At 46.7% G+C, this 124,009-nt stretch overlaps 34 protein-coding genes, 4 long non-coding RNA genes and 1 other non-coding gene across 63 annotated transcripts; 21 read left to right on the plus strand and 18 right to left on the minus strand.

Annotated features, from left to right (window-relative positions):
* Window positions 1–4,801: 4,801 nt before the first annotated feature.
* On the minus strand, window positions 4,802–5,081 carry LOC112340762. The gene is made up of 2 exons (XR_002990264.1): window positions 5,003–5,081; window positions 4,802–4,953 (listed from the first exon to the last, which is right to left on the minus strand). It is a non-coding gene; the product is annotated as an uncharacterized LOC112340762 (long non-coding RNA).
* A 122-nt stretch (window positions 5,082–5,203) lies between these two features.
* On the minus strand, window positions 5,204–7,471 carry LOC9640568. Of its 3 annotated transcripts, XR_002990261.1 has the most exons (10): window positions 7,288–7,471; window positions 7,042–7,236; window positions 6,828–6,974; window positions 6,665–6,776; window positions 6,355–6,599; window positions 6,101–6,288; window positions 6,003–6,054; window positions 5,810–5,948; window positions 5,604–5,762; window positions 5,204–5,550 (listed from the first exon to the last, which is right to left on the minus strand). It is a non-coding gene; the product is annotated as an uncharacterized LOC9640568 (long non-coding RNA). The 3 variants fall into 3 exon arrangements; XR_002990260.1 differs by having other exon boundaries at window positions 6,003–6,288; XR_002990262.1 differs by having other exon boundaries at window positions 6,003–6,288; window positions 6,643–6,776.
* Window positions 7,472–7,687: 216 nt separating this feature from the next.
* Window positions 7,688–9,201, minus strand: LOC112340758 (pentatricopeptide repeat-containing protein At5g16860-like). Its single transcript, XM_024659705.1, has 2 exons — window positions 9,109–9,201; window positions 7,688–9,044 (listed from the first exon to the last, which is right to left on the minus strand). Exon 2 carries the CDS (start codon window positions 9,029–9,031, stop codon window positions 7,835–7,837), a length of 1,197 nt encoding a protein of 398 aa, XP_024515473.1. The 5' UTR covers window positions 9,032–9,044; window positions 9,109–9,201; the 3' UTR covers window positions 7,688–7,834.
* LOC112340776 (pentatricopeptide repeat-containing protein At1g03540-like) lies at window positions 9,034–9,709 on the minus strand. The gene is made up of 2 exons (XM_024659754.1): window positions 9,109–9,709; window positions 9,034–9,044 (listed from the first exon to the last, which is right to left on the minus strand). Exons 1-2 carry the CDS (start codon window positions 9,707–9,709, stop codon window positions 9,034–9,036), a joined length of 612 nt encoding a protein of 203 aa, XP_024515522.1.
* Window positions 9,710–10,321: 612 nt separating this feature from the next.
* LOC9640569 (DNA polymerase I) lies at window positions 10,322–11,990 on the plus strand. Its single transcript, XM_024659709.1, has 5 exons — window positions 10,322–10,937; window positions 10,992–11,156; window positions 11,220–11,454; window positions 11,512–11,722; window positions 11,945–11,990. Exons 1-5 carry the CDS (start codon window positions 10,686–10,688, stop codon window positions 11,979–11,981), a joined length of 900 nt encoding a protein of 299 aa, XP_024515477.1. The 5' UTR covers window positions 10,322–10,685; the 3' UTR covers window positions 11,982–11,990.
* LOC9640311 (pentatricopeptide repeat-containing protein At5g27110) lies at window positions 11,980–16,684 on the plus strand. 5 transcript variants are annotated; one of them, XR_002990257.1, is made up of 10 exons: window positions 11,980–12,058; window positions 12,109–14,701; window positions 14,759–14,860; window positions 14,920–14,932; window positions 14,998–15,024; window positions 15,141–15,183; window positions 15,455–15,520; window positions 15,930–16,017; window positions 16,081–16,170; window positions 16,255–16,684. XR_002990257.1 is itself a non-coding variant. In XM_024659689.1 (2 exons), the coding sequence occupies exon 2, from the start codon at window positions 12,128–12,130 to the stop codon at window positions 14,606–14,608; it is 2,481 nt and encodes an 826-aa protein (XP_024515457.1). In that variant the 5' UTR covers window positions 11,980–12,058; window positions 12,109–12,127; the 3' UTR covers window positions 14,609–14,757. The 5 variants fall into 5 exon arrangements, 1 of the variants encoding a protein (XP_024515457.1); XR_002990256.1 differs by having other exon boundaries at window positions 14,920–15,024; window positions 16,238–16,684; XR_002990255.1 differs by having other exon boundaries at window positions 14,920–15,024.
* A 5,231-nt stretch (window positions 16,685–21,915) lies between these two features.
* On the minus strand, window positions 21,916–21,987 carry TRNAG-UCC. Its single transcript has one exon. It is a non-coding gene; the product is annotated as a tRNA-Gly (tRNA).
* Window positions 21,988–24,516: 2,529 nt separating this feature from the next.
* On the plus strand, window positions 24,517–26,985 carry LOC9640571. The gene is made up of 2 exons (XM_024659692.1): window positions 24,517–25,621; window positions 26,011–26,985. The coding sequence occupies exons 1-2, from the start codon at window positions 24,593–24,595 to the stop codon at window positions 26,932–26,934; spliced, it is 1,953 nt and encodes a 650-aa protein (XP_024515460.1). The 5' UTR covers window positions 24,517–24,592; the 3' UTR covers window positions 26,935–26,985.
* Window positions 26,986–27,004: 19 nt separating this feature from the next.
* Window positions 27,005–28,710, plus strand: LOC112340757 (UDP-N-acetylglucosamine--N-acetylmuramyl-(pentapeptide) pyrophosphoryl-undecaprenol N-acetylglucosamine transferase-like). 4 transcript variants are annotated; one of them, XM_024659698.1, is made up of 5 exons: window positions 27,005–27,177; window positions 27,238–28,117; window positions 28,173–28,281; window positions 28,339–28,480; window positions 28,532–28,710. In XM_024659698.1, the coding sequence occupies exons 1-5, from the start codon at window positions 27,054–27,056 to the stop codon at window positions 28,642–28,644; spliced, it is 1,368 nt and encodes a 455-aa protein (XP_024515466.1). In that variant the 5' UTR covers window positions 27,005–27,053; the 3' UTR covers window positions 28,645–28,710. The 4 variants fall into 4 exon arrangements, with proteins under 4 accessions (XP_024515466.1, XP_024515465.1, XP_024515468.1 ...); XM_024659700.1 differs by having other exon boundaries at window positions 27,012–27,045; window positions 27,115–28,117; XM_024659699.1 differs by having other exon boundaries at window positions 27,013–27,045; window positions 27,092–28,117.
* Window positions 28,711–28,729: 19 nt separating this feature from the next.
* LOC9640313 lies at window positions 28,730–29,891 on the plus strand. The gene is made up of 5 exons (XM_024659710.1): window positions 28,730–29,135; window positions 29,216–29,315; window positions 29,376–29,487; window positions 29,563–29,649; window positions 29,708–29,891. Exons 1-5 carry the CDS (start codon window positions 28,838–28,840, stop codon window positions 29,831–29,833), a joined length of 723 nt encoding a protein of 240 aa, XP_024515478.1. The 5' UTR covers window positions 28,730–28,837; the 3' UTR covers window positions 29,834–29,891.
* Window positions 29,892–29,931: 40 nt separating this feature from the next.
* On the plus strand, window positions 29,932–32,441 carry LOC112340756 (plant UBX domain-containing protein 8-like). The gene is made up of 11 exons (XM_024659696.1): window positions 29,932–30,044; window positions 30,116–30,177; window positions 30,250–30,721; window positions 30,780–30,851; window positions 30,906–30,964; window positions 31,015–31,246; window positions 31,310–31,504; window positions 31,592–31,723; window positions 31,793–31,936; window positions 32,013–32,069; window positions 32,149–32,441. Exons 1-11 carry the CDS (start codon window positions 29,976–29,978, stop codon window positions 32,254–32,256), a joined length of 1,602 nt encoding a protein of 533 aa, XP_024515464.1. The 5' UTR covers window positions 29,932–29,975; the 3' UTR covers window positions 32,257–32,441.
* A 36-nt stretch (window positions 32,442–32,477) lies between these two features.
* On the plus strand, window positions 32,478–33,946 carry LOC9640314 (protein DOG1-like 3). The gene is made up of 3 exons (XM_002985763.2): window positions 32,478–32,679; window positions 32,743–32,842; window positions 32,906–33,946. Exon 3 carries the CDS (start codon window positions 33,045–33,047, stop codon window positions 33,780–33,782), a length of 738 nt encoding a protein of 245 aa, XP_002985809.1. The 5' UTR covers window positions 32,478–32,679; window positions 32,743–32,842; window positions 32,906–33,044; the 3' UTR covers window positions 33,783–33,946.
* Window positions 33,936–35,977, minus strand: LOC9640315 (serotransferrin). 2 transcript variants are annotated; one of them, XM_024659703.1, is made up of 5 exons: window positions 35,888–35,977; window positions 35,378–35,519; window positions 35,219–35,321; window positions 34,835–35,149; window positions 33,936–34,763 (listed from the first exon to the last, which is right to left on the minus strand). In XM_024659703.1, the coding sequence occupies exons 2-5, from the start codon at window positions 35,511–35,513 to the stop codon at window positions 34,061–34,063; spliced, it is 1,257 nt and encodes a 418-aa protein (XP_024515471.1). In that variant the 5' UTR covers window positions 35,514–35,519; window positions 35,888–35,977; the 3' UTR covers window positions 33,936–34,060. The 2 variants fall into 2 exon arrangements, with proteins under 2 accessions (XP_024515471.1, XP_024515470.1); XM_024659702.1 differs by lacking the exon at window positions 35,888–35,977 and having other exon boundaries at window positions 35,378–35,836.
* A 386-nt stretch (window positions 35,978–36,363) lies between these two features.
* On the minus strand, window positions 36,364–40,382 carry LOC9640572 (telomere repeat-binding protein 5). 4 transcript variants are annotated; one of them, XM_024659694.1, is made up of 11 exons: window positions 39,858–40,382; window positions 39,642–39,711; window positions 39,446–39,566; window positions 38,628–39,261; window positions 38,261–38,395; window positions 38,104–38,160; window positions 37,964–38,043; window positions 37,670–37,905; window positions 37,161–37,610; window positions 37,030–37,093; window positions 36,364–36,967 (listed from the first exon to the last, which is right to left on the minus strand). In XM_024659694.1, exons 3-11 carry the CDS (start codon window positions 39,533–39,535, stop codon window positions 36,815–36,817), a joined length of 1,899 nt encoding a protein of 632 aa, XP_024515462.1. In that variant the 5' UTR covers window positions 39,536–39,566; window positions 39,642–39,711; window positions 39,858–40,382; the 3' UTR covers window positions 36,364–36,814. The 4 variants fall into 4 exon arrangements, with proteins under 4 accessions (XP_024515462.1, XP_024515463.1, XP_024515461.1 ...); XM_024659695.1 differs by having other exon boundaries at window positions 38,628–39,057; window positions 39,129–39,261; window positions 39,446–39,711; XM_024659693.1 differs by having other exon boundaries at window positions 39,446–39,711.
* A 4,320-nt stretch (window positions 40,383–44,702) lies between these two features.
* On the plus strand, window positions 44,703–45,585 carry LOC9640573 (peroxisomal membrane protein 11A). Its single transcript, XM_002985764.2, has 2 exons — window positions 44,703–45,067; window positions 45,141–45,585. Exons 1-2 carry the CDS (start codon window positions 44,723–44,725, stop codon window positions 45,537–45,539), a joined length of 744 nt encoding a protein of 247 aa, XP_002985810.1. The 5' UTR covers window positions 44,703–44,722; the 3' UTR covers window positions 45,540–45,585.
* Window positions 45,586–47,573: 1,988 nt separating this feature from the next.
* LOC112340777 (pentatricopeptide repeat-containing protein At4g02750-like) lies at window positions 47,574–49,142 on the plus strand. Its single transcript, XM_024659756.1, has one exon. It carries the CDS (start codon window positions 47,574–47,576, stop codon window positions 49,140–49,142), a length of 1,569 nt encoding a protein of 522 aa, XP_024515524.1.
* A 2,267-nt stretch (window positions 49,143–51,409) lies between these two features.
* On the plus strand, window positions 51,410–52,792 carry LOC9640574. The gene has a single exon (XM_024659757.1). The coding sequence runs from the start codon at window positions 51,410–51,412 to the stop codon at window positions 52,790–52,792; it is 1,383 nt and encodes a 460-aa protein (XP_024515525.1).
* A 1,788-nt stretch (window positions 52,793–54,580) lies between these two features.
* Window positions 54,581–55,525, minus strand: LOC9640317 (magnesium-dependent phosphatase 1). The gene is made up of 4 exons (XM_002985873.2): window positions 55,327–55,525; window positions 55,069–55,240; window positions 54,908–55,024; window positions 54,581–54,854 (listed from the first exon to the last, which is right to left on the minus strand). Exons 1-4 carry the CDS (start codon window positions 55,515–55,517, stop codon window positions 54,762–54,764), a joined length of 573 nt encoding a protein of 190 aa, XP_002985919.2. The 5' UTR covers window positions 55,518–55,525; the 3' UTR covers window positions 54,581–54,761.
* Window positions 55,526–61,844: 6,319 nt separating this feature from the next.
* Window positions 61,845–63,418, minus strand: LOC112340778 (cilia- and flagella-associated protein 251-like). The gene is made up of 2 exons (XM_024659758.1): window positions 62,295–63,418; window positions 61,845–61,938 (listed from the first exon to the last, which is right to left on the minus strand). Exons 1-2 carry the CDS (start codon window positions 63,416–63,418, stop codon window positions 61,845–61,847), a joined length of 1,218 nt encoding a protein of 405 aa, XP_024515526.1.
* On the minus strand, window positions 63,395–64,146 carry LOC112340760 (proteasome assembly chaperone 4-like). The gene is made up of 5 exons (XM_024659714.1): window positions 64,033–64,146; window positions 63,887–63,955; window positions 63,729–63,807; window positions 63,603–63,667; window positions 63,395–63,550 (listed from the first exon to the last, which is right to left on the minus strand). The coding sequence occupies exons 1-5, from the start codon at window positions 64,114–64,116 to the stop codon at window positions 63,494–63,496; spliced, it is 354 nt and encodes a 117-aa protein (XP_024515482.1). The 5' UTR covers window positions 64,117–64,146; the 3' UTR covers window positions 63,395–63,493.
* A 17-nt stretch (window positions 64,147–64,163) lies between these two features.
* LOC9640575 (pentatricopeptide repeat-containing protein At1g18900) lies at window positions 64,164–67,851 on the minus strand. Its single transcript, XM_024659687.1, has 2 exons — window positions 67,602–67,851; window positions 64,164–67,150 (listed from the first exon to the last, which is right to left on the minus strand). Exon 2 carries the CDS (start codon window positions 67,110–67,112, stop codon window positions 64,320–64,322), a length of 2,793 nt encoding a protein of 930 aa, XP_024515455.1. The 5' UTR covers window positions 67,113–67,150; window positions 67,602–67,851; the 3' UTR covers window positions 64,164–64,319.
* Window positions 67,852–69,403: 1,552 nt separating this feature from the next.
* Window positions 69,404–71,645, plus strand: LOC9640318 (RNA pseudouridine synthase 4, mitochondrial). The gene is made up of 11 exons (XM_024659701.1): window positions 69,404–69,711; window positions 69,771–69,833; window positions 69,946–70,092; window positions 70,145–70,192; window positions 70,242–70,322; window positions 70,376–70,486; window positions 70,536–70,631; window positions 70,690–70,801; window positions 70,866–70,912; window positions 70,971–71,411; window positions 71,476–71,645. Exons 1-10 carry the CDS (start codon window positions 69,421–69,423, stop codon window positions 71,397–71,399), a joined length of 1,425 nt encoding a protein of 474 aa, XP_024515469.1. The 5' UTR covers window positions 69,404–69,420; the 3' UTR covers window positions 71,400–71,411; window positions 71,476–71,645.
* A 4-nt stretch (window positions 71,646–71,649) lies between these two features.
* On the minus strand, window positions 71,650–73,578 carry LOC9640319 (scarecrow-like protein 14). The gene has a single exon (XM_002985875.2). The coding sequence runs from the start codon at window positions 73,576–73,578 to the stop codon at window positions 71,650–71,652; it is 1,929 nt and encodes a 642-aa protein (XP_002985921.1).
* An 819-nt stretch (window positions 73,579–74,397) lies between these two features.
* On the minus strand, window positions 74,398–76,486 carry LOC9640577 (type IV inositol polyphosphate 5-phosphatase 11). Its single transcript, XM_024659878.1, has 7 exons — window positions 76,004–76,486; window positions 75,810–75,949; window positions 75,669–75,745; window positions 75,484–75,609; window positions 75,105–75,400; window positions 74,904–75,041; window positions 74,398–74,821 (listed from the first exon to the last, which is right to left on the minus strand). Exons 1-7 carry the CDS (start codon window positions 76,352–76,354, stop codon window positions 74,666–74,668), a joined length of 1,284 nt encoding a protein of 427 aa, XP_024515646.1. The 5' UTR covers window positions 76,355–76,486; the 3' UTR covers window positions 74,398–74,665.
* A 237-nt stretch (window positions 76,487–76,723) lies between these two features.
* On the minus strand, window positions 76,724–77,254 carry LOC112340811. Its single transcript, XR_002990296.1, has 3 exons — window positions 77,204–77,254; window positions 77,014–77,150; window positions 76,724–76,907 (listed from the first exon to the last, which is right to left on the minus strand). It is a non-coding gene; the product is annotated as an uncharacterized LOC112340811 (long non-coding RNA).
* A 181-nt stretch (window positions 77,255–77,435) lies between these two features.
* On the plus strand, window positions 77,436–78,714 carry LOC112340810 (E3 ubiquitin-protein ligase ATL15-like). The gene has a single exon (XM_024659871.1). It carries the CDS (start codon window positions 77,650–77,652, stop codon window positions 78,562–78,564), a length of 915 nt encoding a protein of 304 aa, XP_024515639.1. The 5' UTR covers window positions 77,436–77,649; the 3' UTR covers window positions 78,565–78,714.
* A 307-nt stretch (window positions 78,715–79,021) lies between these two features.
* LOC112340812 lies at window positions 79,022–79,478 on the minus strand. Its single transcript, XR_002990297.1, has 3 exons — window positions 79,435–79,478; window positions 79,143–79,188; window positions 79,022–79,084 (listed from the first exon to the last, which is right to left on the minus strand). It is a non-coding gene; the product is annotated as an uncharacterized LOC112340812 (long non-coding RNA).
* Window positions 79,479–79,596: 118 nt separating this feature from the next.
* On the plus strand, window positions 79,597–81,612 carry LOC112340809 (RING-H2 finger protein ATL2-like). The gene is made up of 2 exons (XM_024659865.1): window positions 79,597–79,698; window positions 79,875–81,612. Exon 2 carries the CDS (start codon window positions 79,907–79,909, stop codon window positions 81,332–81,334), a length of 1,428 nt encoding a protein of 475 aa, XP_024515633.1. The 5' UTR covers window positions 79,597–79,698; window positions 79,875–79,906; the 3' UTR covers window positions 81,335–81,612.
* A 188-nt stretch (window positions 81,613–81,800) lies between these two features.
* LOC9640321 (RING-H2 finger protein ATL43) lies at window positions 81,801–83,614 on the plus strand. The gene has a single exon (XM_002985770.2). It carries the CDS (start codon window positions 82,658–82,660, stop codon window positions 83,582–83,584), a length of 927 nt encoding a protein of 308 aa, XP_002985816.1. The 5' UTR covers window positions 81,801–82,657; the 3' UTR covers window positions 83,585–83,614.
* On the minus strand, window positions 83,585–88,093 carry LOC9640322 (nodulin homeobox). Of its 5 annotated transcripts, none has more exons than XR_002990295.1 (19): window positions 87,750–88,093; window positions 87,558–87,686; window positions 87,340–87,495; window positions 87,201–87,284; window positions 87,019–87,147; window positions 86,742–86,969; window positions 86,554–86,685; window positions 86,409–86,504; window positions 86,199–86,363; window positions 85,841–86,147; window positions 85,668–85,793; window positions 85,547–85,616; window positions 85,438–85,492; window positions 85,198–85,380; window positions 84,493–85,146; window positions 84,410–84,444; window positions 83,892–84,360; window positions 83,780–83,839; window positions 83,585–83,709 (listed from the first exon to the last, which is right to left on the minus strand). XR_002990295.1 is itself a non-coding variant. In XM_024659863.1 (18 exons), exons 1-17 carry the CDS (start codon window positions 87,786–87,788, stop codon window positions 83,892–83,894), a joined length of 3,057 nt encoding a protein of 1,018 aa, XP_024515631.1. In that variant the 5' UTR covers window positions 87,789–88,093; the 3' UTR covers window positions 83,689–83,839. The 5 variants fall into 5 exon arrangements, 1 of the variants encoding a protein (XP_024515631.1); XR_002990293.1 differs by having other exon boundaries at window positions 83,585–83,717; XR_002990294.1 differs by having other exon boundaries at window positions 83,775–83,839.
* A 91-nt stretch (window positions 88,094–88,184) lies between these two features.
* LOC9640729 (ribose-phosphate pyrophosphokinase 1) lies at window positions 88,185–90,055 on the plus strand. Of its 3 annotated transcripts, XM_024659869.1 has the most exons (9): window positions 88,185–88,372; window positions 88,426–88,551; window positions 88,643–88,891; window positions 88,949–89,092; window positions 89,141–89,308; window positions 89,369–89,438; window positions 89,508–89,589; window positions 89,645–89,798; window positions 89,943–90,055. In XM_024659869.1, exons 1-9 carry the CDS (start codon window positions 88,229–88,231, stop codon window positions 89,979–89,981), a joined length of 1,176 nt encoding a protein of 391 aa, XP_024515637.1. In that variant the 5' UTR covers window positions 88,185–88,228; the 3' UTR covers window positions 89,982–90,055. The 3 variants fall into 3 exon arrangements, with proteins under 3 accessions (XP_024515637.1, XP_002985817.2, XP_024515636.1); XM_002985771.2 differs by lacking the exon at window positions 89,943–90,055 and having other exon boundaries at window positions 89,645–89,894; XM_024659868.1 differs by lacking the exon at window positions 89,943–90,055 and having other exon boundaries at window positions 88,643–89,092; window positions 89,645–89,894.
* LOC9640323 (probable tRNA N6-adenosine threonylcarbamoyltransferase, mitochondrial) lies at window positions 90,049–92,144 on the plus strand. Of its 2 annotated transcripts, XM_024659867.1 has the most exons (15): window positions 90,049–90,239; window positions 90,291–90,335; window positions 90,396–90,470; window positions 90,524–90,620; window positions 90,677–90,767; window positions 90,829–90,878; window positions 90,927–91,009; window positions 91,057–91,164; window positions 91,218–91,303; window positions 91,358–91,433; window positions 91,479–91,562; window positions 91,611–91,725; window positions 91,777–91,865; window positions 91,916–91,978; window positions 92,030–92,144. In XM_024659867.1, exons 1-15 carry the CDS (start codon window positions 90,084–90,086, stop codon window positions 92,054–92,056), a joined length of 1,245 nt encoding a protein of 414 aa, XP_024515635.1. In that variant the 5' UTR covers window positions 90,049–90,083; the 3' UTR covers window positions 92,057–92,144. The 2 variants fall into 2 exon arrangements, with proteins under 2 accessions (XP_024515635.1, XP_024515634.1); XM_024659866.1 differs by having other exon boundaries at window positions 91,916–92,077.
* Window positions 92,058–94,286, plus strand: LOC9640324 (glutathione synthetase, chloroplastic). The gene is made up of 12 exons (XM_024659864.1): window positions 92,058–92,289; window positions 92,345–92,511; window positions 92,560–92,635; window positions 92,694–92,824; window positions 92,875–92,988; window positions 93,036–93,116; window positions 93,168–93,248; window positions 93,324–93,393; window positions 93,447–93,568; window positions 93,621–93,769; window positions 93,836–94,028; window positions 94,085–94,286. The coding sequence occupies exons 1-12, from the start codon at window positions 92,077–92,079 to the stop codon at window positions 94,206–94,208; spliced, it is 1,521 nt and encodes a 506-aa protein (XP_024515632.1). The 5' UTR covers window positions 92,058–92,076; the 3' UTR covers window positions 94,209–94,286.
* Window positions 94,287–97,711: 3,425 nt separating this feature from the next.
* On the plus strand, window positions 97,712–98,535 carry LOC112340807. Of its 5 annotated transcripts, XM_024659851.1 has the most exons (3): window positions 97,712–97,839; window positions 97,902–98,133; window positions 98,232–98,535. In XM_024659851.1, exons 2-3 carry the CDS (start codon window positions 97,930–97,932, stop codon window positions 98,268–98,270), a joined length of 243 nt encoding a protein of 80 aa, XP_024515619.1. In that variant the 5' UTR covers window positions 97,712–97,839; window positions 97,902–97,929; the 3' UTR covers window positions 98,271–98,535. The 5 variants fall into 5 exon arrangements, 4 of the variants coding, with proteins under 4 accessions (XP_024515619.1, XP_024515616.1, XP_024515617.1 ...); XM_024659848.1 differs by having other exon boundaries at window positions 97,722–97,839; window positions 97,902–98,535; XR_002990290.1 differs by lacking the exon at window positions 97,712–97,839 and having other exon boundaries at window positions 97,847–98,404; window positions 98,467–98,535.
* Window positions 98,198–100,339, minus strand: LOC9640326 (ribosomal RNA large subunit methyltransferase K/L). The gene is made up of 6 exons (XM_024659847.1): window positions 100,151–100,339; window positions 99,291–100,092; window positions 98,957–99,228; window positions 98,709–98,905; window positions 98,543–98,657; window positions 98,198–98,483 (listed from the first exon to the last, which is right to left on the minus strand). Exons 1-5 carry the CDS (start codon window positions 100,333–100,335, stop codon window positions 98,620–98,622), a joined length of 1,494 nt encoding a protein of 497 aa, XP_024515615.1. The 5' UTR covers window positions 100,336–100,339; the 3' UTR covers window positions 98,198–98,483; window positions 98,543–98,619.
* Window positions 100,340–106,913: 6,574 nt separating this feature from the next.
* Window positions 106,914–109,005, plus strand: LOC9640730 (putative RNA methyltransferase slr0064). The gene is made up of 5 exons (XM_024659759.1): window positions 106,914–107,008; window positions 107,081–107,362; window positions 107,544–108,057; window positions 108,117–108,379; window positions 108,677–109,005. The coding sequence occupies exons 1-5, from the start codon at window positions 106,914–106,916 to the stop codon at window positions 108,897–108,899; spliced, it is 1,377 nt and encodes a 458-aa protein (XP_024515527.1). The 3' UTR covers window positions 108,900–109,005.
* Window positions 109,006–109,110: 105 nt separating this feature from the next.
* LOC9640327 lies at window positions 109,111–112,148 on the plus strand. The gene is made up of 5 exons (XM_024659779.1): window positions 109,111–109,833; window positions 109,904–110,601; window positions 110,702–110,776; window positions 110,836–111,630; window positions 111,698–112,148. Exons 1-5 carry the CDS (start codon window positions 109,758–109,760, stop codon window positions 111,878–111,880), a joined length of 1,827 nt encoding a protein of 608 aa, XP_024515547.1. The 5' UTR covers window positions 109,111–109,757; the 3' UTR covers window positions 111,881–112,148.
* Window positions 112,149–120,753: 8,605 nt separating this feature from the next.
* Window positions 120,754–121,745, plus strand: LOC9640330 (SNW/SKI-interacting protein). The gene has a single exon (XM_002985779.2). The coding sequence runs from the start codon at window positions 120,754–120,756 to the stop codon at window positions 121,720–121,722; it is 969 nt and encodes a 322-aa protein (XP_002985825.2). The 3' UTR covers window positions 121,723–121,745.
* A 12-nt stretch (window positions 121,746–121,757) lies between these two features.
* LOC9640331 (protein HOMOLOG OF MAMMALIAN LYST-INTERACTING PROTEIN 5) lies at window positions 121,758–123,410 on the minus strand. Its single transcript, XM_024659877.1, has 6 exons — window positions 123,276–123,410; window positions 123,122–123,222; window positions 122,962–123,071; window positions 122,824–122,899; window positions 122,622–122,753; window positions 121,758–122,557 (listed from the first exon to the last, which is right to left on the minus strand). The coding sequence occupies exons 1-6, from the start codon at window positions 123,391–123,393 to the stop codon at window positions 121,832–121,834; spliced, it is 1,263 nt and encodes a 420-aa protein (XP_024515645.1). The 5' UTR covers window positions 123,394–123,410; the 3' UTR covers window positions 121,758–121,831.
* Between the last annotated feature and the right edge of the window lie 599 nt (window positions 123,411–124,009).

The following is a 124,009-nucleotide window of genomic DNA, read 5'->3' on the forward strand; positions in this document are numbered from 1 at the left end:
CATGAATAAATGGACCAGATTTAATCCCAAATGGATAGTCTATATGCTAGAATACTATAATTAGTGTATTTACAAACCTTATTTTATTTATAGCAAAATATAAGACTAATCAAAATTTGGCAGAACTATTGAATCAAGTACAAAGACATAACTTTCTTCTCTTTTTTGGCTTTTTAATTGCATATTTTGCAAAGAAACATTTACCATTAGATAAATGGGCTGCCAAGAATTTATAGATGGTTTTACTATTGCTAGGATTATAATTTCATGGTCAATGACTATATTGTTATATAAACAACATAGTTCGATTTGATGTAAACATTTCTGGAATAGGATGGTGATGATGCATCAATTCCATCCCCCCTTTAGGAATTTCCTCCACTGCCTACGAAATACAAGCACTTCCAACTTCACATGAAATGGTTCCTAAAAACATCATCAAGGGAAATGCAAGGGCTGAGAAGGCCAATCTACTTACTACAATGCCTTTAGGAGATCATGTAAGTTATTCTAATGGTTGAGAGCACTGAGCTGAAGGCATCAAGGCTAAAATCTTGTAGAGTATTGAAGCTATGAAGGCAAAGGTTATGGAGGAAACTACTAGAACATTTGAATTTGTACAGGTGTCAATTGAAAATTGAACCAAAGAACTTTGAGGCAACCATAATAATTCATTTAGTATTTCTTATGACAAAGTTTAGCCAGTTTTTTCAAATTTCTTACATATATCTTTTTTTCAAAATCTATAACATAAGAACTTAGTGTGCAAATAAGTTGGAATAAATACATATCCATACATTGCATGCACGGACTTACATCTGATTTTTGATCTCTGGCTGTAGAGCTTGCAGGCTGATATAGAATGCATGGCATAGCAAAAATTATATATATCCTCTTTTTACTAACTTTTACATTTATTAAAACAAATTACATATACAGAGTTTCCCATAGTTAATGCACCCCATAGTGCTTCAAAGGAATTACCAACAATGGAAGGGCATCAAAAAAGCCACAATCTCGCAATGCATGAAAAACAAATCACACTACAAATGGATTGTGCAAAAGAAGTGTTTATTAAATTTGTGGTCAGATTAAGCACCAACACAAACTACTCATCTCTTTGCTAAATCTATCTTTACTTGTTTCATATATACCAGATGGGTATTGAAATCTATACCAGCAATCCAACTCTTTGGATCTAAAAGTGACAATATGATTCCTGTAGTCAATTATTGCTGAGTGCTTATGAAGCCAGTCAATCCCAAGAAATATGATCTCTCTGGAATCTTCTATACCAGTAAAATTTCTTCTTTCTAAAAAGTTTCCCAAGTTATAACATAAATTCTCAACTCCATAACCATGTTTCATTTGAACATCTGGAGTTAGCCTTTCTGCGAAATACTTGGAATCATGAACTACTTTAACCCCAAGTTTCCTGATAAGTTTAAGTGATATTCCAGAACTTGCACAACCATTATCTATTTCAATTCTGATATTCTGATCATTGATTCTCCCACTGTACTCTACGTGATGAAAAGCAGTACATATATGTTGATTTATTCTCTTGTATTTTCTGGACTTAAATAAATTGTAATCGCCCATGAGGCAATATATGGTACCATTAACCTCAAATGTTAGAGTACTTATAGTGCCACTGCAGTCTAACTCTAAACAGTGTTTATGTATCCAAGGTGAACCCAAAATTATATCATGATCTAGAATCACTGGTAAGACGGTCAAAGTCCTTGTAACTTCACAATCCTCTATCATAAACTTGAAATCCTTAACTTGTGAATTACTGTCGACAGTAATATTAAACTCATCCACCAACTTCTGAGAAATAACATCATCACAACAACCAGAATCCCAAACTATATCCAGTTTCCTTTCAAGCCCAGAGTCTCCAACTAACCTTCCAAAAGCTTTTGCCATCGAACCCTAAATTTACAGAATCATAGAAGCATCAACCCTTTAAAGACTCGTCCCTTTTTCTGGCAGTCTCCTTTTGCTGCGAGGACATCCTCCCCAGCCACAACCGCAATCACGGCTTGAAAGTTTCCTTAAACCTGGATTTTGGTTCACAATCTTCTGCCTGAACACTCAGTATTGCGATGGATTTCACCAGCAAGCTGGCATTGAGATCCCTGGCCGGAGTGAACAAGTCAACAACTTACCCATGGAATCTTCCACCATACGAGGAGACTAGCAATAAAGACTTGTTGGTTGTCGCAGCATTCAAAGAACGTAGCCTAATTTACCTTAAGAAACCACAGCTTCCGCAATGCCCAACCAAGGAGCAGTACTTGCAATCTTTCTCTGGCATCAGAAAAATTCATCCGTTACACTCGGGCATGAGCTCCAAACATTTTCAAGCGCCTCCACGATGATCATTCCGGGATATGCCTTGATCGTGTTCCAAGAAGTAACGTCGCTCAAAGCCTCCTCGAGTCCACTAGCTTGCCCGCCTATTGGCCACGATTCATGGGCATCGTATACGTCGCGAATAGCCTCTCGTCTGGCCGTGGTTTAAGTAGGCCAGCCTCTTCGGCTTTTTGTCCAGCGTAGCAGCCGCTTCCCCACTTGTGACCAGGAGTTTGATCCTTGCGAACTTTGACAGGATCCTCCAAAGCTTCTGAATCCTAACACAGGAGATCCCTCGAGATCAAATAAAGCCACACGTAAAAGACTTGAAAACCTGGTCGCGTTTGTCGCTTAAATCGTTCTTTTGGAGAGCATCGTCCCGTGAGTTGTCAAGAAAGCTCAGATACTTCCCAAGAAAGCTCCCCTTCACCTCGCTAAGTTTCTGCTTAGACACTTCATGCTTGAGCCAGTTGTCAAGTGCAACCCGGTCACACTCCATAGCTTCTTTCACATTTCCCAGAACGAAGCGCCTCTCCCCTTCTTCGAGCCGAGCGTGCTCTGGAACCTGGACCGAGCTGCTCTGTTCGACCAAGGATTCGATAGGAAGCCCTTCCCATTCACCGGCATTGTCCGGAGAGCATTGGCCTGGAGCGCACGGAGAAAGTTTGGATCGTGCCACGGCGGCAGGGGCGAGTGATTGAGCTGCCGGAGGGAGACGAGTGAGGAAGCAAAGGAGGAGGAGAAGGAGTGGCGAAATTGATGTCCCTGGCGGTGCCGGCGCCAGGCCTCCACTCCATACCGTCTTCTTGACGCCATTTATGGCCAGATCATGCTAAAAGCCTTCTTCCATATGCCCGATCTGGGCAAGTGCTGCTATCCTTCCGGTCCAAGTGATTTCTTACTCGTTTCCAGCACTCGATCATACAAACTGCTAGCCTCCTCCATCTCGACAAGCTAAACATAGACTGTGATCAGATCGCTCCATGCAAATGGATCCAGGGACCTACAGTGATCAAAGAAGCACGATCATGATCCAGATACCCGTTTTAGGCATATGCTCTAATCGATTGGGGCGATCAATCGCGGAAAAACACGGCGCACATTTCCCAGACTGCTTAGCCGGTGTCCAATAACATCCTCTGATCGAGACCTCGCGACGAGCGTGGCCATCCCTGTTTTCTCACAACGCTCAGTGCCCCAAAGGCGAGGAATTCTAGGGTTGTTGTCATTTAAGCACAAGCTCTTCTCCCAGTCGCTGCCGCGCTGCATTTGATTGCAGGAGTCGGCTATGGATTCTCGCAAGAAATTGGTAAACTTGTTTTCTCTAGAGGAATCTTTGCTGTTTCAGACAGAATGTCACTATAGCTTCCTGCGAGGAAATCAGTAAATTCATGAGTTTTTTTTTTTTTTTGCATAGCTTGAAAATTATGCTTTTTTTGTTTGAGAAACTTTGAAGTCTTCCTTTGAGAAACTTACTCCGGCTGGGTTTGTTCTTCGCAGCACCGGTGCTAGAATCGTCACTGCTGCTGCCGCACTGCTGCAAGACGAGGTCGGTGATTCTTTCTCTCTGGTTGTGCTCGCGTTTAACTTCTTCCACCTTGTATAGATCGGACAGGCCCCTGGCACAGCATCGTCAGGCGTATCTTTGTGGAGCTGGAAGTCACCGCACAGCTCCTAGTGTCCCACACATCGACGTCCCGCGACTTCCCCTTGATTTGCTCCAGCCACTTCGCCGATATGTGCTGCTCGCTTCTCACGCTCGTCAACTTGGCTTACCAGCTTGGATGAGCGCCGTTGGAAACCGACCATACCTGGCCTTTCTTCGCCTTGAGCAGCGTCCAGTCGGCGTCGAAGTCGTAAGTCCCGAACGCCTGCTCCATGGGCGGAGGGCGATCGTCTCCTCCCAGGAAGTTCTCGGAGAGGAGAAGCGGCCTCTCTTGCTGCTCGGGACCTCCTCCTCCCCGTGGTCGTCGAACCTGTAGCAGAGGATGTTGCGCTGGAAGCTTGTTCCTTCCTCGGCCGCCGGTTTCTCGCTGGCTGGCTTCTCACTCGCGGGTTTCTCTGGGGCCTGCTGCTTCACAGGCTTCGAGTATTCTGCTTCGCTGTCTGGAACTTCCAGGATTCTCCATTCAGCTCATCATCCCTGTCTGGAACCTCGTCACCTTCCTTCGCATCGCCGCAGCTAGCCGCGGACAATCCTTCTTCTGGCGTTTCACATTCACTTGACCTTTTTTCTAGCGATCTCTTTTGGACAGCATCCTTGCTTCCTGGATTACGGTTCAAAAACTCGTCGATCTTCCTGGCCCTAGGAAACTTAACCAAAATTTTTTTTTAAAAAAAAACACTTACTGCTTGCAACGAGAAATGGAGAAATGCCAGCATAGAAACTCTTAGAATTGAAAAAAGAAAACTAGAAGCCAATGAAGCTTAGAAGTATAGCTAGCCAGTCATCAAGAACGTGGATTAGGCTTGAATTACCCATAGATCAATCAATCTTAAAGATTCACTGCTCCGGCGGCTCCACCAGCGGTTCCTGGGGCTGCTGTGGCGCCTGGGGCTGCTGTGGCTGCCGTGGAATCAGTGGATTCCTCCCTGGATCACAAGATCGCAATCGAAATTTCAACATGCAAATGAAAAATACCTCTCTCCTCACGCTTCGTGGTTTCGTGGATCAGCCACGCTTATTTCACGGCAGAAACAGGGCGGGGAGGCGCCTTGGGCGTGTGGCGCCTCCCCGCCCTGGGCGTGTGGCGCTTTCCCGGCTTCTCTGTCGCCGTCTTCCCTGCCGCCATCGCTCTTCTCGCTCTCTAGCTTCCGCTCAAATGAATATACCCTATTCCGATATTTGATACCCCATTTTGAAATCACTTAATGGATATACCTAAGATACCGTCACTTTAAATTTTTTTACTTCTTCTTCGAGCTCGCTAACAAAGGAAGTGTTGAGGAGATGATTCCCCATGTTTCTCAGTGGAGCGCAGCATTCCATCGCAATTTCACTTCCATGAGCTTTGTGCCGCCTGTGAGCACAAAGAGCTTCGTGTCAGCGAAGCTACCGGTCGAGTTTTGATGCCTCCGGGTCGGGCGACTTCACTATTGGGCGACTCTGTGCTGCTGTTGCTTCTTTCGGCATCACGTAGAGATTTCCCAGCGCGTAGACTGCCTCCTCCTCTTTCACGTCGAAGATGGCTACCGCGAGCAAATTTACCAGTGAGTTTTCATGCATGGAGGCCAAAATCTACCTTCAGGACCGCTCTATGATTGGTGCGCTCCAACAACACCACCAGGAAGATATCCCTTGAGAAAAGCTTCTAGGATATAGAATGTTACCACCAGCAGCAATCACGGCATCACTTCATCTTGTTGTCTCCACAAACTATGCTCCCGATATCTCGTAGCACCTGACACAAGGTATTGAGAAAACAACAACAAGAAAACAAAAACTTACAGGGCTAAGAACTGTAAGCTGGTTGGCTATTGCCCGAGAGGTAACAGTTCCTTTGTATCAGAGAGAGCACTGATGTAGACGAGTAGGGCGCGTTTGTCCGGACACCTTGGAACCTTCCGACTTGCAAGTGAAATTTAGCCTGCATACACGCCGTGAGTGGCTTTGAAGAGCAAAGAAACAACTCACTCACAACCTTGTAAGTTGTCACTATCCTATGAGGACTTGGAGGAGAAAAAGTATTAATCCTGCCAAACCTGCTGTTATGAGATAAACAAGATGGTGTTGCAGTACCGGGCAATGTGAAGCGTAGAGATCGTTGCAAACGCAAACTATCTGTGCCACAAAAGCTGGTCAGGTTCTCTATACGACGCAATCTTACGGGTCTAGACAGTCGAGAGATGGCAGTCTTCTTTCTTTGAGGTTTGGACATTTTTATCGTCGTTATCATTTCGAGAGACAGCCTTCGCCTCTGCAGTAATCTGTAGGAAAAAAACAAAGAAAAAGAAGGAAACATTGCATCAAGGTTTAGTAATTTGAATACGTACCAGACCAACTAAAAAACCCCTTCCCAGCCAAATTGTCTGGTAAAATTACTGCTCTGTGGAAGATTTACTGAATTGACAGATTCTTGATGAAATAGATGGAGCGGTCAGAATCCCCTGTGACTGTCTCGATTTGAAGAGCATCCAAAGTTTCGGTCCGAAAAGAAGACGCTGTGCGATCATCACATACGAGGAACTTGTGCAAGTGTCGTCTTTCCAAGGCCCGGCGAGCCACATAAAAGAAGGACCTGCTTAAAACAAGCCATAAAACTGCTGTACATAAATAAGTACCTTCTGATCTCTTGCCGGTCACCTGAAGAACTCTTGTTATCGTTGACGCTGTTCCGTTTGTTCTTCGCCTCATATCTTGTTATTGTCTTTGAGAACCTCTAAGTGTAGAGTGCCTTCTAACACCGTATCCGCAACTGTTTCAGCCAGCTTAAGACCTACTAATGAAAACGTTACACACAATTTACCTCTCGATTGATCCGTTCATCGCTTAAAAGCTCGGGAACGACTTCAGCGAGTATTGATCAACCCATAGCCTCTCCCTCGAGACAGCGATGAGATCTCTTTCCTTCTCAGCGAGCTCGCAAGCCTTCGAGAAAATCCATGAGAACAAACTGATCAACAACGAAAAATAGTCATACTTGATCGCAAAGTCGAGTTAAATTTATCAAGCGAGCATACCTTTTTATTATCAGAGAAGTTTCTATCAACTTCTTGCTCCAACCACGGTTCCGTCAAAAGTCTCTTCGCGACAATTTTCTTCCCCGGCAATCTTCGAGAACAATGATACTGTCCTCTACGACGGCAATTGGAGTCTTTTACGCTACAGCATCGTCGACTCCACGCACACATCGGGAACCACAAGTTTTCTCTTCACTACGGGAAAAGGAAAAAATCCATGAGATCCTGGGAAAATTTAGGCCAAACCTGGCAGATCGCGCTGCGCATCCACGCCGCCGCCCGCATTCACATCCTCAAACCCTTCCCTGCCCTCCTCAAATCCATCGGATCTGATCAAAGAACGCTTCATCCATGAGAAGCGCTTCGTCCGCCATGGCCCGATCTTGCCATCCAGTCAAGCTCAGCGCCTCCATAGCCGCCACAAGGCACAGGTTTTTGGCCCAAATATTCTGTTTAGATGCTAAAGATATTCCGTTTATTTTCAAAAGATTCCGGTTAAGAAAAACAGTATCGCATTTGATCATAGCCAAAAGGAAGGCTTCTGATCCCCCCAGGGATCCTAATTCTGTTCATATTCATATTCCTTTACTATATTTAAAATAACTTTTCATATAATTTTCAAGATAATTACATATCTACAGTTTTGTTGAAATCATCATTTCTCCCATATCTCGAGAGTTCCAAGAGACTGGAAAATAGTTCATGAGACCTTGTTACAACTAATTCTTGTGCTTTGACACAAAGCATGACAAGATGTCCTTCCTGACACATGAATATTAATTAGTTGATTCTCTCAATGGTTACCTCTCCTGAATATATTTGCCATGAGGATGTAAGCTGAGCTATCACCCCTGTCCTCCAGCTCCAAAAACTTCCCAAACGCAAACCGAGCCACCTCAATGTTATTCCACTTTGAGCATATGCCCAGGAGCGTTGTCCAAGTCCGGGATGTCGGCGTAAACGGCATTTTCTCCACAAGACCAATTGCCTCTTGGAACAAGTTTGCTCGGCCCAGCATGCTGATTGCTGAGTGATACAAGTTTTGGTCTGGCACAGTCTCGTAGACTGCTGCATTGAACAACTTGTTGCCTTTTTCAATGAGGCCTGAGCAGCTACAAGCAGCAATGATGCAGCACAAAGTCGCAGCGTCCGCTTGGAAACCTTCGTCTTTCATCCTTCCAAAGTCCTCAAAAACTTGCGATGAGCTCCCCAGACGACTATATCCCGCAATGAGCACCGTCCAGGTTATCAAGTCTCTTGTTACCAATGAATCGAAAAACACCTGTGAATCCACCATGCTTCCGCATTTGCCGTAGAAATCCACCAGGCAGGAGTGTAAAGTTGGATTTTCCTCGACTCCACTCCGGCAAGCGTCAGCATGGACCTGTCTTCCAGCGTTTAGTGCCGCAAGATCTCCGCAGGCCTTGAGTGCTGTCACCAAGACTCCAGCGTCCCTGCTCTGGAGACCACGAAGCTCTCGATGATTGTGGCAGAGAGCATAGATCTCGAGAGCCAGCTCCGGTTCTTCGTTGTCAACGCAGGCTTGCATCAACGCGGTGCTCGAGACAAGATTGTAACTCGGCATTGTGGTGAAGACTCTCCAAGCATCGGCCAAGGTTCCAGACTTCGCGTACAAGGTGACGAGTTTGCTCGCAACGTAGTATTCCGTGTCAAGACCCAGTTCCAACGCTTGAGCATGAACAGCCATTCCTCTCTCCAGGCACCGGATCTTGGCCAGCTTTCCTCCATCGATAACTCGAGCTTCTTCCTTGGCAGCCAGGCTGATACACGCCGTGAGAGCAGCGACGAAGCTCAAAGCCGTCGGAGCACAGCATGTCGCAAAAATGGTGGTGAAGATCTCCAAAGCTGTCTCCTCTTCCCCGTTCTCGGCATAGCCGAGTATGAGAGAGTTCCACGAGACGACGTCGAGACGAGCAGCTCGGCTGAAAACTCGTCCAGCGTCGGTCATGCTCCCGCATTTAGCGTACATGCTCACAAGCGCACTGACCAAGAACACATCGTCAAAACTACATCCAAATCTCAAAGATGAGGCGTGAAGATCCATACCTTTTCTCAGAGACTCGAGCTTGACAGTTCGTCCATGGATCTCCTCGCCACCCTCCTTGATCGCCAAGTTCGAGCAAGCCTTGGCCAGAGCCGCGAAAGTCCGAGAATCCGGTCGGCAAGCTTTCATGGTGGAGTGATCGTCGTCATGGACCATCTTCGCAAAGTAAGCTACAGCCTGTTCTTCCTGCCCGTTCTCCGCAAAGCCAAGCAACAGCGCGTTCCAGGAGACAACGCTGGGAACTTCCATTCCATCGAAAATCCTACGCGCTTCGACAATGCTCCCACACTTCGCGTACATGTCCACCAGAGAATTCGAGACAAAGACGTTGGAGTCGCAGCATCCAGCCATGGAAGCTCTCCAATGGATCCAAACTCCCATCTCCAGAGCCTCGACCTTTCTCGCATCGTCCATAGCCGCGATGGAGCTACACGCCTTGAGCGCTGCTACAAAGCTCCTCTCATTTGGTGACGATCCCATCCTGGAAAAGAGCTCAAGCGCGCTGGATCCGTCCCCATTCTCGGCGTAGCCCAGCACGATCGCGTTCCAAGACACCACATCGGGGTATTCCAGCGCATCAAACACCCCGCGCGCCTCCGCCATGCTGTGGCACTTGGAATACATCGCGATCAGCGCGCTGGCAACTCGGGGGTGGGAATCGCAGCCTATTCCCGCCGCTTCATCGTGGATTTGCCTGCCGCGATCGAGGTCCCGTGAAACCCTTGACGCTCTCAAAGCGGCCAGAATCATCGACACTCTGCTGGAGCTCTCGCATTCTCCTTCCTGGACGAAAATTCTTCTTCTTCTTCTTCTCATCGAATTGGAAGAGGCGCCACTGCGAAATCCACGATTCCACATCCCACAAATCACACGACATAGCTCCTATTTGCCCTAAAAGGAAGCATTCTAAGCTTAAAGGAAGCAATTTATGCTATTTGCCCTAAAGGAAGCCTTTTAACTAAGCTTGCCACGTCACTTTGTTAGAAAGACACGTGTCGCGCCTATATAGGTTTGCCCCTCCACGTCCGCCATGCTGCCACCATGTCCGTGCGTCACGCCCTCTACTTTCACGGTACACGCCTCCCCAATGGCCATACCGCCGGCGGCTTCCTCCTCCTCAATTACCGCGACGCCGAGGTCGCCCGCGACGGCATTTACCTCGGGCCCGAGGCCCCCATCATCGAGGCCGAGTACCGCGCGCTCGTCGCCGGCCTCCACACCGCCTCCCACCTCCGCGTCTCCATCCTCCGCGTCTATGGCGACTCCCAGCTCGTTGTCAACCACGTCTCGGCGGAGTGGTACGCCCGGAGCCCTCTCACGCAGGTGCTGTGGCGCCTTAGCCGCGAGAGATTTAGCTCTTTCTCGATCGAGCGAGTGCCCAGCTATGGATATAACGGCGCCGCGGATGTGTCGCACGTAGCTGCGAGCTTGCGCTCGGATTTCTGCCGCACCGGTGGCACTCGCGTGTTTTGATTCGACTCTTGCTAGGAATGTAGCTGTCGATCGATCGAATCGATCGAGTTCTTCCGAGGAACACGATCACCATTTCGTTCGAAATATTTTCAAGGCCTAGGGTACAATGCTAGTGAATCTTGTCCAATGCCATGGCGGCAGCGCCTTGGATCGCGCAGCGCGCTCCCGCTCGGAATCGCCAGTTCTTCGTGGCGCCAGGACGGATTCCATCGGATTTGCCAGGAAATCTGTGAGCAGGGTCTATGTCTTGGACGTCCATCCGCTGTGCTACCGCGGGAGCAAGCCGGATTCCAGCGAGTTTTTGTGGTGGATGAGAGCGTTTCTTCGCAGGATTGTGCTTGACGATCCAGTGATTGCTGTAAGTCTCGTTTTGTTGTTGCAGGATTGGATGAAATGCGATTGTGTAGCGCAGGTTTTCGATGGCGAATTTGGGAATGACTATAGGAGAAAAATTCTTCCTGCTTACAAGGCTGGAAGGAGGAAATTCAAGCCTCTAGATCCGAGCTTCAAATGGACAAGAGGTTTAGAGGCGAGTTTCTCTCGTTTCCAATGCTTTCTTCGACAGTGTAACATACCTGTAAGTCCTCGATCTTTCATTCTTCCTTTTTCCATGAGCTAAAACGAAGTTCATTGCTGACAGGTTGTGAAAGTTGATAATGCTGAAGCGGACGACGTCATTGCGACACTAGCTCGGCAAGTTAACGACAGGAGTTTGAAAGCAGTCATTGCATCCCCGGATAAAGATTTCAAGCAGCTCGTTTCGGAAAACGTCGAGCTGCTGATTCCGTTCGCGGATCTACGAAGGTGGTCATTTTACACAGTCAAGGATTACGTTGAACAACACAAATGCGAGCCTGGGATTGAATTGGGACTTCGTAAGTATCCAGTTTCGTAAGTTTGGCTGATTATTCCAATTTTTTTTTCTTTCCAAGGATGCTTGCTAGGGGATGCTGCTGATGGTGTTCCCGGTGTGCCTGGGTTTGGACGGAAAACAGCTCTGAAACTTATGAGGAAGCACGGCTCGCTAGAAAATCTATTAAGTGCAGCGGCATTTCGGACGGTTGGGAAGCCCTACATACAAGATGCTCTCAAGGAGCATTCCGTGTTGCTTGAGAAAAACTTGGAAGTTTTGTCCTTACGCAGGTAACTGGCTATTCTTTTCTAGCAGATTTTCTTATTTCCTTTTTATTGCAGAGATATTAACGTAGAGCTACCAGTTGAGTGGTGCTTGTCCAGGGATAAGTCAAACGATCTTGCTGCATTGCAGTGGCTCGAGAAAGAACTTGAAATGCTGCAGCGTGTCTAAACACAGGTATCTGGCTATTGGTTTCTAGCATCCAGATGATTTTTTAATTTTTCTTGCAGAGATATTGACGTAGAGCTGGTGCTTGTCGAGGGATAAGTCAAGCGATCTTGCTGCATTGAAGGAACTTGAAACGTTGCAGGTTGTTTAGCAGCGGTGAACTGATCAGGCTCGAGGTATGAAAAATTTGAGCTCGCTTTATCGTTTCTTACTACGGCCTTCGTAGAATCCATAATCTGTCCTTGATGGAAACGAAGGTTGGTCCACTTCTGCAGAAACCTCAGGGTCTTTCAGATGAGGATGCTCTTGCAGTGTACAGACGAATGCAACGTCAGGGATTGAAACCAGCCATTGGCATTGTTGTTGGCGCTCTCAAGGTATGTAGAAGCATGAGAGATCTACAACTAGGCAGGAGAATTCACAGGGATGTTTCCGAGACAGGTGACTTCTCAAACATTATCGTCGCCAACATCCTGCTTGATCTGTACGCGAAATGCGGAAGCATGATAGATGCCCGTGCAGCATTTAACAGCATGCCGCATCGCGATGTTGTCTCCTGGAATTCGATCATACAGGGATATGCACATAGTGGAAACGGTGACATGGCTCTACAGTTGTTTGCTCGTATGGAAGACGAAGGGTACAAACCGGATCGAGTATCAGTTCTTGGTGCTCTCAAGGCTTGTTCCAGCTTGATAGAGAAGGATTCCGGGCAGGCTTTGGATGGTCGACGGGTGGTATTCTTAGAGAGGAGCAGGGAGATTCACAGGAAAGCAGTAAAACTTGGCATAGACTCGGATCTCTTCGTCGCGAGCACGTTGATTGATCTTTACGCAAAATGTGGGAGCTTGACAGAGGCTCGTCGAGTTTTCGAAGGAATGAGCCATCGTAGTGTGGTGACATGGAACTGCATGATTCTCGGGTATGCCGGCAGCGGCGAGGGTGGTGAAGCTCTCGATATCTATGCTCGAATGCGTCGTGGAGACACTCCACCGGATGCTTTAACTTTCATCGCAGCACTGAAAGCTTGTTGCTGTCTCGCAGACGAGGAACTTGGGACAGTTGTTCATGGTGAAGAAGAAACGCAAGTCTTGAAGATTCAGAGCTTGGAAAAAGGAAGGGCCGTTCACTTGGAAGCTGGTGAGCACTCGTCAAACATCTTAGTGACCAACACACTCGTGGAGTTCTATGCCAAGTGTGGGAGCATGGTGGAGTCTCGCAGTTTGTTCGACAGTATTGAACGTCCAGACGTGGTTTCTTGGAACTGCCTCACTCTTGGTTATGCTCAGAACGGCAAAGGCGAGCAAGCTCTTGAGATATTCTTTAGCATGGATGAGAATGGTTGCGCTCCAGATCGTGTCACAGTTCTTGCTGCACTAAAGGCCTGCGTCACCTTGGCTGAGAAGGAACAGGGCCAGATTGTCGACGGAGGCGTCGTTAAGCTTCGGGCTTTGGAGAGAGGCAAGGCCGTGCATGCTCGAGCTCTCGCTTTTGTGGACGGAGAAGACCTCTCTGTTCATAATGCTCTCGTTGACATGTACGCCAAGTGTGGAAGCATGGTGGATGCTTGGCTGGTTTTCGAAGATATGGTGGTGCGAGATGTGATATCTTGGACGGGGATAATCCTGGGGTATGCTTGCGGCGGCCAGCACAAGCTCGTCTTACAATCGTTTGAAAGCATGCAAGAGGAAGGTGTTAAGGGAGATCACGTCACTGCTACTACTGCATTTAAGGCTGTTGCGACTCTAGCGGAGAAAGAAGACGGCAAGCTTGTGAAGAAATGGTTGGAAAAAGGCAGAGCTCTCCACTTGCAAGTCGCAGGGATTTGCGAACTGGATGTCTACTTTGCTAGTGTCCTGGTGGATATGTATACGAAGTGTCGAAGCATGGAGGATGCTCGGGGAGTCTTCGACAGCCTCAAAGGTCGGGACCTTGTTCTTTGGAACTCCATGATCTTGGGATACAGTCAGTGTGGAGAACCCGAGCTCGCTCAGGAGTTTTACACTCGGTTGCTGCAAGAGAAAAGCTTGGAACCGGATGGGGTGACTTACGTTGCTGTTCTCAAAGCCTGCGCCAGCCTTGCAGCACTGGACTTCGGGCAGCAGATTCACGTCCAAGCTTGCAGCGCTGGACTGGATACAGAGCCATCGGTGGGAAGCTCTCTCGTTAGCTTCTATGGGAGGTGTGGAAGCATGACCGAAGCCGAGGAGGCGTTTGAGGCAATCGCGGACAAGACGGTGGTGGCATGGAGTGCTCTCATGGCGGGATACAGCAGCCAGGGCGACAGCCTGCGGGTCTTTGAGCTCTTCGAGGCCATGAAGCGTGAACGAGTGCGTCCAGACGGCGTCACCTTTGTCTCGGTGCTCACGGCATGCAGCCACGCCGGGCTGGTTGACAAGGGACGTGAGTTCTTCGAGGCCATGAGCAGCGAGTATGGAGTGGCTCCAAACGTCCAGCACTACACTTGCTTGGTGGATCTTCTGTGCCGGGCAAATCGGCTAGACGAAGCGCTCAAGACCGTGGAGGCGATGCCTTGCAAGGCGGACGCAGTGCTGTGGACGGCGCTGTTAAGTTCATGCCTCAAGTGGAGAGATGTGGAGCTTGGCAGGATGGCTTTCCAGTCGGTTCTCAAGCTCGACGATGGAACAGGCTCCGCGTACTCTCTCATGTCCAACATCTATGCGCGAGGTGAGTCGGATTTACAGCTCCAAGACAAAGCTCCATAGTCATGGGAAACAGTCATGGGAACGATTTAATGCTCGACTGACTGACGCTACTGTTGGAGAGAAACGACATGTTTTACTTCACTTCCATCTCAGGTTGCGTTGTTGTCTTTCTTTCTTATCAGTAACTAACAAAGATTTCCCTTCTGGCAGGCTGAGCTTTCTCCGCTGTTAAGTCGGACACTTTCGGCTGCTGGCAATTCCTGAAACGTCGGGTCACGGTATTCGATAGGCGCTGGTATATCCCGCACAAAGGTGATCCTCTTCATTTTTTACGTTGTTGCTCCTTCACACAAGTCGCCCTCACCCTCCAGGAACAAAAACAAGGTGAGACCCCGTTTTGACCCGCATTTTAAAACCGTAACGATGGCAACATCTCCTTGAATGGATAGACACCAGCACAGCAGCAGCCATCCATGGTGAGCACTCTTCTTTTCTCTTTCACTTTTCACGTTTTTTTCTCTTCTTATGCTGCTGGCCCGTGCATGCTTGCTCGACTACCTTGCACTTACGCTAGGCTTTTTTGCTTTTGTAGAGGCGGGGAGCTTGCGGTGCCTCCCAACCACCAGCGTTTCGAGGTTAGTTTTTGTGTCGAGAACGTGGGCTCGTAAGCTCTCGCGTTTGTTTAGTTCTCGCAGCCAGCGTAGTTTTTACAGTCTTCCTGGATGCTCCAGGACAAAACTAAGCTTTTCTGGGTCCATGCAGAGCAGCGTTTCTGTCTCGTTATAGTCTTTTTATTCTCCTCCTCGTGATTACATCCATCATTGTTTTTGAGCTCCACTTGCCACCCGCTTATGAGTTCCACTGAGATCACCATCTAAACTTCCTTTGTTTTTCTTCTTTTAACAGGCAGGCATGGGAACTCGAGAGAAACGAACAGAACACAAGCGAAGAACAAGGCTAAAACAAGGAGAGGTATGTACTCCTATGCCTAATCCTACAGCAAAGCATGGAAGTTTCTGGTCCCATTGGCACCCCATGTTCGTCATTTTCTCGCTCAACATGCCTTTGTCAATGAGCGTGACCTTCCAGCTCCAGCCAGCAAAAGTGCCAAGAGCGAAGAGCCTTAAGCTGTGACCATGCATTTGTCACTTAGAGCCAGGAACGCTCGTGAGCCCTCTCATTTTTCTTCTGTCTTGCTTGGCTTGCATACCTCTGTGTGTCGAATGAGCTTCCCTTATCCTTGCGAGTGAATTCTCGAAGTGGCTGTCAAAAAGCTCTAAAGAGCTGATCCGATCAATCTCCAAGCATGTTGTGGTGGTTTTTTGTAGAAATTGTGTGACTTGGCTCTGTTTAATCCATGAATTTGCATCTTACACGGCAGGAAGGAGAGCGCTTGAACGTGGATGATGGTGTGCCTTAGATCAACGTAGCTAGTGGAAGCAAGCAAGTTTAAAAAATGGAAGAACGAGGTAAAAACATTGACAGCGAATGAATGAAACGATGAAAGCGTTTTGATCCTGTGATTTCTCCAGGTTTGCGGACATGGTGAAAAGCTCGCTCGCGGTGGTGTAGTAATTTTTGGGCGCAACAAGGACATCGATGTTGTTTGTGTTGGAAATGTGGTATGGTTTCTCTTTGCTTTTAGTTCTTAGGACTTTCCCCTTGAAATGGTTGTTTAAGTTGGTATAGTTTTTTCGTTTCTTCAGAGGGCCCGGGAGATGTCTTACATCCGTCCACAGTGCGATTCATGCACCAGCAGTGGGCTCGAAAAAGGAAGGCATTCACCAATTTGGAAGGAGCTCGCTCGAGCTTGATCAAGCTTCCAAGCGTGAAGAAGCTTTTCCTTCCATCCATCAGACTTTAAAGTATCTCCGTGATCCGTGATCCTCGGTCCTCGGAGGAACACTTCCTCTCAAAAGTAAAAATGCCTCTTTTGGGAGATTCTCCATGACACGATCGATGTGGGCTCCCGGCAGGAGCGCCGCCGCGCGGATCAATCCATGTGGGCAGTCGCCTCCGCGGCCCGGATTTAGTGGGTCGATCGCGGATTCGGGAATCCGCCACGAAAATCCAGGGTGGTCGTCTCCATCGTCGCGGTGAATGCCCAATGTGGGTGACGAGAGGAGCAAGATCAAAGAGGTAAGAAGAAGAATCGATTCATTTGAGTGGGAAGCTAGGGAGAGAAGAGTATTTGGGGATGAATTGGCTTAAGAAGCGAGGAATCATATTGTTACTTTTAGATCTAAAGAGTTATAAATTTCAATACCCATCTGGTATATATGAAACAAGTAAAGATAAGTTTAGCAGCTTGTGTTGGTGCACAATCTGACTATAAATTTAATAAACACTTCTTTTGCATAATCCATTTTCAGTGTGATTGTTTTGTTTGCAAGATTGTGGCCTTTTTCATGCCTTTCTATTGTTGGTAATTCCTTTGAAGCACTATGGAAAGCAAGGGTGCGTTAACTATGGCTATAAGCTATATATGTAATTTATTTATATAATGGTATTTCTTATGATAAAGATTTATCAAGTTTTTTTAATTTCCTGTATAACTTTAATTTGCTATCTTTGATTCGTAATCTGTTGATCAGAACTTGATTAAGGTTGCAAGCTGATGCAGTGGCTATGGAATAGTTAGTGCACCCTAGTGCTTCAAAGGAATTACTAACAATAGAAATGTATGAAAGGCCACAATCTTGCAATGCAAAACAAACAAAACAATCAAAACAATCACACTGAAAATGGATTGTGCAAAATCTTTGCTAAACCTATCTTTATTTGTTTCATATATACCAGATGGGTATTGAAATCTATACTAAAAATCCAACTCTTTAGATCTAAAAGTAACAATATGATTCCTCTAGTCAATTATTGCTGAATGCTTCTTAAGCCAATTCATCCCCAAATACATAGTATCTGAATTCTCTATTATACCATTAAAATCTGTACTTTTTGAAAAGCTTCCCATTTTATAAAATTCTCAATTCCATAACCATCTTTCATTTGCAGATCTGCAGTTAATCTGTTTGCAAAATACTTGGAATCTTGAACTACTTTAACCCCAAGTTTCTTGAGAAGTTGAAGTGATATAGCTGACCGTTGATAACCATTATCAAATGCAATTGTGATGTGATAATCACTGTATTCTACATAATAAAAAGTATTACATATATGCTGATTTAGTCTCTTATATTTTTTGGACTTAGATAAGTTGTAATCACCCATGATACCATTAACCTCAAATGTTAGAGTACTTAGAATGCCACTGTAGTTTAACTCTAAACAGTGTTAATGTATCTAAGGTGAATCCAAAATTATATCGTGATCAAAAATCACTATCAAAGTCTTTATAACTTCACAATCCTCCATCATAAACTTGAAATCCTTAACCTGTGAATTACTGTCGACAGTAATATTAAACTCATTCACCAACTTCTGAGAAATAACATCATAATAAACCAGAATCCCAAACTATATTCAGTTTCCTTTCAAGCCCAGAGTCTCCAGCTAACCTAAAGCTTTTGCCATCAAACCCTAAATTACAAAATCATAGCATCATCCTTTAAAGACTCGTCCCTTTTTCTGGACACTTTATATATGTCTATCTCCCTTCGCTGCGAGGATCGAGAAGGACGTCCTCCTCGCTTTTGCTGAGTCTGGGCAGAGTGAACAAGTCAACAACTTACCCATGGAACTCGACCTTTCCAATAGTTGGTTGTGCTGCTTAAGAAACCACAGTTTCCGCAATGCCCACCAAGGAGCAGTACATGCACAGTCGGGCATGAGCTCCAAAAAGTTTCAAGCGCCTCCACGATGATCATTCCGGGATATGCCTTGATCGTGTTCCAAGAAGTAACGTCGCTCAAAGCCTCCTCGAGTCCACTAGCTTGCCCGCCTATTGGCCACGATTCATGGGCATCGTATACGTCGGGAATAGCCTCTCGTCTGGCCGTGGTTTAAGTAGGCCAGGCTCTTCGGCATTTTGTCCAGCTAGCAGCCGCTTCCTCACTTGTGACCAGGAGTTTGATCCTTGCGAACTTTGACAGGATCCTCCAAAGCTTCTGAATCCTAACATAGGAAATCTAAAGTGAACACGTAAAAGACTTGAAAACCTGGTCGTGCTTGTCGCATAAATCGTCCTTTTGGAGACCATCGTTCTGTGAGTTGTCAAGAAAGCTCAGATACTTCCCAAGTTTCTGTTTAGACACTTCATGCTTCTGCTGAAAGTTGTCAAGCGCACCCGGTCACGCTTCATGGCTTCTTTCACATTTGCAAGAAAGAGGCGCCTCTCCTTCTCTCCTTCCTTTTCGAGAGACTCCTGCTTCCTGAAATCTCTCTTCATCGTTTCTGGGAGCTGAGAACACGCAACCAAATCTACTTCCGACCTAGAAAACTATATCTAAGTGTCACCGTCGTGGTTTTGGGACCTTCCAGCGCTGGTGCTGTCTGATCGTCTTGCTTTGCAGTCGCTACATTCGTTTCTGCTGAAAGAACCTTGCCATCCTCCAAAGCTTTGTTTCTCATGTTTTGTAGAGCTATCCTGTTCTCTATATTCTCCTGGCATTGAGAGCATACACAGATATCCAGCAAGCTTCGAAGACGTCCTTCCGCGGCCTAGAAAGAAGAAAGAAAAAAAACCCGATGGTTTAAACTCAAGAAAAAAGGAGCCTTCCACCAACCTTAGCAGAACCTTCCATGTTCAAACCATTCTCCTCCGAGTTGATGAGCGCCTCAATCTCATTGAGAAGCTTCAACTTCTCACGAGAGCGCGAAGTCCCACAGTTCCAGCCCCACCATGATCCTTCTTCGAGCCTAGCACCCTGGACCAAGCTGCCTTGTTCGACCAAGGATTCGATAGGAAGCCCTTCCCATTCACCGACATTGTCCGAAGAGCATTGCTGAGAAAGTTTGGATCGTGCGGCGGCGGCGGCGGGGGCGAGTGATTGAGCTGTCGGAGGGAGACGAGTGAGGAACGGTGAGAAAGTAAAGGAGGAGGAGGAGTGGCGACATTGATGTCCCTGGAGATCTTCTTGAGCTTGGCGGTGCCGGCGCCAGGCCTCCAGTCCATAGCCACGCGCGAGAAGGGCCACTGGAAACCCTCTACCGTGAAATTCCGCTTCTTGACAGCTTCCATGGCCGGATCATGCTCGCGCTACCCCGAGAGCATAGCACCGCCGCCACTCCGTTCGCGTGACAATGACTTAGCAGTTAGTCGTTAGGGCTTTGCCGATCCCCTAACGGTTTCCGAATGTAGAAGCCTTCTTCCAGATGCGCGATCTGGGCAAATGCTGCTATGCTTCTGGTCCAAAGGATTTCTCACTCATCTCCAGCATTTGATCATACGACTCCTGACATCCTCCATCTCGACAAGCTGCACATAGACGGTGATAAGATCGTTCCACGCAACTGGATCCAGGGACCAACAGTGATCAAAGAGACATGACCATGATCCAGATGCCCGTTTTAGGCATATGCTTGAATCGATTTGGGCGATCGATCGCGGAAAAACATCGTCCAGACTGCTTAGCCGGTGTCCATTATCATCGACGAGAGACCCATTCTCAGCCAGCAGCAATCACGCCATCACTCATCTTGTTGTCTCCTCAAAGTATGCTCCGTAGCACCTGAAACAAGGTATTGCAACAACAAGAAAACAAAAACTTACAGGGGTAAGAACTGTAAGCTGGTTGGCTGTTGCCAGTCATTAGACGAGAGGTAACAGTTGCTTTGTATCAGAGAGGGCACTGATATAGTCGACACCTTGTAACCTTCCGACTTGCAAATGAAATTTAGTTTGCATACACACCGTCAGTGGCTTTGAAGAGCAAAGAAACAAGTCACAACCTTGTAAGTTGTCACTAGGAGGAGAAAAAGTATTAATCCTGCCAAAACTGCTGCTATGAGATAAACAAGATGGTGTTGCAGTACCGGGCAATTTGAAGCGTAGAGATCATTGCAAACGCAAATTATCTGTGCCACAAAAGCTGGTCAGGTTCTCTATACGACGCAAGCTTACGGGTCTAGACAGTCGAGAGATGGCAGTCTTCTTTCTTTGAGGTTTGGACATTTTTATCGTTGTTATCATTTCCAGACACAGCCTTCGCCTCCGCAGTAATCTGTAGAAAGAAAAAAACATTCGATCAAGGTCTAGTAATTTGAATACGTACCAGATCAACTGAAAAAATCGATTTTCCTCCATGCCGCTGAGCGCTCCATCTATTTCATAAAAAATCTGTCCATTCAGTAAATCTTCCACAGAGCAGTAATTTTACCAGACAATTCGGCTTAGAATCCCCTGTGACTGTCTCGATTTGAAGAGCATCCAAAGTTTTGGTCCGAAAAGAAGCTGTGCGATCATCACAGACTAGGAACTTGTGCAAGTGTCGTCTTTCCAAGGCCCGGCGGGCCACGTAAAAGGACCTGCTATAAAGAAGCTATAAAACTGCTGTACATAAATAAGTACCTTTTGATCTCTTGCCAGTCACCTGAAGAACTCTTGTTATCACCTGAAGAACTCTTGTGATCGTTGACGCTGTTCCGTTTGTTCTTCGCCTCATATCTTGTTATCAGCGCTTGTCTTTGAGAACCTCTAAGTGTAGAGTGCCTTTTAACACCGTATATGCAACTGGCTTAAGACCTGCTAATGAAAACGTTACACACAATTTACCTCTCGATTGATCTGTTCATCGCTTAAAAGCTCGGGAGCGACTTCAGCGAGTATTTATCAACCCACAGCTGGTCAATCCTCTCCGTCGAGACAGCGATGGGATCTCTTTCCTTCTCAGTGAGCTCGCAAGCCTTCGAGAAAATCCATGAGAACAAACTGATCAACATTGCAAAGTCGAGTTAAATTTATCAAGCGATCATACCTTTTTTTTTATCAGAGAAGTTTCTATCAACTTCTTGCTCCAACCGCGGTTCCGTCAAAAGTTTCTTCGCGACAATTTTCTTCCCCGGCAATCTTCGAGAACAATGATACTTTCCTCTACGACGGCAATTGGAGTCTTTTCGCATCGTCGACTCCCCGCACACATCGGGAACCACAAGTTTTCTCTTCACTAGGGGAAAAGGAAAAACTCCATGAGAACTTTCCTGGGAAAATTTAGGCCAAACCGCGGCATTCTCATCCTCAAACCCTTCCCTGCCCTCCTCAAATCCATCGGAGCACAGGATCTGATCAAAGAACGCTTCATCCATGAGAAGCGCTTCATCCCCCATGGCCTGATCTTGCCATCCAAAGGTTTTTGGCCCAAATATTCTGTTTAGATGCTACAGATGTTCCGTTTATTTACAAAAGATTCCGGTTAAGAAAAACAGTACATGCATTCTGGATAAACCCTAAAACCGTGGAGGCAAAAAGGAATTGCGTCAGCCGGGAGTCGAACCCGGGTCTATTGCTTGGAAGGCAATTATCCTAACCGTTGGACTACTGACGCATTAACAATCTTGCTTAGCTTAAAATGATACTAAGCTGGAAAACAAAAACGATATGATTATGAAACAAAAGGTCTTAGACAAAAAGGATTGCGTCAAGCGGCATTTGATCATAGTTGTGGCAACGCCAGAAGGATCTTTGCAAACGCAGGCTTCTTCCAGATTGGAGCTAGATATGGATCCCACCAGGGCTGTTCATGAGATATTATTTTGCTTTTTCATAGCTTGAAGATAATTATGCTTTTTTCTTTGAGAAACTTAATCAATCAAGCAACGTGTTTTCAACATGAAGGAGGAACACCATCTATGCTCCCAAAGAAGCCTTTGAACTTCGTCCACCAAATTGATCCTGGAGCTGTGAACAGACATATGTAGCAGGACTGGATGCTGGGAGCATCCGTTCGAGCTTTCGACATGTTACTTCCAGTGCTTCCTCTTACTTTTGATGATCGTTTTCCTCACTGCCAAGTTTGTTCGTCCCAGCAGCAATGGTCAAGCAGAGCACCACCATCACTGTCGTCTAGACATAAATCTGATGCAATGGGGAAGGTAAATTTAAGGGTAGATCTCAGAAAAAAAAAGGTGACGTCATCTAAAAAATTTTCCTCTACAGTTGGCTTTGCAAGAGTGCGAGGTTCTTGCAAATCCTGAACATAGCCATTTCTAAAAGATTCTAGAGAATATTCTCCCACAGTCGAGAGTTTCCTTCCAGCAATGTTTGTCAGCAGTTCTTTTTTGATGGATGGAAAAAGTTACTAAGTAAATTCTCCTTGTAATAACGCATATAGATCTTATTTCCGTGTTTACACTTTGTAGGCATCATAAGGAATCTCAAATAACACCATTATTCCATTCTATTCATAATATAAACAATACATTTTATTATAACTCATAAATCATATACTTTTTCAAGTTTATATCAAAAGAAAACCAAGATTTGCATACATAAATATGTATTATACTGAAGTTTTTACCACCATACTCTGGGCATTCAAAATGAATATTTGCACAAGACCCTACAGGAAATTAACAGGAAATTTGCAGTTTATTTAAAGTGTTTCTCTGGAAGTTGTTGTCTTTCGTCGACAGAAAAATCTTACGGAGCAAGTGGCTCTGCGTGCAACATTTCAAAGTTAAAACGAAAAAACCAAGGTTCCATAGAGATGGAACAAAACATTTGAAAGTGAAACTTATTCTCACCATCGTACCGGTAGATTCAAAAGCATTAAAACCGAATATCATTGGGGAGGAGGATACGTGATATGTACTGGTACGTAGGAAAGCGGGCACGTAGCTGGTGGATCTCCCGTATGCCGTATGTATGCCGACAAAAGCGAAACCTCTTTAAAGAGTGAAACGGAGATGGAAAACGGAAGAACACCAAACAACAACTCTCCAGTTGACTCTGCGATGTTGATGCAAACCGATCCAAGCCAGAAGAGATTGATAGGTAGAGATTTGTAAACAAAAACTTAAACAAAGATTTGGGACAACATGGCCTTGCTGTGAATCAAAGTGACAAGGAAAACAAAACTAATGGGAATCCCTTGCGATTCAAGCATGATCATGATAGAAAATTTCATACTACAGTAATGAATTTTGATAAAGTTTGGATGTTTTGGATGTGTCGGGCCAACAATACCAACGGACAATGCCTCAAATCGAAGTTGTGGAGGAAAAATACCTTAGCTTTTTTAGAAGGAGCCATGATCTTCAAGTTATAGATATTTCTCTTGCCTTGTTGTCTCATTACAGAGCATCATTGTACCACTCCTGCAAAAGAATAAGAAATTCTTTGTATCATCATCATCCCTGGGGTGGTTTCTCAGAGGACGATCGCAAATCTCCCACGGCAAAGCTGCCAAATTCTCTTTTGCTTTGCGCTCTTCCCACGCCAACCTTTGCGCCATGCAAGGAATATTCACATCTAACGGTGTTGGCGCCAGTTACTGCCAAGCGGGATTGCAAATCTAGCCGTCAGTGGCTCCCATTGGACGAGGAGCCCAAATGCCCACACAAGGCATTTGCAGCCAATCCAAAGCTCCTGGCAAATTCCAAGTGAAGGTTATCTAATCTTTTATCTAGTGTTTTTTACTTTCAGTCTCTGTGTCTCCGGTAAAAAAAAAGGAGTGTACAGCCATTGGATAGCGATGGCTGCCGCGCGGGCACTGTCGCACTGCACAGCACTGTACACGCAAATTAGCTTAGCTCCAAATGCCAAAGCCTGGGAATTGTTTTCTCTCTTCTCGAGAGAGATTAGAGTGTGTCCTGTGGCATTTACTCGAGTGGCAGCAACCAAGAACCAAGAACAGCTAGGGGGCGAAATGGGAGAGCAACACAGGCCGCTTTCATCGCTCTCCAAGACGGCGACGATTTGGACGCAATGAATTCCAGTCGCTGGAGCAGCGCTGATGCATTCATTCGTTCCATCCATCCATCGCTCGAAAGGATCGAAACACAGAGTGTTCCCTTCTTCTTCTTCCTCTCTTCCGTGAAGATCATCGCGTAAGTTCCCCTGTTTGCTTGCTCTAGAACAACGATTCTTCCCACGAATTCCACGAATTTCCACGATTTCTCTACGACCCAGGAGAGGATTCGATCGGCCAGATGACCAGGCCATCGCCCAAATCGCCGCGCTCCTCCTCTTGCTCCTATCCCGACTGCTTCCTCTGCGCTATCAAGTTCTCCCCGCCGGATATCTACGCGCGCCAGGCCTCCTTCTTCTCCGAGCTCTTCAAAGAGCTCCCATCCTCCTCGCCCTCCTCCTCCTCGGCCGACGCCATCGCCGCGAGCTCCAAGCAGCAGCTCTCCATCATCCGCGGCCTCTGGAGCACCGCCATGGCGCATCCCGACGATCCCCTGTTCGTGCAGCTGGGCATCCTCGAATCGATGATCCATCTCATCTACAAAGGCCTCCGCGATCCAGTATGGCTCTCCCAGGGCGAGAATGTGTTCGTCCCATACTACGCCGCCCACATCCTCGGCTCCTACACCATGAACGTTGAGCGGTACGCCGCCCATGCCGTGCGGTACCGCGCGGTTCCTGCGCTGGCCGAGCTCGCCATGGGAGCGCTGACGTGGGTCGAGCAGCGCGTCGCCGTGCGGTGCCTCAGCCACCTCGCCAGCTATGACTCCACGTTCCCGGCGGTGTCCGCGGGCGGCGTACTGCGGCTGGCCATGGCCGTGGCACGTGGCGGCCCTGGATTGGTGTACGAGCAGTTTGTGGGGAAGACCGTTGATCGGCAATTAGGGTATCACAAGGAACTCTTGGCGAGGGGGAGCTCCGGCGAGGGTGTGGAGCGCAAGGCGGAGGAATGGGCGAGCCAGCTCCAATGCTGGTCACTCCAGGTATTGAATTGCTTCGCGCTGCGCGAGGAATTCTTGCTGGCGATCTGCCGGCCCGAGTTCTTGGTGGATCTTCCGGGGATGTGGGGCGGCCTCGTGAATGGGAGCTCGCCGGCGGGGCTTGGATTGCTGAGGACGATCTGCTACCACAAGCTTGGCAGGATCGCGATCGCGAGCTGCGGCTCCATTGTGGAGGCGCTGTGCAATGTGGCTAGATCTTCGGATGATTGGCAGTTTATGGCGGTGGATTGTTTGCTGTGGCTGCTTCAGGATCCAAGCTCCAGATCGAAGGTATTTTTTTGTTTTGCTTTGCCTGCCTTTAAAATTTTCTTCTTTCTTGGCATTGATTGTATAATGTTTGTTTCTGTGGTTTGCCTTCATAGCTTTCTTTATGCTTTCATGCATATAGTATGGATTGAATCCGTTCGCTTATGTCGTCATTGGATTGAATTCTTCGTCAAAAGTCGATCTTTTTGCTTTACATAGCATTGAAAGTTTTTTTTTTTCCTTTCTTCCAAGAAGATATGCTTCCATGCATAGTATGGATTGAATTCGTTTACTTCTTTCTTTTTATCAAAAGCTGATAAAGGACGATTTTCCATTCTCTGGCTTTTTCTTCGTGGATGGACTCTGTTTTCTACTTTGGAAGAACTCAGCAATTTTGCATTGTTTTTTTCCAGGTTTATAGCAAGGCAGTGGTGGCTTTGGCCGACTTGGTCGAGCTCTCAAGTCTCGGCGAGCAGAAAAAACCCGGAGAATCAATCATGGACGTGCTCCTCTCGCATCAAAAACAGGACGAGCTCCTGGAGGCGGACGAGAACGTCCTCGCCGCCATTGAAGACGTCGCGAGGCTGAAGAAGCGAATCAAGATCGAGAGGCACCTGGCACGGGAGGACATCAAAATCACTCAAGCAGCAGCGCTGGTCCTCCGGCTGGAGGGAAACGCTCGCTTCTCGGCTGGCGACGTCCGTGGCGCGGCTGCAAAGTATAGCGAAGCTCTCGAAGTCTGCCCGATCAAGGCGAAGAAGGACAGGGTGGTGATTCTAAACAATCGAGCGCAGTGCTATCTTCTCATGGGCGATGCCGAGCGAGCAGTGAGCGACACCACTCGAGCGCTCAGCTTGTGTAGAGGCAAGAGGAGGAGGCACGGAATGACGAGCAGCCTGTGGAGGCGAGCGCAGGCTTACGATATGATGGGGCTGGCGAAAGAGAGCTTGCTCGACGCTCTGGTTTTCGGCTGCTCGAGCTCCTCGATCTCTTCGTGCTCGGCGTCCTCGGATGGCTGGGACGAGAGTGGAAGCCGGAGTAGCAGTGGTGGGAATCAAAGTGGTGTCAACTTCTACGTCGCAAAGCTCGTGAGGAAGCAAATGCAAAGAACTTGGCTGTTTCGGGAGGCCGCCAGGAAGAGCGAGATGGAGTTCCAGCCGCTGGAGGAAGAGGATGAAGAAGAGGAAGAAGAAAGATCGAACGAGAGAGAGGAGGATGAAGAACAAAGCAGCGGCGATGAGAGTGGCGATGAATCGGAGTGGGAGACTGCGAGTGAGAGTGAGATGTACAAGATCTCGCAGCGAAACCAGCAACAGCGCAGGCAATGGAAGCGCTAAGTCGATCGATCGAGAGAGCAACCATAAGCAAAGTAAAATGTGATATGTAAAGATTTTTCTAGGGCTTTGTAGCTACTATAGCGAGCGGCAATGGAGCGCCCAGGGATCCATGTAAGTGGATGGAGCTTCGATTTCATCGGTGGACGCTCTTTTCTAGTGATCCAGGGCGTGATTTCGCAGGAATGGAGCTCCGCCATGCGTATTTCCTTGGGAGCTTCCAGCAATGCGGCCGCGATGCTACAGGTATTGCGCAAGATTCTTGCGCTAGAGCTGTGGATCGATGCTTTTCTTGCGTTTCTCCAGCGCTCCAGCAGAGATTATCGCGATGGAGCGCCATGGCCGTGGGCAATGGGTCCCTATTATCGGATTTCCATACAGAGGCTTCCAAGACTGGGCATGGATCGGTGGAAGTAGCTCACAGGAGGATCTTGTTTGCGGCCGGGGGCACTGGCGGCCATGTCTATCCTGCGATTAGCATCGCGCAGGCAATCCAGGAGCTCCAGCCCAGCGCGGAGATCGAATTCGTGGGGACCAAGGACAGGATGGAATGGCGGGCAGTGCCACGAGCAGGATATATCATCAGGGACATTCCAGCGGCTGGATTGAAGAGGCCAGTTCTATCTCCAGAGAACTTTTGGCTGCCTTTCAAGCTCTTGGTGTCTATCATCGCTTGCTGGCGGATCCTTTCCAAGTTTAAGCCGGACGTGGTGGTGGGAACTGGCGGCTATGTGTCCGGGCCTCTGTGCTTGGCGGCGGCGCTGCGAAGAATTCCACTCGTTCTCCAGGAACAAAACTCTCAGCCGGGCCTCACGAACAAGATCTTGGGACGATTTGCGAGGGTGGTGTTTGTGGCTTTCGCTGGAGCCGCGGCTCACTTCGCTCGGGACCGGTGCTTGGTCAGTGGCAATCCCACGAGACTGGGATTCAACCGGTACGTTTCTTCGCTGGTGGCGAGGAGATTGTTCTTCCCGGAGGATGAGAGCTGTGCGACGAAGAAGGAAGTGGTGCTTGTGCTGGGTGGATCTCTCGGTGCTAAGTCCGTCAACATGGCCTTGTCCAGCTTCGTTTTGGAGAGCCTTGGAAGGAATTCTCGACGTTACATCATCTGGCAAACTGGATCGCAGTACTACAAGCAGGTTTTGGAAAGTGTCGGCTCGGGGCATTCTCGACTGGCAATCCACGGGTAGGTTTGTAGAAAGTTCTTGCCTCTCCATCTCTAATGTTTTTCTTGGTTTCAGGTTTATAGAATCCATGGAAACAGCGTATGCAGCAGCAGATCTCGTGGTGGCTCGCGCTGGCGCGATAACTTGCAGCGAGATCTTGGTTGCTGGCAAACCATCGATTCTTGTAAGTAGTCTCTCAAAATCTTTTCTGACAATAAAAATGCTGTTTTGCTTTTCGCAGATTCCATCTCCAAACGTGACCGACGACCACCAAACGCAAAACGCGAGGAGCTTGGAGGAAGCGGGCGTGGCGAGTGTTTTAGCGGACAGTTCCTTGCAATCCTCGCCACGAATTCTGGCCGATGCGATCGACGAGCTTCTGGGTAAACTTCGATCAAAATCGTTTGCCAGTTCCTATTTGGATTTTCCTCCAGGTGATCGGCAACGCCTAGACAAGATGGCAATGAAAGCACTCGATCTAGCAATTCCAGACGCCGCTGCGCGAATCGCCCAGAAAATCCTCGACATCGTCAACACGAATTCGTAGTTCTTGGCGCGATTATTTTAAAATTTTGAAATTTGAAAGTCCACGTCGCGTGGTCGATTCGCATCCCTTGTACTTGACAAAAGATCTCTACGCTGTGCGTTTCTCACTTTGACACGCTACGTCTGGGCTACGTACAGCTCTACCATTCCTCGCGAGCTCGATCACGTTTCCCTCGAGCTCGATCGCGATTCCAATGGCCGATCTCCAGCGAGTGGCGATTCTCCGCAGCACTGTTGTAGGAATCCAGCTCCCCAGGTCCGGGAGGCTAGTTTCTTCACAAAAATCAGGCCTAGGGCATCACAGGAGCTCCTTGTTCTTGGATCGAAGAACCAGCCAATCGATCAGGGCCAGTGTGGGCGATCGCGATCGGAATGGAGAGGGCCGAGAGGAGATTCCAGACACCTGCGATGGATTTCTCAAGCGGGTATCATCGCGAGGATACGATGAGAGAAGGAAGCTAGAGCAAAATCTCGAGTCCGGGAGCTACGATGGTATAGTCCTTCTCTTTTGGTGGATTCTTCTTTGTGGATCTAGGAGAATCTAGTCTCTGATATTTTTGTCTCTCTTATAGTGTTGGATTCCAATCCATGGCGGGACGATTCCAAGGCCGTGTATGTTCTTGCGGAGGAGGAGAATCAGCTCATCACCATGAGAACTCGGCGTGAACGAAGGTGGGATTTCTTTCTCCCAAAGGAATTTAGTTCTCTATCGATCGATTGAGTGATTGGCAGTGAAGTGGAGGAGGAATTGAGCTTGCTCTTCCCGAAGCGCGGCAATAGATCACGCGGGAGACGTGGAATCTCGTTTCGGATGCAAGTGGAAGACATTCGCCCGGGCGTCCTGGTAAGAGATCTCTTTCATTCTTTTTCATCGAAAATGTCCATGGATTTCGATCGATTTTAGCGATGATCCATCCAGGTTTTTGAGGACGAGGACGAAGCCGCGCGCTACTGCAGCCTCCTAGACGGGAGCTGCCGAGGAATCGCGGAGATCGAAGCATCAGATGTGAGGCGATCGATCGACCAAATTCCTAGCGCTAATGCGATCGCGAATTCTCTTGCAGGTTTTCGCGATGTGCCAGAAGAACAAGGCGCTGGCGGTGCTCTTCCGGCGAGGCGCGATTCCACCGCGGCCCGACCGCCTCCAAAGAACCCTAAACGCGCGAAACCACTCATTGGAAGATAATTAGCCTAATATAAGTAGTCCAATCCTGAGCCGTCCGATTGAGGCCCGGATATTCCTTCTTTCATGGCTTCCGGTTCGATTCCGAAAGCTTGCAAGGGTTAACTTAGGCTTGAGAGCGCCCCGGCATCGCGTGTTCTTCGCTCGTCATGGATTCCGTGGATACTTTCATCGGCATCACAGGCGCTCCGCGCGCCGTGGCAATCCGGATGCTCCAGGTAGGGCTCTCGTCCGAGGAAACGATATTATCGTCTTGCCCCGGGATTTCTTAGCTGATGGATCCTCGCAGGAGAATCGTGGCGAGCTCAATGCTGCTGTGAACGCGTTCTTCGGCGAATCGGACACCCCTGTGTACGTAGAATCTCGAGATTGTGGCTTCGATCCCTCCTTACCTTTTTTGTTTGCTCTTGTTCTTCCTCGCAGGCCTCCTTCACAGCCAGAGGAACCCGAAAGAGTGGATTACATGGACGAGGACGAGCCGGTTATTCCAGCGGCTCAGCCGAGAGGTTTAGGACTTCCGCCCTGGGAAGTTCCTCTTCCCAGACCAACGTTTGATCCTCTGGGAAGTCTTTTTGGTGGGAGAGGGATTGTCCCCGACATCGTTCCTCCATTCGTCTCTCATCCGAGAGACGTGAGGAACGTCCCGATTGATTGGCAGGATCCCGCTCCACCGCCGCCACCTCCGAATCTCTCCATTGAGGAGGTTACTGGACTTGAGAATGTGCCCCGTAGTCCTGGAGGTGGGATTGTTAGTATGGAGGATGATGCGCCACCTTTTCCTGGTTTTTATCCTCGGAGGAGTCCAGAGCGCGGTGCCACGGAAGATCCCGAACTGGAAGAGCAAATGGTCAGAGCGGCCATTGAAGCGTCAAAGATGGATCCCGAGACAGGAGCTGTAAGTGTTCTTCTTTTCGTTTTACAAGGTCTTTTCTAACGATTTCAGGGCTCTGCAGGATTCCGCAAGTCAATCTGTGCCGGGTACTGAAGACGATGACATTGCCCGTGCGGTTTCGCTATCCTTGAAGGTACACTCGGAGTTTTCTCGTAAAGAGTTTTATGGTTGAAGCGTTTTACCTTAGACTGCAGAGGACGAGAAGAGGTTTCGAGATTTACTCTCGCAGCCGGAAGATACAGCAAGGTATGCTTGATCGCTGCCGTTTCTGCAAGACGTGATTGTTTCTATTGCAGGGGAGAGAATCCAAGTACTGGTCCAAGCAGTTTCCCGACACGGAACGTCATCCAGGAGCCAGAGGAAACTCCTGACGAGCAGCCTTTACTCAGACGCAGACAGAGGCGCGTTGTTCCAATAGTGGAGGAGCCTGCTGCCGAGGAAGCCTTTGAGAGACAGCCACGAAGTGCTGACGAAGAGCATCGTCCAAGTGCGCCGCAGCCCAATGGCGACATGATCCCCGCTGACGAGGTAGAGGATCTCTGCAGAAAGAAAGTCAGTGCTGACGCTCTCGACTTGTCATGCAATCTTCAGTGGGCAGGAATATCCTCGGAGGAGCAGGACGAAGCAGTGATGCTGGAGGCGGCGTTTTTTGGTGGACTTCCCGACATCCAGTATCGTCCAACACCTGAGTTCGCTGCTGCTAGCGCCGCCGATGTGTCAAGTTCTCGCCCCCAGCAGCCGCTTTCACCCTCCGTCGTTGCGCAACGGCTGTTGCGTGAGCAGCAGGTACTTTGATCTTCTGTGGTTTTTTCTACTTTTCCCTTCCTGGGAAAACGAAAGAAGTTTTTCCATTTTATCACTCCATGATTCCAGGATGATGAATACCTGGCCTCGCTAGCGGCCGACAGAGAGAAAGAGGTGAAAGCGAAGCAAGACGCCGAGGCCGCGAGCGAGATGGAGAAGCTCCGGCGGCAGGAGGAGCAGCGCAGATCCGAGGCAGCAGCGGTAAGCGCTCCCTCCTTTGTCTCGTTTTCCTTGTTTGTTTCCTTGCAACTGAGTGTGTGATGTGAACAGGAGCTGGAGAGAAAGCTGGCGACCAAGGCCGAGTCGCTGCCAGCCGAGCCAACGCAAGAGGACGATCAAGCCGTGACGATTCTCGTTCGCTTGCCAGACGGTAGCCGGCACGGCCGCCGATTCAGAAAGTCAGACAAGCTCCAGGTGAGCTAAGTGCATCCGCACTGACACACATGTCGAGATATCATCAATCTCATATCTTTTTACGTGTCTCTCGCAGAATCTCTTCGATTTTATTGACCTCAGCCGAGCAGTGGAGCCTGGCACCTATAGGCTGGTATGTTTCCTCCCAAATCCTTTAGTCGCTCCTCGGTTTTGATTCGATTTGGATGGATTGGAAAAATTTTCTTTCTCAGGTGAGACAGTATCCGCGAAGAGCTTTTACTGGTGACGACCACGCTGCGTCGTTTGATAGCTTGGGCCTCACGAGCAAGCAGGAAGCACTGTTCCTGGAAACCATTTAAAGCGCGAATGAGAGAACGCGAAAGAATAGAAAGAAATCGCGAGGAAGAGCTTCTCTTCTTTTTTTTTGGACGGGGATTTGGCGCGAGCGATTTTTTGTGTGTATCTACGAGGGAATATTGGGCGTGGTATATTCCATCGAGCTCCAAAACTCACCTTTTTACGAATATTTTACAACCGAGTGTGAGTGATCTTGTGCTTTGTGCATTGCTTAGGCTAGGGTTCCTCGGGCTGCGCGGGCGGCGGCTCTCGATCGATCACCCGGAATTTCATCTTCGTATCCCCGCCGGGGCGACGCGATTCGATGAAGGGGAGGTAGCGGCGAGAATCGGGAGATTTTTTTATTCTCGCGCTTCTTCTTCTCGAGCAGTCGATCAATCTGGGACGCGCGCGGGCTTGCATTTGGATGTGAATCGATCGCTGCGGTGAGTTTTCCCCCTTTTTCCATATAGTTACTGTTTGGATGTCGATTCGATACATTTGAGCAGTGTGGGAGCGTCTGAGGGAGAAAACATGGCATGCCTCTCCGGAGCTCCTGGATTGCCTCTAGCCTGCGAGCGATTGGAGAAAGAGGAAGAAACTGGAATGGTAAGAGGATTTCCTTGAAGGAAGTTTCTCGAAAGCCGCTGATCTTTGTCTCGTTTCACGCAGCGTTAGCCCCAAAGCAGAAGCCGAAGAAGAACACGAAGAACAGAAGAAGAACAAGAGGAAGGAGAGGATGCTTGCCACGAGGTGAACTCTCCCAGGCCAAAGGACTTCCTTGGATCGAACAGGAGGGGAGAAGGAAGCCATGGCTCCCCTCAAGGGTCCTCACAATGAGAGCTACACGGACTTCTACGACGATTGGTCCAACACGCAGCTCCAGCAGCTGGAAGAACTGGAGCGCGCTCTCAACAGCAACATGTCCGAGTCGGAGATCAAAGCTCTGGTGGACAAGGCCAAGATGCACTACGACTACTACTACGGCGCCAAGGACAACGCCGCCAAGCAAAACGTCCTCCAAGTCATGACCCCGGCCTGGAAGACTCCACTCGAGACGGCCTTCATGTGGACAGGGGGGTGGCGGCCGACGATGGTGTTCCAGCTCGCCTACGCGCTCGCCGGCCAGCTCGTAGAGGCCGAGCTCTCGGAGCTCCTCTCCGGGGTGGACAGCCCGAGCCTGGCTTCGCTCTCGGCCCGGCAGCTCGAGAGGATCAACGAGATGCAAGTGAAGGTCCAGAAGCAGGAGGACGACATCTCGCACCGGATGGCGGTGCTGCAGCAGGGGATGGCGGACCAGCCGTTTGTGGGGATCACGCAGACGCTGGCCGCGAGCGAGGATGATAAGATGGAGGCGGCGCTGGATTCCAAGCTCAAGGATCTGGAGAGCCTGCTGGAGGAGGCGGATAACTTGAGGAGGGAGACGCTGCACAACATGCTGGACACGCTCACTCCCGTCCAGGCGGCTCAGTACCTGGTGGCGGCGGCGCAGCTCCAGGTGGCGTTCCGGAAGATTGGGGCAGTGAAGAACGGCAAGAGTGACGATTGAGACGAGCAGCGGCGGAGGAATGTGGATCGATCGAGCCTTCGATGGGTCGATCCAAGCGAGAGTGGCGACGATACGATGGAGAAGAGAGGAAGAAAAGAACAAAGAAGTATCATGAGACCAGCGAGTGTTAGATTTCTTTTCCAATCGCATTTGTACCTGGAATATTCTTGGTATTTAAGACTTGCTTTTAGGGTTCTTTACAGTCGCATTTGAATTTCGAATATTCGTAGAATGTCCCTTTTCCCCAAATGCGAGACTTTCTTTTAGGGTTCTTATCGCTAGATCGATCGCGCGATAGCTGTCGCGGCAAGGAGGAGAATGGCGGCGATGAGGCGCGGCGCCAGCGGAGGATCGGCGCCGGAGGTCGCCGACGCCGAATCCCCCGCCTCGTTGATGCTGCGCAGCTCCAGCGTGTTGCTGTAGAGGCTGCCGAGGAGATCCTCGGCGGTCTTGTTGGAGGCGACGGACGAGGAGGCGCCCGCGGCGAACTCGTTGGCCAGGAGGTTCTCGCCGCTGAAGAGGTTCTTGAATGTCTCGTTGTTGTTGGCCTTGTCCATGACGTCGTTGAACTCCTGGATCTCTTTCTTGGAGAAGTTCCCGGCCACCATGATGGTGTGGCCGGGCGCGGTGCCGAAGTTGCAGGATCTGTAGCTGGAGATGCTGGCGCAGGGCTTTCCATCGAGTGGAGTCGGGCACACGAGCTGGTAAGATCCGGTGTCTTGGAGATTGGTCCAGTTTTGTTCTAAGTCGCCGCCCTTTGCATAGAGGCTCGGGATGGTGTGCTTCGTGAAGGCGATGTCTCCGCCGCCCTCCACCAAGCAACGGAACGCTCCAGAGTAGTCGTAGTAGTCGTCGTCCTCCGAGCATCCAGACTTGATCTTACAGCCGCTGCAAATGCTCTTCCTGGGATCGTTGCTCGCAGCACACGATGTGGAGAAGAAGGATCTCACGGACTCGATGTCGTTGGTGATCTGTGGATCCCTGCAAGAACACAAAAAAGTTTGCCAAGGTGGGTTTTTCCTTCTTTTTCTTTTACTTCTACTTCGACTTACTTGCTGACCAAAGGCATGATTTTGTTGTGGATGAAGTATGTGACGGGGAGAACCCAGCCTGCCGATCTTCCGTAGCCGGTGTGGCAGGACTTTTTGCCGCGTAGATCTGATAGCTTCCTCGGGCAGCTGTCGGCTTTCACGATTCCAACGCCGTAGTATCTGCTGCTCTCGAGTTGATTCACCTCAGTCCGGATGGGGAGGAGTCCATACTGCTGGGATGCCTGGAGGATCTCGCCACCGTCAAAGATGCCAATCTTTGCGCCGCCAGTCGCGATCTTCTTCATGCAGCTCTCGGCATCGCCTTCGCCAGCAACGCTACAAGCAGAAGACATGAGGTTTGGTTGCTTCTCCTCTTTTAATTGTGCGACTAAACAAAGATCTTACCAGCTGTGCTGGTGTTCTCTTTCAGGATCAATGCCGTCAAGGATGGTGTTCATCCTCTTGCACAAGTCAAGCTCGTCTTCGTCTTCCACGCACCACACCCAACCTGTTGCAGAGGAACAGGCGCTGCTAAGATCTCTAAGCCAAGGCTCTGAAACTTACTTTCCTGGAAAGGATCGTCGTCGTCATCATCGTCCCCGGATGGAGGAGCTGCTGCTGGCCCCTGTGAATCCACCTTGACCACAAAGAGCGCAACGCAGATCAAAAGCAGCAACAACCACAGGTACGACCGCTCCATTCTTCCCTGTAAGAATTTTACCAAGCTTCCATCAACAGGGAGAGAGGTCAATCAACACTCGCGCAACGAGAGAGCAAGGAAAACAAGAAAGAACTTGTGAGGCGCCGAAGAGCCAGGCAGGAAGATAAGGCCGTGCAATGTGCTCAGCCTCGCAGCAGTGGCACAAACACTTTTCTTTTCCTGATTGGCTGAGAGGGAGCTAAAGTAATAGATATGCTCTCGCTCCTCGGTACTGCTAATCTTCTTGGTCATGAAACAGATACTTCTTTAACAGCATCGCAGAGAGAAAACGTACAGACAGCACATGATCAAAGATTCAACCCAGAGGAACGCAAAGACCTGTAAGCTACATTTGCAGGAGAGGTATTACTGACCTGAGACCTCTTTGTTCTTCTAGAAAGGCTTGATCATCTAGTATCTGGGCTGTAAAGGCTCTATAGCTGCGAGCGAGAGCTTGTCGCTATGTAACATGATATGTGAGGTGACTCACTTTATATATTTCGCTCTCTCCTTGACTAGCAGAGCGTTCCTCGTCACATGAAGTGCTCCTACGGGCAGAATATGCGCCGGCATCCACAGCGACGTGTGACCACGAAGCAAAAGTACGCTCGCAATGTGGGCGACACGGGTGCGAGCAGGAAACTAGCTGAGTTGGCCGCCACATCAGCTGGCACGTAAGATATGTATCAATTTACACATAGGCATATTAGCGATTGAATACTTAGATAAAAAGAATTTGAAAATATCTGAATAAATTGAATTTGAAAATTTAATATAGTTTTAAAGCAAATCATTTTCGAATTTGCGTTTTCTAAAGCTCAAACAGTTCTACAAGAAAAAGGAGACAACGTTTCATCAAACTTTGTCGACAGATTTTCTGATTCACCAAATATATGTAAAGATGTACAAAGGAGCTTCCTAAAAAGGTCAGAGGCAAAGAAGAAAGAAAATCTAAAGAGGAAGAGCAATGGTGGATGTTACCTGCGGCAATGGAATGGAAAAACAGACCTCTACAAATTAAAAACCATGGAAGGCCGCTTGATCGCTTGCTTGCTCGCTAGAAACGTAAGCTTCGCATATCTTTGTTGGACGGTGGTACGCCGCCTTCTTTGTTTCATCATCATCTTGAGTGGAGAGGAGTAATGTTACAGGATCGGGGAACTTGGAGGAGAAGGTACGCTTTACAAGGAAGGATGGAATTGTGCTTCTTTTGTTGGATGGTTGTTTGTTTCATCGTTGTCTCTGTTGATCTTCTTCTTTCTTCTTCTTCGTCTTCTATACACGCGAAGCCCCGGCGAGAACTAAGCTTCTAGTTCCGCCTGCTCCTTGGCCTGATGGGCCGCCCAGTAATTGTTTGCTGCGATCACTCGATCCAGCAGCTCCTGAGGCACCGGATCCCCCCGGCGCTGGTGGGGAGCGATCTGTGCAGTGTGGACCAGTGTCTTCCACTTGTCCTGGAACAACAGGCCTGTTAGATGGAAGAAAAAAAACAAAAAGACAATCCAACAGCACTGACCTTAAGATCCACGTATGTCCTGTGCTTGGCGTTCTCAAAAGCCTGGAGTTTGACATCACGCCACCTGGAAGGAAAAGACCAAACGAGATAAGTCAAGAGAAACAACAAAACAAGAAACAAAACTTCGTTACCTTCCAGTTCCAAGCTGCTCGACGGCCTGGACAAGGGATTCAACCTCGCCAACGCTAAACGGCCTCCTTATGCGCCGCTTGTGGATCTCCAGCGAGTGGCTCTTTGGACGCATGGGAACAAGAGCCAGCCCCTGAGCACCACCATTTTCCACTCCAACCCCGACTCCGACCGCGGGGTGGAGGATTATGGCCTTCGCGTCGAGCACCCGAGGCTTGTACGGGGTGGCCTGAGATAAAGTCGAGGTCGAGTCCGACTCGTTCTGCTTGGCCTGGTCGTCCAGATCTCCCTCTGGCTTCATCGTTGGCACAGCGGACGCGTCATTGTGCTGTTCAGGAGCAGGGCCCAGCGAAGTCGTCGGGACTGAAACATTTGCTGTAGCATCTGGCTCTTGTTGCTGTGTACTGTCGGCTGATGGACGAGTCCACGCGCCATCTACAACATAAGCTGACCTGCAAGCCAAAAAAATATAAAAACTCATTCAACACAACCAAAAACACGTTTTTCATACCTGGAATTCGGCTCACTCGCCGCATGTAACAGGACAAGGAGAGGATCGTCCTGCTCAGTTGACGCGGAAGGAATGGACGTTGGCTCCAGCATAAAGCCCAAGTCAGACTTTCCGCCGTGAGAGATTCCCATCTCAGATAACGTCGCGGCTTCGTCGGGAACCTTCCTACCCTGGACAAGAACGCAGACCCTTAAACCGCCTCCAAGTAAATTCATTGCTGCATCCATCACAGCCCTCTACATTTATACCAGAAAGGAAATTAGCGGCTGGGATGCAGTAACCTACAAGGCTTACCTTCAAAGTTCCAACCGTGGCCGACTCTGGAATATCTACATAGAGCTCTGGAATGGTGAACGACTTGACGCTAACTTTGACTGCGAAAAAAGAGAAGAGAAAACGTTATTAAAACGCAAAGCCAGACGAAGCTTCCTTACCATGGCCGTCAGCTGTCTTTCGAGATCCTGGTGGCGTTGCTACACTGGCTGCTTTGGCTGTAAAAGAAACAACAACGTTAGAATCCAAAACCTTCACGAAACTATTCTAATCTAAGCAGCCAGCACACCCTCGCTCATTTCCGCGGTCTACGTTTACCTCTACGAAGTTTAGCAGCTGCTGCAGGAGGCTCACAATCTCCGTCAACATCCAAATCATGTGGCATGATGAACGGGACATCCCCCTTAAACCGTTTCTTTCCTTTCACGGTTCTTTTATAGTGAGTGCCATCATCTGAAATTCAGGCCAACTCAGAACTTCCAAAGCAAACCACAACACTGAATCCCCACACAGGACTGACCACCACCCAACCTGTTTTCCAAAGGGTTATTGTCCGAACCAGCACTTTGCACACAGGCAAAGCTCACGAACAACCCTTGTCCTTCCACACAGGTTGCCAACGTAAGGAAAAACTAGATCCGAAAACGATAAAGAATTCAATCGTGCCAAGAGTAGAGAAGCATACCTGAGGTTGGCGAAGAAAACTCGTCGTGCTTGTTGCGCTTGCCTCCCCAGCCAGAAGACCTGGACACGTTCTTCCTCTTCCGTGAACGCCTGCTATTCTTCTGTGGCTTTTCCAGACCCTCCTCGGACATGATGCACTCCGAGCTGCACTCCTCGTCTTTCACTTTTGCCTGATTTCCAGTCTCAGCACTCACGTGACTCACTGGCTTATCGGTCACTACCACGCCATCTGGATTGCCCGGAACTACCGGAGCTACCGCTGCTGCCGCTGCCGCCGCTGCTTCAGCCTTATTCTTCCCTTTCATCTCCTCCTCGTGAGAAGCCTGGTTTACCTGACACTGCAAGTTGAGCAGCTTCCTGATGTCCGATTCTACTAGCGCGAACGACGTTCCGGATTCGTTATCAGACTTAACGTCCTCCTGCTTCCGAGGCTGCACTGGACCGTCTTTAACAATAAACTTATCTTCTACGCTAGAAGCAGCTTCCGCAGCGTCCCCAGTACCTGAGCTTACTTGCTGCCTGAGCGCCTCCCTTTGAGTCTTCTGCTCCTCGCTACCCTGTAACAGCTCTAGCCCCGCAACCTCGGCTAACCAGTCAAAAGGAACACCAACTTTCCTGGATCCTCCAGCTCGACCCTGTAACAAAAAAAAAGGCACAGCCGCGGATAAGAACCCCGAGCAATGGAGAACAAGACGAAAAAGAGAAAAAACCAAAACCCCAACAACGCAGCATGCATGCATGCATGCCAAGGAAGCACAACACGGGCAGCAAAACCGAAAGAGAGAGAGGAAAAAAAAAGGAAGAATCTTAAAAACCCACCCGAGTAGAGGAACGAGTAGAACGAGGAAGCGCTGGTCCACTGTACCCCGGGACTCCCGATCCCATCCTTCGCCGAGCTCCCATAAACATACACCGCGCGACGGAACTAAGGCGCTTTTATCTATCGTCCAGGCACGGCGCACAAGTGTCAGCTCCTACTACCTCTCTAAAACCTCGCTAAAGCCCAAAACCTTACCATATATAAAAACCCCAGATCTAAAGGGTTTCCTCGAGCAATTTTAAAAATTTTAAAGGCGAGGATTTATCTGCAAGAAAATGTTTCGTAAAAACCAAGAAAAAAAAATTAAAAGGGAAGAGATCCGGTAAGAAGAAGAACAGGCAAATTTCTTTAAACTGACCCAAGCAACGAGATCAAGCATCAAGGAATCAAAAGGGATCTAAGAGATCTTACAATGCGCTTCTTGGAGGCCGATAATTCCCTACCGTACGCGGCCAATTCGCCCCCAATTCCTCGCACGCCCCGCAAGAAGGCCTCGGATTTCCCAATAGCCCCTACCGCCGCAGATCGATCCCCGGAACAAGGCCGCAAGATCTACCCTGGATGCCCCAATTCGCCGCCAAGACGACGGATCTTTGCCTTCTTTCTTGACTTCTTCCAAGAATTTCTCACCCCTATCTCCTCGCCCGCCCGGCACCTAAGCCTCAATCCCTCGAGGAGCACGGCGCCGCCGTGGCGGCCAGCGCGCGTTCCTTCACAGGCACGCCCTCGAAGCGGCCGGCGCGAGCGCCACAAATTCCCCCTGCCGGAGGACGATCGCGCCCGCTAGAGCTCGCATTCGAGGCGCTTGGCGGCGGATCAAACGCCCAAAACGCTCCCTTCCTCTCTCTCCCTCTCTCGAAAAAATACCACACTCCAAATCTTTCTATGTCTTCCCAACGCGTGTTCTTCTTGTGTGTTCTGTAGGGCTTTGTTGTGTTTTTACCCCGCGGTTAAAAACTAATCTTTACCTCCAACTACAAATACCGGGTCGTCATTTACGGCATAAACCTCCGTCAAACCCAACGGCGATCCTCCGCCGTCCATTCCCAACCATCCGACGGTCCGGGCCCCGCGTGCTCTAACGTGCGGCCAGCAATTGCAGCGCCATGCCCACTCGTATTCCACGTGTAGCTCTCTTTTAAACAGATAGGCTAGCGCAGCCCCGGCACAGGCCCAAGACAGGCCCGGCACAGCCTCGGCACAGCCTCGGCACACAGGCTCGGCCATCTTAAACCCCCTGGGTTTGAGATTTCGGGCTTTTTCCCTCCCTTATCTGCCACGTCCGCGCCTACGTGGCGAGCGGACCCAATGGCGCGTGTCCGTTTAACGTGGTCATCATCCACTTTTCCCATTGGCCAGCGTGTTTTACGTAGTGGGTTATAATCCGTGCAGTCCAGAATGCCGTACGGGGCCATGCGCGCGCTCTATCCTCTGGCGCCCCCGGTCTGTGTGTGAGCCGGATGGATTGGCAGGGGAATCTTTTAGATTCCGGGCCGATTCCCCTAGTTGTTTTCTTTTCCCCTCAAGAAACATTCTAATCGCCAGTTTCTTGGAGGGGCGGCCATTCATGGCAAGCATGATTGGGTCATACCTTGGCAACCGAGCTTTGGATCTAAACAAACCCATCACCGTCCATTTAAGAAGAGAAGCGATTGTGTAGAGCTTACTTGATTGTGTGATTTTCCAGATTCCAATAACCCAGTTGTTGGATAGTAAAAAAAATGCGATTGATTATATTTTTTGGGTTTTGTATAGCTTATACAAAACTATACAACGAGTGCCTCGGCATTGAGGCTGGCATGTGGCCGCCCAACTACGCACCTCAACTTGAAAGGGTTGTTTTCTTGCAAATATTAGAGAAAGCTTGGAGGAACAACGCGGGATGGATTGTTCCAAGATCTCAATCAAGTGTCTCGTCGGGATCAAAGAGAGAGATTTGGCATCGAAAACGTGACAGTCGCGTGGGGACAAAGAAGAAGAAGCGAGAATCAATCTCCTCCATATCTCAAGCCGCACAGAGTTCTCTTATTTTTCCTCTCAAAACCGCGATCAACTTGCTCGAAAACTCAAGGCGAAATCCTCGAAGTCAAACGTATTCAAAGGAGTTGACTATAGAAAGATTCCATCGCACCTCACATGTTGGTTGTATGGCGCCACAAGCAAGATGCCACGAACCGGGGAATCGAATCATCGGTAATGACATAAACACAAAAAAAATCAACACACGACAGCCCACATTTGTGGCCAGGCCAGCCAGCGATAGACGATGTTCCTTTAACCTAAAAGGCTATTATACAGACTGGGAGAATCCAGATCCTCGAGAAAACAATGTGTGACTGTGAATCCCCTCGCTTTCCTCGCTCAGGGCTTCGATTCGAGCCGCGGACGTTTTGTTCCTGGTGTAACGTAGCTCTCGCCTCTAAATATTAAGAATAAAGGAATAAATAAAATAGAAGCACACATTCTAAATTGCTGACGCGTTGCTGGTGCTGTTCGTTTTTTGTACTATCCTGTTGTAGGAGGTGGTTTGGTAATTTGGTTCTTCCAGCATGATTCAAGGCAAGCACAGGCCAGACGCACCCAGTATAACTGCCAATTTTGTTCCAGAATTTATTTATAAATTCCAGAAAAAAGTATTGAATTTATATTTTTCGTGTAAATATTTCCGTTTCTTTTTTAATTCATAGAATGCTGTAAGAAACTGGCGATGGCGTGCGATGGACTCCTGTTGGTTACGTAATGGACAAGCGGCCAAGCAAACAGGTCAGTCAACTGGCCAGCGCGCAGCAGCGCTGCTACGTGACGATCGAAGATACCACTCACGCAATTGGAGCTTTGATCCAAAGTAATAACCATGTCTTCGCAACAAAATACTATACTATAGAAACATCCACACCATTCAGAACACGAAATCGCTCGTGGAGGAAACAATACCAGTCCTGCTCGCATACGTCAGCAAAGCATTCTCTTTTCCTCCCTTAGGGCAGCTTTGTCAACTTTTATAATGGTCTCTGGAGCTTGATCACTCCTCTACCTACACTCTTTAGGAGAAAGCTTGTCCACTTGTGGATATATGTGTAGACTATTTAATATGTATTCTAGATATTTAAAATTATTAAATGGTTGTTGCTTAGAATATGCTAGCATCACTCACTGGCGGCCTGCCACCATGAAAGGTCCAGAGGGGAGGAAAAAGGCCTTAAAAAAGTGGGGATCCATCCTCTTCTCTCTTCTTCGTTCGTGGTCCAAAAACACCACCTACCTCTTCAATATCCACGTGTCTATCAGATATTAATGGAGAATTTCCAATAAAGGAAAAAGGGAAAAGCCAATCGGTTCTTGCTGCATTATTGGGTGCTGGAGATTTCCCTCTACTGCTTGTAAGAATAGAGGATGTCAAAAGTTAAAACTATGCTTGCAATCTCTAGCCAAAATCATTACCCCTGAAAGCTTGTGTCTCCAAATCTCGTGTTATACTCCAACAAAAAGCTACTCACAAGAGGGCTTCACAATTTATCTAATGTATCGACCAAATAATCCCAAAGTCTGCCCAGCATGCCCTACGTCAAGCATGTGGAAACGATAGCAAAGCTGTAGTGAAGTTACTGGTACGGATGTATTATTCAGCAGTGTAGTATAGAAAATTAAACAGAACAAAACGTTTGAGATAGGATTAAGAAATTAAAATATAAACTAGACTTGTCTCCATGTTTTTCTAAAACATTACTTGAAAAATATTATGTATCATGTGGGATACTCAAAATTGTATTTATCTTTCTCTAACATTAAAGATGTTTGTGCTCTTACATAACTAAATAGCAAGAAATTTACTATTGTATAGAATGAGAACAATTAGTAAACTGGGTTTATATAATATAATAAAAAGTAGTAAATTAAATGTAAAATTGGTGGATAATCAGATCAAATTAGTTAGGATAGTAAATTTATAAAAAAGATTATTATTTTCAAACAATTATATGATTGGATAACCAGTTTACCTTATATAAAATAGTAATATCATACACTAATGTGAACGTAAATAGATTTTGCAAATTATGTATTAAAACAAAATTTATTCCTAGAGTGTGTAGATACATTATATAAAAAATAATAATAATTTTAGTGAGCATGTAAATTTTATTATTTTTAACTTAAAAATGTTAAATTAAATTCAACTTAATAAATTTCCCAGTATGAAATCTTCTTCAAAACCATCATAAAGTTTCTTTTGCAACTTAAAATATTTTATTAAAATATTAGAGGTTGTAATACTTAATTTTGAGATACATTATTACAAAATCACACTAAATTATACATAAATATTTCTATGATGCAATTAATTTAAAATTAATAATACCTTAGATTATATATTAGAGAATCTTAATGTAAGATTCTAAAAGTAAAAAGTTTAATATGATATAAGTTGAACTACTTCATATATGATTCATTATTTTCTTTAATTTATTATGAATTAATATTAATATAACAACAAACTATATATAACTACAAACTAGTTTCAAATTAGATTGGTGTTTACTTTAAATTGCCAAAATTGGCAATTTAAATTAAACACTAACATTTGAAGTAGTGAAACAAGTATAAATTGGATTATTAAATAACTCTCTTTATAAAGAAGAATTCATAATCTTTTAAATATTTTATAGATAATGAATTCAGGAAAATTCAATAATGATTTTGTTATATTAAACATGAAGAAATTATATTTTATATAAAGTAAAGATTTATTATATATACAAATAAAAATGTTGAAATATGACATAAAAGTGAACAACTAGGAAAAAGAAATTCTTTAGTGATAAAATAAAAATTAAAAACAAATTAGAAAATAAATTCAAAATACATCACTATGAACCTTATGCAAAGAACAAGTGATTAACAATTGTTTTGGAAATCAAGTTGTTTGATGTGATTATCAAAATAAATTTATAATTTTTTAGTAATTATATAATTAGTTTTCTTTTTTAAATAATAAGTTATAAATTTATATTAAAAGGAAAGAAAAATAATTATAGAGAAAAAATATAATATTTGAATCTTCACAAAAGGTTATATTTGAATCTACTAATATTGTTGAATTTGCAATGTATCATTTAATACATATAAAGTTTTTCCCCAAGAATGATTCCATCTAAAATTCCACTGAGGATAATATATTTTGGCATTTCGAATAAAGAAAGTATTTATAATTTTATACGTTAAGACCATAAAGAAACATAAACCTAAGGTTTAGGTATAAAAGAATATGCTTTAGGTTGATGGCACAAGAAGAAGGGCGGCCATTCCTGGAGCACTTGGAGTCCTACCTCGCGCGCAGGGATGGAGTGGACAAGCTGCTCAAGATCGCCCGCTACGCCGCCAAGATTGCCGTCGCCGCGCAGCCATCGCCGCTGCCTGATGGGGCTCTCGATCGGCTGCGCCTGTTTGAGGCAAGCGTTGGGACAAGCCGCAAGGCATTCCGGCTGGGCAAATTCGTCCAGGACGTGAATGCGCTCCTCAGGGCTAGCAAATCGCCGCACAGGGACCGCCAGCGCTGGATCCTGGAGCTCATCGCCTATGGCGGCGAGGGATTGTACTACTTCGTGGAACAATTTGTCTGGCTGGTGAGTTGGCATTTCCTAGGATTGGAATGAAAGAAACTCTCTTCGTTTCTCTCTCCCTTTTCTTCCTTGGCAGGCTAAGACCGGGCTGATCGACAAGCACCACTCCAAGAAGCTCCAGAAGATCAGCGCCTGGACGGAATTCGTGGGCTACTTTGGGAGCGTGATCCTCAAGTACCAGGAAATCTCCGCCATGATCGCGAGGGAGAAGGCGCTGACCGACGCTCATCGCCGCCACAAGAGAGAAGACGCTGCTTCCAGGGAAGAGATTGTTTCTCTCAAGTCGCAGATCCAATCGCTCCATAGCAAGAGGCTCCTCAAGACGCTCTCGCTGATCCAGGATTTCGCCGATTCCCTGCTTGCCCTCAGCGACATTCGAGATGGGCGAGGGGTGCTCTCGGCGCCATTGCTGCTCGCATCCGCCGGCCTCGTCTCCGCGACCATCAGCGCGCACAAAAACTGGAATAGCTGCTAATAAATTTGCTAGAACCCTAATAACAGAGCTTGCATTTTTAGGGCTCTTGGAAATATTTGCTAAAGCCCTAATAACAGGGGTTCTTGGATGACCATCTTTTTCTCCCCAAGATGTCTTTTCCTCTTGTGGTCATGGTGGCTGGGTATGCTATTTTTCTGGTACTTTGTGCTTGGTTTTTTACCTTGAATCCCTTGCAGCATAGCGCGGCTGCCATTGAGGAGAAGATGTATGTGGTGGGAGGATGCTGCAGGGACCGATACTTGAACGATGTGCTGGTGAGAACTTAAGTAGCGTGGATCTTTCTCAAGTTCTTAGTAACACTCTCGTGGAGGTTTTGGATTTGGGAAGCTTGAAGTGGTCAACAGCCCAACCTTGTCCTGTGTCGTGTGCCGGCCATTGCCTGGTAAGTTGAGGCTATTCAGTTTCTAGCGGGCTTTGCTTAAACATGGTCGACGCTTTGCAGTAGCAAGTGGAAGAACGCTCTTTCTCGTTGTTGGCATTCCGTCTGATGAAAAGATGCGCGGTACTGTGTGGTTCTTGCCACTCTGATCGGGAGCAAATATGGGTTTATGGCTGTGTGGACTTTCAGGCCCTCAGGTACATTCACTCGATCTGGAAAGCAAGCAGTGGGAGCTGGTTAACGCAAGGTACGCAGATCCAATACAAAGATCGCAATTCCATACCTCCATGTGGCAGTGGCTCCATCCCACCACCGCTTGCTTTCCATGCTGCGGTGCAGAAAGGTGATAATCTGTACCTTTTTTGGAGCTGGTTCATCTGGCTTTTGCAAGAACCTATACGCACTGAATCTCGTAAATGTAAGCACGGAGTCTTAAATGTTATATAGCTTTGATCGAGTGGCCCAAAATGTTTGCAGCGTCAATGGTCCTGGTATCCAGATCAAGGTCCCACCCTCGTACCTGCGGCGCGTTTTGCAACTGCCGACACAGGAGACGAGTGCTATCTTGTTGGTGGTAAGTTCAATTCTTTGTGCTCTGATTACCTCGTATATCTATCTATACACTAGGTGCTACGAAAGAAACCATGCTACTGAACATGGAGTCTTTGAAGTGGACCGTAGTGTGTGCTGAACCTCGTTTGGCTACTGACGTAAGTGCTTCAGTTTCTTTTGTTGCTGCAGAAGAATACTTATTTAACATGTAGAGCCTGAGGGGCGCTTTAGGGTAATCCGGTACGCGTTTTATGTGTTGGTCGCTCACCCGACTGATCCTCTGCACTTCTTATGAAGTTTAGCGTCTTTCTACTCAAGACTATGAAGTCATATCCGGTGCCAGGTCAGGGGCATAGACGGGTCACTTCTGGCGCTGTTTGATATTCCAGACGCGGGGGAGCAGGCTCTTGAGATTACAGACAGGGCTTGGAGGAAGGTGGGGGACAAAGGCTGCTTGGTGAGGGACGGTCGTCCTCTGGAACGTAACTCTGCCATCTTTCCCAGAGACGATTTAACATTCCACCGGAATGACTCTGCTGGAGTGACTAGCAGTCATCGCAACAGGACGTGTGAGGTCCATCGCATGACACTTGAAGACTGTAAGCTCCTCCTCCCCCGGGTGAAGATCGAGCTCATGAGAGGGGAAGGGTGGCTAAAACCACGGGAGGAAATCGAGAGCGAAGCCTTCGCAGGGTGGGTAGCAGGGACACGGTGAAGTACCTGGAGGAGCGTGCCAAAGTTGGCGATCTTTTCAGGCTGCCGCATGTAGCTGACGGCGAGCACAGTTGTGCAGGACATATCGAGCTCGACCGCAGGTGAGGAGTTCCCTACACCCTCCGCTTCGCGCTGGACGTGATGCTCGTGTACAAGTGTGTTGTCGAGGACATCATCGTGGGCTACTATACCAAAGAAGAGATTAACGAGCTGCACATATGGAGGGCGGGAGTGAACATCAAATGCCGGGGCACAAGGATTAATAGCTCAATTGAAAGAGGAAGAAAAAATGGGTTAGGTTTCTTACTACTCTCTCGCATTTTTAGGGTTCTTAATAAAAGCCCAGGGCTCTTGGATGCCCACAGTGAATGAGATGGGAGGAGCTCGATGGAACTGTGAAGCTGCTACGCCAGTGTGCCGCTGCCAAGGATCGAATCAATGGAAGGCAGCTCCATCGGATGCTCGTGGAATCCGGCCAGGATTCCCTCACCTTGATTGGGAATTTGCTTGTCAAAATGTATGGCGATTGCGGGCTCGTGGGCGATGCGTGGGCGGCGTTCCAGAGAATTGCGAGCAGGAACGTCTTCTCGTGGAACATCCTGATGGCCGCGAGCGCCGATGGGGGCGAGACGAGCCTCGCGCGAGAGGTTTTCAATCGGATGCCCAGCTCGGACATTGTGTCGTGGAATGCGATCATTGGCATCCTCGCGCGCGCCCGGGAGATTGAGAATCTCGCCGCGATCTTCTTGGCGATGCCGGAGAGGGATGTTTGCAGCTGGAATTCGTTTATTTCAGCAAATGCCCAAACTGGGCATCTTAATCAAGCAATCCTCGCCTTTCTAAAGATGCCCAAAACGCAATCCATTACATGGAACGCCATCGTTAGCGCGTATGGAGACCACAAAAGAATCCTTGAAGCGAAAGTTATGTTTGATCGGATGGTGGAAAGAGACGCCACGTCATGGAACGCAATCGTCGGCGCACATGCCATGAACGGTGATCTGGAGCGCGCGGGAGATCTGATCCAACGGATGCCGCAAAACACACTGTGCTCGTCCAACGCGCTCCTCACGGCCCACTGCCTGAGGGGACGATTGGAAGAGGCTAGGGTTTTGCTCCTGGATGGATCACGCCCCAGGAATCTCGTCGGCTGGAGCGCCGTAATCGGAGGCTACGCGCAGGCAGGGTGCGGCGCTGAATCGCTCCAGCTCTTCCGCGCCATGGATCTCGACGGCGTCCAGCCGGACAACATCACATTCATCAGCGTCGCCTGCGCGATCGCGAGCATTCCATCGATCGCCCAGGCCCGGCTCTTGCTCGGGATCATCCGGGATCACGGATTACCCGAGGACACTCCCCTGGGCACGAATCTCATCAACATGTTTGCCAAGTGTGGGGATTTGGAAGCCGCGAGGAGGGTCTTCGAGGAGATGCCGGTGAGAGACATCGTCGCCTGGAATTCTATGCTTACTGCGTATGCCCAGGCCGGGCGAGTTGATCAATCACTGGAGCTCTTTTACTCCATGATCGCGCAGGGGATTTTGCCCGTGCTCGTCTCCTTCGTGAGCATTCTCTCGTGCTGCAGCCACGCAGGGTTGCTGTGGAGATCTCTCGAGTTCTTCCATGGAATGAGTGGGGATTTCGAACTGGCACCGGGGTTTGAGCACTTCCGGTGTATGATCGATGTGTTGGGCAGGGCCGGGCATCTGGGAAGTGCCGAGGATTTGATCCAGAGCATGCCATTTGAGCCAGATGGGGTGATCTGGAACACGCTGCTGGGTGCGTGTAGGAACTACAGGGATGTAGAGCGTGCGGAGCGTATTGCGTTGGAGATAGTTCGGCTGGATCCGGAGCTTCTCTCGTCTTATGCTCTTCTCTCAGGCACATATGTAAACATGGATGTTCATTTCCTATACTTTAGTAGGTTTCAAGACTAGGTTGCACCCAAATTTAACTCAAAGCAGCCAGCAATTCATTCAAGATTGCCACAGCAAGAAAGGAAGGTAGGCTTGTGGGAATTTGTATCCTAAGCTCATGGATTTCCAAATTTTCAAAGGCCAAGGTTAATGGAAGAACTAATGACATTACAGAAAGGCTTGCATTTATCAACTGGAAATAAGAAAATGAATAATAGGTGCAGCAAATTATTTACTATTAGTACATACTATTAAGTATTGTGTAATAATTTAAATTGTCGTTTTCAACTTTTATATAAGAATCCACTATGCATTGTTATGTGAGTTTGCCTGCATGTAAAATTTTTTCATACCAGCATCAAAATGTAAAAGTAAATTTGTCTCACAGTTTGAATTGAATGGGTTTTTCTTTCTTAAATCTGTGGCTTCTAGGGTGTAAGCATATAAAGTTGTTCATAAGTTTAATATTGACCTTCAGAAGGATGTGCTAACACAATATTAGATTTTAAAACAATAAATATCATGAATATCAAGACATGAATACAAAAGCAAGAGCACTCTTGTAGTATTTGAATATTGGTTCTACTTATAGTTTTTATATTTCTTGTAAAGTGAAAGTAAATCAAATGCTGAAGGTAAAATTGGAGGTAATATAGCTTGGTTTTTCTGGCAACAATAACAAAAAGTACAAACTACCAATATTAAATTTTATTATATTAAAGTCATTGTAAATGTTATGGTTTGCTAGTGTGGTATTCATTGGGTGAGAATGATTCATTTAGTGTTGCTTGATGTATATAATTCTTTTAATGAGATGCATGTCAGTTTTCATATGCTTTTAAATTTCCAATTGATTGGTGTATTATCATGGTTATGATGATAATTATTATTTTAAACAGCTATAGTATCGGTTTCATTAGAGGCATTTATATTTCCATTAGATTGGTTAGTATGTTGTATTGAGGAGGCAAGTCCTTTTTAATCAATTTGATTAGAATTATAGTTTATATTATAATTGAGTTTGTTTGAAAGTTTTTATATTGGAGAAAAAAAAAAGATTATGTGACCCAAAGAATTAAAGCCTCATTACTTTTATTATGAAAATAAATATAAACATACACAAACATTCTGAACTTCTCCACAAATATACAAATTATCCAATCTAAGAAGTCTTGACTGATCTGATGTGATAATTCCAATATGAAATACTCGACAAAAATAAACAAAGCCTGACAATTCCACTATGAAAAGTTCGACAAAAATTATGCAGAAGCGCAATAAAAATTTAAACACATTGTCACTGAAAACCCCTGAGATGATAGTACAGGTGGTCTCCCTGCTGGATAAGATCAAGGCCACCTGCCTGCAAGATTAAAGTTTCTATAAATCCAAGGCGGCAAAAGCACCAATGCATTTCTAGCGTTTGAATGCAAACTCAATTTGCATCCTATAACCACAGACAAACTCGTCTCCCACACTGGGAGGCCGCTCAAGACCATATCCAACCGGATGAAAGCTTGCAACCTTTGCCACGCCATCCTTATCGACGAAGTTAAAAACAAGCGGCCCTTTTGCTGGAGCCGAGATTTCCTCCTCCACATTTTCCATTCCCCACAAAGGGTACGGAACACTAAAGCTCCTTGTTTCTTTGCTGTAGTCGTAATGGTCTAGAAACTTGTCCAAGCCTTGTAAGAGCCTGGCAACTTTAAGCACCCGACTTTCATCGCCAAATCCCATCATGTCTATTGCTGGTGCTACCTGTAAGCTTACCATGTCCGTGAACGGCTCCACCTCCACGCGATTTGTGGCTTGATCCCACACATAACCTTGCAGAGCACAGCACTTGTAAATTCAGGTTCCCATGAGTGAAAGATTGGCTTACCACTTATCTGTAGATAAGTACCACAAAGCACGAGGAAGAGTCCATACAGCGACCTGTCAACTCTCAAGATATCAACATGTTCCCGGACGAACTCCAGCGCCTTGGAGAAGCAAACACTAGGGAGGCGATTAATTTCCACCATCAAAGGGATCATGTTGCGCTCCATGACCAAGCCATGGCCCTCGGTGCTGAATACGCTGTTGGATCGGAAACATTTGGAGAGCACCCGGTGCACTTCGTCCTCGTGGTCGTCGCCGTCGTCATCAAAGCACACGCACTTGAGCTCAAACGCCGCTCTCACCGCTTTCTCGCTCGGCACCTCATTCACACCTCTCCAAAACAGATCGAAGCCACGGTGGCGTAGCGCAACTGGAAGCCTCGTCATTTGTGAACCCTAGCTAGGGTTATGGAGAGGACTAGAGGTGACGAGCGATATGTCAGGTATTTCCTGCAGGGACTGACGAGAAGTGGGGCGATACAGTATGCCAAGGATACCTTCTTGAAGCTTCAGCAAAATCCATCCGCATCGTGCAGCCGGCGGAAGTGGGCTCAGTTTACCAACCCTCAGTTCTACTGTTACCGGGGTCCCGTGGAGGCCAGTCCCGAGATCCCCGTCAAGCTACGCCATCCCAGTTTTGCGCAGCTGCGAGAAGCTATGGAGATTACGCCAGACGAGGAGGACATCTCCATGGAAAGCTTTTTGTGGTCTCAAGTTTCAGCGGGCTTTGAGAACGACGACGACATGAAGGAGAAGCTAGTGCACAGGCTGGATCGGTATCTAGGCGAACGCATTCACAGGGAGATCCGGCTAGAAAATTGCTCTTGCGATGGGATCATCATAAGTAGGAAGGAGCCAAGGATTCTCTTCAGGTTCAAGAGCGAACTGGGAGCTGGAGATCCCTGCTTCGAGGTGCTCGGCTACATTCGAAACTGGGTCTCCCAAGAAACCAAGGCTGGAAGAAAAGCCTCCTTCTACGGTCTGTGCATTTCCGTAGTTTGCCCATACATCCAGGTGGCAGGCTACGTTTATGACTCCGCGAGTGACACCATCGAGATGGAGCCATTGACAGACATTGTATGCGTTTATGGCCCACGACAGAACAGGGGAAGGGTGGCCAAACTCTTGCATGGGATCAAGGAATTCCTCCGCTTGGATCTGGCGACAGGAGGACCAGTGAATCTACCGTATCTGTTGTGGAATTACAAGAATGTCCAAGTGGTGGATGCGGAGAGTCTGGTCTTCAAGTTTGAAGACCATCATGGGTGCAGGAAGATTGCAAAGTTTGTTGTGTATAACTCTTATGGCATAGAGGCACACCATGCCTGGGCAGCTAATGGCATGGCACCTGCTCTTACAGAGCTGAAAGCTGCCACGCCACCTTTCTATATGGCTGTTATGGACTGCCTGGCTGAAGAGGATGGGTGGAGGTCATGTGTGGATCTGGTGCGTGATTGGAAGCTTAATAGTTCTATGGACAAGGTGGCAAAACTCCAAGACATTGTGAAACATAGAGTTCAGAAATGCCATGATGACGGGTTCGTGCATGGTGATTTACGATTAACTAATTTGATGTGCAAAGAAGAAGCTAATGGGAATTTGGAAGTGAAAGCATTGGATTTTGATTGGTCTGGTGAAAAGGGAAAAGCTATGTATCCAACGATATTGAACGACAAGATTAAATGGCACCCTGATGTCAAGTACCGTGCACTGATTCATGCTGAGCATGATTTGTGGTTTGTGGATCGCCTTGTGGAACAGCTTGATGAGCTCTTTATCTCAGACATGTAAAGTTTTAGGGTTCTTAATAACAGAGCCCAGATTTTTAGGGCTCTTGGATGTCTGCTTATTTTTATAATAAATAAACACTAGGAGCACGATGGAACTTACTACGCCAGTGTGCCGCTGCCAAGGATCGAATCAATGGAAGGGATGCTCATGGAATCCGGCCAGGATTCCCCCACCTTGATTGGGAATTTGCTTGTCAAAATGTATGGTGATTGTGGCGATGCGTGGGCAGCGTCCCAGCGAATCGCGAGCAGGAACGTCTTCTCGTGGAACATCCTGATGGCCGCGAGCGCCGACGGGGAAAATGAGAAGCCCGCCGCGATCTTCTTGGTGATGTCGGAGAGGGATGTTTGCAGCTGGAATTCCTTCGTCCCCGCAAATGCCCAAAGTGGGCATCGTGATAAAGCAATCCTCGCCTTTCTAAAGATGCCTAAAACGCAATCCACTACATGGAACGCCATCGTCAGCGCGTATGGAGACAACAAAAGAATTCCTGAAGCGAAAGCTATGCTCGATCGAATGGTGAAAGAGACGCCACGTCATGGAACGCAATCGTCGCCGCACATGCCATGAACGGTGATCTGGAGCGCGCGAGAGATCTGATCCAACGGATGCCGCAACACACACTGTGCTCGTCCAACGCGCTCCTCACGGCGCCTGAGGGGACGATTGGAAGAGGCTAGGGTTTTGCTCCTGGATGGATCGCGCCCCAGGAATCTCTTCGGCTGGAGCGCCGTAATCGGAGGCTACGTGCAGGCAGGGCGCGGCACTGAATCGCTCCAGCTCTTCCGCGCCATGGATCTCGACGGCGTCCAGCCGGACAACATCACATTCATCAGCGTCGCCTGCGCGATCGCGAGCACTCCATCGATCGCCCAGGCCCGGCTCTTGCTCGGGATCATCCGGGATCACGGATTACCCGAGGACACTCCCCTGGGCACAAATTTTTTTTTTACTAATTTGTCAACTTACCTCACTTTAAACCACCTTTAACTTTGTTATAGTTAAATTTTGTAGAGCGTGCGGAGCGTATTGCGTAGATTCTCTCGTCCTATGTTCTTCTCTCAGGCACATATATAAACATGGATGTTGATTTTCTATACTTTGGTAGTTTTCAAAACTAGGATTGCACCCGCAAGAAAGGAAGCTAGGCTTGTGGCTCTATCTGGAATTTGTTTCCTAGCTCAAAATTTCAAAGGCCAAGGTTAATGGATGCTATTTTATCAACTGAAAATAAGACAATGAATAAGCATTTAAACCATGTTGCTGTTATACAATAAGTGTTGTATACTAATCAAATTGTTGCTTTAGACTATGTATTGTTATGTGAGTTTGCTTACATGTAAAATTTGATCAAAACAGAACTGTATTGTGTCTCCCAACTCTCTTCTCTAGTTTTTGTAAGTCTAACCAAGCGTGCCAACTCTCTGCCACATCTGGATACTCAGCTGTTTTGACTTCCAACAGCTGTAGAATCTTTCGTGGTCGACGACACTTCATTCGACCACCTGATGGGCAACTTGAGCAGAATTCCCCTCGATCGCAAGGGAGTTTGCTGCCACACTCTTGAAGTTACTACTCGCAGCTCTCAGGATGCGCCATTGCTTGAGGTGTTTGCTCCTTCTCTCGCCTCTAGAAACAGGGATTTGCTGAAAGGAGAGTGCTAAAGGAACTCCAAGATCTTGGATATACCCGATAGTTCCAACACCCTACGAAGAAAAGAAGGAAGAAAAAAAGGAATCGAGCAAAGAATACAAGAATGGTGGTGATAAAAATGAAATGCGAGGGGAAGAAAGAAATGAGAGAGGCTGAGTCGTTGAGCGATGAAGACGAAAAAGAAAGAATGGGCTGTCACACAAGCGAATGTGTGGTAGTGTACAAAAAGTATGAAGTGGTGGTGTTGTTTTGCATTCCACTGTTTAGAAGAGTGACACACTCCTCTTAGTTTGCTTCTTTCAATCGAATCGATGAGCTATTTCTTGGTGTAATCCTTGAGCCCCTGCCGGAGAGCTTCCAGGTTGACGCCCTCGTCCACAAGAATGCTTGTGACGCCCATTTGTGAAACCTTGAACAAAGAAAAGTTTTAGAGAACGAAACGAAAAGAAGGTTTTTGCTCACTGCTTTTATGTTGCGTTGCTCGTCATCGAAGAAGAGCATGTCCTTGAAAGGCGTGCTGGACTTTTGATGGATCTTTTGGAAGTGCTCGGTCTTGTGGCTCCAGCTCGGGTAGATTTCCTAGAGATAATTGCTGTGGAAGATGGAAGGAACGAGAAAAATACCTTGGGGAAGAAGAGAGTAGCGAGGTTGAGCTTGGATAGAAAGGCGGTGGCAATGTCGGGTGTGGGAGTTCTCGACGCCACAGCCATGGCGACGCCCTTCTCCTGGAGCGCGCTGAGAATCCCGGTCACCTGGGGATAGAGCCGCGGATTATCTCGCTTTGACATGCATTCGCTGGAGAGAAATCAAAATCGACCGAGAAATCTTGAGGAAGGGAGAGAAAGAGAGGCGCTCAGTCGCTCAATCGCTCACTCACTCACCACCAGAAGGGCCACAGTGTGTAGTCGAGATCGAAGACAACGAGGCGGGGGAGGCGCTCGGCGCTTGCCAGGAGCTCCAATGCCTGGGCTTTGACGGCATCGCTGCTGGTGCTCATCCTCGCCGGTGCCCTAGGTCCCGCTGGCCTCTGCGCGCACGCGTGAGGAAGAACTAGATCGCGCTGGCGTAGCATGAAGCCAAAATGCGAAGCCCTAAAAACAGAACTGTTAATACTTAGGGGGGTTTCGCACCCACCATTAAATTAGTAAATTTAATGGTAATTCGTTCACACCACCACACTATTATATTAGATTTTGTAAACTCTAATTTAATAGATAATTTAATGGTAACTTGTTCACACCAGAAATAAACATTAAAGTAAGCTAATGTTACAATTAGCATTTCTTTCACATTTTTCGCTAAAATCCTAATGCTACACTTTTGTAGCATTAGGATTAAATTATTCCACGAATATTCTATAGGGCAATGTTAGATCCGTGCTGCTGCTGCTTCTTCATGCGCACAACTCTCCGAACGCCACCTCTTCCTCCTCCCTTGGTTGCTTCCATGACACACCCATTCCGCTGCCCCCACTGGAGAAGCCCACTGGGCTTGTTGGGGCTCTTGCACTTGTGCCCAACGCCACATTCCAGAGCACTTGCCTCCCCGTTGCTCTGCTCTGCCATGCCACTCGACGCCATTACCGCCGCCAGGCTGGGGGACGAGGCCATTGCCGCTGCTGTGGAAGCTCCTCCTATCGTTGTCATTGCTGCCGCCTCCTCCACTGCCACTTTTTGAGGAGGGAGGGGGGAGATGGAGGAGCTAGTGCAAAGAGGGTGAGGGAGATTGATGGGGGTGGCTGGTGCCAAGATCTTCGTGATTGTTGCCGCCTTTTGCACTGCTGCATGTTATAAGGTATAACTTAATAGCTGGTGTGAACAGAGCATCATTAAATTAGCTAATTTAATGGGAGTGTGAACCAGTTAACATTATCCAAAGTTTTTATCACCCAAAATGACTAATAACTACTAATGCTATTATTAACAAATATTGGTGTGAAAAGAATAACATTAAAATTTTAAATTAGGCTAAAATCCTCTGATGTAAAAGCCCTAAATTAATGGTGGGTGCGAAAACCCCCTTAGAATATAATTCCAGTTTACTAATGTCCTATATCATTGTTGTGCTATGTCATCCATGTTTTCCCAATCTTGGACCTCAATGTCTTTTTTCCATGCTCTAAGCGTTGTAAGGGAATCTTGCAACCTCACCACACAATCAAAATCCCATTGATTTCTCACTAAAACTGCCACTGAGAAATGTGTAATGAGTATATCCATATCCAGGAGTATGCCCAAAATTGTACCCCACTCCAGCATGGAAGGATTGCCTAGGCTCCAATGTAACAAGAACCCAAAGCTTGTAACTGAAAAAGAATGGCTAAATCTCACACATAGATAGATAGATTGATGAAAATTGAAATGATAAAGAGAAAATAGAAAACGAAAGTAGAGATAAATAAGAATAAAGTGTGGAGTTTAAAAACACAAGAAGAGAAAAATTGGAATCTAAACTAAAAAAAAAAAAAAGGAAAAAGGAAGAGATGATAAGACCTAAAGAAAAGAGTCTAAAATTTGGATTTTGGCCTCAAAAACATGTATAACATTGTGTTGTCAACAATATTGAATAAAAGGTGGTGGATCATCTATGTTAGAAACTGTTTCTCACTAAGAAAGGTGGAATGGGATAGACTTGGATGTTTCTTTGCAAAAGCCTTAATCATCCATTAGCAGTCTCATCTTGTTGCTAAGTTGATATTATTGTATTGATCTAGTTGTAGTTTAGTAGTTTAATCCTTAGTACCATAGCAAGTTAATAACTAGTTTTTATAGATGGGTATGGGTAAGTTATAGTATTTCAAAATATCATTTTAAAATCTATGACTATAAAAAGGAAGAAATAATAAAGGGTATAATTATATGATGAAGAAGTCTTAAATGTCAATAGGACTTAGTGGATAGGCTTTTATGCGCTAACTCAATAGTGGTATTAACATGCACTACTATGATTAAAGAGGGGCTTGATGGGATTGGAAAAAGGATATTAGAGGATTCTAGATCCTAGGGCTTCTTTAGAAATTGTCATAAAGAGATCATTTATGAAAGGATAGTTTTATCGTGGAAAGATAAATTTGTGATATGAGTGGTTTTGAATTATTAACAAGATTGTGAGAAGAGACGTGGCCTTAATGTAAGAGGTTGATATATTAGTGGTACTTTTGGATGTCGGAAGTGGGACTTAGAAATATGAAGCACTTGGACTAACTTTAATAACAATATGGCTTTAGGCCATCTTTAAGTTAAAATGAGGACTTATAGAGGTTGTGAGTGAGGCTTCCAAAGGCATAGTTAAGTGATTAAAGTAAAATAGAAAATTTAATCTTTTACATTCAGTATCAAATAAGTCTTATGATTTCTAAAATGAAGCATGTCGATGTTGCTATAACTCTTTTAAGAGTCTTGCTCTCTTGAAACCTTACCCCTCAAGTAAATTAGACTACCAAATATCAATCTTAATATGTGATGTGATTTTCCTAAAGCAACTAATAATATCTTTGAGTTGAAGTAGTACTAGGTTAAGTGACTTTCCGTAAACTTTAAATTTAAGAGTTTACATTTGGTATATCAAGTCTAAAGACAACTTGTGTTTTTGACTATTGATATTGTTCAGCATTAGATTCTTGATTCTCTTTAGCATACTATACTAAAGAGTTGCCAACTGGACCCAATCCATATAAGCTCCTTTATTGCATCATGAATAAGGAGATTTTACTTCACAAATCCATTCATGCACTAGGACATTTAAACCTTAAATATCTCAAGACTTGTGTGCTTTTGTTCATAAGTTTTTTCCCTTTATATTTAGACCTTATTAGATTAATTTTCAAGTTATTCTCTTTAATTGCTTACACTCCATTGGTTTGAAGGGGCACAAAGTCTAACTTGGAGACACATTAGATATAAAGAATAACTTAGCTAAGATATATGAGTTAAGTGGGATAAGATAGGAGTTGAAGTTGGTATGTCTATCTGGGAAGCTATAGACCATAAATATTTGACAGTATGGCAAGCAACATAAGTACAAGCACTTTGGGAGGCACACAATCATCATCACTTTGACAAACAATAAATGATGGTTTCAACTTTGTGGCTACATAGTGAAGACTTACTCTAGTAGCTATATTCCTTCACTATGATATTTTGAAAGAATGGGAAAAACTTATTTGGCTAAAAGAATGGTAGAGCTGGTTGACTCCCATATTTTAGTAAGATGGTTGAAAATGAGGTACACTAGTAGTCAATCAATTGGAGGGGGGGAAGGGGATTTAGACATTGATGTGATTTATAAAATATGTTCATATTTGCTTTTACTTCAAAACTATATGAGACACAAAGTAGAGTAACTTGATGAGAGGGTGGCATGCTTGATTTTTATGTTAATCCTCTTGGGACATTGGGAAATATATATATACATTTATTAAAGAGATCTTGAGTCTAGCTTTATTAGTTAGTTAGGGGAATCATATCATATGTTTAGGTTAATATATAATTTACTTCTGCTAGGCTAAACCTGAGGGGTACAGTATAGAGATTAGGGCTCTTAGGAGAGTTATAACTCTTAGCTTTTATCACGAGGGTATGAATTTATAGGGCAGTATGGTGGATTCAAGAAAATAATAAAAAAATTTATTAAAGTTCAATATAAATACAAAGGGCCCATGAATAAGAGTGCACCCTTTTTTCAACCGATTAAAGGTTTTGGGTTAAATATACTTGAGTTTAAATAGTATTGAGCTAAGTTATAGTAAATTTAAGAGTTTACACCTCCATCAAAGCAAAACCATTTACTATATAATGTGAAATTGGAATAATATCTTTTAAGTGGGAGATTTAAAATCTTATTATTGTGCTAGCTAAAGAGCATCATCAAGGGTTGCTAAAACAAATGCATGCACAAGCCCTATAAAATTTTGACAAAGTGCTAACCATAACATGCTTATTTAATTTGTTTTAACATATTTGACTCCACATAAAGTAAAAGGTTTTGGAAGTAAATTTTAAATTTGATAATATGGAAATAAGAAGGTATTTCCTATTATAAAGTAAGAGGTTATATGATATGGGAATCCATGCTTGAAGACGTCTAAAAGAAAGCTCTAATTTGCATAAATGGTAGCATTAAACATTATACCATTGTAATGCCATCCCTTGAAGACAAATAGGAAATTTGTGTAAACATTAGGTATCATCTCATGAATGATAGATGTTAAGTATTATGAAGTGATTAAACCAATAGTACACATTATATTTAGGATTCCCATAGAAAAAATTTAGTCAAACATGAGGATTAATTAAAGAAACTAAACTATGTGTTGTGAATGTTGTTATCAATTACGTTTGATTGTTCAACTACATTTGTAATGCATTAAGCAACCACACCAACTACTACTTTACAAAGGAGGTAGCTCTTGCAAAGGAAGTGGCAACTACTACAAAGGAGGTAATAGTTGCCCATCCATAGGTGCCAAAGAAAAGAAGAAAGAGAAGGCAATTCTAAATGGCCTATAGCCTCATGTTTTATAAAAAGAAGGATGGACTTAAGGAAATGGCTTCAGGGCCTCATGCTATCTAGGAATATAAAATTAATAAATGGCATGTGGCCTCATGTCATCTGAAACATTCTTAATAAATAACTAGTATGTAGCCTCATGCCATCTTAAATATTCCTAGGATTTCCACAACAATGATGGTCTAGACAATAATAAAGCTAAATCTGGGAGAAAAAAAGCAAACAAAAGGCACAAATCTAGGCACTTCTTAGGGACACTTAAAGTTGCTACTCACCTCCATGAATAGAATAAAAAAATACATATATATCTATATTAGCTTAAAACCTATATGAGCAAGTGGTCCAGATTAAATCCAATCTGGTGGCTATTAAAATACCACTATATTAATAATAGTATATGGCATTTACTTAGACCTCTTAATTATAAATTTTATAAAATTATTTGTATATATTTTTATTTTTATTTTATTTAAATTATAAAATTAGTTAAGCATAAGTGATACTCAATTTATACATTTATGTTTATTTTTATTAAATAATAATCTATAAATTTACTTAAAATACATATAATTTTTTACTCTAAATAACTTTTAATATATATATATATTTAGGAGTTTAATTAAGACATAAATGATGGTTTTGTCATAAAGATTTATGTGGAAACTTTGTTGTATATAATACAAGGTTACAGTCATTTTGAAGACTTAAAAATGTACTTATAATACAAAAGGATTTTTTGTTACAAATAAAGTTTTTTGACCATTCAACTTTTTTATGATTGCCATATAAAAATAAAAGTCCATCTATTTGTAGTTTAAGATAGCAATAATATATATATATGGTTTATTTGTTTTACTATCCCAAATCATATTTTCTCCTGAAAATAAAACAAGATTACAGTTTGAGTTTAAGAATAATATATGTTTTCCATTTGGTGAAATTAAAAATTCACTATAGAACAATATTGAACTATGCATACCACCTTGAACAGTCATTTTAGATATATCACAATCTTCAAATGATAATAGTAAATTTGGATTTTTAGAATAAGATTTTGTGACTATAACTGATTTCAAGATTTCTCACTGTAACTCCGAAGTAATTTGCTGTTGCCCATAGCATAGAAGGTAAGTCTTAATTAGTCTTTCTATTCTTTGATAAATAGATTTTGAAGTTGCAAAATTTGGACTCCCACTAGAAATACAATTTGGTGGATTTCCATCAAATCTTGCAACTCTTACAATAACTGTTCCTACTGATATGGCATGTGTTATTTCATCTGACCAATCACTAGGATAATCACCTGTAAGAGGTCTAATGAGCTACCAAATGCTTGCAATTATCATCTCTATATCATTATCACTTACTTCATAAAAATCTCCATATTGAACACTCCTGCCATAAACTTTAAAAATTATTAACACAGTAGAGAAACTTAAGTCTTAAAACCATTTCTACATATTTACATGTTTTCTTCCTGATTTTATATACAAATTGAAAGCAATATTTTTACAGGTGGAATACATATAGATGATAAAAAAATACTTAGAGTGCAAGAAATGTTACAATGACAAACTATGCTGTATTAACAATCTTAGGACAAACTATGCTATGCTAACTATCTTTGGTCACTTTTGCCATATATTTATTGTCACTAATGGAGAAACTAAAACCCAAGCTTTCTTAAATACGAAGTATTAACAATCTTAACACTGAACCCACGCCTCATTTTCCTCGATCTCGACTTGGCCCTTCGTGAGTGGTTTCTCGGTCGATTTTGATTTCTCTCCAGCGAATGCATGTCAAAGCGAGGCTCGATATTCTCACCGCGCAGGGCGTCGCCATGGCTGTGGCGTTGAGAACTCCCACACCCGACATTGCGACTGCCTTTCTATCCAAGCTCAACCTCGCTACTCTCTTCTTCCCCTAGCGTTCCTTCCATCTTCCATAGCAATTTCTTCTTCTTTCCAGGAAACCTACCCGAGCTGGAGCCACAAAACCGAGCACTTCCAAAAGATCCACCAAATGTCCAGCACGCCTTTCAAGGACATGCTGTTCTTCGATGACGAGCAACGCAACATAAGAGCAGTGAGCAAAAAACCTTCGTTCTCTAAAACTTTTCTTTGTTCAAGGTTTCACAAATGGGCGTCACAAGCATTCTTGTGGACGAGGGCGTCACCGGCAGGGGCTCAAGGATTAAAGAAATAGCTCATTGATTCGATTGAAAGAAGCAAACCAAGATTACAGGTAAGGAGAAATCTAAATGCATAGGCAGTAGGAGCGCATCTTGAGTGTCACTCTTCTAAACAGTGGAATGCAAAACAACTCCACCACTTCATACTTCGTGTACACTACCACCCATTCGCTTGTGGGAAAGCCCATTCTTTCTTCCTCGTCTTCATCGCTCGACGACTCAGCCTCATGAAATGACTCAGCCTCTCTCATTTCATATCTATTCTTGCATTCTTTGCTGGATTCCTTCTTTTCACACCCTCGCTTTTCACTTTCATCACCACCATTCTTGTATTCTTTGCTCGATTCCTTCTTTTCTTCCTGCTTTTCTTCGTAGGGTGTGTGAAGTTCCTCGACACCGACGCTAAGAAGTTCCTCTTTTATCTCATCTTCATCACCACCATTCTCTTTCGCATCGTATTCGTCGCTCAAATCCTTCGGTTCCTCGTCTCCCTCTTTTATATACTCGTCAGTGGTTTCGTCTTCATCGCTCGAATCGTCCTCTTCGTCTTCAATATCATCCTGTTCGTCACTATCGTTTTCATTCTCATCATCATCTTGGTTAGAATCCTCCTCTTCCTCATAATCTTCCCCATGGGATGGGGACGGGGACGGGGATATAGATATAGAAGAATCACTGGAATCCTCCTCCTGACTGCTCAAATATTCTTTCATATCATCCTGGAATCCTTCCCGCTGTTCCTCATCATCACCATCATCGCTCAAATTTTTCATATCATCCTGGAATCCTTCCTGCTGTTCCTCATCATCACCATCATCGCTCAAATTTTTCATTTCGTCCTGGAATCCTTCCTGCTGTTCCTCATCACTATCATCGCTCAAATTTTCCATACCATCCTGGAATCCTTCCCGCTGTTCCTCATCATCACCGCTCAAACTCGCTTTCATATAATCCTGGAATCCTTCCTGTTCTCGGCCCTCGTTCCCTAATCCTTCCTTTCCTTTTTCGCAGTACGCTTCATCATCTTGCTCCTCGTTGCGAGTATGATCGATCTTTTCCTGCTCCTCCACTTCGCTATATGCGTACTCGGGCGCCGGTATATCTATACCATCGAAAAACTTCTTCAAGACTTCCTCTTTCCCGGGGACAACATCGTCAACTTTCGGGTAAACTTGGGTATCCTCGGGCCAAACACTGCAGAAGTCCTTTCCCACGTCCTCAAAGGACGAATCATCGCTAGCATCCACAACAACAAACCCGTCATCGGCCATCTCTTCCTTTGGATTCGCCAACCCTATGAACCCTAAAGCTAGTCTCGCAATTATATACACAATAATAAAAAGGGGCTATCGGGTATATCCAAGATCTTGGAGTTCCTTTAGCACTCTCCTTTCGGCAAATCCCTGTTTCGAGAGAGTTAGATTCGCGAGAGAAGAAGCAAACACTATGGGACACCTCAAGCGATGGCGCATTGGACGGAAGATTTGCGGCGAGAACAACGCTATATCCCGTCCTGAGAGCTGCGAATTCGAGCAAAGAAAGAGATTGATTGGAATGGAAAAAAAGCATGAGAGGATCTACCCAGCCTGCGAGCAATGCCGCCTCCCGCGCTGTTGGCGCCACCGCCGCCGATCAAGGCGGATAAGCTCGGCATCTTGTCCTGGAAAGAAAGCAAACCATGGAGTGATCGAGGAGATCCAATGCCAATCCAGGGGCTAGACGTGCTAGAATCTACTCACGTATGGTGTGGAGATTGAGGCGAAGAGATGCCCCAGCCTGGCGGAGTTACATCCGATCCAGATATAAAGCTGCGAGAAAGAGAGGCGAGAAGGAATCGATCAAATCCGGGAAAATGCGAGGGAAAGAATCGATCGATCACCATTACCTGCTTGTCCAGGCAGAGGATCTGGAAATGGAAGCTCGCGTCGTGCGCCTCGTCGGAAAAGCAAGTGAGCCGCGGCGCTTCCATCGCAAAAGACCTTAGAAGTTAGAACCCTAGCAACAAGAACTCCAAGATTTCTAATAGGTGAAGGACGAATTTCCAAAGATGACAAATCCAAAACCACGCACACCCGCGTGAGAGAAGAATGTTGTTCTTGGAGGAGAAAGAAGAGTCCTCCTCTCCTCCCATAAATTAGAATCCCATCCCATCCCTTCCCTGCTATCCCAAAATCACGCAAACTTGGCGGCGCCCTGGTGGTGCTGCTGGTGCTGGTGGAGATCCAGCGGCACCATCTTGAGCCACTCCGCCAGCGCCGGCCCCTGCCCGACGAAGCACCCCACATTCAACCCATCCAGGTGGAACGGCGAGTTGAGCGATCGCAGCATCCCCTCCACCGCCTGCTTGACGAGCGACGCGCCGGGCACCCGGCTCCGCCGCCCCCACCCGGTGATGATGTCGATCCTGTACGGCGCCGCCCCCGTACGCACCACCGCCTCCGCGAACATCGCCAGCGTCCTGGCCAGCGCCACCAGCGCTGTGCCCGTGGACATGACGTGGAGGTTGATGGACCAGTACTGCGGCGCCTTCTCGCGCACCGCGTTGGGGTAGAGGTTCTTCTCCGCCGCCACCTCCCACACGCTGCCCGCCGCCACCGCCTTGCCCGCGCGGTGGAGGAAGTCGATGAGCGAGTCCGCGAAGCCGCGCCGGCTCTCCAGCTCCTCGAATTGCATCGCGTCGAAGAAGCAGCGGATGCCGACCACCATCTCCGCGGTACGCGTGCCGTACACAGCCCGAACGTCGGTCCCGTACGGGAGCCCGACGACCGTGCCGCCGGCGGTACCGCCCGAGGCTAGTAGCGAGCAGACGAACGGATGGGCCGGGTGGCCGGTCCCCCCCATGAGTCCGAACAGCGCGTCGTACTCCCAGGCCGCGCGGCACGCCGCACAGCTGCTCAGCAGCGACGTGTACGTCTGCAGCGTTGGGTAGAGCCCCCACTTGGCCATGCCGCCCAGCACGCCGCCGGCGGCGTCGTAGAAGCTGGAGCGCAGGTAGGCGCTGAGGAGTGAGTTGCAAGCCGGGACGTTTGGCTGGAGGCCCGAGTCGAGCATCCGGTTAAACCACTGTGCGGCCTTCTCGGCGTTGCCCGTCTTACCCCACATATCCACCATGAGCCCGAAGATCGGGTTGTCCGCCACCCAGCCGGCTCGCTCCATCTCCTCGAAAACTTGCTCCGCGTCCTCGATGTGGCCGCAGTTCCCGAGAACTTCCATGATGATCCCATACGTGACTCGGTCCGGAGCGTAGCCGACTTCCTGGAGATCCGAGTAGAGCTTGAGCGCCATGTCAAACTTGCCAGCTTTCGCGTGGAGGTCGATGATGATGTTGTAAGTCACCAGGCTGGGAGCGTAGCCGCGGTCAGTCATCTCGCAGAAGAGCTTGTAGGCCGCGTTGAGCTTCCCGGCCTTGCCGAGGCAGTGGATGATGATGCTGTAGGTGAAAGTGTCCGGCCGGAAGCCGGCGTGCTGCATCTGGCGGTAGAGCTCCATGGCCGCGTCGTGGAAGCCGGCCTTGGCCTGGAGATCGATGAGCGTGCAGTAAGTCACACGGTCCGGCTCGCAGCCAACCATCTGCATCACGTTGAAGAGCTTGAGCGACGAGTCGAGATCGTTGGCCCGGCCGTAGCAGTGGATGAGCCGGTTGTAAGTCACCACGTTTGGCTCGCAGCCTTCCCGGATCATCTCGTCGAGGAGATTGTTGAGAACGTCGAAGCTCTTTGCGCGGCCGAGGATGCCGAGAATGGTGGTGTAAGTGTGGACGTCGTGCTTGAAGCCGGCTTGCTTCCTGGCCCAGATGAAGAAGTTGTACGCCACCCCGGCCTCCTTTTGCTGCTTGAGGATCTCGTTCACCTGGTACGCGTTTAAGCTGGCGTTGAGTCCGGCTAGAGCTCGCACGGTCTCGTCTCCCCAGCCGTGCTGGTTTAGAATGCCGCAGACGCGGGCCACCAGGCGGTGGCTCTCGCTGCTGTTAGACCTGTTGTTCCTATGGTGGTGGTGGCCGTGTTTCGCCTGGCCACCGCTCTTCCTGTGAAAGTTGCTAGAGTTCGTCGACGGTGTAGTGCTGCTAGTTGCTGTTGATGATGTGTGAGTAGTGCTGCTAACTGTTGAATCGCTGTTGCGGCTTGTAGCTGCTGCTACTGCTACTGGTTTAGTCCGGGTGACTTCGGTGGAGCTTAGAGAAGAGTCCGAGGACGCTGCCGAGCTCGGCCTGGGGACGAAAGGTTCTGCGTTGCTAGCACTAGAGGCGGGAGTGAAACTTGGAGTAGTAGCAGCATCCTTGTGTAGCTCGGGGGCTGAAAATGCTGGAACTGTCTTTGCGGACTCGAAGGAAGTATCTCTCCGCAGCTCGGACGGCTGGAACGGGACCGGCTTCTCAAAGTCGTTGAGGTCTCCGAGGGAAGGAACGCTGCCAAAGACGGGGACTGCAGCCGGAGCTTCCACAGGCTCGCTGCTGAAAGTGCTAGAAAGTGTCTCGGATGCGTTCCTCGCAATCGCATCTTCCTGCTCGACACAGCTGGCCTTTGCAAGCGTTGAGCTCTTTGGCTCGTTGCTCGACGCCTGAGGCGAGGCCTTGGTAGTTTTCTTGACATCGCTACTCCCCGAGGACTTGTACTCCACGGAGTATCTCCCAACGCTTGCAAGTCCATCGGTTTGCCCGAGCTCAGGATATCCTCTAGCGTGATTCGGGCGTGGAAAGTTCTGGCGAAAGGCGGCGTCTCTTGGAGCAAACTTCTTTGTTGCCGACGGCTCGCTCGAATGCGTGTGTATGTCTTTGTTGGCGGAACGTCCATGCCTGTTATACGGTGGAGCTCTGTTCTCGTAGCCCCTGGAGTCGGGTGCCTCGTCTCTCCTGTTATCGTCACTGTTGCTAGCGTCTCCAGTGGCTTTCGGTCCATAGACAGTCCCAGCGACGAGCCAGTTCCTCGCGCCCTTGCACAAAGGTAATAACTTCGCCGAGCGCAGCATTATACGAATCGATAGTTCCAACTACACGAGAGTGATTCCTGCAAGGAAAAAAAGAACATGAGAAAAAAAAGTACTCTTTTTGGCGCATAAAATAAAGAAAAAAGATCTATTTGGAAACCACGCACCGAAAAGCGAGCATCACAAAAAGAAAGGAAGGAAAAAATCTAGCACTGTGACAGAGACTAGCAGTGGAAGAGGAAGAAAATATGGAAAAGAAAAGCAGCATTGCTTTACAAAAGAGAGCTACATTACGATCTCCCACGGGACAAAGCATAGAGCAAAAAGAAGAAACCAAAGAGCTTGGAAGAAAGAATAGCGAAGAAAATCCATGCAAGCATGCCGAAACTAGCGCGCAAATCCTTCACATTGTTTACACTGGCACGCAAAAGAAGACCTTGACCAGGCAGCGCAACAAGCTCGATCAAGGATCGTAGGAGCGATATTTCGAGGCGGCGATCACGCCAGAGCACAGCCGGAAGCAAAGCATACCTTGATCGATCGTTTAGGCCACCAGAAAAGCGCGCCGCGCGGCGCCGTGCGGCTCACCCAGGGCTGCACAGCACGACCCTCCCGCCGCCATCGCCGCCATCGCGCTTGGAATGCCGGGCGCTACTCGCCGCCGCCATCGACACCGCCGCCGCCGCCATGAGAGCGCGTGAAGGAGCGCTCCCCTTTCCCCGTTGAGCAGGAAAAGAGAAGAGTCTTTGGCTCCAAGGCAGCCGTACAATGCGTACGTGCCTATTAGGTCCCAAGCTCGCCGGAGAGAAAATATGGGCAGATGGCCCATCGCATCCACTGGGCCACGTTGCGCCAATAAGGCGCCGGCCCCTCGTGGTGGCATCCTGGCCGTCGGGTTGTGAAAGTATCTAAGAAATTAGGGCTGCGTCAGATTTAGGGACACGTGGCAAACAAATATTTGATACGCGTGGTGACGTGGCTGAGGGGCGAGGTCAAGGCTTTTCCAGAAGAGCTGTAAGATCTCTTCTTTCGTGCTTTGCTAGGATATTAAAATCCATATCTTGCTCTCTAGATTCGCGTGAAAATGCTGGAGGGAGTGGAACAACGAGCACAAACTATAGCATTGTCACACAAACTCCTGTTAGTTTTGAATGCAAGGTGTGTGTTCTTCGTGCTTGAGGGAAGAACAGGCCCAAGATCGAGGCGAGCAGCCAGCCGGATGATCCCACTGAGGAAGAGATTGAGCAGCTCAAGGATGCGGTGCTTTACAAGGTTTGATTTTTTGAGATTCACTCCCGTGTTTCGCTGCCACTGGAAACTTTAGGACGAGGATTTGATTTGATAGTTGTCAACAAGCCACCAGGATTGCCGGTCCAGGTTCCATTGTCGATGCTTTATACAGGACTCTACAGTGACTGGGCAAGAGATCGGAGTCCTTGAGTTTGGGACTCATGAGCAGATAGTGAAATGTCTCGTAATGGTGCAAACCATTTCAGAGGTGTCTAAGCAGAAACAAGTGGACAAATTCGAACCAGTTTCCATGGACTTCGAGGCTTGTATGGAGGCCTTCGAAAGGCCTCTATGTGAAGCTTTTTTGTAAGTAATCCTGTTTCCAGCTTCGTTTTTATTTCATTCCAACTCTTTTTACTTTAGTACTGTGGGCAACGCCTTTAACGAGCAGTGCGGACACGAGCTCCATGCAGCTCTTTTTCGTGGATTCTCACAGCTAACTCGCGCCGGTGGAGAAATATGAAATGCCAGAGTTCCCCCTTCAGGCTGATTGCGGTCCGATTCTTCAGCAGCTTCTTCATCAAGGCTCCTGAAAACGATCGAACTTAGGAGCAGTGGGAATCCAAGAGATGGAAATAAAGAATGTACTTCTGTCTAAGAACTTACAAGAAGTTCTATCGGGATTGCTCGAGCGTCTGGGGATTGTGATCATCCATTCGGACGCTACACTTGAGGCCGTACACGTAGTACGTCACCTTGTCCTCGTCGTTCAACCGCGACACGAGCTTGCAAAACCGGGAGCTATACTCCCTCAGCTGCCGGAGATCCATGAGCGCAAACTTGGCCTCGCGCTGGTAATTCGCGGGCATGAAGAACTTGAGGAACGCTTCCCGGAAATCCCCCACCATGAGCTGGAGCTCGAGTTCTTCCTCGCGTCCTTGAGCGCAATCAACACTTTCTCATCCGCGCTCGCCGCGGTAGATCAGGGTCCTTGGCGGCTGGTTGACGGATGCTTGAATCGAAGGAGCCATTGGAGCTTCGTTGGGAGATTAGGGCTGCGTCAGACCTAGATACACGTGGCATACGTGGGTCTAGGGTTTAATTTAGGGTTCTTCGAGGTATGCTTCGCGCTCTCGCGAAAAATGCCACAATGCGGCGCCATTTCCTGGGAAATCCCCAGCTCCCGCAGGTCTCCAGATTGTGCTCCACGGATTCCTTGTCTTCGTCCTCCGGGGATGAGGAGGAGGACAATCCTGGGATTGGTGCCTGGCTCAAGACTCTCCCGCCAGTTCCTCGCCGGGAGATTGGAAGCGAGGGGCAGACGATTAAAACGAGTGCGTGTAAGTGGGTGAGCAAATGCTTGCCCGAGTTACCGATCAGCACACTCTCAAGGCTTTTCCGGAGAAGGGCTGTAAGATCTCTTCTTTCGTGCTTTGATAGGAGTTTTAAAATCCATCTCTTGCTCTCTAGATTCGCGTGAAAATGCTGGTGGAGGATCCGGGGAGTGGAACAACGAGCACAAAATATCGGAGGGTATAGCTTTGTCACACAAACTCCTCTTAGTTTTGAATGCAAGGTGTGTGTTCTTCGTGCTTGAGGGAAGAACACGTCCCGCTACTTAACGTTTTGGCCTTGTTTGTTTTAGGTGAAACGGAATGCCATCATGCCGGTAGGAGCTCTGATTTGCGTGCCCGACAGTGTGACGAAGATCGAGGCGAGCAGCCAGTCTCACGAGCCGGATGATCCCACTGAGGAAGAGATTGAGCAGCTCAAGGATGCGGTGCTTTACAAGGTTTGATTTTTTGAGATTTACTTTAGTGTTTCACTGCCACTGGAAACTTTAGGACGAGGATTTGATAGTTCTCAACAAGCCACCAGGATTGCCAGTCCAGGTACTACTTACTGTGTATGCTTTATAATGAAATGATCTATCGTTTTCAGGGTGGAAGTAAAGTCGAGAGGAGTCTAGTCTCCATGATGAGTTTGGCTCTTCAGTTCGAATACAAAGAGCCTCCAAGACTGGTAATCACTATTCGCTTTCTATGAACCGTGCAATGATCTCGCTAACAATGTAGGTTCATCGTCTCGATAAAGATGTGAGCGGTGTCATGATTCTTGGGCGCACTTACGAAAGCACTGTCAAGATCCAGAGCTTCTTATGCTCAAAAGACAACTTGATGCCCAGTGTGAGTACCTTTTGTTAGGCAAAAACATTTGACCAAAGTTACAATCCAGGGGAGTGTTGGGAAAGGCTTGGACCGGAAATACATAGCTCTAGTGATTGGCTCACCTACGGCAGACAAAGGTTTCATTTCAGCTCCACTGTTGAAGGTACTACACTTTCATTTTACGCGTTTGGATTGCTCATAGATGTGAGAGCGTTGAACAGATGGTTCTGGAAGATGGAAAATCCGATCGTGTGTTAATAGCGGCTGATCCCAAGTCCGAGAACGCGATCCCAGCTATTACCGAGTATCAGGTTTTGAAGCGTTCAGTACTGGGTGAGAGGACTCTTTTGCGATTGATTGATTTCTTTGCTTGTAATTATCTTATTTCTCTTCGTAGGCTGTACATGGCTACAACTACGTCCACTCACTGGAAGAAAACATCAGGTGGCTTTTCGTGACGTTTAGTACTCACTAAAGTTCCTTATTTTATTTTTATAATCAGCTCCGCGTGCATTGCGCTCAAGGCCTTGGACTTCCTATCGTCGGAGACATGAAGTATGGATTCAACACGCATAAGAAATGGATGGCGGAAAGAAACATGAACACGGTGGACCCTCAAGACATCAAAGCGAGGAACAAGATGGCAGGCAGCGTAGTCTCCAAGAATCCTCTGCTCCATCTCCACTCAAGGGAGCTTACCATCCCCCGGCTGCGGAAGAAACCAGGCGCGGTGGACTTTGGCCTGGACCCCGAGCGGATGAGATTCGTGGCACCACTCCCGACTCATATGGAATCGAGCTGGGAGGCCAAGCCATACGTGAAGAAGAGGCCGGAGAAAGTCGCCGGCTGGGGATGGACAGTTCCAAAGCGTGTGCTCAGGCTGCAACACATGAACTGGCAGAAATCCAATAGGAACATCTACAGAAGATGAAAGAAAGTCCAGGTATGTTTCTTCTCAAAGTTCCAGCTATAGAAGTGTGATGACAATATCGTATCATATCTTCCAGGAAAAGTATTCTAAGTCGATGTTCGGGTCTGCCAAGCTCGAGGGCTATCAGTCAAAGTTAGATTTTTGGTCTCAAGATTTTATTTTTCTTCTCAGTTAGAAGCTCGAAAGCTCGAAAGCTCGAAAGCTGGTCTCCGAAGCAATGAAGTTATCAATCAATCGATCAATCTATCAGTTAGTATCGAGGTAGAATTATCCTGCGGGGCTGCCACACCGAAACGCACTGCGTCGTCACCTTCTTCCACGCCAACTTGATCCATCCATCGCTGTAATCCAGCTCAAAGTTCCGGTTGTAGTTCCCCATCATCGCCTGGGCTCTCAAAACCGTGCTCTCCTCCAGCGGCAGCGCCACGAATCCAGCGCCAACCATCGCGCGCTCCCACTCCTCGCAAGGCGCTGTTCTAACCAGCCGGTCACTACCGTCGCACGCCACCAAGTTAAGTATCTCGGGCCCCAAGAACTGGCCCTCGTATGCCGCGCGGCCCGCCGCCTGGGCGCCGCCCGACCCACACTCCAACGCCGCGTCAAACTTGGCGTTAAACCGCGTCACCGCCTGCACAAAGCGCTCCAGAAAGCTGAACTGCGGTACCGCGCGGTACCCGTGGTTGATGCCCAGCACCAGCACCGCCGGGTCCATGCGGCGCAGCGCGGACAGCACGGCGCGCCGCGGGCTGCGCGCCTGTACCGCCGTCTCGTCCTCGAGGAAGTCGAGCGCGAAGAGGGCATTCACGACGAGCACCTCGCCCGGGGCGGCGCGCGGCACGATCCGCGGGAGAACAGCCTCCCAGGCGTGCGCGTCGGCGATCTCCAGCTCGACCTCGGCCTCCAATCCCAAGCGCGAGGATTCAAAGATGATGCGCTGCGCAAGCTGGGCGAGCAGCGCCTTGTGCTGGGGCGAATCTACTGCCGTGACGCGGAGGCGGCGCAACGGTACGTCGCGGCGGTGCGCCAGCGCCTGGAGGAGGAGCGACCACTGGAAGCGATTCCTCGCCATGCCGATCTCGACAATGTGGAGAAATCGCTTGCCCTGCGCAGCCGCCACGATCGTGGAGGTGGAGACGAAGTGTGGCACCAGCGGGCTGGGCGTGGCGTGGAGCCGGAACTCGTAGACTCTCTCCATGACGTCCGGGCCGCCAGAGTTGGATGCCGTGGCGGCAGCCAGCGCGGTACCGGTGCCCAGCACGCGCGCCAGCAGCGACTCCACGAAGTAGTAGGCGACGCGCCGCGCGGGGTCCGCGGCGGTGGACGACGCGCCGTGCTGGCGCCGGATGGATACCGCCAGGCTGTTGGCGTTGGTCACGTCGCGTACCGCCACGGCATGGGCGCAATCGTGGAGCAGTGTCATGATGTCGGGCGACACGGAGTATAAGCGCGGATTGTGGCCGTTGGATTTGTCGGCGGTCTCGGATCCCTGCCGTCGGATCTTGATCACCGTCTTGAGCCCCTCCACCGCGTCTTCCTCCTCCGATGTGGCTGCGCTGTTTCGCTTCTTTCGATTGATCGCAGTAGCAGCGGGCTTCTCTTGGCTGTTCCTTTTGTGATTGTCCGTGGCCAGGTGAGAGGCGATCACTTCCTGGAGAATGCCGACCAAATCCGCTCGGTCGGACGAGAACCCACGCAGCTCCTGGCGATCCGCGACGTGGGTCGGGGTCAGATCGCGCAAATTCGCGCTCCCGGAGGAATCGGAGCTGGAGAGCTCCTGGTTGCTGCTCCTCTCCATTGTGTTGCAAGAGGACGACGAGACCTCCTGATCCTCGCCCACTATCATCTCGCTCGTCCAGCTCTTGATCGATAGGCCATCCAGTGAGCTCCAATCGCTGGCGCTAGTGGTCACGGTCACTGCCTGCTGCTGCTGCGACGAAGAAGAAGAGGGCGACGGGGAATCATAGAGAATGAGCTGCTGGAGCTCCTTGATCATGCTGGATCCTGCCATAGCGCTCTCGCCACCGCCATTCTCGTCCATCATCAAGCTGTTGAGCTCCTCCAGCGTGAAGCCGGACGATCCGGGCGATTCCACCGCCGCCGGGGAGGAGCCATCGATCCCATAGCCGTAATTCTCGCCGCTACTCACCGGATCGCTAAGGTCTCTTCCCAGGAACTCCATCAATGTGCCGTGCCGGTTTTGAGCTCGCAAAGGTCAATATAAACACGTGCCACGAGGGATCCACGTCAGCATTCTTTCCCTGCTGACCTTGCGGACCTTGAATTTTCATGTCGTGCTTCCGAAAAATAATCTATAATAGAGTGCCGAATTTGCTGGGCCGCCGGATCCAGCCAATGGCAGCCGTCCGATGGGGGGTAACTGTAATTGTCCTTTTCTTTAACCACGTCTTAGCGAATAAGGTCAGCGCCCTGAATTGAACAAAGGGAAGGGATTTGACGATGGCGGGAAGCTATAGGTCGGCAGAGGAGGAGGAGATCGCAATAGAGCTGGTGGCGGTGCTGAAAGTTCCTATGCATCCATCCCATCCACCCCAGAAAAGAGTAAGCATAGTTTGATTTCTTCTTCTTTTTTGTTGGATTGCATCTGTCGAGCGAAGAACGCACTACGTGGCATTGCTTGGGTGCTTCAGATCAATTGGGAATAGGTATCATGCTTCTTTTTTGTGGAAGAAATAAAAATATCACCAAGAGCTTTTCCTTTATTATCTAACGGGAAAAGAAGAACAAATGCAAACTAAAACATAACATAAGACAATAATTAGTACGTTGCATCAGTTTTACACTAAATTTACCCTTGCTAACCGTGCACCTTTTGCTGGAGAGGCGTGTATTAACTATTTACCTCGTGTGGATAGCTTCAAGAGATCACTGCTTTGACTCGTGTGATTCCGCGCAGCTCTTTGAACAAGACCCTACCTTTTCTTGTAATGAATGGACACCACCATAAACGAGAAAGAAAAATCTGTCATGTCAAAACACGGGTTCCAAATCCCAAAATGTCTAGAACTCGGAAGAGAAAGCAAACAAGGCAACCAAGCCAGGAGTCACTTCCTGGAAATCAAACAAGAATAGACCTTCTGTCTATCAAAAAGGTCGGAATAAAATGAGTGTATGTAAATGCCAAGGTATGCTTTGGAAGAAATTCTATACCTTGACTTGACATTACCTCACTGTGGCCTTGAATGAACCACAACGCGGTGACGATGAATCTAAGGACTGCCTGCCTTCCAAAGCATCGATCCATCTCTCTAGAGATTCGTGTTCACTCTTAGCAGTGCCTTTACTGGCCTGTGGTCCGAGCTCTTCAAGGAGTTGATCGAATCGTAGTCCTGGACCGCCACACTGAGCCAGCTCTTGTGCCGGACTTTGAACAAGATCCTATCCGTCCATGACGGCACTCTTTCCTGGATAGGAAAGAAAAAATCATGAGTTCTACTGATTCAAAGTCAAGCCGAGTTTTAACAGGAGAAGCAGTCGCTTGCCTACCTTTGAGCTCGTGTCATAGTTATCGGTTCCCACGTCATACTTGTAAGTCGGTCTGAAAGTTAGCGGGCCTTCAACAAAGCCGTTGAAGATGTTGCCTCGCGCGACTTCTCTCGAGAGCTGGTCTCTCGGCCATAAGAGCTGTAAAATCAGACAAACAAACGCTGGAGTTATTTGAAAAGGAGTGAAAGAAAAAGCGAGAACCTTTTCGAGGTTGTTCTTGATCAAGATCCCTACGGAAGTTTTGTGCCCGACAACTCTGTAGTTCAAGTCCCCCATCAAGATGACGAGATCGGAGCCCTCGACAGTGTTGTTCGTGCAAGCTTGATGCTGGTTTTGCTTGTGTTGGTCCTGCGGCTGATCGAGGCCATACTCGTCCACGACCACGGCGGTGGCCGTGTGCAAGCACGAGCACCCGTTGGCAGTGTTTGGCCTTGCGAAAACGCTCTGAGTGATGCGAGCAAACTGAGCATTTCGAGCCCCTACATTGCCTTCGTGAGCTGAGCTGAAGCATTAAAGGCTAGAGTAAAAAACCTGGTATCGGTAATGGAAAGCTTGAAATGCAAAAAAAGGAAAAACTTACGGGCGAGGTGGCATGAAAGGAAGAGAAATCTGAGCTGACGGTATCGCAACGAGACAGCAACAGCCCCCTTTTGACGACCAATAACACCTCCAAATCCCCCTACGCTAACCTTGTCGCTCCTGGGATCTGAAGAAACAAACAACGAGTGTAGAATTCTCGTTTGGAGAGAGTGAGATTGTACACACCAGTTAAAAATGACAGGAGCGCGGTCCTTGCGAACACGAAAAGTTGCAAAGATGACATGACCGACGATGCAACCAAGCTACATGACAAAAAAGAAGAGAGTTGCAATGAGAGAAACGTTAAAGAGAAAAGATCTTCTTTACCAGTAACTTTCGCCCAGAATCTCTAGAAAGAAAGACTCGACGTAGAAACTTGGAGCTTCCTGGAGACCAATCACGTACAAGTCGTGCTTCCTTCTCGCCGATTCATCGTCCACGAGATTTGCGAGATTTCGTTCAGGTATCTAAGGAAAAAAGAAAATATCAATCCTGCTGAAAAAAGAAATAGAAACTCTCACCTTTCCATTCATGTTCCAAGTAACAACGTAGATTCGCAAGGCGCCGCTGGCCTCTCCCTCTCGATTCTCCGAAACGGGCATATTTTGATGGAAGATGTGCTCCAACTGCGACCGGCCATCGATCTTCTCCCTGTCAGACGCGAAATCGAGCTGCTCTTGGCGCCGCGGCCGGCGGCGCTGAGAATGCCGATCCAAGAGAAGCCCCAGCACCTCGCGATCCTCCATGCGCAAGAAATCCATCAGCCGCGGCCGGAATCTCTTGGGGCAAGGGCCAAATCCGTCGCAGCTATCCGAGCACACGCAGCAGTTCCCCATGGCCGCCGCGTCCGCCGCGTCGCGCATCCACACCATCTGGCAGCAGCATGGACCGATCCAAGACCTAGCCTATGGATAGAGCGATAGATCTTTCGCCGGAAGAAGAAGAACAGCAATCAAACAAAAAAACCAAAATGGCGCCCGTTGTGGTTATGTTCTGTTGCAGGGCCACACATGCCCTAAAAAATGTGGAGGAAAAAACGCTACCGTTATCATTTATCACGCAAGGCAGCTACCAAGATCCGGTATCCTCCCCCAGTGTCAAATTCAATTCCATGGCGGGCAATACAAAATCAAATATCTTTCTAGAAGTCTGCAACGGTAAAATCAAAACAGAGCCCTAATAGCATCAAACTACCCTAAACACATATTCGTTATAGCCCTAAACGTATTAAAAGTATAGTCTTTGCAAGCCCTAAAAGCATATTCCTTACACGTAACGAACATCACTTCGATGGGAAAAGGCTATGGATCACGTTCAAAAGAGAAAAACTTTGGATCTATAGGACGGTACCATGTTTTGCTCGTGTATTTGCCAGAGACCAAGTCCTCAATAGCTCAATGACGTCGTAGCTACGATATGCTTCATCTGAAAGAACCACGAAGAACACCAGTGTGAGCAGCATATTACAGTCGGTCCAAGCAAGCAATTCACCGCCAAATATCTCAAGAAAACAAAGAGTTTCGCACCGCACCTCACTCGACTTTCCCGAGAAAGATCTGCCGGCTGCCGCCCCCAAAACTGTATTTTTTAGCCTCCGGGTTCCTTCGCCATCGCACCATGCACAGGAGCTTTTACACCTGGCGATGTCTTTGTGATCCCAAGTCATGTCTGATGCGAATATAGGATACATTAGTAATAGAAAAAAAAAAAAAAAACAATACCAAAATGGTCGGTCCACACCACTCGGCCATACGAAATTTCTAGAGCTGAGAAATTCTTACAAGGTCGCAGTTGAATCCGGAAAGGAGGAATTTTTCCCCGACGTGTGTCTCCTCTCTTCCTCATGTTCCTGGATAATGATCATCTGATAGAGAGAATGGAGTCAGCTAAAGCTCTCTGGCTATGGACGACGAGTCCACTGAAAAAAAGCTCGCAAAAAAACAGTGGTGTTACCTTTCCGCGGTACATTGGCGACGATGAGTGCAATTATCCGTGATGGCGACTTGCCGGATACAAATACCCGCCCCTGCCAGCACAACACGCAAGCTCACTCCTCCTTTCTCTCTCTTTTCTCACTCTCACTCTCTCTCTCTCGTGAGCAAAGTTGCAAAGCTCAAAGCTTCAAGCACAAAGGGTACCTCTTGTATAGAAGTTGTAGTCGTCCAAGATGGCTGTTTTCCGGCATTCCATCGTCTCGATCTTCCGGCAGCCGCATGGAGCAGCAGCGTCGTTTGATTCTTCCCAGCAGCAAAGCGGGAACCTTACCGCCGTGCCTCACTACGGGAGTCCTGTGAGATTCAACCCGATGATAGGATTCGGACTCGCGGCTCTCTTCACGGCCTTCTTCTTCATGGGATCCCTGTGCGTCTATGTCAAGCGGAGCTGCTCCATCGCTCGCAGGCGCCGTGCTCACGCTGCGACGATCGCCCTGCCACCGTTCTCGGAACTTTCAGCTTTCGCGACGCCGATTCAGCCGGGACTCGACAAAGAGACGATCGAATCGCTGCCGGTGTTTCCGTTCACGTCGGAGAAGTGCTCCAAGTATGGTAAGGTCGCCACCGAGTGCTCGGTCTGCCTCACGGATTTCCAAGAGGACGAAGTTGTCAAGATCCTCCCCGGTTGCTCGCACTTCTTCCACACCGACTGCATCGATATGTGGCTCTTTTCTCACTCCACCTGTCCGCTTTGTCGATGCATCTTAGTTCCCGTCAGGTGTTGCTCCGACCACCCCGAAAGTCCGAACTCCATCTCTCAGCCCCCGGCTGAAGTCTCCATTGCCATCAACGACGAGCAAACTCGATCGGAGGAACTCGAGAGCCAGTCTTTGTTGGATTCCTCGGAGCAACGAGACCAGTTTTCATTGGACTCCTCGGAGCAACGGTCCAAGACGCCAAAAGTTTCTGCAAGGGACAGGTTTCTCCAATCTTTGCATCGAAGCAACAGTAGCCCACCGATACAGTCGTTCTTTCCAGAACAAGAGCATGGTGATAATGGCCGCCGCGAAAATGCCGTGAATGAATCTTTGAGTCGTCCCCATAGCTTGAGGAGGGCCGTTTCCAGCGATATCTATCAATCTGTGTAAATTTGTGTATGGAAATACTTAGCAAAGATTGTAAATTCTTGAAGTGCGAGGGAGAGATACTCACAGGATTTTAATATGTTTCGTCTGGATTGATCAAGGAATCGTGTTCGTACACCATTCCTGATAATTGGATACCTGATTCATGCCCGATGAGCCTGTGCAAGACGAGCACTTTGATCGTTCTCGAAAAAGTAAAACACTCCACTTGCTTTCCTTATGCAAGCACGTAGAAGAAATGTGCCTGGAGTAGCGAAGATAAGCCTGATCGGACAGAAAACGAATTTGTGACCCGGAAGAGAGAAAGAAAACTAGATTCCCACCTTTGAATTTCATCTCCATTCGACGTAACGAGCACAAAGAAGTCCCTGTAGAATGCTACAGTGTCAAAAACTTTGAAAGGAAAACAAAAAGCACCTACTTTTCTTTTTTCTGTCTCTCTCTCTCTCTCTCTCTCTGTTTTTTTTTCTTTTCTTTTCTTTTCTTTTTTGTCTTTGGAAGCCCGTGTCGACGATCACTAGAGCTGATGGAGCACTAGGACAGCATTAGAGAGATTAGCTTGATGAGAGGAGAATCATTACCTTCTTTCCTTAATAAAAGAAGCGCAACGCAGGCCACGAGTCGGTGCTAGAAAAAAAAGGCTTTGAGAATCAATCGAGCTGACACGAACACAGATAAACTCCCGACAAAAGCTTAAAACAATAGCTAAGAACTAAAAGCTACATTTTGACCCCTGATAGAAAGAAAACAAGCCAGTGTTCTATGTTATAACGGAAGACACTCTACCAAAACATTCCCATCTCTTGTCAATCAATGCGGCATGGCCAAATCTCTGGACACAATCGATCAAATGCTCAGTCGGATCGCGCATACCTCTTTATCGCCGCTCCTCCCTCTTGATCGCCATCGCCGTCGCCAGCTTAGAACCCTAATCCCTCGCCCATCGGACGGCCAAGATTTCATCCATCCCCTGGCCGTTGGATCCTGGCGACGGTCCAGATGCGGTCCGGAGCGTTGAAAATGAGAGAGGCAGGGGGTAGACGGAGAGAAAGAAAAAGAAAACGAGCTCTCGTCTCTCCTCTCTTTAGGGCGGATAGAACACGACTGGCCCTCGCTTCGCTCCGCGAGATTCATCTGGTAAGCCGCGACGATAACTAAATCGCTCCACCGTGTCCGTGAGTAGATCGATCATTTACTTCCACTGTTGTTTTCGCTCTGGAGCAAGATCGGCCATCGGTTGATCGATCCCAGTCTAGATTTCACGCAATTCTCCTCCCCCGCATTCTAATTCACCGATCCATATGATCTCGCAGATGGAAGAATCGCGCGATCCAGAGCTATAGCAATGACGGAGCCTCATCTCCACACCTCGCGCTCCAAGGATCTCGCAAGAACACACAGGAATTTCCAACAATCATCCAAGAACCGCGCCATGGCGCCGCAAGACTACGCAGTTCCCACTGTCGATGATCCAGGATTTCCATTCCCCTTCCCCCCTTACAGCTCCTATCCACCCTGGTACTGGCCTCCCTATCCCCCTGTCGATTTCTTCCCTCCTCCATCCCCTCGCTCCTCCTCCTCGGGCGGTGGCATCAGCAGGACGTCCATCCTCACTCCCGCGATCGTGGCCAGCGTCGCGCTCCTCGGCAGCGCGATCCTCCTCGTCAGCTACTACAAGGTCTTCGCAAAGTACTGCAGCGCGTGGCAGATCTTCTGGGGTCTCAGCGGCCGGGGCGGCGGTGTCAATCGCCGCGGTCGCGGCGAGAATCTCCATGGGGCGTCGTTGAGCGCCGGGGATCTAGAACAGGGCTGGCTGCTGGCCATGAACACCGGCCTGGACGAATCCATCGTCAAGAAGATCCCGGTCTACGTCTATCGCGTCGGCGGCGAGGGCGTGGTGAGCGGCAGCGAGTGCGTGGTGTGCCTGGGCGAATTCGAGGAGGACGACGAGCTACGCATCCTCCCAAAGTGCTTGCACGCCTTCCATCTCTCGTGCATCGACGTCTGGCTGCGATCGCACTCCAATTGCCCGCTGTGCCGCGCGCCAGTGATGGCACCGCCGGATCAACACCCGATCGCGCCACTGCTGCTCACTCCACCGATCCAGACGATGGGCAATCCAGAAGGAGGTGATGATGATCAAGAGCGCCAACTTCATCCACCGGAGCTGGAGGAGCCGCATTGCGATGATCGAGGAGGGGACGAAGAGCTCATGAGGAAGCAGCGGCTGCCGAGATCGCTGAGCTTCCAACTGGACCACCGGCGGCGAAAGGCGGCCACCAAGAGCCGAGCCATCCCTCCGGTCCTTCGCAGGTCCCATTCCACAGGATCCAATCCCGTCAGCTACCACGAAATGATGCTCGTCCTCGCGCAGCCACCACTGTCATCGCCGCTACCGCCACCGCCGCCACCCTGCCACCGCGACTCGGGCTTCCTCCTCGCGCCCAACAATTCCGCCGAGCTCTCCACGATCCTGTGTAACCTCCGTGAGGACCAGCGCGATCACGAGTACGTGGTGCTCGACTTTGAGGTGGTGGAGGAGCCATGCTCGTCGCCCGGGAAGATCGAAACCGGCGTCTCGAGCTACGCCGCCTCTTCTTCTTCGTCAGCTTCGTCCAGCGATCGCAGCGGCAGTAGCGTTAGCAGCAGCCGACCGCTGCTGTGGGTTCGAAAGTCTGGATCTTTCAAGGCGTCGCTCAAGAGGTCCTTGTCAACCGGGCGGGTTTTCTCGTTTCGCAACTTCGGGAGGAGTAGATCCCAGTCCCAGCCTTGAAACAGAGCCTCGCTCCCCATACTTTACTCGAACACACAATGGACGAGCGAGCGTTCTTCTCCAACCTTCGAGTCCAAGGATTAGTGAGCTTCTAAAAAAGCTGGTATTCTATACGATCGAAGTCACGTCACGGAATTTTTCCCATCTAAAGGCCCCGCCTTTGGGAAGACGCCGCCTAGCTACCAGTCTTCGAAAGCTTTGACAAGGAGAGCTAGCACTAAACAAAGAGAACATAGAAAAAAAGAGATTAGTGACAAAAATGAAGGTTCTATTGGTGAAATGTGCTTACCACCTAATCTCCAAGCGAGCGGTATCTCATCGGAACGATGCTGATATCTCCCTCGAATTTTCTATTTCGATGCGTTGAAGTTTTGGCGATCTTCCAAAAAATTGCTGGTGAACAGAACTAGAGAGAGCCCTGTCTCTGTTGTTAGTAGAAGGGACATCAAATCAAACCAGGACGAGCAGTGGTGTCATCTCTGTAGCTCTCGACAAAAAGTAGTTTTAATCGAGCAAGCAAGATATAAGAACTACAAAGGAAAGAAGGAAACTCACGAAAGCACTTGAACCGACAATAATCATCACCAAAAGCTAGCAACACTTGTAAGGAGGACAGCCAAGACAACACTTGGCCGAGCAACGACGAGAACACGATATAACTCCACGCTGACCCACAGCCGGATGAAGATCACACCCTACGCCACACAACAAAGAAAATACGTACACATGCTCGCCATGCACGCCAGGAAGATCCAAGTCTTATTCGGGAAGCAGCATTGAAGAGGATAAGCCCGGGGTCGCCAATGGGTCTCCTCCACAGTAGAGCGAAGGCTTGCACTGGAATAGAAACAGCCAGTCGCAGCAGCTGAGTCATCCATTCCAAACGAAGAAACTTTTGGAGAACTTGCCTGAAACGGGAATTTTTGTAGCCTTATGATGTGCTCATGAGGTTGTTCGTAGTAGAAGTAGTCGCCCTTGGCAGCGGGGCGGGATGGATTCTTAAGGTCCTCTAAGTCGCGACTGATCGAGGAGCAAACGGTCCAGGATCCTCGCTCGCAAGGCATTGTCGTTGTTAAATGTCTTTATGACGCTATAGTCTGCTGTGCTGGGTAAAAAATGCGATTTTGATCGTTTTGCTGCGGCCCCTTGGAGCTGAAGTAGCCGCAGCTCAACGGTTTGTGTTGGCCCGATTAGATCACGCCTGGAAAACAGCAGGAAAAAAAGGAATGAGGAGCTAGCAAAAAGAAGAGTAGTAGTAAGACAGGAAGTCACTTACACGAGGGAGAGGCTGCAAGGAAGAGCTCCAGGAAAGAACCAGCCAAGATGGTGTTTTTGTTGCCCATCATCGCCTCATCCTCGATGCCACCTCTCCTTCCATCTGTAGATCCCAGCTCCGATGAAGACTCTGAAGTACCGTGTGGATTCGAGCCCAAAGTCGCGATTGTGGTCGGGATCCTCGCAGCTCTTCTCTGTGTGACGTTCTTCCTCGTCCTCTACGGCCGGCATTGCAAGAGGGTGCTCTCGTCGCGAGCCGCTGCCGTAGCCTCCAGCCCCGCGACTGGAAACGGGAATTTCTCCTCCACTCGCCACCACCATGTCCAAGGCGGGGCTTTGAGGCTACCACTCGACTCCCACGGCACCCTCTCCCAGTGGCTCGTCGATGCTCTCCCGAAGCTCCAGCCTTCGCTCAAGCTTCAGGGAGTCGGAGTTCTCGGCGTGGACGAGTGCCCGGTTTGCTTGTCAAAGTACGAAGGCGGTGATCTTCTCCGGCTCTTGCCGCGGTGCAAGCACGTCTTTCATGTTGTCTGCGTCGACAAGTGGCTTGCGTCTCGTCCCAGCTGCCCGGTTTGTCGGACGTTCGTCTCGTGTCAGGACATCGTCGATCTCGAAAATTACTATCTTCACCACGAGGAGCAGCCGGAGTGCCACCACCAAGAACGGGCTTCTCCTCCACCGCAAGAGCTCGGCCCTCAAATTCCAAGTCCCGCTGCTCTTGTGATCGAAGTGGCTTTAAAAGCTGGCAACGACGAGCTCGATGATCTCTCTTCGTCGTCCTCGTCATCTTGCTTTCGTCCGGTGAAACCTGGGTCGCAAATCTCCTCCAACCTGTCCACTGGCGGCAGTCACTCTGGCCATTCTGAATTGGCCGCGATGAGAAGAAGCGCGTCTCTGGATTCATCGTTTAGATACAGCAGCTTCTTCAGTCCGAAACTTAAGCCTTCTTCTTCCTTCGCACATAGAAGCATCTGATTCTGGAAATAAAAGAGAATTTATAGATTACCAACGCAGTAACAAACAGTAAAATGATCCTGTTTGCTGTCTTATCTCTTGCCTGGAGTATGGAATAGAGCTCGTAAGAAACCAGCATGGAATCGCTGCTCTCCTGAAGAAGGTTGAATTAAAAAGGTATGTGAAATTGTACAATAAATCTGGCTAAAACCTTGCCTGAGACGCACTCTCCTAGTGTACAAAATGCTCCTCCTTGCTCGGCCAGCCGGATTGCTCCTAGTAATGAATTGTTGTAGCTAGCTAGTTAAAGTCCAAGACAATATGTTACCTAGAGCCTCAGCCGGACGTTATTTGATGGCCAAGCTACTATCAACTTTCCAAGCTTCTTCTCTGCTTCGTCAAACGTTGTTCCCATGAAGTCCGATCCGATTGGAAGCTTTGTCCCTCGATCAACCTTGAGATCGACGATCTCCACCAGACACATTGCTACAGCTCCTTCTTCGCCTGGCGTGACTGCCTTTGTGATGCCGTAGGCAATCTCTCTTCCCAGCTCATCCTTGAGTACGACGTTCTGGCCTATCTGCGTGACACTTGGTTCCATTTCGATCACCGGCGGCTCCGGACGGTGGCTGACATTGTTGTTATATGCTGTTCTGTGATGTAAGTCTTCCTCAATAACCGGTGGTTCTTCGAAATTGCTGCTACTAACGTAGCATGGTTTTGGTCTGTTGACAACGGCGGGATCCAAACGGCCCTCTTTAGCCAGCTTGGCGAGTTTCGCCTTCCGGTTGTTTATCCTGAAATTGCGAAGTGAGTAGAGGATAAATGACGAGTGCTAAAGCTTACCAGTTCTTTAGCTGACCAGTAGTGATCTCGGGACCCTGAAACAGCAGAAACTGAGAACACGAATTTTCAAGCAGAGAACTTACCATCTTGTTGAGAATAATGCTCCAATGTCGTACTCTCTCGGCGTATCTTTGCATTTCAGGCTCCTCCTTCAGAGCAGCCTCCATCACAGCAATTTGCTGCTCGCTCATGATACGTCGTTGCCTCTTTCGAGGTTGTTCCATATGATGATGGTCAGCTCTGGCCTCATCTTCATGCTTCCGTATTAAACTTATTCTCTCCCTCTCCTCAACTGCCGCAGGATGGTTTTGTAGTGGCTCTACTTGAACTTGCGGAGGCCGAGGTGGCAGTAGTCTTTCTGGTGGTCTTTCTATAACTGGTGTAGCAGCCTGCAAACCGCTAGGATGTACCAGCACTGTTGGTTCCGGCAGCGGTTCAATCACGGGCAGCGGATCAATTATGGGTACGTTTGTTACGCTCGTTTTGATATCTTCTTTTGGTTCTTCCTCCACCTTTGGAGCCACTTCATCTGGCTCCTTCACTTCAGTGTCCGTCTTCATGACCACCTCATCAAGTTCTGTCTTTACAGGCAAGTCCTTCGCATCAGATTCCCTGGCAGAAACACACTCCTCTTCTACTTTTACACCGGACTGTACACCGGACTGTGGCCCTTCGTCTTCTTGCAGCTTAACGTCTACGTTGACATCTGCCTTGCTATCAACAGCAGATGAAGCTTCCTGATCAAACAAAAAATAATAAAAAATAAGCTCTACAACCGCACAATTTACCTCAGGGACGTGTAATGGAGTGGTCTCCTCATGAGCGGGTAAAATATGGGGATCGCATTCGGGAATATTTTGCTCCATCTCGCGTTGTAATCTTTGCCAGCGTTCTGAAGGAACCCGGCGAGCTACTATAGCTCCAAGCCGTTGTTCATGAGCATCTCGTACGTATGTAACCACGGGAGCGTCCTGCATTCTCAAAGTTATAAACACATTATTTATATAAAGCATGCAGAAAAATCTCACCGCATGCACGTCGGGAGATAAGCAAAATGCTTCATGTAACTCTGCAGCAAAAACACTAGAACCACAAAACCACATTAGTAATCACAGAAGAGAAAATGCATAATGATACCTAGCAAGCTGGACATCCTCGTCGTTTGCCAAATCAGAAGGAAGCGAAGCCACGTGATCGACAAGTATATCTATAAAGCATATGCACTTGTGATGGAAATGTTGTGATTGATAAAACTTACGAAGATTCTCGCAAACTCTGACAGCAGTTTGATCCGAAGTCATAAAAAAAGAGCTGCTTAAGGGGCTCAGTGGACCGGCGGAGAGACAGCGCATAAACAAACACAAAAATCGATCCTTTTCGTCGGCTGTAGAAATGATGTCATGTCAGGATAAAATGACAAAACAATAATACCTGGACAAACTTCGGGATTGAAACAATGGAGATTTGCGAATAGCTTTACTAGCAAAGCTGAGAGTTCTTGGGCATAGAACGTCGGCTCCACCGGCTTAATAGACAAGCTACAGCCACTGTTACCTTCTTCAGAAGTTCCTGGCGATGGCTTGAAGGACAACATTGCTGCTCCTGAACCATGAAACGGATCATAGACGAGGGTAGCGTCAATTTCACAGTCAGCCATATCTTGAGCTGAGCAACCCCCACACCACTTGGAAAAAAATTCTGAGGGATCCATAGCCAAAATCGTAGCTAAATCCGGAGCCTGTAATATAAATGATACGTTAATGAGTGAAGAAGTCCAACAAGCACTTACTATACGGTCCATAAAGAAGTTGCGAAAGTTCGAGTCATCCGACAAAACATCCGCAAGCCGCATAGCATTTAAATAAAGCATTCCGGCTGGGCACTTTTCAATATCTTCCTGAACCATTTGCACTGTAAACGTTTCAAAGAATGCATTTTTGACGAGCAAAACAATCTGCAAGGCGGAGTCAGTCATACGGAGACAAATAAGAGGTTTTACCTCTGCTGCAACCATCTTCGCCAACTGCATGCTTTTCGGATCAGTTGCCACTTCGTCCAGAAACGAGACTGTTTCCGTCTCACAAAACTTCAAAAGCTGCAATCCTCCCGAATCAAAATCCGAACAAAATTGAATCAAATCTCACCATTGCAAGAACTTTAGATTTCACGCGAGAGATTGATGCTGATAAAGCTTGTATGTGTTGCAAATGTGATGGCAGTTGTAGCTGCAGCACTACCAAAACTAGTGATAGAATACCACCATTTTTACAGAGTTCCTGCAACCAAGTAACCAAGGTAAATAAAAACAGAAAACCACAAGGAGACAACAAACCTTATGATTAAGCAAACGATCCCTGAAAGCTTGGGGTTCAGACAGAGCTTGTAGAACCTGCAAAGAAGCTTCGCAATGCTCCAACGTTGTCGATGAAACTTGTTCAGCACCACAGAGTGGAGGTGTCTTCTCCTTTGCTAGCTTTGCACTCAAAGCTTTGAATCTCCCTTGCAACAGCCCAATATCTCGCCTCACAGCATCAAACGCAGCATCCATAAATATGTCCACCTGGCATAGAGAAAGTGTTACCTTGAGATGCAATAAAAGTGTTGCTTGCCTTGGGATGAGCCAGTAAAACAGGAGCAACGTCTCGCCATTCTGGCGTGACAAATGCTGTCAGAAGGTACAGGCAGCAGGCTACCAAAGCCGAGTGAAGTACTGCTAGAAAACTTCCCCAGCGACCATCCTGGATACAAAACAGGCCCTCAGAAAAGTAGGAAAAGCAAAAATGGGGCGCACCGGCTCGACATCTGCCAGAACAATCAGCATGAAAATCACTAGGTCGATTATCTGTTCGCGTATCTTAACTTCTTGAAGCAGTATCTGCATAAAGAAATGAAACCTTGAGAAACTCAATCGGTCAGTCAAAGTCCAGTACCTGCTCAAGCTTAGGATAACGAGGAGCCAAATTACTTAACGAGTGTAAAAGCCGAACTCCTCGAAGAAGATAGCGAAATCGGGGCTGGGAGATGCTAGACGCTACACACGCGAGCAAGTGAAGTGGAAGAAAAGTAGCTAGCTTCTCGATGTCCACCTAGATCCAGTAAAGCGTTAGAAAGAAAACCCAACATGCCTAAAAAATTTCCAAAAGCTTACACTGACGATCGCTCCCTTCGTTGTTGAGCTCACACGGAAGCTTAGGCAGTGAGTATCCTGAAGGATTTTCTTCATCTCATGGGGACTAAACTTGTGTAGCTCCTCAATGGCCATGTTGATATCAAGCACCTGCGCCACAAACACCGCAAAGCCTCAGTCCATGAAACCACACCCAACACGATCGACACTCACAACACTATCCGCACGTCGGCTTCCATCCTCCTTCACCATCTTACTAGCGGCCGATTTCCAGATCTTTTCCCTGCGGCTATCCTAGCAGCGCGTTGCAAGCGCCTACCCGCCGGCTCCGTCACTAGATCACACAGAATGTGCCCCAAGCGCCCTCACCTTCACGGAAAAATGACGAATCCCTGCGCATCACACCGAAATATCGCTCGCGATTACCCGGCATTGCCGATGCCAAGAGCTGAATCTGGATTCGCGAGCATGGAGAGCGCAGCGTAGAAACCCCAATTCCTGCCGGCAGCTCCCACCGCCTTGCGCCTTCTTCCGTGGAGGACGAGAGAACAAAAAAAATGCCAATATGACTATCAGTGAACCCTAGATAGACATATACCCGGTGGAGCATATTCGTCCCCACTTTAAAGAATATTCCCCATTGCAAAGGTTTAGGGCTTATGGCTATCGTGTGATTGGCAAGTGGAAGCGCCATGGCTTCCCTGGTGAGCCCTAGCTCACTGTCAGTGCGATTGGGCGAGAACTATGGCAGGAGAGGCGGCAGAGCAGCCGCATTGTGCGTCTCGCAAGCTGGATTCTCGATCAACAGCAAAGATTGCTCGAGCTCGAGTTTTGAAGTGAGTGATTTCCCCCTCCTCTTCCGGATTTGCGTTGATCTAGGTCGGTTCAGGCTGAGCTCAAGAGCGTCCTCTCACAACGTGACATTCTCACGGCGAGAGGAATCAACATGCCTTCCTCGAGGCCGGATAATCGCTTGAAAATTTTCTCGGGAACAGCGAATCTGCCACTGGCCAAGGTAGAAGGAAAACTTTCTTTTGTTCTCATTGTCTCTATTGTTAAGACTTTCGCTGTTTTGTTCCTCCCTTTGTCTCTTCTGTTGCTATCAGGAAATCGCGTGCTACATGGGCCTAGAACTTGGAAAGATTTGCATCAAGCGCTTTGCTGACGGTGAAATCTACGTCCAGCTACAGGAAAGCGTGAGAGGCAGTGAAGTGTTCTTGGTCCAGCCGACTTGTCCACCCGCAAATGAGAACTTGATGGAGCTACTGGTCATGATAGACGCATGCCGGCGTGCATCCGCCAAGACCATCACAGCAGTAATTCCATACTTTGGATACGCCAGAGCTGACAGAAAGGTAGTCACTGTGATCCAGCTTTTTCTTTCAATCTACACGTCGTGTGATGTTTTTCAGACTCAAGGACGTGAATCGATTGCAGCAAAGCTTGTAGCAAATCTTTTGACAGAAGCCGGTGCGAACCGTGTTCTTGCATGCGACTTACACTCGGGGCAGGCGTTGGGCTACTTTGACATTCCCGTGGATCATGTTTATGGTCAGGTAACTTTGGTTTCTCTCCTCTAAGCGAGCTTATGTTTGGAGCTACAGCCCGTTATACTGGACTACCTCGCAAGCAAGATGATATCAGCTGACGATTTCGTAGTAGTCTCCCCGGACGTGGGTGGTGTTGCTCGCGCTCGGGCCTTCGCCAAGAAACTCTCGGATGCACCGCTCGCGATCGTGGACAAACGACGTCAAAGTCACAATGTTTCTGAGGTGCGATTTGTTTTCTTCTTTGGTTTCTTTCAAAGATTTTCTTTTTCTTTTTCTTTTCAGGTGATGAATCTTATCGGTGATGTCAATGGCAAAATCGCAGTCGTGGTAGATGATATGATTGACACTGCTGGTGAATTGAATCTTTCATCTTTGCTTTGTTCTTCGGGAAGTGATTTGCGTGGTTGTTTTCTTTTCTCAGGGACGATAGCAAATGGAGCTGCGCTTCTTCGTCAAGAAGGAGCCAGAGCTGTCTACGCTTGCTGCACACACGGTGTTTTCAGGTTCACACATTTTTCTCTCAGTGGGATTTTGGTATTCACTTCGCTGTTCTTGCAGTCCTCCTGCGATCGAGCGCCTATCAGGTGGTCTCTTCGAAGAAGTTATCATCACAAACACGATTCCAGTGAAAGAGAGCTTCAAGGAGCTTACAATTCTCTCGGTGGCGAACCTCCTCGGTGAAACCATCTGGCGGGTGTATGGGGATAGCTCTGTGAGTAGCATTTTTGGGTAGCTTAGTGGATCCAAAATTCTTTTCATTCGAGTTTCTTCTTTTTCCTCCATGAAAATGCTTTTGATCTTCTCGTCATTTCTATTCTCCAGCAAGATTAAATCTTTGTTCTTGATCGCGTGCTAGACTGGATTTGAATCGCACTTGGGACTTGGTATCGACTGATCAATCGAAACAATGCCAGGCAAAGCAATGTAATTCTTTGTTATGTAATGTTATAAACTCGTTTTTGAATCTTCTTTCCCTCGATTTAGGGTTTTTCGAGCTATGGCGCTTTCTCTTGCCAATCCCTGCCAAAGGCGCCTCACATTCGTCCCAAATGCGCAAATTCCTGCACGGCGCCCTTCTTTTCTCGCTGCGGCTGCTGGTCCGCTGCCTGTTCTGGGAATCGAGACGAGCTGCGACGACACTGGAGCCGCTGTTGTAAGTGGGTTTTCTTGCAGTGAGATTGCATTTTCTCAAGCTTCGTATCAGGTCACTAGCGACGGAAAGATTTTGGGAGAGGCACTGAGATCGCAGGTACTTTTTTTCTCTCTTCTTCGTTTTTATTCTGTTTTGTTTTGTTTCTTTGGATTCAAGGCAGAGTTGCTTCGACAGTATGGTGGGGTGATGCCTCTAGCAGCACGTCTAAACCACGAGCAAGCAATCGACGAAGTAAGCTATTCTCCTTTCCATGGACGCTTTGAGAGTTCTTTTATGTTCTTTAGGTGGTGGCACAAGCTCTAGAGAATGCAAAAGTGAAGGAGTCAGATCTGGCAGCAGTAGCTGTGACAATTGGTCCTGGCTTGAGTTTGTGCTTGGATGGTAACGTTCTTTGTGATCTTTCCTGGGCTTACTCTGAGTACGTTGTTTTTCTACAGTCGGTGTAAGGAAGGCTCGCTCTATTTCTCGCTGCTGGAGGTTACCATTTGTTGGAGTACATCACATGGAAGCTCACGCTTTAGTTGCAAGGTTTCATTTCTCTTTTCTCTAGTGTCTTGATCCTGTGTTTCTTGTGGCTTGTTTGATCCAGACTCACGAATGCTGATATTCAGTTTCCCTTCCTTGTTCTTCTGGTTTCAGGTTTGTGCTTAAGTCTCTTTCTATCGCATACAAGCACGCAATTGGCAGGTGGTCACAACCTTCTTCTCATTGCAAAAGATGTGGGCGATTATGTGGAACTAGGAACTACTTTAGATGATGCCGTTGGAGAGGTTTGTTGTTGAGCTCCTGTTCAATTATTTCCCCATGAAAACTGCAGGCTTATGACAAAACAGCAAGGCTCCTTGGTCTTGACATTTGTAAAGGAGGTGGTCCTGCTCTTGAAGAACTTGCTCTAGAAGGAGATGCAGACGCGTTCAAGTTTACTGTAAGCAACATGCCTGGATCCCTTTATTTGACTATGTATACTTGTTCTGACAGGTACCAATGAGGTCCCATAAAGATTGCAACTTTTCGTATGCGGGACTGAAGACTCAAGTGAAGCTCACAATTGAATCTTTAAACATGTAAGACTTCACTACCAGTGTCTTGGCTTATGAAAGTTTTTCTTGACGTGGCAGCAATGGTGCAGTACCTTTAGCTTCTGCAAGCTCAAGCGATCGACAATCACGAGCCAATGTGGCCGCTTCCTTTCAGGTTTGTTACATAATTTTTGATTATCGGCTGAAGTTTGTAATGCAGGTGGTGGCTGTGCGTCACCTTGAAGATAGATGCCGCCGGGCACTGGAGTGGGCCAGAGAATTGGAACCATGCATGAAGCGCATGGTAAGCCTTCGCTTGGCCAAAGCATTGGATTAATTCGTGATGGCTCAGGTTATCGCTGGTGGCGTAGCTTCGAATAAGTACCTTAGAAGTCGACTTGGCGCTGTAGCAAAAGAGCATCAACTGGATTTGTTCTTTCCTCCACCACGTCTCTGCACAGACAATGGTTTGTTGAAATTGCAATTCATCGCTGCTTCACCGGACCTTCCGAATTCAGGAGTGATGGTTGCATGGACTGGAGTCGAGTACCTTCGTCTGGGGCTTTATGATCCACCACCTCCCGTCGATGAACCTGAAGACTATTGGGTAACTCATGTTACCTTTTTGTATTCACTCGAGCCAGTGGCTTTTTTCAGGTGGATTTAAGGCCTAGATGGAAGCTGGGTGAAATTTGTCGAGAAACATCCTCGGGAAGGCCAGTTAAGAAGAACACGGAAGATTTTCCTTCGCTAACTTCACAGATCTCACAGAAAAAGTCTGCTTTGAATGCATCATAACAGTAAGAGGGTTCGAACTCATGCTGGGCGTGGCTACCTCCGCGAATCCTTTCAGCCCACATCTCCAGGCAAGGCAAGTGAGAGCAATGGCGCTGAGTTCGAAAATAAAGGAAGAAGAGAACTTGGAACGAGCCCAAGTTTCTGTGAGCAAGGATGTCGCTGCAACGCTGGTTTCCAAGGCGCTCACCTGGGCCTCTCTGAATGGCCTCGTCATTGGTGATAGATCGATCGAGGTAAAGGGCTTTTCGGTCGAAACCTTCTTTTTTTTCATACTTTTCTGTTGCGCAGGGCTCTGTAAATCCAGGTGTTGGAATTGTTCATGCACCGGTTGCGCTTCTTCCTTCTCCCTTTCCCGAGGCTCTCTTCCAGCAAGCTCTCAACCTTGGATCGCATTTTAACACGCTCGTTGATCGTGTGAGCTCCGACAGTGATTTTCTTGAGCAAACACTCGCAAAGTCTGTATTTGTTTTGGACTCCGTTTCTTTCTGCTCACCTTTTCTCAGGACACGTACTGCTGATCCTTTCACGGACAAACTGCTCGACATTCACTCGAAGATTCGAGCTGAAGGCATTGTGCAAGTAAGATTCAGACTTTCCTCATTCTGATTCTACTCCTGACTTGATCTATGCATTTTAGAACATACACCTTGGAATGCATCGGTCGGACTATATGCGAGATATGGTCACAGGCAAGCTGTTACAGGTTGAGATAAACACCATCTCTTCTTCTTTCGCTGGCCTTGGTTCACTTGTAAGCCAGCTGCACAGGTATTCACTCCTGTTTCATAGCTGTAGATAACTTATGATTGTTTCCTCAGGGACGTCATTAAAAGAGTCGAGCATCTTGACCCCGGAAAAGTTCCCGAGAACAACGCAGCTGTTGCATTTGGTGATGTCTTGGGACTTGCTTGGAAGGAATTTGGGAACACGAGGTGAGTGGATGCATGCTTTAAAAACTACTGACACATTCTACTCCCAGCGCAGCTGTGCTCGTTGTTGTACAACCAAACGAGCGGAATATGTATGATCAGTTCTGGCTGGAAAAATATCTTCACGAGCTGTATCCTTTTTCTCTGTTTGTTGATGTTTTTGTTCCTTGACTTTAAGTCAGTCACGGTGCCAATGTGATTCGTCGAACGCTAAGTGAACTTTATTCTCAAGCGCATCTATCTTCCAATGGAACGCTTTCTGTGTGAGTGCAATCTTTTTTGGATTTTACCAGTTACAGTTATGTTTTTTGCTTTTCTTTTGTGTTTGGTTTTCGCAGTGATGGGCATCCTGTCGCGGTCATCTACTACAGATCAGGCTACGCACCCACTGATTATCCTTCCGAGCGGGTATGTGAGCCATTCGAGGCTATTTTTTTATTTTCTTGTTGTTTCGGTACAAGGAATGGCACGCGAGATTGCTGCTGGAGCGTTCCTCGGCCATAAAATGTCCATCGATCTCATACCACTTAGCTGGAACCAAAAAAGTGCAACAAGAGCTTGCCAAGCCGAATGTACTAGAAAGGTATTGCCGTCCTTTGTTTTCAGCTAGTTTGACAGTTCATCCATTCTTCAAGGTTTGTTCAAGACAAAAACGCCGCGGAGATCATTCGTGAGTGCTTTGCGGGGCTGTGGGGCCTCGACAGCGAAGAGTGTCACGAGATCATCAACAAAGCCATCCAGCAGCCCGAGCTATTTGTTCTAAAGCCTCAACGCGAAGGCGGTGGTGAGTTTTCGTTTCCAAGTTTCTCCAGCTTGCAAGCGTCGAGCTCATCGTTTTCGCCTTTCACAGGAAACAACATCTATGGCAGCGCTGTGAAAGCAAAGCTCGAAGAGCTACTGAGAGACGGAGGAGCCGGGCTTTCGGCTTATATCCTCATGCAGCGCATTTTCCCACCGACGTACACGTCTTATCTCCTGCGAGGAGGCGAATGGAGCGCCGAGCAAGCAGTCTCGGAGCTGGGAATCTTTAGCGCATACTTGAGGTGAGTATCTCGTGCCATTTCACTTCTTTTCTTTTCTTTTCTCAATCCCTTTGCAGGAATGGCGAAAGAGAAATCACCAACAAGGATTGTGGCTACTTGCTGAGAACAAAAGCCTCGAAAGTAGACGAGGGAGGCGTAGCCACTGGCTTCGCTGTTCTTGATAGCGTGTATCTCTTGTAGGAACTCGCTCTCTCTCTTGGAATCATGTAAATTACATACTTCAAATTGAAATTTGATCTGGAAGACTTTTGCCATATCCATATATTATAAGATTAAATTCAGAAAAAAGGCATTTCCAAAACTTCCTGATTAATTTAATCCTAAGGCAATTTTTATTCTCATTTCTAAACACCGTTATATATAAGCCAAAACCTTAAACCCTAATACAGATACCTTTTTTAGGGTTTTGTGATGCAAGGGGGAATCTGGTATCCTGGTTCTGGGCGGCAAATCCATGTCGACAATCTTGTGTCTTGCGCCAGGATCGACAAGCAGCAGCCTTGTAACTTGGTAAGTGTTGTTGCGCCAAATCATGCAATGAAAATTTCTGCTAGAGCTTTATCACGTCTCTGGACGTCGAGGGGAAAACTATAATTCTTGTTGTTCTGGATGGCTGCGGATCACATAACAAGCGTGAGTTTCTATCTCACGTTTTCTCGTCCCTTTGATCGTTCCCTTTTTTTTTTAACAGGGGCCACGAGTCTTACACATGAAAGGGTGTATACGTTCCAAGATTTGTGCTCGGAAGCATTCGAAAGTCACAGAGATCTCTCGCATGCTATTGAGTATCTTATGTCGAGGTAATGGTGTGGTTTCTTTTTCCCTGACTCTCAACCAAAGCCAGGGTAACGACTGCCATAGAAGGAAGAGTTCAAGACCTCCGCGAGGATGAGAAGGAGATGGAGGAAATAAGGGCCCAATGGACATACGACGACAGCGACGACATACAAGACGAACCATTGGAAAGCATGGACACGCTCAAGGTGAGTGAGCTAGCTTCTTGGCTAAAACTGCTGGTAACACGCATGCCAGGCTCAAGATTGGACACCATCCTTTCACTCGACAGTGGTAGCCATCTCGGGGAGCGACATAGCGGTGGGCGGCCCTGGAGCGTTTGCGACTGCCTTGGTCGATTGTAGCACAGGAGATGCGACGGTAAGTAGAGTTGCAAACTTTGCCTCTCGGTGATCAAATTCCACTGCCAGTGGCTTGCTCCCGGAAGTATGACTGCGCGCATAAAACCGAATGACGTTCTAGTACTTGGACCTCGTGATCTGCCACTCGACAAAGTTACACCAACAATTGCCAGGCGCGGGGTGAGTCTAACTTTGAGAATGACAGTGCTTGTGGAGGCTGACCTTGTCTGTTTTCCAGGAAAGCGTAGATATAGCAGAGCTATTGTCATCCTTGACGGCAGAAAATGAATCAACTGTCCTTTGTGTGAAGGTTCTTGTATAATATTAAAACCTTCTCGGATGAATAGTTTGCAAGTTTATTTAAAGTTACGTTACTTAAATATTTGATAGTAAACTTAAGGTAAATTATATATTTTTAGAACAAAATAATAAGTTTTACTTTTTATTAAATTTCTAAAAACATTTTAAATTTGTTATTAATAATAATTAAATTTCTTTGTGATTTCAAAGACAAACCAAAAACCATCATTATATTATTTATCACTTTATCATTACATTTTAAAACATAGTTGATTTATATCCCATTCAATACTTATAAATCATCTTTAAAATAAAATTTTCAAATTTTCCTAAACCCAAATTCGATGAAAGTTCAAAAATGTAAATGTAAATAACTTAATGAAAAAACTTAAGTATTATAATTATATATTACAATTGAGTATAATAAATTTTTTTTAATATTAGTTTATTTAGTCCTTTTTCTACCACTATTATATGTATAATAAACTGTCTTAGATAACTTAAATTTATATGCAAGTAAATGTGTTAATAATTTATTTTATAAAACCATAAAATATCCTGAAGTATCTCCATTAAGTCATTATATATTCTAGATATATTTTATAAAATGTAATAAAAGAAAATATATATTAACTATATATGCTATAAAACTTGATATAGCTTTACAAATAAGTATATAATTATAAATTTAAAATTTATAAGGTTTAGGATTAATTATATATTTTACCTTTAAAAAAAATTTCAATGTAATTTTACTAAATAAAAAATTATTATTATCAAGTCTCAAAGTTTTAAATTTTCCAACATATAGCCTTCATGATAATGTTTATTAAGAGAACAATAAATTGAGGCTAAAAAACAATATATGCTCAAGGGATCAGTAACAGAAAATTAATGGATAAAAAACTAATCTTGTTAGTCTAACGACAGTTATTACAATCCTCAAGTAAAATATATTGACTTGGTCAAACTATGGGGAAATAAACTACCACTCGAGCTATTTTAGTCAATAAACAGTAATAGGAAAACTTTTATGGGGTCCTAAATTAAATTTTTTAATAATTTTATAGTTTTTTTTAATAGCAACATTAATCCACCCATTTATTTAGAAACTTTAAATGGATAAAAACTACAAAACCTATGAAATATATAAAGAGGGAAAAGAAAGGTGACATAGTATTTAAATGTCAATTACAATTGTTGATAACCATAGTGATATTTAGGTTTATTAATAAAATTAAAATATAAATTAATGACTCAAATATTTAGCAATTAGGTTTTAAAAAGTATTTTATACACAAGATATTATTTCTTATAATTGTTTTTATTTAATTCTTTGTTGACTAAATTTAAATATTGGTGATAATATTTTCTCATATAAGATTTGGAAAAAAGAGTATAAGAAATACAGTTGAAAACAATCATATTTTTATATTGACATATGTAATTTTATTTTTATCGGTTTGCAATTAGTGATACTTAAAAATTAATAAATATTTATTCTTATTTAAAATTTAAGTACATTAATTTTGTATAAAGCATTTTTCTAATATTACAAACATAAGTTTCATTGTTTAGTTTTCTTCTCACTTAATTTGTTTCATAAAATTTTGGATTACCCTTGAAGTAAAAAGATAAATATTTATAACTAGGTGTTGGTAAAGGTTGGAACGATTATATGTATGTAATTTTACCACCCAGAATTTGCCATATAATACTAAAACTCTACTGCCGGCAGAGGCCTGGGGCTTTTGAAATATTTCTACTGAGACGTTTTACTCTCTGAATGAGATTGGCACCACATGCAGGTCACAGCTGGCATGCCGGATCAGATTGGAAGAAGTGTGTGATGGCCTCTTTTCCTGCTTCACTATTTTGTTCTTGAGAAAAACTGTACTTCAATATTAAATCAAGAGGAGGTGTGGAGCTCCTCTCCATCCTCAGAGTGGGAATCGCTGGTCTTAGTATCTTTCTCGCCTGTCACTGTGGCACATTTGTGACTATCTTTTGGTCGACCAGAATCCCGAGGCAATTTTAAGAATTGGCAAGACCATTTGAAGCGCAATTCTTTGCTTCAAGAGTGATAAAGCCTGTCCATGCTCACAAGGCAAGAATAGCTGTGTGCAAGTAAATTTTTTAAAATCCCAGCATTGCCTAGCATTTTCTAGTAATGATATAATTTCCTCTTCGCTTGGTGATCCAATACACCACCTGGATAAGATTTCGATGAAATCAGCGCACAGATACACGTGGCGCAAACCGACAGCTTAACGGGATAAGAGCGTGTAGTACAGTTGTAACCCAATTAGGGTTTAAGGATGGGCGTGTAGGCAGCAGGGCGAGCGACGCGTCTTGGCATATAAAATAACTCCCTGGTAACAAAATCCTCTTTTTTTCCTTGGCGCTCTCTCATCGATCCGTCTTCTCTCTCGCGTAGATCGGGTGTTTTTAGGGCTGCTCTGGGGATGGGCGGACAGGCAGCGCCAGTGATCATCGAATCGCGAAAGGATCAAAGCCACCCAAAGGAGGCCGCGGCGGAGGAGGCGGCGAAGAGGAGGAGCGGCGGTGGCAGCGCTGGCGGCGGCATTAGCGAGGCGACGCGAGACGCTGCCCGGGCGCGACTCTTGGTGCTGTCGGAGGCGGGCGACGACGCCGAGCTTCTGGAGAAGGTGAGCGAGGCAAACACTCCCACTGCTTCTACTCCTAGATCTCCTGCTTCCACTCCAGCTGAGGTCCAAAATGGTGATGTCAAGGATGCTTGCTGCAGATCAAAGCTGATGGCTATCGCCGACACTTTGCCTCCTGATCCTCTCGCTGCTACTACTCACTGAAAAGAGTGAGTGAGAAAGAGAAAAGAAAGAGCTCGCGACTCACCGGGAGAGAGAGCTCCTTCCCTCTCTCACTCTCTCTCGCTTTCTCTTCTCTCGGTCAGCTACACCGGTATGTTTTTCCAGATCACTGTTGCTAGCATTACTACTACCTCGCTTCTTTCGTCATGATAGTCATCGCGATGCTTTCTCTGTGTAAGAACGCACGTTATAATATTCACCCTTCTTTGTCTCGAAGAAAAAGTCGTACCTTTGCAGCGAAAGTTTCTCAAGGACTTTTGGTTTTCTTGTCTCAAATGAAATCACAATCGCGGATGGATGGAACTGTTATGTCTGTGATGACTCCTCGCGAGCGCCGACCATAGCTGCATTGACTAGTAGTTAGACAACAAGAGAACTTAGGTGGAGATTATTACCACTGCTCGTCTTTGGAGGCAAAATGTAGTAGTGTAAAAGCCTGCAATCGAATCCTCCCACTGTGATAGGCCACTTCCTATCGGCCTTCATTTGAAGCTGGCGTGTGAGAGTCGAGTTTCCACTGAGCACGTAAACATCAGCTCTGCTGCTATACTGTTTGAGAAATCTCCCCAGCGCCATGTAAGTTGCGATCAAGCTGTTTAAAAAAACTGTCGTCAAGGAGGAACCAAATAGATTTCTTGCTTACCTCGGTTCTTCTTCGTTTAGCCTGTTTCCCCACGGAGGATTCACGGTGACGAGCGACGGACAAACAGGAGGAACGTATCTCCGGCAGTCCTCGCAGCTGAGGCGGAGGAGATGTTCCACTCCTGCTCTCTTGGCGTCCCGAGTACACAAGAGCAGTGATCCTTCGTGTAAGTCGTTTCCTAGCAGCTGCAAATCTCGAGGCGCTTTGACTTGCGCTTCAGTAGCTTCTTTGCAGCACAGTTTCCATTCCATCTTATCGTAGTCGTGCCATTTCTGCAAGGAAAGAAAAGAAAGAACAAGATCAAAATCACAATCAAAGGTGAAAAAGCTTATACCATGAACGGCCATCGCGGTCGCAAAAGTCCTGGAGCGATATTCAAAGCCATGAGAGCCGCCTCGATCAGGAAAGTCCCCGAGCCACACATAGGATCCATGAGAACTCTCCCTCCACCAACATTCTTGTTGAAAGTTCCAAACCCCGGCACAAACTTGTCATTCCACCCGGCCATCGTCAAGATCCCAGCTGCTATCGCTTCGTTCAAGCTGGCCTTGTGCATAGCGTCCCTATAACCCCTCATGTGAAGGCTCGTCCCGCTCATATCCCTGTATAGCAATGCCTTGTCTCTATACAGAGATAGAAACAATGGCAAGTCCGCAGCATCGTAGGCGTCTGGCGGATCCGGCCTCTTTCCACCGCAGCAATCCCTGAGAGCGTCACAGATTGCGTCCTTGGCTCGAGTGCAAGCTACCATCGTGTTGGAAACCTCCGAGCAATCCCACACTCGGCTATGGATGGAGAAACTTCGCAGCTTTCCTCGATTCCCTGCCACAACCAGCGTCTTCCAATCCACTGCATCCTTCACGAAGTTATAGACGGGGTCAGATCGCTGTCCATACCTCGACGATCTTAGATCGGCGGCGGCAATGAGCTGGAGCACGCGAACCGCGCAGCGCGACCAGAGATTGGCCAGGAATCCCGTGTGCCAGCTTCCAGAGAAGTAGACCCCAGAGGATCCGGTCTTGACGCTGTGAGCTCCGATGGAGGACGCCCGGAGCTCCGCCGCGACAACGTCTTCCAATCCGGGGGCGCACGTCGCGAAGAATCGCAATGCGCCATCGGCACGCTCAATCTCGTCACTGGGAAACCAGAGAAACCCCAGGAATAAGCGATATGGAGCTGCTAGAGTCGGCTTACCTGAAGAAATATGGATGATCCTCGGGCCTGGCGCTCGAGGAAGCGCTGGAATCGTCATCGTCCTCCCTGAACGGCACCAATCGTGAAGCGCGACGGGGCCGGCGATGCTGCTGCTGGTGGAAACGCGAGGGAGAACCTCCGGTAGCAGAGATTTGGGGCAAGAATGCCGCCAATGCCACTCCCATCCTCAAACCCTAGATTCGGCGTTGGAGACTTCTTATTTTAAATTTCAAATTTCATTCTTAATTACGGACAGCTTATTTAACCCATAATTGAATCAAGATTGCTATTTGTAGTGGTCACCACTTGAAATATAGGACAATGACATATACTTTTCAAAATGTCACATATATGCATAGTGGAAATTATAACCAAGCTACCATTGTCCCCAACTTTACACATGCCAAAACCATCCACTTCATCACTTAGTCACTTACCTCATTGTAATTCCATTGCCTTCACATGAACAAACCCAACCACACTTGTTAAGTCCCTCAAATTTAAGTTCCATTGTGAACTTGAGGCTACACATTACACTCATGATGCTCCACTCATTGCATTTTATTTATATATGCCCAAGATGGTGAGGTCATAGTAGAAGTTTCCATTTCTAGTAATTTGGTCTAGTTTCAACACTTATTGAGGTGTGCCATTTTGCAAACCTTCATTTTAACATAAGCTTGTGAGAAGTGTAGCATGGCTAGTATTGACTATACTTGGGTGGATAAGTTGTATATGTAGCAAGTAAGGCCCTTAACATCTGTTAGTCCTACTTCCCAAGTATTATATATGGATCTTAAAGAAATTTTTCACATTGTTCATAAATATCATAAAAATGAGGATTTCCACAAATTTGCCATCTCAGTTTACATCCTCCTCATGTTTATCTTGGGCAGAAGCTTGGTAGCAAGAGGAAATTCTAAGATTTTGTATAAAGTATTTAGCCATTAGAATTCTAGGGAAATTGCATCCCCTTTTAATATAAAATCTAGAGAGTTATATTGCATTGATTAAAATTTTTTTTTTATAACTTTTGCATTCATACTTAGTTATGATAGGGCAATACTAGGCATAAGAGCAACTTCTTAAGTATGGGAAGTAATACAAAAGAACACAAAAAATTTACTGATGGGTGGGCTTTTTTTTTTTTTTTCTTTTTTACTTCCATGGTTGCAATTTTTTCCTCTTGTGAGGCAAGATTTTAGAATGTGGTTGCTTGATTTAAAGCAAGGATTTGAGTAAAACTTTTGCAATTCTCTTTATTAAAAGGGTCAAATATGACAATAAGAAAATAAAATTTGAGTGTAAAGGAGTAGAATGTTTTAATGGAATTGCCTAACGATTGTAAACTTGAGAGGCTGCTTGTATTTCAAGATGGAATTGTGGGCATTTTTGAATGTGTGACTTTCAAGGCAGTGAATTTAGAGTGTAGATTTTTTAATCTAGATGGCTGTGAAAAAGTTTTGAGATAACCTTTAACCACTAGTGTAGTTGAAAGTGGTATAAAACTTTATGGTTAAAACTTTATTATAAACAAGTTCATCCCAATGTAAATGCTTTCTCAAAGTAAAGATCTTTTGTAATTAATAAGGAGTTTAGTTGATTCAAAGTAAAGGTTCATATACAATTTTATTTAGGGAAAAATCATTATAGATAAGCTCCAAAATAATCCTCATAGATAAGTTAATAAACTAATCACTTTCACTTTCTAAAACCAAGGTAGGGAATTACTTGTAGTTGCTATACAAAAAGTTATCAAATGTTGAAAGAAATTTTTATATACTTAATATGACAGTAAAGGTGCATATGCAATGCTCAATACTTCTACTTAGAATTATTACCATCTCAAAGTATAAAGTATGACATTTCATAAAAACCTAAAAATCTTCATTATACAACAATTTTCTTAAGGCCAAATTATCTTCAATATATTCTTTATGTAGGTCTTAAATGTTTTAGCATAAAGGCTAATTGCACTATGGTCATGCTTGCTATATCACATTTTACTATATTATCCACATTCTACTCCACTTTCCCCTCCACTTGCTTTTGCTATTAGTGGTGACAATCATTTATAAATGGAAGAAGAAGTTAGAGTTAAAGAACCTACTCTAATTGCACATAAAAGAACCATCACCAATAGAAAAAAAGTGTAAAGGCTAATGTACTTAGAAAAATAGGGTTGATTAAAGATAGAGAATCTATTCGAACCACACTTAGAAGAGGTGGAGTATAAAGGTTGGCAAAGTTTAATTTAGCACTACCTACTCCAACTACATCAAGGCCAATATCTAAACACTTTATTTATTTTGACACAAGGCTATTAAAGGCAAATACAATATAGAGTAATCACTCAAATATTACTAACATCAAAAGGAATGGTTAGTTATTAACCACACAAAATTTTATTGTATATATTGCATCATTCATTTTCGACCCAAAATTTAGAGAGTTATATTGCATTGATTAATTAAATCTTTTATAACTTTTACATTCATACATGGTCATGATAGATATAACAAGAAATCATAAGGTATAAGAATAACCTTCCAAGCGTAAGAAGCAGCCAAAAGAGCGTGAGGAGCTCAATAATTGATAAGTCTACTTTTTTATTTTATTTCTATAGTTACAATTATTTCTTTTTATAAGGTAAAATTCGAGAATGTGGTTATTCGATCTAGAATGAGGATTGATAAGTGTGTGGTTTGAGTTATCAAGCAAGTTCTTATAATTCTTTTTGTTAACAAAAACAAAGAAAATCAAAAATTTACTCCATTTTCCATACTAATGCTTTTTTAAGGTAAAAAAACCTTTAAGATGAGTAAAGAGTTCAATTCATTTGTTATGTAAATAAATGTTAAAAATTCATATATGATTTGATTCAGGAAAACTTTATTATATGTATACTCTTAAATAATCCTTATGGTCAAGCTAAAAAATTCAATTTTTCTTTAAATCAAGATGGGTTACTTATAATGGCCACTATAATAATCTATTCATTTGATTTTAGAAGAAACCTTTATGTGGCTGATATGATGGTGAATGTGCACAAACAAAATTCCATACTTCTTCTCAAATTTCTTATAATTCAAAAGTATAAAACAATCATTATTGAGATTGATACTTTTTAAAGGTTTAAAAATCTTTATCAACATATAGTAATTTTTTTTAAGATTGAGTTACTTTTGTTGTGTTCTTTACCTAGGTTTAAAATATTTCGGCATAAGGGTTAGTGGCACCATGGGCATGCTTACTATCTTTTACAAACTGATTGCCAGCACTTTTAGTAAGAGTAAGTGAAGGGGTAACTACTAAAGTAGGAAGTGCAAAATTTAATATAATTGAAAATGGTAGAGGAGTATTTAAAATTGGACAACTTACTTCAATTATACGTAGATATGTAAAGATATTTTTTGCCCCCCCACCAAACCTAACCTAACCTAATGTCAACCACCACTAATAATAGGGTGGTTAAAGGCAGTGCATAGTGTAGTTGAAAGCTATGGGGTAGTTAAAGGTGGAGGACGTATTTAAATTGCATATAGAGTAAATAACATTATAGCCAAGAAGGCCTACTTTAGTTATGCTTACTTTAATTACATTAATGCTAATTTCTATACACTTCATTTCTTTTGACATAAGGTTGTTAGGGCTAAATATGATCATCCAAATCTTATTAACATAAAAAACTTGATATATAGATATATATTATATATTACATCACTCTCGACCTAAAACTTATGGTGGTATATTGCACTGATCAAATAAACTTTATATGACTTGCATTTTACATTTAGTCATGACAAATATAACAGACATTCCTAAGGTACAAAAATGACCTCCCAAACATGGGAAATAGTGTAAAAAAGCACAAAGAATTTAATGATGGATGAAACTATTTTTGTCTATTTCCATAGTTATAATTATTCTTTCTTGTGAGGTAAGATTTGAGAATGTAGTTGCTTTATATAAAACAATGATCAATAAACATACAATTTAAGTTAACAAGAAAAAACTCTTGTCATTCTCTTTGCTAATGTGGCATAGGAAGATCACCTTAAATAAGCTCATCATCGGTGATTAATTCAATATAAATGTTTTCTCAAGGTAAACCTTTATAATTAATACAAATTTTTGTTGATTTATTATGTAAGAGTAATTTTATTTAGGTAAAAATAATCACAAGTGAGCTTCTAAATGATCCCCATAGCTCAACTAGGAAATTAATTATTTCCACTTTCTAAAACCAATTTGAGGAATTTTTTACATTAGCCATTGTAACAAGCTATCAACTTGATATTAAAAAAAAAATTGTTATCTTTGATATGATATTTCTATATAAGGGCTAATAGCATAATAGTTATATTTTTTACCATTTAAAAACCTAATCCAATGTCTATCAATTCTTTATCTTTAAAATATGCATGGCAATGAACAACACTAACAACAAGAGAAATAATCTATTAAAAGAGTACAAATGGGAGGTTAGAAGTTCTTTTGCATAATGATGATGTTATGCTTGAGTTTAAGCAAAAACCTATTGCTTAAATCTCTAATTAATGACTAAACTTAAATTAGAAATTAGCACTACACACAATTTCTAAAAGAATTTTAATTTTGTCCCTTATGAGTGAGGAGAAACAATAGAAGCTCCTATTAACTACATTCTCAATCTCTTTTATATTCAATAAACATTTCTCAAGCCCAATATACCAATGTTTTAAAAATTGAATTTAGTAGTATAAATTTGAGTGATTAATCTTTGCTCAAACTCAAGCACAACATCATCATCATACAAAAGAACTTTTGACCTCTTCTTTCAATTGTATGCTTTAAGTAGATAGCTCCTTTTGTTGCTCATGCTACACTTATCATCAATGCATCATTCTAGAATTGGAGCAATAACACAAAATGTTCAACATTAATAAGTTTTTGATTTTTTTGCAAGAACCTTTTATATTTTAGAGAAATAGTCCAATTCATGGGTTGTGATTGGATAAGTTTTTGATTTATTTGCAAGAACCTCTCATAAATTCAAAAAAATAGTCTGATCTATAGGTTGTTGTAATGCATGTGGTTTTCACCCTTTATCTTATAATGATTTACCATAAAATAACCATGAAGTGGAATTTAAACCTTCCATATGACATGGCATATGTCCAAAAATAATAGAGTTTCAAGGCTTTGGGCCATTAAATGAAGGGATGAAGCCAAACTCCTAAATAAGAGTAAACGAGCATAGAATGACTTCAAAACACTTTTGCACAAATATTACATAAACCATACATATCATAAAATTTATGATTGGCATGTTGAAATTATGTGACAATATTTAGATTATTTAACTTAAGTGAATGAGACAGTTGTGGTGCTAGATTTGGCAATTAAGTGTGACAGTCATGTTGGGTGTGGCAGTGGAGGTGCTTGTGAGGGCTGTGTTGAAGAGAGCTCTGCCCTGGCTAGGGATGGATGGAGTGAGGAACAAGAGAGAAAAGAAATTCCCATTTTCGCCCCTAGAACTCTATGCTAGATGCTCCAAAGGGGAGAACTTACCACATGACTGGAGTGGCTTTTAGCCATAACCACAGATCCTCTACCCACATGCAACACAGTTGCAATGTACATGGCTCTCATACACTTGCAGCAAATGACCCTTGCAAGCCAATGGAATTCCTCCCAATCATATGACCCTCATTGAGATCCTCTCAGCCTGCATACATCCATGAGTGGATTATTGATTTGGGCCTTCACCAAGACTCCAATCTTTGGCACCACTCTCACTGCTTTTACTTCCAGTTTTAGTTCCAGGGGGAGAGTTTTTATTTCTAGTTCTAGTTTTAAAGGCATTCTAGTTTTCAAGATCTTGGGGATTTGAGTGAGCTCTGAAAAAGGAGCTCGGCCAAGATCCAGGGGAAGAGTATGAGGAAGAACAAGAGGATGAGAAGGAGCTCACAGAATCGGCATCAAGGAAGAAACATGCTCCCAATTGAACAAGAGGAGAAGCCATGACTTTAATTGAGCTCAAAGCTGTGGAGCATGCAGAGTAGAGGGTTATGACTCGATGGGAGAAAGGAAATTTCCCCTTGAATGCTCAGTGGCAGCAGTTTGTAGAGAAGATGGAGAAGACTTGCATAGAGCATGATGATGATGGTTGCAAGCAGAAGTGGGAGAGCCTCAAGGGGATGTATAAGCAGATCAAGGACCACAATCAGAAAACAGGTGCTGCAAACTTCTTCACGCTTGCATGGGAAAAATAGTTGCATTGAAGCTTCAGACAACAAGACAACAATGGACATGTTTGAAGCAATGGATGCCTTCCTCTCTGACTGTGGTACTGTTGCTCCTTGCCACCTCACTGATTCTGATCATCAAGCTCATGTTCCAAATGATCAGGAAGACGAGATATTGGCTGGCACTACTAGTATGATGTAGGCTGCAAGTGGTAGTAGCGGGCAAAGGAAGAAATCAAGCAGCCACACTCTTGTTGGAGCTCTCCGAGATGGTAACTTGCTGGCTGCTGACCAAATGGACGCAAGAGCGAAGCAATTCAAGGTGATGAAGGAATTCAATAAGCAACAGGTGGTGAAACGTTGCGAAGTTGATGATCCACGACTTACAAACCACAGAGCAACTTAACAGTGTGGCCAGGCCCAAAAAGCTCAAAATCCTCTCCAATGTATCGATGAACTCCATAAAAATCTTTGACCCGAGCTTCAAAAGTCAAATAAGTTTTATTGACTTTATATACTGCCGTTAAATCTTAATGCTTATTACTGGACGTTATCCTTCGTATTGGAAGGAGAATGGCGCCCAAGCAAGGGTAGTCCTCGAGGGCAAACCAAGGGCTTCTCGTCTCAGGTAAGAAGGCGCTAGGGTTTCACGTTCTAGGGTCGCGAGATCGTGAGCTTACTCCTTGTTCCTGTGGCGCAGCGATCCAGTGGCTCCTCCGCGGAAGATTTTGAGCTTCCTTGCGACATGCGCGCCAGGGCTGGAGGCTGTGGTAGCAGCCGAGCTCCAGGCCCCGGCCATACGAGCCGCGAATGTGGCAATCGCGGAGAGTGGCGGCGCCGTGTTCTTCTCTGGGACTTGGATTGTGGCATTCAATGCCATTCTCTGGTTGCGCTGCGGATCGAGGGTGATGCATCTCATTGCCAGCGCCAATCTTCCATGGGCCGATGCAATCGGGATTGATCCAGTTTATCAATTTGTGAGGTAATGCTCAAACGCTTTTTATTTTCTTCTTTCTTCCTCTGTTTGCTTTCATGGATACAAGCTTTATTCTTTTCTATGGAGATTTTGTTTCGTGTTTGAGATACATCTTCCTTTTGCTTTCTGGTTGCTAAGCCTGCCATTCAAAGTTCCAACCAAACGTTTTTTCTCTTGTTTAAATCAGATATGCAGTGCATTGGAAAAGATTTCTTGCGAACAATGACGACGGTCACAAAAGGTTCCGGAGTTTTTCAGTGGAATGTAGGGTCCGGGACTGTACGAGGAGGTCTGTGTCCTTGTACGCTCCAAGAAAAGCCAACGCTGCCATCAATGATGCTCTCGACTTGGAGTTTAATCCCGACGTACTCGAGCCTCATCTCAAGGAACCAGCTGAAGTTCCACTCTTTTTACTCATACACAAGGACAAGGCCAGGCTCTACAGAGACATGAGCTCGAACCTCGGTGAAAGAAGCTACAAAGAAGTCCTGGACAAGACAAGCTTGCCTGGAGAGATCGCCGCAGGAGTTTTGACACTGGCCGGGTGGAACTATGCAGTCCCAGGATTTGGAGAGATCAATCGAAACGCTCCAACCGTGCTGCTGGATCCAATGTGTGGTTGCGGAACGCTCCTGATCGAGGCAGCTCTCATGTCTTCCAACACTGCTCCGGGGCTCCTACGCAAAAGCTGGCCTTTCACGGTTCGTTTTTCATCATCGTAGTTCCTTTGGAAGTTAAGTTCTATCTTCGACATGTCTAGGACTGGCATGACTTTGACGAGGAACTCTGGCAAGAGTGCCGCGCCAGAGCTTCAGCTGCCATGCTCGCGGTCCCATCTAGTCACAAGTTTTTGGGGAACGACAGGGATCAAAAAGTGATCTCGGCGTGTGCTCGAGCCGCGGAGCGTGCTGGAGTTGCACACTTGCTCCAACTTAGCAGTCAAGACTTTGTGCAGTACGAGCCTCCAACCCGTCCATCGCTGGTGGTGGTCAATCCTCCGTGGGAAAGCAAAGAAAGAACGACGTAAGTGAAAGCTTTCCTTTATTCTTTTTTTCTTTTTCCAGGCAAAGCTCCTTTATCTTTTTTTTTTCTTTTTTTTTCCTCCTTTCGTCCATCTTTCCTTCTAGTTTTCTTTTTTTTTTCTTTCGTCCTTCATCTTTCCTTCTAGTCCACCATTTTTTTCTTTATTTTTTCTTCCTTGCTCTGAATTCGATGTTTGGTCCTTTTCTTTTCTCTCGAGATTGATCTCTTCCGATAATTCCCTCTTTCCGCGAGCTCACTTCATTTTTTTTTTTAATTTTTTTTTTTACCTTCTTGCAGGACTTTGGTTCCAACGTTTTCGGAGCTGGGCAGATTTTTGAGGCGCCACTGTCGTGAAACCGATGCCTACGTCTTGAGTGGCAGTCGCCTTCTCGCGAGCAACATGAGGCTAAAGGCGGACGTCAATTGGCCGATTAAAATCCAAGGCCTCCATTTTCGACTGTGCCGCTATTACATTCTTCCAAAAAAGCGCAAGGATCAGGCTGCGCCACAGAGCACTTGACACGTTCCCCAGAAACGTGTTGACACGTGTCCATCTGGGAGATTGACACGTCATGTGGCTGCCGCTTGCGTGTACAGCTTTGTTATATAGAGCGAATCTTTGAATATGCCTGGGGATTATTCGGTTTCTTACCGTACACTGTTTTTCCGCTAAATTTGGATCGTCATTTTGAGCCATACACCTGAAAAGAACACAAAAGAAAGAAGAACGCATTGGCTCGAAAAGCTGTGGTGTTCTTCTTCCGGGATGCTTGCGCGCTGGGATCAATCGCTCGATCTATCTCCTCCATAGCCGATCTAGGTGACGATTCCATCCATTTGGGGCGACCTAAATTAGGGTTTTTGACCTAGTGGCTTCGTCCCCGGAGGAAGGGAGGGTTTGTGAGCGCCGGCAACGACGCAGCGGTTTGAGCGAGCATCCAGCGCCAGGAGAATTCGTGTTCTTTCGAAAAAAATTTCCCCTTCTTTCCACTCTTGGTGTGAGATCTTTCCCTCTTTCTTTTGTCTTTTTCTTTCTTTTTTTTTTCTCTTCGTTCTCTTGGTAGAACAGCGGCGCTGGCTCTTGGGGACGAGCCCAGCGATTCTTCTCGGGAGAGTCTTGGGGAATTTGAGCAGGGGGAAGGAATTTAGGCACAGGCAGGGCAGGGGGAAATTTTTTCCAGGGGAGATTTTCGCTCCATGGGAGGGAATTTCTCCGCGGCGATTGATGGATTGGGTCTCTGGCAGGGCTAGGAGGATTTGCTCGCTGGGTCGGGCTCGATGGAGCAATGCCAGTGGTGAATTCCTGGCGCTAGGGTGAATCTTTTGGGAGGTTTTCGCCCGGGCATTGGAAGAAAGCCTATAATGGTCTGTTCTAGGCATGGAAAGAACTGAGCCATCTCTGGTGCCAGAATGGCTCAAGGGTGTTGGAAGTGGCTCCTCGGCGCATCACCAAGGTAGCTATACCGACTTAAGAGAAAGATGGAAACGTTCTAACGCTTTTCTTCTTTTTTTATTTCTGTGTAGATGACGGTCCTAGGCAAAGATTATCACAGCATAGCGAACAAGAGTCTCCACGCTACTCTGCGTACGTACCACCGAGAAGAATAACCATTCCAGAGCGTCACCAAGTCGACAAGGATTCTTACACTGGTAGCCGTGTCTATCCCAACTTTTCTCGGACGCCATCGTCGTATCGAGCTGACCACCATCGAGGTGATTGGGATTCGGATAGGGAGAGGGAGAGGGATAGGGAGAGAGCAGCGACTAGTTTTTTGAGCGACGGGAAGGACAGGGATGATCGTGCAAATGGTCGCTGGCCCGGACCGGGCAGGGTACTAGATCAAGAGTTTCCACTTCGACGTCCACACACTGTAGGGAATTCTGGTAGGCTAGCGGAGAATGGAGAGAAGAGGTTTGTTAGCGATAGCAGTAGCAGCAGCAGCAGCAGCATCAAACTCGCAGGCCCCGTACCAAAGGCTGCCTTTGAGCGGCATTTTCCATCGCTTGGTACTCAGGAGAAGGTTTACTCGAGCCTCGGCAATGTGTCCGTGTTGAGCCCCCGTCACCTTTGGCAACACTCTCGGACCGGTGTTGGTCTGGACTCGGATAGTCGCTCCAGCCTCGTGGAGCCCAACGGCGTCGCTCCCAGTGCTACGTCCGGGACGCCAAAGATGGCTGAAGCTCTAGCTCACAATCCTCCTCGAGTCAGAACTCCACCACAGGTATGTATTCTTTTTTGCTTTTCGGTATTTTCTTTTCCTTTCTTTTCTTTTTAGTTTTTTCTTTCTTTTTCTAATTGCTTGTCACTTTTTTGAGTTGCAGCTATCTACAGAAAACAGGCTGGAAGAACTGGCTCTTAAACAGTCCAGGCAGCTTGTGCCGATGATTCCAAAGACGGTAAATGAAACCTTTTTTATTTTTTTCCTCGCTCTTCTAACGGGATTTACTCTTTGCAGGCTCTCAACTCTCGGGACAAAGCCAAGCCAAAGCTGACCAGCCTGGTGTCCCCTAGCACACCAAAGATCACTCAAGCTCCGAGCAGCCCGATGCTTAGACAACCTCCTCCGATACGCGTCGAAACTCCAAAGACTCCCCAGAGCAAGCTTCACGTCCTCAAGCCCGGGGTGGCGATTCCAGAGACCGCTCCAGCCGCGAGCTCAGTTGGCAGAACTCCAACTGCCGGCGCGAACTCCACTGCTCCTCGCAAGCTGAAGCAGCTGCTAGATCGCCGGGCCGTCCCGATACCTCCGCTCTCCGCCAGCGCCGGGGGAGCCGACGCAAGCCGAGCTCGAAGCAGCAAAGAGAACGGCGTCACCGAAGACAAGAGGCTCCAGGCACAGGCTCAGAACCGAAGCGACTTTTACAACGCTATCCGGAGGAAGGCCGCCGGCGCAGGAGGAAGCAGTAGCAAGCCGGAGGAGAAGAGCAGCAGTGGCGACTCCAACGGCGGCGGTGGTGGTGCCGGGAATGGCGGTGACAGGGAACTGGAAGATGAGACGCAGGATGGTGGTGAAAGTCCGCCGGTGGCGGAGGTGGATCATCGCCGCCACCACGCGGCTCCCACCGCTTATCTCGATAACGACGACAATGCTGCCAATGGCGTGAAGAGCGAGCACTCGATCAAGGACGTTGTTGGTGGCTCCGAGGAGGAGGAAGCGGCATTTTTGAGATCGCTCGGGTGGGAGGAGGACGGCGACGCCGAGGGAGGAGAGGGGCTGACCGAGGAGGAGATTAGTGCGTTTTATCGAGAGGTAAAGCTGGTGTTTTCGAGTTGTTTTCGTTGTTCTAACTCTGGAAGTTTGCTCTCTTTGTTTGCAGCATATGAGGTCGATGAGTAGCTCCCCTCTGAGCAGCCGGATACATAACAGGCTCCAGAATGCCGTGCTTCGATCTAGCGGAGGAATCAACGGGGTCTCGGCTGGAATCAGCTCGTCCGACTCGGAGTCCGACGGCGAAGTCCGCGCCGCCAACAATGTTCTCGCGTCGAGACTCGTGGGATGATAATTGGTGACAACGCAAAGAAGGATGGCAGTCACACGGAGGAGGAGTCGATCACTCTCGGAGTTCTAAAGGTTTTTTTTTTGTTTTGGCTGGAAGATGTCGTGTACAGGCATGGAAGAAGGAAAAATTAAACAAGGATTTGCCGTTCTTCAAGAGGTAACGAGGAAAGAAAAAGTGAGAGAAGAGAGAAGTTGTGGGATGTCTTTGACCACTCTGGAAGCAAAGAAAATTTTTTTATTACTATAATCCGAGGAAGTGTTCCAAGTCATAGCAGTGTTGTCGTAATGTTCTTGGGTAACTTCATGTTTTTTGTCTCTATAAAAGATCTCAAAAAGATGAGCAGAGTTTTATGTTTTTGGGTTAACTTGTACCAAAAAAGAAAAGTCTCTAAAAGGTACCCAAAAAAAGGTGAGAAGAAAGAGTTTCGATTGACTTTGGCGAAGATTGTACAAGTAATCGAAAGTGAGATCAAATCCATCGATCCATTCACGGGATCACTCCCGGGTCAGTGAAAAAGGAACTCCTCTCTTTTCTCTTTTTCTCTTTTTCTAGTCACTCGAGTGGCAAGTTGCTATGGCCAGTGCTCTTGGTGTCAGGGTTGGAGACGTCGCTGGTCGAGATTTGGAGTTCTCCTTCATCCTCGATCTCGATTCTTTCGTTCTGCAGCGATCGATCCAGCTAAAGATCAAACGATACGATAGGAGAGAAAAACCAAAAGAGTGTACCTGCGATTCTTTGAGTGACGAGAATAATGTGATCGCTGTCGCAGCTGCTATTCCAAAGACTGGCGCGATGGCTTTGGCCATGTCCATGTCTGCTTGTTTCTGTTCAAGCGGTGACCTTATCATCCTGGATTTTGAGTATCGATCGATAACTTAACGGGAAGAAGATACCTTTCTCGACTGACTGGAAATGCCCAAAACACGAGCTCGATCGATCGATGAGCGACGAGACTTATGATTCGACTCCACAAGAGTCCCCTTATTTGCTTGCAGGAGAGAGAAACAATGAAATCCAGCACGTACAAGAGAAGTGTTTTTCAGTTTAGTCGGGCTTTATATATACAAGCGCGGGCCGACTTGAAGGGTGAATGAGACGAGGCCACCTGTGCATCTGCGATGCTGACACGTGTTTGATATTTATGCGGCTACTGGGGAAGATTCTTCTACCACCGTTTTGAACATGTCAAACGCAGAGAAAAACAAAACAGCTAATATTTTAACATTAGAGCAATTAAAATCTAGGAAGTTATACTTTGATTGTTTTACTTTGGGCAGCATTGTCTAAATAGCACAGTAGTGTTCTTATCCCAAGATATACTAAGAACACGAGGAATACAATGAGAAACAAAAAGTGTTTTTATAATATTTTAGAGGAACTCAAGAGGAATTAGATTCCCTACCATTCTAGGAGTGCAAAAGCACATTTTCACTGGAAGGTACAATTTTGAATAGAATAAACTTTCTAGACATATTGTGAGTAATGTCAAATCAAGAATCAATTTTTGTTGCCAATGGACAGCTACTCTAAAGTACTTTTAAAAGACCGTGAACCTAACTTCGCAATACAGAGTCCAGATGTGTTTGATAGGATTTTTCATATTATAAGAGGAGTTAGTAAGGGGATCAATTTGAGCAGGGATATTTTTGCCGGTAATGTTCCAAGCTGAACCAGGTTTTAACTCTACGACGCATCAAATATATTCAAGTGGGCAATGGTCGTGATGTAGGACTATCAATATTTGAGGCCCAAGTGGCAAACGGGAACGGTGAACAGACTTTAAGCAGGGCTTAGGCCAACCGCTTTGATTTCTTCCTAATGTTGTCCTTCTACAGTACATGATATTACTTCAGCACCATATTTCCAACTGATCAACTACTGCGAAGCCAAACCTGATTGGAGTGCAGTATCAGGCTGTGCTGCCCTGACAAAAGACCTCTCAAGTCCACTGAGTGCTAGTACAAGAAAACATATACTGTAACAATGACTACCTGAGAAAGGGGAAACCACTTAGGGTGGAGGTCTGGACTCGATCGTGGTTTCCGTATGGACTTCATTGCCGTGCAGCTATAGCTCGCCTCTGTTCTTCACATTCTCTTTGGGCTCCAAAGTTCACTACTATGGACGTACCATCTTTCAAAGGGGTGCCGAGTACAGCCAAGTACAGAGCTACAGGTTGCGAATTCGTGGTGAGGCACCCTGATAGCTATAGGCTCTACTCAAGAAGTTACTTTGTCAAAGGCTTCGAGCTGATGATCCTGCTCGTCATATACAGCGTTTATGAATCGCGGTGAGTTTTGAGATCGCTCCGCCGTGAGTAGCTCCGCTCTGAGCCGGATACATAACAGGCTCCAGAATGCCGTGCTTCGATCTAGCGGAGGAATCAACGGGCTTTCGGCTTGAATCAGCTCGTCCGACGGCGAAGTCCGCGCCGCCAACAATGTTCTTGCGTCGAGACTCGTGGGATGATAATTGGTGACAACGCAAAGAAGGATGGCAGTCACAGGAGTCGATCACTCTCGGAGTTTTAGAGGTTTTTTTCGTTTTGGCTGGAAGATGTCGTGTACAGGCATGGATGGAGGAAGAATAAGGAAGAATTAAACAAGACTTTGCCGTTCTTCAAGAGGTAACGAGGAAAGAAAGAATTAGAGCAGAGAGAAGTTGTGACACGTCTTCGACCAGGTGTGTTGTCGTAATGTTCTTGGGGTAACTTCCGACACAAAAAAGGTACTAAAAGAAAAAGCTTTTAAAGGCTGTTGTCTCTAAAGTAAGGTGAGAAGAAAGAGTTTCGATTGACTTTGGCGAAGATTGTACAAGAAAAAGTAATCGAAAGTGAGATAAAAATCCATCGATCCATTCACGGGATCACTCCCCGGTCAGTGAAAAAATAACTGCTCTCTTTTTCTCTTTTCTTGTCACTGGAGAGGCAAGTTGCTGTGCCCAGTGGTCTTGGTGTCTGGATTGGAGACGTCGCTGGTCGAGATTTGGAGCTCTCCTTCATCCTCGATCTCGATTCTTTCGTTCTGCAGCAATCGATCCAGCTAATGATCAATCAAAAGAGGAGAGAAAAACCAAAAGAGTGTACCTGCGATTCTTTGAGTGTCGAGAATAACGTGATCGCTGTCGCAGCTGCTATTCCAAAGACTGGCGCGAGGGCTTTGGCCATATCCATGTCTGCTTGTTTCCGTTCAAGCGGTGACCTTCCCATCCTTGATTTTGAGTATCGATAGAGAACTTAACGGGAAGAATGCAAAGGACTCTACCTTTCTCGACTGACTGGAAATACCCAAAACACGTGCCGAGATTTATGATTCGACTCCACAAAAATCCCCTTCTTTGCTTGCTAGGAAAGAAAAAAAATGAATCCCACCAGCGCGTACAAGGGAAGTGTCCTTCAGTTTAGTCGGGCTTATATACAAGGGCGGGCCGACTTGAAGTTGAGGCGTGGACTAATGAGACGAGGCCACCTGTGTCCTGGCATCTGCTATGCTGACACGTGTGCTGGATATTTATGTAGTTACTGGGAGATTCTTCTGCCACCGTTCTTGAACATGTCAAACCCAGAAAAAACATGTGCCTAAACAACTTCTCAAAAGCTATAGCCGATTAGAGCAAATCTCTATCCTAATTAATATTTAGGAAGTCGCTTGATTAGAGCAAATTCTTTTGTAAATGTCTACAGAATATTTGGGCAACAAACATCGTCTAAAGGCTAAGTACCTCAACAATGCTCAGGCCAATAGCACGGAGTGTTCTTTTTTATCCCAAGTCATACTAAGAATATGGGGATACAATGAGAACCAAACACAAGCTTGTTTAGTGTTTTTATAATTTTTGTCTATGAATCTACTTGTCAACTATTTAGGAATTGCAAAAGGCAGGACATTTTTTAAGCTCAGCTTCTTGAATTCGTAAAATTCCATGTAGATTAGTAAGCCTTTATTTTGAATAGCTGAAAAAGATAGAAAAACTCAGAATATAATTTCTTATTATTATATAAAGTAAAAAAAAGTAATTGGCCTGTTAAATTCAAATACAGCTAATACAAGCATATGAAATTATAATTTATATTTAAACCTTTATCATCAAACTAAATTTCTGACATTATTATCAATTAAGGTATTGATTGCATTCTTAATTTACCTCTAAAGTCAAAAAACATCCAAAAAAGTCAAATAAATTTTTGCATTGGGAAGTCCGGTGATTGCTGAAATAAACTTTTTCCTCAAGCATCCCAAAAAGATCAAGATCAAAATGAATCAAGTCACATTTCATCTCTTAATTCTCCATTTCACATTCTTTGCCCATTGTGACGGCGACGTTTTTCGTTCAAGAGTTCCCACAAACTCCTCATGGAGATTCAATCTAGACACCAGTGGCACCATCATCCTTTATCAGCCTTCTCGCAAGCTAGCGGCCGGATTCGCTTTTATTAATTGCGAAGCGTGTAATGCTAGGCCTAGTGTTTACTTCTCAGTGCTCATGCTAAGCAAGTCTCCCAGTAGTGTGGGAGACGTTGAATTCGGCCCGAGCGCTAGCCAAGCTCACTTAATCTGGGTTGCAAACAGAAACCGGCCAGTCTTCATGTACTGCACCCTCGAGCTACAGCTCGATGGAAACTTGGTCTTGCGAGATATCAACGCCACCATCGCGTGGGAATCCAACACGGCTGGGCTGGGCGTCGCGGGGATGGAGCTCCGCGAGACGGGCAATCTGGTTCTCTATGGCAGCGGCAACCAAACGATCTGGCAGAGCTTTGGAGAGCTCCAAGACACGCTCACCATTGGTCAACGCCTCCAGCCTGGGGAATCTCTCGAGAGTAGCGTCTCCGAGTTTAACTTCTCTCGCGGCCACTTTCGCCTCCTCGTGGAGCCCGACCGGGTATCGCTCAAGTTCTCCACCTCCGGGGTGAGCTACGGCGAGTGGTGCGCTTATGGAGAAGAGATTGGATTCGTCACCATTGACAATGGATCACTAGGTTGCCACCGCAAGAAGGATAACTCCGAGATCCAATCCATCCTTTTCCCGGCTGCATCATCCGTAGTTAACAACAGGTTCTTGCGGCTCTTTCCTAGCGGCGATCTCCGGGTATACACCTCCGAGGGAGATATTCTTGTCGAAACCGGGTATAGTATCATCAGCGACTTTGTGGAGGACTACTCGCCCTGCGGGAAGTTCCCGGGATCTTGTGGGGAGTATGGCGTGTGTACAACGAGTGGAGAGTGCATTTGTCCCAGCTATTCCTCGTACTTGGACCCTAGCAATCCCAAGCTTGGATGCAAGCTATATCGCCCACCACCAGAGTCTTTGGAAAACTGCGAGGAAAACAGCGAGATCGAGGAATTTCCTGGGATGATCTCTGTGGGGTTGTACAAGGATTTTACAGACATGCCACTTGAGGAGTGTAGAAATTCGTGCCTGGGGAACTGTAGCTGCAAGGGAGTGCTGTTCAGCACGCACAGGTGCGTGGAATTGCTCGAGGTTTTCACCGTGTGGAACTCTACGGGTATGTATGGAAAGTCTAAGAACATCACAGCGTTTGTGAAGATGGGCTTGCGGCATTCTACGAACTTGACTTTTCCAAAACCCAACAATCAGAGAAAAAAATCATGGTCTTTGACTTACTTTGCTGTTGCCAGTGTTTTTGGAGCCGTTATTGTTGTGGTGGTAGCGGTGATATGGAAGTTCCCGAATGCAAAAGCTTTCAAGAAGTCTCAGCAGACGATTATGGAACAAGTCCGGCCAGAGTTTCCTAATGCTCCCAGGAGTTACGCGTATGAGGAGCTGTGTGAGATCACTGGCAACTTCAAGAGCAAACTTGGCCAGGGAGGATTTAGCACTGTTTTTGCGGGAGTTCTCCAGGATGGCAGCAAGGTTGCGGTCAAGAGATTGGAGACTGCAAGGCAAGGGCTCAAGCAGTTCATGGCTGAGGTGAGAACCATTGGCAGCATCCATCACCGAAACCTAGTTCAGTTGCAAGGCTATGGAGCTGACGACCATCACTATTACCTGGTATACGAGTTTGTAGAAAATCTCTCGCTAGATAAGTGGCTCTTCAGTAAGATCCACAGTCATGATCCAAAAAAGCAGCAGGCTTTGAGGTGGAAGATAAGATCTCAGATCGCCATGGACATTGCTCGTGGACTGGATTATCTTCACGGAGGATGCAAGGATCAGGTCCTCCACCTTGACATCAAGCCACAAAACATCCTCCTTGATGCAGATTTTGGAGCCAAGATTTGTGACTTTGGACTTGCAAGGCTGGTCGAGAGGAGTGATCACGAGAAGATCTTTGTCAACACGGTGATGCGAGGAACTCCCGGATACATGGCTCCTGAGTGGCTCCATTCCCGGGTGACGGACAAGGCAGATGTTTACAGCTTTGGGATCGTTTTGCTGGAGCTTGTGAGTGGAAGAAAGGTGGTGCCCCTACCATCCAGCGCGGTGATCAGCCACGGAGCTTCCAGGATCTTGAAAGTAAAAGCATTTGAAAGAAGTGAATTGCTGCTTGGAAACATGGATCCGGGGCTGTTGAATGTGCCGGACTTTAATTTGGAAGAGGCCAAAGAGTTGGTAAGGGTTGGACTTCTGTGCGTCCAGCAAGAACAGCTTCGAAGACCTTCTATCGGGGTTGTGTTGAAAATGCTGGAAGAAGCAATCAAAAAAATATGAAACAAAAAATTTAAAATTCATTTGGAGGATTTTTTATTTTTGGTCTGAATTCTCAGTGCAGGACAACCAAAAGTATTTAAGAAGTGGGAAGTCCAGTGATTGTTCAAAGATATTTTGGCATTGTAGGATTTGCTATTCTAAAACCGTAAAAATTAAATTTATTGCATCTCTTGATCCGGCTATCAATTCTCCATTTTTCCCGCTGTGCTCAAGAGTTCCTACAAATTCCTTGTGGCAATTCGGTTTAAGCAGCATCATGCTCTACCAGCCTTCTCGCAATCTGGCAGCAGGGTTCGCTTCAATTCATTGCAAGACATGTTCTACTGCTAGTGTCTACTTCTCGGTGTTCAAGGCCCCGATAGCGTGAGAGAAATTGGCTCTGGCGCTAGGCAAGCTGGGTAGCAAACACAAACAGGCCAGTCTTCATGTACTGCGTCCTCGAGCTAGAGGAAACCTGCTCCTTGCGAGATAGCAACCACAGCATCGCGTGGGAATCCAAGACCGCTGGCATGGGCGTCGTGGGGATGGAGCTCCTCGAGACCCGCAATCTTGTTCTCTATGGCAGCGCTAACGAGATGGATGATATGGCAGAGCTTTGCAGATCCCCACGATACACTCGTCGGCCAGCGCCTCCTGCCCGGGCAATCGATTGTGAGCAGCGTCTCCAAGCATAACTTTTCGCGTGGCTACTTTCGCCTCCTCGTGGAACACGACCGGGTATCGCTGAAGTTCTCCACCTCTGGGGTGAGCTCTGCTTCCAAAGAGGAGATTGGATTCCTTGCAATAAACAATGGATCGCTAAGTAGTAAGTTGCCACCGCAAGAAGGATGGCTCCATGATCACGTTCACTTTCCCGCCGACTAAGAGCAGATTCTTGGGCTTCTTCCAAGCGGCGATCTCCGGGTCTACGGCGATGTTGTGGAGGACAACTCGCTTCTGTACGACGAGTGGAGATTGCATCTGTCCCGCGAGATGAGTAATGAGCTCGAGGAGTATCCTGTGGACTATACAAGGATTTAACAAACGTGTCGATTGAGCAGTGTAAGAGTTCGTGCCTGGGGAGTGCTGTTTAGCTTGCACAGGTGCGTGGAGTTGCCTGAGGTTTTCACATTGTGGAACTCAGCATAACTATATGACCGGTGAAAGAAATTGAGGTCATCGGCTGACATTGCGGCTGCCATTGTTTTTGGAGCAGCCATCGTTTTGGTGGTCGCGGTATGGAAGTTTTACAAAGCAACAGCTTTCACACCAAAAGAGACAGGGAAGAACTCTCCGAGTAGGGAATTACTCCGGCCAGAGTTTCCTAACGCTCCCAGGTACTGTGAGCACGAGGAGCTGTGTGAGATCACTAGCAACTTCAAGACTAAACTTGGTCGGGGAGGATTTAGCACCGTTTTTGCGGGAGTTCTTCAAGATGGCAACAGGTTGCCGTAAAAAGGTTGGAGAGCGCAAAGCAAGGGCTCAAGAAATTCGAGGCCGAGGTGAGAACCGTTGGAAGCACCCATCATCGAAACCTGGTCAAGTTGCAAGGCTATGGAGCTCACGGCCAGCACTACTACCTGGTATACGAGTTTGTGGAAATCTTTCGCTGGATAAGTGGCTCTTTAGTAATATCCCGGACAAGCATGAACATTTGAGCTCGAGGACTAGATTACCTTCACGGAGGATGCAAGGATCAGGTCCTCCACCTGATATCAAGCCGCAAAACATCCTCCATGACGCAGACTTTGGAGCTAAGATTTGTGATTTTGGACTTGCAAGGCTGGTTGAAAGGAGTGATCACGAGAAGAACTTTGTCAACACGGTGATGCGGGGAACTCCCAGATACATGGCTCCAGAGTGACTCCATTCACGGGTGACAGAGAAGGCAGATGTTTAGAGCTGGAGCTTCTGAGTGGGAGGAAAACGGTTCCCCTCCCGTCTAGTGCCTCGATCAGTCAGGGAACTTCCAGGATCTTGAAAGTAAAAGCATTCGAAAGGATTGAGTTGCTGCTGGAAAACGTGGATCCTGTTGATTGTGCCGGAGTTTGATTTAGAAGAGGCCAAAGAGGTCGTAAGGATTGTACTTCTGTGCGTCCGCCAAAAACAGGTTCAAAGACGTTGGCAAGCAAAAAAAATAAAAATTAAAAATAATGAATTCTAAAAAGGTGGTCCTCTATAATAGGACTCCTTTTCTAATAGAATTTTAGGTCTACTCAAAGATGGCTCTTTCTTCTCGGAAAGGTGGCGGTGCTTCGTTTATCAAGTATAACCCATCTTTGCGGTTTAATTCTGGAGGTAAAGAAAGAACTATAAAGATGGTGGAGCTGCCGGTGGATCCGCTAGAGCCCCCCAAGTTTAAGTACAAGAAACTTCCCCGGCTCTCGGGCTCGCCTCTGGTACGCATCATGCACTCACCAGCTCGTCCAGTGACTGTCCAGGATCAACAAGACTGGAAGATCGTCCCTTGCATCTCCAACTGGAAGAATCCCAAAGGATACACAATTGGATTGGACAAGCGCTTGGCCGCCGATGGGAGGGGGGTCCAGGAGGTGCAAATCAATCACAGGTTTGCCCACCTCTCTGAGGCTCTCCACGGTGCGGAGAATAAGTCGCGGGAGGCCGTACTGTTGCGGTCACAGATCCAGAAGGAGATCCATCTCAACGAACAGAGTAAAAGAGAGCAGGAGCTTCGATCGCTCGCTGAAAGAGCGAGAACGGAAAGAAGTCATATTGGATTGAGGGAAGAACAAGAGGAGCGAGAAGACGAGGAAAGGCAAGAGAGGGATGTGATTCGTGGCGAGCGGAAGAGGGAACGCGAGCGAGAAGCTTGTTTGAGGAAATCTTCAAAGAGGAAAATTGTGAGGGATTGCGAGAGGGATATCTCCGAGAAGGTTGCTCTTGGATCCATGGCTAGTGTCACGAAGGGTGGTGAGCTGGTGTATGATCAGCGATTGTTTAACCAGGAGCAAGGCATGGATTCTGGCTATGGCGGCGATGACAGTGTGTACAATGTGTATGACAAGGGGCTCTTCCATCCAAGCTTGGGTGGCTTGCACAGGCCAAAAAAAGATGGTATTAACGAGGAGCTAGGAGGATTATCACGGGACAAGCCGGTTGAATTTGAGAAGGATTCATCGGATCCTTTTGGATTGAATGACTTCCTGAGTAAAATTAAAACTGAGAGGTAAGACGAAAGTTGACGAAGACCAAAATTGACCGTAGAGAACTTCGAAAGATGATCGAGCTTTAGAATTTGAAGAAAACTAATGAAAGAAAGAAAGGTTTTTAACATTACCATCAGGAAGCCGAGGGAGCTGTCAGGAGCTCGAGCGAGCGCCTGAGATAGCTGATTGCGGTGGGGACGTCGTCAAACGCTAGAGCGCTCACTGCAAACCTGGATGCCTTGTGTGCCTCTGTTATCTTCTCCGGTGGAGGCTTGTAGTTCTTCTCCAGCTCCGGCAATGGTGGAGCACTCGAGGTCCTCGGCAGTGGCGGCGGCTCATACACTGGCTGCTGCTGATACGCTGCTGCTGCTGCCGCTGCTGGAGCCTGCTGATAAGAAGAAGCCGGATTGATCGTCGGAGCTTGGAATGATCCACCACCAGGTTGAGTGAAGCACGGATACGATGGAGGCGAGTGGTAGTCTCCGGATCCTGGGTGTTGCTGAGAAAACGGTGCCGACGAGCTCGGGTAGAAACCGGATGAGGGATACGTCGCGGAGGGGTAGCCACTGTCCATGGGATAGTCGTTTGTCCGAGACGTTTCCCAGCGGTCAGACTGAGGAAAGTGCTCGGGTGCATTTTGGAAATGCTCCACCGAGTTGCTACTGTAGAAGGAAGTCTCCGGTGGCGGCGGCGGCGGCGGCGGTGGTGGTGGTGGTGGCGGTGGCGGCGGCGTATGATCGAGTTGAGATGGAGCTGGAGCTGACGAGGAGTAATAGGCTGCTGTAGCGTGGTCGATACTGGTTTTGGGATTGACTGGTGGTGAAGGAGCCCGAGGTGCCTCTCCAGTGAGTAATTCTTGCTGCCAAAGCGGAGAAACACAGATTCTTAAGAACATAAAAAAGCACGAGCTAGAAAAGCCTCACCTCGGAGAAAACGTCGTCGAGTGAGAAGCCGGCATCGCCACCGGGTGGTCCAGGCTCGGGCTTTCGCCCCTCGCTCAAGGCCTTCCGGATATCAGCCGCCTTCCAAACGGCGTACTTTTGCTTTTGCTCGATCTACAAATGCCCCTGGAAAACGTTAATGCAATACTCATTGGAGAAGCAAAAAGCAGGGAAAAGCAATTACTTCGGGTTGGAGATCTCCAAACTGCGTCAAGATCTCGAAGAAAATACTGGATGCGTAGAAAGTTTTCGCAGTGTTTCTAGACAATCGAAAGAGAAAAAAAAGCTGAGAGACCGCACAAAGAAAATAGATCACACATACAAGTCTGCTCGTCCAGCCCGGTCTTGCTTGTCCGCCTTGGAGAAAACACCCAAGGCAAATCCTTCCACATGTAAGTTGTCGTCCGGGCTGAGCTTCACGGTTTTCTTATCCTAAACAAAGGAATAGAGCTCAGCACTAAAGGAACTTCCTTCGTTCTTACCTTCTCGAGCTGATTCATCAGCGACAAAAGCAGCGCGTTCATGGTCTTAGACCGCTCCTTCGCTGGAACTTTGAGGCCTCTCTCCATCGCATACAACCGACCTAGCCAAGCGTTTTTAGCGAGAAATCCCTGCTAGATTTCAATCGACACTCACAGTAATACGCCACCAGCGGATCGTGCTTCTGGAGCTCGTCGGCGCGCTGCAAGTAGGGCAGCATGATCGTCTTGGCCAGCTCCACGCCCCCGCCTGCGCCATCGTCTCCCGCTCCCATTGTGGGAAGAACCCTAATCTCAGTGATTGCGTGGCACCATATCACGTTGCTATAGCGCGCTTCCAATGGACGGCCTTTGGAGCTGCTCGTGGCAAGCGCACAGCAATCCAATCCTCACCATCTCTTTCGCTCGCTGCTCGCTCAGATCCTTCTCTATCAACGTTATCGAGCAGCAGGTCACTCCGCTCAAACGCTTTTGTTCCCAGCAAGAACTCATGATCAGTCCCTTGAAGATCTTCTCCTGGACTGGTGATCACTGCGCTTGATGGGAGAGCCACCACCTTTCTTCCACTCACAAACTCCAGCAAAACGATCCAAAGCTGCCTTGTCCGTCACCCCCGAGTGGAGCCACTCGGGAGCCATGTATCCGGGAGTCCCTCGCATGGCCGTGCTGACAGAGTTCTTCTCGTGATCAACTCTCTCGACCGAGTCCAAAGTCACAAATCTTGGCTCCAAAGCTTGCATCCAGGAGGATGTTTTGCGGCTTGATATCGAGGTGGAGGCCCGATCCTTGCAACCTCCGTGAAGATAATCCAGGCCTCGGGCAATATCTCTCAGTGCCTGCTGCTTCATCGATCTTAGTAAAGAGCCACTTGTCCAGCGAGAGATATTCCAC

The sequence above is a fragment of the Selaginella moellendorffii genome, unplaced genomic scaffold (assembly GCF_000143415.4).
Source record: "Selaginella moellendorffii unplaced genomic scaffold, v1.0 SELMOscaffold_70, whole genome shotgun sequence".
In the NCBI taxonomy this organism is placed as follows: domain Eukaryota; kingdom Viridiplantae; phylum Streptophyta; class Lycopodiopsida; order Selaginellales; family Selaginellaceae; genus Selaginella; species Selaginella moellendorffii.

Excerpts from the sequence above, each read along its gene's own strand:
- LOC112340810 (XM_024659871.1), top strand. The coding sequence starts at position 77,650 with ATGGCTGTTTTCCGGCATTCCATCGTCTCGATCTTCCGGCAGCCGCAT.
- LOC9640324 (XM_024659864.1), top strand. The coding sequence starts at position 92,077 with ATGCTGGGCGTGGCTACCTCCGCGAATCCTTTCAGCCCACATCTCCAG. Across the intron at positions 93,117-93,167 it reads GAAAAATATCTTCACGAGCT|TCACGGTGCCAATGTGATTC; the intron begins GTATCCTTTTTC and ends ACTTTAAGTCAG. Across the intron at positions 94,029-94,084 it reads ATCTTTAGCGCATACTTGAG|GAATGGCGAAAGAGAAATCA; the intron begins GTGAGTATCTCG and ends ATCCCTTTGCAG.
- LOC9640571 (XM_024659692.1), top strand. The coding sequence starts at position 24,593 with ATGACCAGGCCATCGCCCAAATCGCCGCGCTCCTCCTCTTGCTCCTAT. Across the intron at positions 25,622-26,010 it reads ATCCAAGCTCCAGATCGAAG|GTTTATAGCAAGGCAGTGGT; the intron begins GTATTTTTTTGT and ends GTTTTTTTCCAG.
- LOC112340756 (XM_024659696.1), top strand. The coding sequence starts at position 29,976 with ATGGATTCCGTGGATACTTTCATCGGCATCACAGGCGCTCCGCGCGCC. Across the intron at positions 31,724-31,792 it reads GCAGATCCGAGGCAGCAGCG|GAGCTGGAGAGAAAGCTGGC; the intron begins GTAAGCGCTCCC and ends TGATGTGAACAG. Across the intron at positions 31,937-32,012 it reads GAAAGTCAGACAAGCTCCAG|AATCTCTTCGATTTTATTGA; the intron begins GTGAGCTAAGTG and ends TGTCTCTCGCAG.
- LOC9640317 (XM_002985873.2), bottom strand. The coding sequence starts at position 55,517 with ATGCTACGCCAGCGCGATCTAGTTCTTCCTCACGCGTGCGCGCAGAGG. Across the intron at positions 55,241-55,326 it reads ACACTGTGGCCCTTCTGGTG|CGAATGCATGTCAAAGCGAG; the intron begins GTGAGTGAGTGA and ends ATTTCTCTCCAG. Across the intron at positions 55,025-55,068 it reads CTACTCTCTTCTTCCCCAAG|GAAATCTACCCGAGCTGGAG; the intron begins GTATTTTTCTCG and ends AATTATCTCTAG.
- LOC9640327 (XM_024659779.1), top strand. The coding sequence starts at position 109,758 with ATGGAAAGAACTGAGCCATCTCTGGTGCCAGAATGGCTCAAGGGTGTT. Across the intron at positions 110,777-110,835 it reads TGCCGATGATTCCAAAGACG|GCTCTCAACTCTCGGGACAA; the intron begins GTAAATGAAACC and ends TACTCTTTGCAG. Across the intron at positions 111,631-111,697 it reads TTAGTGCGTTTTATCGAGAG|CATATGAGGTCGATGAGTAG; the intron begins GTAAAGCTGGTG and ends CTTTGTTTGCAG.
- LOC112340778 (XM_024659758.1), bottom strand. The coding sequence starts at position 63,418 with ATGGCCGATGACGGGTTTGTTGTTGTGGATGCTAGCGATGATTCGTCC. Across the intron at positions 61,939-62,294 it reads TGGGTGGTAGTGTACACGAA|CTCGGGTAGGTTTCCTGGAA; the intron begins GTATGAAGTGGT and ends TTGTGGCTCCAG.
- LOC9640730 (XM_024659759.1), top strand. The coding sequence starts at position 106,914 with ATGCTTATTACTGGACGTTATCCTTCGTATTGGAAGGAGAATGGCGCC. Across the intron at positions 107,009-107,080 it reads CCAAGGGCTTCTCGTCTCAG|CGATCCAGTGGCTCCTCCGC; the intron begins GTAAGAAGGCGC and ends CCTGTGGCGCAG. Across the intron at positions 107,363-107,543 it reads CCAGTTTATCAATTTGTGAG|ATATGCAGTGCATTGGAAAA; the intron begins GTAATGCTCAAA and ends TGTTTAAATCAG.
- LOC9640331 (XM_024659877.1), bottom strand. The coding sequence starts at position 123,393 with ATGGGAGCGGGAGACGATGGCGCAGGCGGGGGCGTGGAGCTGGCCAAG. Across the intron at positions 123,223-123,275 it reads TCCGCTGGTGGCGTATTACT|GTCGGTTGTATGCGATGGAG; the intron begins GTGAGTGTCGAT and ends ACGCTTGGCTAG. Across the intron at positions 123,072-123,121 it reads TGATGAATCAGCTCGAGAAG|GATAAGAAAACCGTGAAGCT; the intron begins GTAAGAACGAAG and ends TCCTTTGTTTAG.
- LOC112340758 (XM_024659705.1), bottom strand. The coding sequence starts at position 9,031 with ATGTACGCTAAATGCGGGAGCATGACCGACGCTGGACGAGTTTTCAGC.
- LOC9640326 (XM_024659847.1), bottom strand. The coding sequence starts at position 100,335 with ATGGGAGTGGCATTGGCGGCATTCTTGCCCCAAATCTCTGCTACCGGA. Across the intron at positions 100,093-100,150 it reads GATCATCCATATTTCTTCAG|TGACGAGATTGAGCGTGCCG; the intron begins GTAAGCCGACTC and ends CTGGTTTCCCAG. Across the intron at positions 98,658-98,708 it reads GCCTCCAAAGACGAGCAGTG|CTATGGTCGGCGCTCGCGAG; the intron begins GTAATAATCTCC and ends TAGTCAATGCAG.
- LOC112340760 (XM_024659714.1), bottom strand. The coding sequence starts at position 64,116 with ATGGAAGCGCCGCGGCTCACTTGCTTTTCCGACGAGGCGCACGACGCG. Across the intron at positions 63,668-63,728 it reads CGGCATTGCTCGCAGGCTGG|CTCTCAGGACGGGATATAGC; the intron begins GTAGATCCTCTC and ends TCGAATTCGCAG. Across the intron at positions 63,551-63,602 it reads CCAATGCGCCATCGCTTGAG|GGATTTGCCGAAAGGAGAGT; the intron begins GTGTCCCATAGT and ends CTCTCGAAACAG.
- LOC9640313 (XM_024659710.1), top strand. The coding sequence starts at position 28,838 with ATGGCCGATCTCCAGCGAGTGGCGATTCTCCGCAGCACTGTTGTAGGA. Across the intron at positions 29,316-29,375 it reads AGAACTCGGCGTGAACGAAG|TGAAGTGGAGGAGGAATTGA; the intron begins GTGGGATTTCTT and ends AGTGATTGGCAG. Across the intron at positions 29,488-29,562 it reads ACATTCGCCCGGGCGTCCTG|GTTTTTGAGGACGAGGACGA; the intron begins GTAAGAGATCTC and ends TGATCCATCCAG.
- LOC9640569 (XM_024659709.1), top strand. The coding sequence starts at position 10,686 with ATGCTAGTGAATCTTGTCCAATGCCATGGCGGCAGCGCCTTGGATCGC. Across the intron at positions 11,157-11,219 it reads TTCGACAGTGTAACATACCT|GTTGTGAAAGTTGATAATGC; the intron begins GTAAGTCCTCGA and ends CATTGCTGACAG. Across the intron at positions 11,455-11,511 it reads TGGGATTGAATTGGGACTTC|GATGCTTGCTAGGGGATGCT; the intron begins GTAAGTATCCAG and ends TTTCTTTCCAAG.
- LOC112340809 (XM_024659865.1), top strand. The coding sequence starts at position 79,907 with ATGACGGAGCCTCATCTCCACACCTCGCGCTCCAAGGATCTCGCAAGA.
- LOC9640322 (XM_024659863.1), bottom strand. The coding sequence starts at position 87,788 with ATGGTGAAGGAGGATGGAAGCCGACGTGCGGATAGTGTT. Across the intron at positions 87,285-87,339 it reads GTTATCCTAAGCTTGAGCAG|ATACTGCTTCAAGAAGTTAA; the intron begins GTACTGGACTTT and ends TTCTTTATGCAG. Across the intron at positions 84,445-84,492 it reads GCATTATTCTCAACAAGATG|GGTCCCGAGATCACTACTGG; the intron begins GTAAGTTCTCTG and ends CTGCTGTTTCAG.
- LOC9640575 (XM_024659687.1), bottom strand. The coding sequence starts at position 67,112 with ATGCTGCGCTCGGCGAAGTTATTACCTTTGTGCAAGGGCGCGAGGAAC.
- LOC9640729 (XM_024659868.1), top strand. The coding sequence starts at position 88,229 with ATGGCTTCCCTGGTGAGCCCTAGCTCACTGTCAGTGCGATTGGGCGAG. Across the intron at positions 88,373-88,425 it reads GCTCGAGCTCGAGTTTTGAA|GCTGAGCTCAAGAGCGTCCT; the intron begins GTGAGTGATTTC and ends AGGTCGGTTCAG. Across the intron at positions 89,309-89,368 it reads AAAGTCACAATGTTTCTGAG|GTGATGAATCTTATCGGTGA; the intron begins GTGCGATTTGTT and ends TTTTCTTTTCAG.
- LOC9640574 (XM_024659757.1), top strand. The coding sequence starts at position 51,410 with ATGGAGAGGACTAGAGGTGACGAGCGATATGTCAGGTATTTCCTGCAG.
- LOC9640321 (XM_002985770.2), top strand. The coding sequence starts at position 82,658 with ATGGTGTTTTTGTTGCCCATCATCGCCTCATCCTCGATGCCACCTCTC.
- LOC9640323 (XM_024659866.1), top strand. The coding sequence starts at position 90,084 with ATGGCGCTTTCTCTTGCCAATCCCTGCCAAAGGCGCCTCACATTCGTC. Across the intron at positions 90,240-90,290 it reads ACGACACTGGAGCCGCTGTT|GTCACTAGCGACGGAAAGAT; the intron begins GTAAGTGGGTTT and ends GCTTCGTATCAG. Across the intron at positions 90,768-90,828 it reads GCTCACGCTTTAGTTGCAAG|ACTCACGAATGCTGATATTC; the intron begins GTTTCATTTCTC and ends TGTTTGATCCAG.
- LOC9640311 (XM_024659689.1), top strand. The coding sequence starts at position 12,128 with ATGGAAACGAAGGTTGGTCCACTTCTGCAGAAACCTCAGGGTCTTTCA.
- LOC112340776 (XM_024659754.1), bottom strand. The coding sequence starts at position 9,709 with ATGGCGGAGGCGCGCGGGGTGTTTGATGCGCTGGAATACCCCGATGTG.
- LOC112340777 (XM_024659756.1), top strand. The coding sequence starts at position 47,574 with ATGAGATGGGAGGAGCTCGATGGAACTGTGAAGCTGCTACGCCAGTGT.
- LOC9640572 (XM_024659694.1), bottom strand. The coding sequence starts at position 39,535 with ATGTTTATGGGAGCTCGGCGAAGGATGGGATCGGGAGTCCCGGGGTAC. Across the intron at positions 39,262-39,445 it reads CTACTCGTTCCTCTACTCGG|GGTCGAGCTGGAGGATCCAG; the intron begins GTGGGTTTTTAA and ends TTTTTGTTACAG. Across the intron at positions 37,094-37,160 it reads GAGCAGCTTGGAACTGGAAG|GTGGCGTGATGTCAAACTCC; the intron begins GTAACGAAGTTT and ends TTTTCCTTCCAG.
- LOC112340757 (XM_024659697.1), top strand. The coding sequence starts at position 27,054 with ATGGAGCTTCGATTTCATCGGTGGACGCTCTTTTCTAGTGATCCAGGG. Across the intron at positions 28,118-28,172 it reads TCTCGACTGGCAATCCACGG|GTTTATAGAATCCATGGAAA; the intron begins GTAGGTTTGTAG and ends TCTTGGTTTCAG. Across the intron at positions 28,481-28,531 it reads TGCGATCGACGAGCTTCTGG|GTGATCGGCAACGCCTAGAC; the intron begins GTAAACTTCGAT and ends ATTTTCCTCCAG.
- LOC9640577 (XM_024659878.1), bottom strand. The coding sequence starts at position 76,354 with ATGGTGTGGATGCGCGACGCGGCGGACGCGGCGGCCATGGGGAACTGC. Across the intron at positions 75,950-76,003 it reads CTTGGAACATGAATGGAAAG|ATACCTGAACGAAATCTCGC; the intron begins GTGAGAGTTTCT and ends TTTTTTCCTTAG. Across the intron at positions 75,610-75,668 it reads GCTCCTGTCATTTTTAACTG|ATCCCAGGAGCGACAAGGTT; the intron begins GTGTGTACAATC and ends TTGTTTCTTCAG.
- LOC112340807 (XM_024659848.1), top strand. The coding sequence starts at position 97,930 with ATGGGCGGACAGGCAGCGCCAGTGATCATCGAATCGCGAAAGGATCAA.
- LOC9640314 (XM_002985763.2), top strand. The coding sequence starts at position 33,045 with ATGGCTCCCCTCAAGGGTCCTCACAATGAGAGCTACACGGACTTCTAC.
- LOC9640330 (XM_002985779.2), top strand. The coding sequence starts at position 120,754 with ATGGCTCTTTCTTCTCGGAAAGGTGGCGGTGCTTCGTTTATCAAGTAT.
- LOC9640315 (XM_024659703.1), bottom strand. The coding sequence starts at position 35,513 with ATGGAGCGGTCGTACCTGTGGTTGTTGCTGCTTTTGATCTGCGTTGCG. Across the intron at positions 35,322-35,377 it reads CGACGATCCTTTCCAGGAAA|GTTGGGTGTGGTGCGTGGAA; the intron begins GTAAGTTTCAGA and ends CCTCTGCAACAG. Across the intron at positions 34,764-34,834 it reads ATCATGCCTTTGGTCAGCAA|GGATCCACAGATCACCAACG; the intron begins GTAAGTCGAAGT and ends GTGTTCTTGCAG.
- LOC9640573 (XM_002985764.2), top strand. The coding sequence starts at position 44,723 with ATGGCACAAGAAGAAGGGCGGCCATTCCTGGAGCACTTGGAGTCCTAC. Across the intron at positions 45,068-45,140 it reads TGGAACAATTTGTCTGGCTG|GCTAAGACCGGGCTGATCGA; the intron begins GTGAGTTGGCAT and ends CTTCCTTGGCAG.
- LOC9640318 (XM_024659701.1), top strand. The coding sequence starts at position 69,421 with ATGCTTCGCGCTCTCGCGAAAAATGCCACAATGCGGCGCCATTTCCTG. Across the intron at positions 70,093-70,144 it reads AGGATGCGGTGCTTTACAAG|GACGAGGATTTGATAGTTCT; the intron begins GTTTGATTTTTT and ends TGGAAACTTTAG. Across the intron at positions 70,193-70,241 it reads CACCAGGATTGCCAGTCCAG|GGTGGAAGTAAAGTCGAGAG; the intron begins GTACTACTTACT and ends TATCGTTTTCAG.
- LOC9640319 (XM_002985875.2), bottom strand. The coding sequence starts at position 73,578 with ATGGAGTTCCTGGGAAGAGACCTTAGCGATCCGGTGAGTAGCGGCGAG.